This window comes from Cygnus atratus, chromosome 11 (assembly GCF_013377495.2).
Source record: "Cygnus atratus isolate AKBS03 ecotype Queensland, Australia chromosome 11, CAtr_DNAZoo_HiC_assembly, whole genome shotgun sequence".
Lineage (NCBI taxonomy): Eukaryota > Metazoa > Chordata > Aves > Anseriformes > Anatidae > Cygnus > Cygnus atratus.
This window is the reverse complement of record NC_066372.1, coordinates 13,542,192-13,677,972: the sequence shown is the minus strand read 5'-3', so window position 1 is coordinate 13,677,972 and position 135,781 is coordinate 13,542,192. Positions and strand designations below refer to the sequence as shown.

The following is a 135,781-nucleotide window of genomic DNA, read 5'->3' as shown; positions in this document are numbered from 1 at the left end:
GCCGCTCAGGACCCCACGGAGCCGCCCCCCGACGGGCGGCCCCGCCCGGCCCCTCCTGTCCAGGGTCCTGAAACCGCCCGCTCGGCGCCGACGGGGCGGGCCGGGGCAGCCGCCGACGGGCCGAGCACGGGGCCGGGAGGCGCTTCAGGGACGGGGAAAGGGACGGGGACGAGGGGCCGGAGCCGGGCTCCTCGCCGCGGCGGACACCGGGGGAGCCGCCGGCTCGCTTGGCGGCGAGACGGGGCGGCAGCTGTAGGGCTGCCCCGACGGCGCCTTTGCAGGCGCTATTCTTCCCCGATTTACTGCTTGTCACCGGCGGCTCAAAGCTTCCCCCCACCGGCTCCGGGACCTGAGCTGCCTTCCCCCTCCCTCGCCCGGGGGCTGTGCAGAGCGGGGCCGAGGGGACCCCCCCGTTTTTCTCTCCCCCCCCCCCCCCCCTCCACCCCCCGGGCACACGGCGCTGCCCGCAGCCCGCTCCCCTGCGCGCCCGCCGCTCCGGGGAAGTTCAAGAAGTTGCTTGGCCCCGCTCCCTGCGAGCAGAGCCAGCCCAAACACCAGCGTCTGCCCCGGAATATTTCACCGTCGGGGAGAGGGAGGGGGGGGGGAGACAGCTTAAAAAAAAAAAAAAAAAAAAAAAGCCCCCTCGGGCTCTAATCTCCCATGCATCGTTACAACTGTCCGCAACGAGGCGGGGGAGGCCGGGCTGCAATTAGCTATAGAGCCGCTCGCCTTGCAAACAGAGGGGCTCGGATTATTGCAAATTCATTTCTATTTTCCAGGCCAGCGCTTGTATTCTCTGTTAGCATAAGAATAGAGCCAGGCCCTGTGAACTCCTCCGACCTACTGACCCCTCTCCCCAGAAATGAATAGCAGCACTTTCCGTCCCCCCCCCTCGCCAGCCTCTCCAGCAGACTCGAGCCACGGCCTAAATTCCTAATCAGGGTAATTTAATATATCTTAAGCCCCTGGCTGCTTTATTTTCGCTCCTTTTTTTAGTTTGTTTTAGGCATTCACTGGCTCTCACCCCGTCATTAGAGATCCTTATTTGACGGATATAAGAAGCTGTTATGAGACTACAAGTCTCTTTTTATCTCCTAAATAAGCTGTGCTTCCCTGTAATTAGAATGGTATTCCCAGCCTTTGAGGCCTTTCAGGGCCGCCTAACAAAAAACTTGCAGGAGATGAATAATCCCGAAGGACAAACTCCCCGTCCCGAGTGAGGACCGGCACAGAAAGCAGCGCTGGGGGGGGGGGGGGGGGGGGGGGGCACAGTGGGGGCAGCCACGCGTGTGCAGGGCCGGCCCTGCCCGCACCCCCCCCACCGGCCCTGGGGGCGCTGGGGGTCGGTGGGGTCGGTGCAGCCGCTCGCCTCTTGTCCGGGGGTCACCCGGCGACGCCGCTGTCCCCGTGTCCCCAAAGCTCCTTGCGGGGCACCAGGGTCCTTCCAGCCCTAAACCCCTTCGGGGGGGGGCTCCCTCGGAAGCCCTGGGGGCAGGCACCGAGCCCTCCCCCTCTCCCCGCAGCACCTCGGGGCCACCGGGACCCCAACCCCCGGCCACCCCCAGCCCTGTCCCCACTCCCCCCGGGACCCCGGCCCCCCATGTGCCCGTCGAGCCGTCGAGGGGATCGCGCCACGGCCGCTCCTCTCGGCTCTCGTTGGCCAGCTCGTGATGACGACGCGAGCCAAACTCGCCAGAATTGGCTCGGATTTATGACGTCACGGCCGCTCGACGGGGGTCCCCCGTCGGGGGTCCCGCCCCGGCACGGGAGACCGAGATTTTGGGGGGGGGGGGGAAATGAGCCCCGACGGCTCTGCCTTGCCGGGACCGGGGGGGACACCCCGCCACCCGCCCGCTTCGCGTCCCCACGCAGCTCCGGAGGTTTGGGGAAAATATCACAGCTCTACACGTGTAGAAAATCGATGTGGAAACGCAGGGAAAGTGGCTGCGGGATAATTAGCCTTCCTGATGTGGTTGGAGAGTTATCTAATCCAGAGGAGCCTCAAGGCATCATTACGGAGACAATATTTCAGGAAATCCAATTCATTGGAGCAAAAATATGACATTCATTTTGCTGGTTATGTTATTACAAATATCCTTCAAAGCCGACATTTCACGGCCCCCCACCCCCCACCCCCCCCAAAAAAAAAAAAAAGAAATAAAAAGAAAGAAAATAAAATAAAATGACCAGCCCGAGAGCCCCTAAGCTAGGGGCTGGGTACGAGGAGGAAGTTGCTGAGCCCGGCGGCAGAGGCTCCTCGCCTCCAGGAGCGGGGCTGGGGCGGGTGGGAGGGTGTCTGGGGGGGGGGGGCGGGATTTGAGGCTGGAGGGAGCTCCCGAGGGGGCACAGGGTTGAGGGGGGGGGGTCAGACAGAAGCAGCGGCAAGGCGAGGGCAAGCCGCCCAGCCCCGACCGGCGGCCACCTGCGCTGCAGCCGCCCGGCCCGGCGGAGGCTGCCCTGGCTTTGCCTTGCGCCGACGGTGCGCGCTATTTTCAGCTCCGCGCCGCCTTCCCGGGCGGCGGGCGGCGAGCAGAAAGGCTCTGCCTCGCCCGGTGGGCTGCGGAGCCCCAGAGCTTTCCCTGAAACGCCGCTGGTGCCGCTGGTGCCGCTGGTGCCGCTGGTGCCGCTGGTGCCGCTGGTGTCACTGGTGCCACTGGTGCGCGGCGCGGAGCGGCGCTGCCGGGCGGTTTCTCTGCCTCTTCCCCGCTGCCCGCGGCTCTCCCGGGGTTTCCCTGCCCGGCCCCGGCCCTTCCCACCTGTTTTAGTTTGGGGTCGGGGAGGGGGAAAGCGGGGCCGGAGCCGGGGGGGGTGCGGGTGTCCGTCGGCCTCTCCCGGCGCCGAGGATGTCCGGAGCGGCGACTTCCCAACCCCTGTCAACGAAATCCGCCCCCCCGAGCGCCCCTCGACGCCCGCCCCGCGCTCCCCCCGCGCCCCGCAGCTCCCCCGGCCCACGCAGGGGCACGGACACGCGTGGCATCCCCCACGGAAGTTTTTCTTTTTTTTTTTTTTCGGGCAAAACGGGGAAAACACGGCGTTTCCCGTCCCTAGACGGCAGGGTCCGGGTGGCTCCGGCACACCGGGGCCGGGCCCGTCCCGCTGGGGCGACCGCGGGGGTGGCCCCCAAAGCGCGCCCATGCCGGCTCCCCCAGCTGCCGCCACGTCTCGGCTCCAAGTCGCAGCCCGGTTGTTTTGTTTAATTAAACTCAATGTCAGTGTTAATTTTCCGCCTGGCCGGGCAGCCCTGCCTTCGCCGGAGCCGCCGTGTTGGTTACAGATGTCAGGACGCCCCGTCGGGGCTGCGCCGAGCCCGTGGAGCCGCGTGGCGCCGGCCACGCGTGTCCGCGGCGGCGGGCTGGTCGCTGGGAGGAGCAGGGAAGGGGCTTCCCCGGCAAAGCTGCCCCCCCTTCACCCGCAACTCGGTCCCGCGTGGGCGAGCAGCGTGGCGTTTCACCAGCTTTGTGACGGGGGTGCCCCCTCTGCCCCCGACGGAGCGCCCCCGTCCCCTGGCTGTGCAGGGACAGCAGGGCAGGGGGTGCTGCGGGCGGGCCGGGGGGGGTCAGGGGCACTGTGCGGCTCTGGAGGGGGGCACAGGGGAAGGACAAGGAGCTGGAGAAATGTAGGTGCTGGGGGGGTACACGGGACGGGGTCCGTGTAAGGTTTTGGGCAGCGGTCGTCTGGGAAACGTGGGAACAGGGTTTGGGAGCGGGGAGTTGGTGCCGTCCGGTGCTTTAGGAAAAAAGTCCCCTCCCGAGGTGCTGTGGGGGACAGAGATGCTCTGGGGACGAGCACGGGACACTGAGGCACCCCCAAACCCACGGCAGCTCCAGGGATGAGCCACCCCATCCCCACAAGAGCCCCAGCCCAGGACAGGGCACAGGAGGGTGGCAGCGAGGGATGTGCCCTCCTGCCTGCCCGCACCCAGCAGAGCCCCCGGCCGGCTCCCCGTCAGCCCTCCCAGCAGCCAGGCACCTCTCTGCTCTTGATTTCCCAAATATTTTTCCAGCCCCTCTAAACCTGAGGCCCTGCACCCCCCAGGTGAGTGCCAGAGCTGCTCCCGTGCCGAGCGCCCAGCCGGAGCATCCGATGCCCTCTGCCTCTCCTGCTGAGAGGAGCAGGGAATAGTAAGTGCCCAGTCACCTTCTCCCTGCCATTCGTGCTTTCACAGCCCCCTCTCTTATCCCCCTTCGTCAACTCTTTTGGCAGGCTGAAGAGCTCCAGCCTACTGAGTCCCTGCTCTGACCGCAGCTACCGCGTGTCTCCGGCCGCCAGCCTCCCCGTCCTTCCCCGCAGCCTCCCCGGCTCCTCTCCTGCCATCGCCACGCTCTGCTCTGCTCTTTCCCAAGTCATTTTGCCTCTTTGCCCCCCTGCCAGCTGGCGATGCGATCAGTTCAAAGCCACATCCACAGCCCGGAGCTCTCCTGTAGCCGCCTCGTTGCTGCGTGGGCAGCGGATTTGCGTTCTCCGTGCACGCTCACCACCGAATCCCCTTCTCATTTTAAGGCTTTTATCAGCACGGAGCCCCTTCTATCCCCCTCCGCGCAGCGCCAGGGCTGTACCAGCGCTGGATGTTGGCACTTGGCAGCTTCCTCCCCTTCCCCAGCCTCCCGAGCACCGCGCTCCTGCGCCGCAGAGGCTCCGGCGGTGACCCCTCCGCTGCGGGAGCCCCAGGTTTTGTTACGCCACTTTGTCTCCTAACTTTTAACCGGTTATTCATTCCCGAGCTGCTTTTCAAACTTCCCTTCTCAGCAACGGGACCGGCCTTATTTACCAAACAATCAGGTTTATTGCTGTTTCTACTCATTCTTTGTTACAATTTCTATCTGTTTTCCCCATTAAACTCGGGACGTTGTGATTTTCCGGACCCCCCGTCGAGCCCTTTTTCGGAAGTTGGCTATCCTCCATTCCTATTTACAAAGACCGATTCACACAGGAGGCTACGCTCCAGCTACTGAAATAGCCATTTCATATTTAAGTCCTTCCAAAACTCCTGTGGAAATCTCATCTTTTGTCGCTATTTATTTCTGTGGGAGCAGCCCTGCGACCTTTTCCACCACTACCTGGCCTGCGAGCGCACCCAGCTCCCATAAGAAAGCCTCCTGTGGGGGAATTTCTTTAAGATCTTGTGAGCAATTGCCAGGGTAGGGGATTCATCTGGTTTCCTTCTTCGGCTGCCCGGCTGCCACCGCCCAGCCCTGCCTGCACGGCCACCTCTGGGGCTTTTTATTTGCCAGCTCTTTGTCCTGCCTTGCGGTTTTACATCCGTGCTGGGCGTTGCTGCTCCTCCAGATTTTCCCCAGTTTCTGTGTTTTCAGGGCACGTGTTTGCTTCTGCTGTTCTGTTTGACCGCGAGATTTCTCTGGGTGGCCTTAAATCTGCGTTGGCCCACAGCACGTTTGTTATAGTGTGGGATTTGGATGGGCTCCCGTCTCCTTGCCCACGTCCCAAAACCCTGTGGGCACCGACGGGTGCCGGTCCCACACATTTTGGGCAGTTCCTGCCGTTGCTGCTCCTTTCCCCCCTGCCACAGCCACGTCCCCACCCCAGCGTCACCTCCAGGCTTGGCACGGAGCGTCCTGGGGACCTTTACAAACCCACAACCATGCACCTGCCCCATCCATATAGGGGGGATTTACACCCTAATCACCCCTTTGGGTGCTGGCAGGGTACAAGCCATGCCTGCTAGCCCCGATTTCAAGGCGGGCGTCAAATCCCGGGAGGGCGACGGTGGGGCAGCGGCAGGAGAGGCGCGGGGCCGGCGGCTCGGAGCGGAGCGAGCCCCTTGGCAAGCGTCCATCCCACCGCCTGCTGGAGGTGCAGGTGGAAACGCCTCGGAAGAGAAAAACGCACCCGCAGCAGCGGGCCCGGCGTTATTGAAGCCGCTCGTAAACAAAGCCACTTGAGTGGAGAGTATTCAGGGAGCCCAACAGCCGCAGGAAACTATAATTACGTTTAAATATTGTTAGCGTCATTATCTTTTATCCGCGATCAGATTAAAACAATTATGGCATTTTCAGGAATTGTCCTGGCATTCTCTTGACCGGCGTTATCTGTCAGGCAGGAAATGTGATTTTCTCCCCGCGCGCTGGGAGAGGCGCCAGCAGCCGCGCGGTCCCCGGCACACCGGGAGAAGCCAGCAGCCGGTGCGAATTCCCGTTTTATGGAGAAAACTTCCCTCATCCCGTTCCCATTTGTAGGGCACGAGCTGCTCCTTCCCCATCGCTCCGTTTCCAGCCTCTTGCTCTGGGTTGTCCAGCCCGGGTCCCCTGCCCGGGTGGCAGGGTGGGGACGGAGGGGGACGTGGTCCCGTGCCATCGCCTCTGCCGGTGGCGGCGGCGGCGTGCCGGGGCGGGTGGGCTTGGCAAACACGGCTCCGTGCCTGAAAGCCGTGGTGAGCAATTTACCCGAGGAACTCATTTCAGGAGATCTAGTCTAAGTTAATTAAAGATGGCTGGCTGGGGTCATCGCCTTGGCAACAATTAAGGGCAGGAAAGACGCCTCATTAGTAATAGTTTTTAACAAAAACCATAATTTTTCATATCAGGACAATTGCTGGCACACAAGGTGGGGGGGATGAGGATGCTTTGCTCTCTGTCCGTCTGTCTGTCCCCACCACGGCTGCTGGTTACCCGCAGGGCAGGACAGGGACCCTCGGCCATCGCCACCCCGAGGCTTCCCGAGCATCCTGGCCTTGGACAGGGCCTGGGGTGGCTGCTGGTGGCAGTGCCACCCCCGCCACCACCACGGCTCCATTCCTCCAGCTGTGCCCTTTTTTTCCTTTTTTCCCTTTTTTCTCTCCCCCCCCCCCCCCCCCCCCTCCACCTCTTTGTAATCCAGAAATCTTAATGCCGCTGCCTACTAATGCCAGGCTGGGCAGAGTAGCTTTATTTTCTACTTAATTAACTGTCATCCTGTGATTGATCAATTAATGATGGAGCCATCACGGTAATGCTCTGGGAGCTGGTGCACGAGGGCCAGGCCGAGGCGGGCGCTCGCCTCCCCTCTCCTACCTGCCCTGGCGCCTGGGCATGCTGCCCTAAATCCTGCCCTGACAGCAAAGGTGATAGGGGCAGCCCTTTCCCCCTGGAATTTTGGCCCTCTGCAGGGCAGCAGCAGGAGGACCAGGGCCCAGGAGCAATGCTCCTGCCCTGTTATCCCCAGCCGGGCAGCGGGGGGTCGCGTCCTCCTCCTCTTCCTCCTCTGCCTCCTCCTCCGCCTCCTTCTCCTCCACCTCCAAAGTTGCACAAATGGCTCAAACAGGAGGGATAAATATAAACTCCATTCAGATATCCATAGAAACAGAGCTGGAGATGGAAGACCCCATGCAGCTAGAACCTTCCTCCTCCTTCCCACACACTGACATTCCCAGCGTTATTCCAGAGCCCTTTATAAAACCAGGCGGGCTGGGCAGGGGCCAACAGCGATCGCCAGCAAGGTGCTGCTGGAGAAACCCCGGAATCGGGGAGCGCTGCTCCCGCTGGATAATTTATCCATCACCGTAACAAACAACAAAAAAATAACCAGCATTGTGTTCTAAAAGCTGTGAATCCGCTCGGTGTGGAGCTGCCCGCTTGCACGTGCGTGTGCACGGGTAAAGCAGGCGCACCGCGAGCGCGGCGCGAGTCCTGCCGGCTAATTGCTGCTCCTTTCCTGCTCTGAAAAGTGCTGAGGTACAGATCCGACGTGCTGAAAGGCGCCTGGCGTACTGTCGTGCACCAGCCCGTCCCCGCCACCCAGCAGATGCTGAATACAGCCCCAACACGGCCCGGCCGTGTACCTGCACCCACAACACCGCCGCGCGTTTGGCTGTGCATCGGGGACAACTGTTAGGTGTTTAGCCAGACGAGGCGCCCCTAAACCCTGCTGGCTGGTCAAAAGGAGCTAAAACCACGCTGCAGGCAAGCAGCCGCTCCTGCGGGCTGCCCCAGCAGCTCTTGTCCCGCAGGAGCTGCGGATTGAGCTGTTTGTCTCACTGCAGTGCTGTGCACACCCCCAGGCCCACAGGCGTACACACATATATATATATATAGTCACGCGCGGACAGCCGGCTTGGAACCTTATATAGTGTCGCAAACATAATGCTATTTTTCGAGTTAAAGCTCCAAATTGTTCATCGGAGATGACACACGCTGCGCGTTCGGGGCTGAGAATAGGCCAGGCTTGGAAGCAACTCTGGAAAATATCAACACCATCAGCACCTCCTTGCTTCCCAAACCCAATCAGACACAATTCCCGCTGCCGATAATGCACGTCTATGGAGAGAAGATGTTGGAAGAGGCAAATCGAAGCAGCAAAAGGGGCCTCTTTTCATAGCCCCAGCTGCTGAGATGCTGGCAAGGCCCCAGCTGTCCGAGCCCTCCCAGGCTCGCTCTCCCTTCCCGCTGGAGGTCTGGCGGGGAGGCCGGCATGGCACGAAGGCTGTGGTGGTTTGAGGATAAGGTCCCCGACAATGAACCTGGTGGCCGAATTCAACCCCTGGCTGTCTTTGGGTTGGGACCGGAGCCTTTTCTCGGTGCCTGCAGGCTCTGGGTGCCTAGCAGTGCCCAGACACTCGTGGCCAGGAGGAGCAGCAGGGACAAAGCTCCCGTGGTTGTGCAGAGCCTAAAAAATATCCGGGGCTTAGGCAGCAAGGGGCTTTGTGCAGCGTGCCGTGGTGTGGGACAGAATGGGGAGAGGGTGGCAAAGCAAGTCTCCCTGTTGGGGAGCACTTAGAGAAAAAGGAGGTGTAGGTAGCTGGAAAAAATGAGTACATATTTACAAAAGCGGCGGCTGAGCATCCTCGGGGCTTCACCAGCTCCTCTCCCCTGGTTGCATCCTGGTTGTGGGGCCTTGGTGCATGACTGAGCATAGCATATGCATACCGTAAGTATATGATCATGTACTTAGGGGTTTTTAGCTAAGAAAAGTCAGGTTAAAATACTAGCCTACCATGCTCACGCTTAAAGACATTTGCAGCAGCCACCACTGAAGCTGGGTTAAGAATACCAGCTTTACAGGCAACTGGAAAACGCAGGAATTGAAGGTTTCGAGTGGTTTAGTGAATCTCTTGATAAATTAAAACATTTTTAACGTGCACAAGAGCAGACCTACGTCCTGAATTTCCACGTGCTGGAAACAGACTCCCCCTGTGCAGCCGCCGGGGCTGCCCCCGTGGCTGCTCGTCCCGGGAGCACCGTGGCCGTGCGGGAGGAGCGCAGCACCCGGGGCCGCCGTGCCCGCCGTGCCCTGACCCTGTGCATTGTGGCCGGCTCGTAAAGATGTTCCGAGATGGAGCTGGAGCCATTTAAAACCAATTAATAAGCAGTAAACTGCCCCGGCCCTCGCTGTTCATTAGGCAATCACAAAGAAACTTTATTTTAGAGTTGCAGCCCTTTTTTTTTTTTTTTTTTTTTTTTAAGAAGGAAACTTTTTAAATATGTAATTGGCTCTGGGAACCAGGACCCAAAGGGGTTGCAAAAGCAAGGGAAGCAATTGCCTTAATCAGTCCAAGATCCCTGATTTATTTATGTATTTATTTCTATTTCAAAGCGGTGCTGCTCATCATATCAGGGCCTTTAGAAGCACAATTATTCTCTCGACGGAAGACCTAACCTAGGCTGTGATTATTTGCCTTGCTGAAAGGCAGCGTGTACCCCCCCCCCCCCAGCCATCGCCCCCCCCCCCCCAGCTGAGCGATTTCGGAGCCCCCAGGCAGCCTTCCCCCGCCAAACCGCCCCTGCCAGCACACGGCGGAGCTCCGCGGCTTCAAAGGCCGGTGCAAATGTTAACTAAATAACGCTTCTTTATTCATCTCCTTTGGCCGCTTCTCGAGTTGCATGAGATAAATGGGCGCCCGTCCTCGTGGCTCAAACAAGGCACCCGAGGTCACCCGCGAACCCAGCCGGGGCTGCCTCGGCTCGGAAACCCGGTGGGTTTTGTACCGGGGAGCCTGGCTTGTGCCATAAGAAGTGTTTTGTTTAACCGATGGGAAAGGAGCGGGGTGGGATGTGGAGGGGGTGAGCTGCCAGGCAGGGCCTGCCAAGGCTGAGTGTGTTCGGGAGATGGGAGAAAATGAGGGGAAATGGGAAAAAGCAGAAATTGGGATGCTCGCAATGGGGCGAGGCCCCTCGGAGCCCAGCCAGCCCTGTCTGTAGGGTCAGGGTTTTGGGGGCCAGTGCTGGCATTTTGCACACATCATCAGGGCGGGGGGGACTTGCATTTTCCCCACCGGCTGCAAATTCTGTCCACCAGCATCCCCATCCCACGCGCACCCCGTCCCTGGGATGTCACCGTGCCGGGGCTCGCGGCGATGCCACACCGGGCACGGGCTCGCGAGAAATTCTCCTTTGCCCTCCCCCCCCCCCCCCAGCTCCCGCAATGCATATTTTGCGGACGTTTAATTGGCTGCAATTATTAACTAGCACGGACACTGGAAACCTGCCAGTCAGGAAAATAATGAACCGTTTTAATACAAATTCAGCCCGTAAACAAACGCGGCTGCCAGCGCCGCTGCGGCCGCCTGGTGCTCGGCAGAGATGCTCCAGGAGGGGGTTTGCCTTGGTGGGGACCTGGGCTGGGGAACCCTCCATCCCCATGGGACCACTCATGTCCTCGTCCCCACGGGGACCCCACATCCCCCCTGGAACGGTACCTGCACCCCCGGGCATCCCCAGAGCATCCCTTGAGGTGCAGAGCCCAGGCCTGGGGAGGGTGCTCAGCATCACGCCCATTAATGCGGGGATGAAACCACAGGAACCCCCCCAGCAGAAGGTGCCTGTGCACCCCCGAGTTCTCCCTAAACATTTCTGCCCAGAAAAATATTCCTGCCAAGGTGTGGAGATCAGCTCTGCCTACTTTTGATTTATTCCAAAATTCTCAATTCTCTATGCTTCTAAAAATTTTTCTCTTTCTCTCTCTCTCTTTTTTTTTTTTTTTTTAGTAAAATGGGCTGATGTTCCTTTTAACTTTCAGTAATTTGTAGAAATTAAAAAAAAAATCATTTGCTATGCGACCCAGATTTTAATAGCACTCTGAAATTAATGTCTCGGGGCTTTGTTTTATTTTTTAATTTTTTTTTTTTTAGATGAACTCACTCCCTGAATGGTGAAAAACCTCTCAAATCTGGATCATGAAAGTAGTTCTGAATTGTTTTCCTGATTTTTTAAAATACTTCTGACAAATTAATTGTTCTGTATCTGAATGGAGATGAAAATCCTCTTCCTCTTGCACGTAGTTCACAGAAGCATATTTTAGCATTATAAAATAAAGCTAAATTTTATAAAACAGAGAGATTTTCAAAATCTAAATTACTGAAGAGGTGGAGCTGTGTTTCTCTGTTGTCAGGGACATGTGTGTAAAAAGGCATTTTTCCATGTTGTCTAGGCTGAGAATATTGATGCCTGCCTTCACAAGTGACTCCTTCCCCTGAATTAAGCAACAAGGTAGTAAAGATACAGCATTTATAAGCCAAAAAAGCAGGCACAATTTATTAAACAGCTACAATGTGACAATAAATAATTTTAATGTCAATCAAAATCTGATTATTGTCACTGAAATTTGGATTGAAAAGATAAAAGGCTGAAAAGGAGAACTGAAATCAAAACCGCAGAGAAGATTCCAATATCTTTGTTCCTTGCGATAAATATTTTGGGTGATGGTTTAAAACAGACAATTCTTAATTTTTTTGGGGAAAAAGATTGAATGCGATAGGCTTTTAAGAAAGGCGGTAAGAAAATATACACAGGTTTGGGAGGCAGTGAGAAGAGCTTTTGTTTTTAATAATTTTTTTTTGGAAAAAAAAGGGCAAGAGAAAACAAACATTATTATTATTATTTTTAATTGAAAAAGACTGGTTTCAAAAATGTTCTGTTGACTGCAGGGCAATGGTGGGAGAGGGATGGCTCGCACTCGCTGTACAATATTCCCCCTCCGTCCTCCCAGCTTGGCAAAAACAAACAAACCACCCATAAAAACCCTGGGGACGCGCTGGCCGAAGCCCAGGCTCTCTGGGTGAAAAAGCCCCGAATCAGGGCCACGCATTTATCCGTGCAGCAAAACTTCAAACGGCCGGGGAGCCCCTGCTGCCGCGGGGCCGCGCCGCCACCGCAGCCCGGGCTCGGGGACGAAGGATGCTGGCGGCTGGGGACACGGCGTGCCGGCAGCTGGGGTGGCAAACGCCGGCCATTTCTGCTCGGAAATTATTTTTTGTGGGGGAAATAGAGGTGGTTTTTAAATACTGGGGGGAAACGGTGTGTTTTCCAGCAGCCTTTTGGGTGCTGCGTGTGTGGGGTAGTGAAAAAATAATTTCCCTCGCTGTGAGCTTGTCAGAGCTGAGGCCAAGGATGCAGCTGCTGGGAGGCATCCGCATCACCCTCTTTTACCCCAAAATGAGGATGCTGAGGATGCTGGGGGGAGGATCCTTGGCATCCCTGGGGTGTCGCAGGGTGCTGCAGGGCTGATGGCCTCTGCTTGCTGCCCTTGAGGGGCCAGGTGAGACCCTCCAGGAAGGAGAAGGGTGCCCTGCATCGCCCAGCTTTCCCCTGCACGCCTGGGCAGCAGCTATGGCTTGGCACCATGTTCAAATGACGTCTAATTTGGGGACATAAAATGCTAATATTTAACAGAGTGGCTAAGGTTGGAATCCTCCGTGCACTGTTTCAGGCATTCAGCTTTATTCTGCACCCCAACCATGCCTAATTCTTCCTTCAGACATACTCCCAATTAGTATTATTATTGCAAGGATTTAGGGGCACGGCACAAATATGTGCACCTGTAAATATATATCTGTATCTGGGTAGCCAATATTGTCTCAACCCCTGGCAGCAGAGCCCACGGGTTTGGAGGTTTGGGGATGTCCAAGTGTGTCCCCAGCGCGGCTGATGGATGGACAAGGAGGAACCGGGCGGCTTTAATCAGCGTGTGCGCCGCAATAGTTGGGTGAAGAAGGGACCTGACACCCGGATCCTGTATTTGTTATAAATCACACCCATAAAAGCAGGGGGGAAAAAAAAAATTAAATCGAGGGGGGAATCGCAATGCTTTCAGTGCCAACTCACTCCCCGAGCTGGAACAAAGCTTTGCCAGCCCAGGAATAAATGACGCCGCACCTAATGGCTCTTATCCCTTCCCCGGTGCCTCCGACGAGGCAGCAGTAGGGGTTTAGAGATGCAGAGGTGATAGGAGGCGGCGTCCGGGCCTGGTGCTGGTTTTACCGGCGGAGGTGCTGGGACTGGCGGTGGGGCCGGGAGAGGGGCTCGGCCCCGGGTCCCCGCTCGCCCCGGCTGTGCAGCCGCCGGGCTCCTCTCTCTGCTCAATTGCACAGCGCACAAATGGAATCGCTCTCCTCGCTGTGTTTGTGGCCACGGGAGTGGAAGAATTACATCGGGCTGAAAATAGTATTTACTTTTACTGATTGAAAAATAGATGTTTGAAAAAAAAATGCAAAAGCAGGAATTGAAACTATAATTACAACAAACCGTATGTAAACTCCCAGGTAAACACTGATTATACTGTGTCATTTCAGCCAGACTTTATTAGCAAGGGAAGAGGAGAATCTTCTCTCTCTCTGCCTGCGGCGGATGCGGCGTGTAGGATCCCACCGCCTGCCATTTGCAGAGCACTTTTCACCCTAAAAAATCCCATGTTTACGGCCTGATCCCGCATGGCTCTCGTCACCCCAGCTCCCTCAGATGAGCTGTGCCGTTGCCTCGTGCACGTGCATGGGTGCAGCATGGGGCTGCGGCGCGGGGGCCTTGGGAGGAGGCTGGGAAGTGGGCAGCGGGTGCTGGGGGGATGAGGAACTTGGAATGGGGTCCTGAGGGGTGGGATGGGGTAGGGTGGGATGGGGTGGGTGGGGTGGGGTGGGGTGGGGTGGGATGGGGTCAGATGGGATGGGGTGGGATGCCCCAGCTGCAGGATCCCCTTTCCCACAGGCACCACCCAAGCACCCGTGGGCCTGGTGGGACCCATCCCTGGGGAAAGGCCGGTGCCAGCCGCAGGGCTCCCCGTGCAGCTCCCCATCGCTCAGCCACACACCTCTCCTCATCCCTGGCTTAGGCACCGTCTCCCCTTGCTCGCTGGCTCCACACCCAGCCCCAAACCTCCAGGATTTCCCCTCTCCTCTGGGCCCACCGGTGCCGGGGCTGCGGCCCCCGCTGCCCCCCGGGGCAGTGCCAGGCAGCCGGGGGGACACCGCAGCACCCCTCCGCCACCTCGGGCCGCCCGGCCTCCTGCTCCCCCTGCTCTCCGACCTTCCGGGGGAGCTTTGGGGTGGCGGTGGGGTATGGGGGGACACACACACACACACACACAACGAGAAAAACACGGGGAGCTCCAGGTAGCTCTTACACAACAGCGCTGCGGGCCCGGCGGCGCCTACAGCTTTGCCATAGCGGCACCCTGTGGCAAAAGGCGTTACTGCAGGCCTCGGGGGGGGTGGGGGGGGGACACGCGGGGAGGGGGGCTTGGGGAGGGGGACAAGGCCCCTGGGGAAGGGGAGAGAGGGGCTGCTGCCCCCCGGGGGGCTGGGGCAGGGGGGGGCTGCTCTTTGTCTGCCCGCCGCCCTCCCGCCACGGCTCCCGGCGTCTGCCACCAGCAGGAGAGGTGGGCGAGGAGACGGCCGAGCTGCCGAGAAGGGCCGGGGGGAGTTATTGACACAGAGGGCACGCTGCTAAAAATCAAATCTCTCCCTCGCTCAGGCAGTGTTGACAGAAGAGGATGGGCAGGAGATATCAGCGGCAGACACGCGCGTCCCGGGAGAGGGCGCAGGACGGCGGGCATCGCGCTGCAGCAAGTGCGGGTGCAGGAAGGCTCTGCCCAGGATCTCTGCAGGAAAGAAACCCAAAACCCTGTTTGGAAGCTGGGGGGCACCCCCTGAAACCCCCACCCCACCGGGCACCGCGGGGGAGCCAGCAGCAGAAAATCTCCCCCGACTGCGGGCTGTGCTGTGGGGGCTGTCACCAGAGCTTTGGCTGCCCAGTCCTTCCAAAAAAGAGATGTGGAAGAAGAGAAATGGGACTTCTCCGCACTGGGGGGCTTGGTGCAGGGATGCTTCCCCCCCGTGGGCCCTCTTGGCTGTGCCAGATGTCACCCCACGCACAATTGCTCCGTCACCTAGAGTAGAGGCCTGCAGGTTATAGGTATGAAGCAAAAACAACCTGGGCTCTTATGAGAGAGGAAAACCCATTTCTGGAACACCTCCAGGTTCAAGCCAGGGCACCAGGCAGGCGTTTCTAGAGAGGAACTGGACTTTACGTGGATTGCAGGGATAGTCAGGGTTTAAACAGTTGGTGCTGAAGAAGTTCTGGGAGGGATGGAGTTGGGTCTGACCTCCACTTGAGATACCTGGGTGAGGAGGGGGCACAGGAAGGCCGGGGCTGCCTGCAAAACCTGCCCCTACAAGCTGCATCCCTCTTTCCCCAAACATGCATTTCTAGACCTCAGCAAATGCAAGGAAGGGGGGGGGGGGTGAGGAGTGGGCCCTCTCCAGGCATTAACCAGGCTGTGTGACTTTGCCACAGGGCTTCCCAGATGTCAGCCACCTCCCAGAAAAAACATCGGGGAAGAAAGGGGAAATAAAACCCTGTGTGAGCAGCGCAGGACAAGCCCCCAGTTTGCCTTGTTCCTGCTGTCTCTGAAGGCTCGGTTGATCCCCTTTTGGGGAGTCCTGATATGAACCCCAAATACAAAGCAAACACCACATGGGGGCCCTCATTTCACCTGCAGACCGGGGCACCCCCAGCCCCAGTTTCCACAGCAGCAGGAGCAGTCGGTGCAGACCCCTGTAGGTCCCCCCCAGCGGCACCACGGTCACCCCATTGCAGCCCCTGGTCATGGTGAGGGTGGGCACCAGGAGCAAGAGGTGTCCCAGCCCTTCCCCGGGGTGACCACGCCATTCCCACACCCTCCCTTGTCCCATCTGGCTGTCTTTGGGCTCGTGGCCCCCCTCCACCCCCAAGCTCAGCACCCCTTTCTGCTATTAACACCCTCTGGCTCTCCGCACACCTGCAGACAATCGGGTCCCCAGCCACCTCCACCTTCCCCCCGCCTCAAAAGCTCCCCTCAGCTGTCTTTAAGCCGTATCTGAAATATGCGGTATGTAGGAGGAGAAATTCAGTCTGACAGCAGTTTAAAACACTGCACTACTTGGCAGATTTAAATGCTATTTTAAATATAAGCTATGACACAACGGACAAAAATAGCATTGAAAATACCCTGTCATGTTCCATATTGCGAGGAGTAGAGAAGCAGACCAGGCTAGAAAGGAGCAGAGAGAGAGGCCAGATGGAGAGGAGAGGTTATTTTGTTTGTTTTAAAGAAACTGGATAAATGTATTTTGTATGTGACTGGGTAAATGTGTTTTATGGAGCATGGAGCCAAAAAATAAAAAATAAATAAACCTTCGCAGGAAAATCTACGTGTTGTATTCCATGTGGGATCTGCCAAGCAGGTTTGCTGGTAAATAATTGGGGCGAGGATGTATTTATTACAGGGCTGTGTTGGTAATACTCAACACCAGCAGCCACCGGGCTGCTATTGGATTGCACTTGGTCACCTCTGAGCCTTTTCTCCCTCTTTATTTATCCACGATTTAATAGGAATTTGATCTGCCCAAGAAAAAAGGCACCCTGAAATAGCTGGAAGCGACGTTAACTTGCAGACCAGCAGCCGGGCGCTGTGGGACATGGGGCAGTTTTCCTGGGTGTTCTCCCAAACACGGGCACACCTGTGGCCAGGGAGGTGAGCCCTGACCACCTGCTGGGGTCAGGAAACCTGCTCACACGAGGGGAAGGACGGAGCCAACGAGCAGGGGATCTGATTTATCACACTGCTAGGCCGGGGGTGCTGCCACGGGGCTGGGGGGGGGACGAAGGACGGGGCTGAGCCACTGCTGATGTCCTGGGTTGTGCGTGTATGCTGGCAGATGCCGGGTGCTGGTGCGGCTGCAGCGAGCCCGTGTGGCTCTCTGTTGGTGTGGGTGCCAAGTGCTGTGGCCACCTGCGCCCCCAGGGCATGGAGCTGCAGGAGGAGGCTTCTCCTTCGCTGCCCTTTCGGAATCAAAATGCTGCGCTCTTCTCCCAGCACCTCATTGCCATGCGCAGGGCAGCACGTGTAACATCCGCCCCTCTTTGGTCTTCTGCTGGAGGGGCAGAGTTTGGCCATGCGAAAACCCCTGGTGTGGTCGCTCCATCCCCAGGGCCAAAGCAGAGGCAGGGCAGGGCCGGCACCCTGCAAAAATCAGCCTGCAGGAAGGGCTTTTTGGGGCAGCACGGCGTGGCTCGGAAACAGCATCGCTGCTCCCAGCACCAGGCAGGGAGCGAGAGGGAAGAAAGCTGGCTAAGCTCCCAGAGCATTACTGTGACCTTCACCAGCTCAAGGCTAAGGCAACTGTCAGGGAAGGGCAGCCACGCCGCTGCATCTTAATAAAGATTTCGGAGACCTCCCAGTCGCCTCAGAAGCCCCCTGGAGCTGGGATTTGGCCCTGGGGCCCCCCAGGGCTCAGCACGATGGCCAGGGCACCGCAGCCACGCGGGTACAAAGGGCAGCAGAGGTGCTGAGCAGGGATGGGATGTGTCACCATGCCCTGCGTGGCCACCTTGCAGCCAGAAATGTCCCCCCAGGTGCACTGCAGGCCCTGAGCACACGGCATTGATGGTGCCCAGGCTTGGGCAGGTAGCAAGGGGCTCGGAGCTGCGTGCCGGAGCGGTGGCCGGTGGCATCGCCATCCTGCCTCCTCCTGCCGCCCTGCCCAGCTGCAGCGGCAGCTCCGCTCCCTCCCTCGCTCTTTGTTAAGCGCTGAATTCATCTGACAACTCAAAGAGGGGAGAGACCTCGCGGCCGCAGCGGTTCCCCGGCTCCCCCTCTGCCCTCATTTGCAATGCTTGAGTGGGGATTTCTCTATTTACTAAGCTAACAATGTGGGTTCCCAGGGCCGGGGCTGATGATGACATCCCGGCGCTGGTGGGTGGTGGGGCCGGGGGGGGATTGCATAATGCCGCGGCAGGCGTGGGAAACCCAAGCATCTGCGAGAAAAGTCGCTGCCAGCCGCTTTGAGCGGGGCTCAAAGGGCTCCCGGGGACCCGGTGGCGAGGGCCTGGCGTGGGAGAGGCTGGGGGCTGCCGCCCTGCGCCCCGGCCCGGGCCCTGCCGCCGCCACCGGCTCTGTCCCCGGAAGGGTTAAGGCGGGCCGCGGGGTCTGCTTATTACAGGGCGAAGGGGGAGATGGCACTTGCAAATCCCTCAATTACCCGGGCCAGAAGGCTGCTCAGGAAGAGCTTTATTAACGGTCGCCGTCTTCATTAACCGCTTCTCCACAGCTGCCTAATTACGGCCGCCATTAGACTTCGCGGGGTCTCCCCACCACCGCCCTGACCCCCCGGCCCCCTGATTAACCTTAATTACCCCTCCTTGGCTGGGCGCTCACCTGAGCGGGGCCGAGGCCGGGGCGCCGGGGGCTGCCTAATTGCGGGCGTCCCCGGCGGGGGCGCGGGGAGGGGGCCGGAGGCGGCCGGCGGCCGCCCGCCCGCTGCACGCCAGATGTTCGGGGCTGAAAAGCGGAGGGCTGCCCTCGCACTGAGCTAAGAGGCGGCAATGAGATCGGTAGCAGGGCATTGAGGGAGGCGGTGAAAGGGTTTCCTACCTGAGCCGATTGGGGCCGAGCGGGGTTTGCTGGCGAGGGAAGGCCGGGGACGAGGGACGCGGTGCTGATGTTTGTCCCCGCTCGGCGTCGGGATGTTGTGGGTCCTCCTCCTTGCTCCTCTCCTCCCGTCGGGCTGTGGGGCTTGGGGATGTCACCCGGGCCTGAAGGGACATCCAGCCCTGGAGGTGGCCTTACGGTGTGTGTCCATGTTAAATATTTCGGGCTGTCCCTTGCTGCAAGGCCATGGGCGCAGTGGAGGTCACAGCAGGGTGACACCCAGAGCCCTGCAGCTCTCCCACCCATGGGTGCAGCCACCCCCTCCCTGGAGGAGCCCTGAGCACCCCAGCCGAGCCTCAGGACACCCCAATCTTCTCGTGGTGGCCCGTTCACCATCTGCATGCCCGGGCGTACCTCCTGGGGACCCGGCGTGACCTGGCGCAGTGATGCTGCTCGCGGCCACCAAACCAGCACGGACGGCAGCGGGGGGGCCCAGGTGGGTGGGGATGGCCCAGCCCGAGGGCCCCGCACCTCCCCACCGCCCCTGCCCGCTGGGGCCTCCGAGGAGCCGCCACAAAGCCACCGCCGCCGCTTTTCTTCTCTCCCTCGCCGAACGCGGCGAAGCACAGCTCCTTGGATGCAGGGAAAATGGAGCCTCTTTCTCCATCTCCCGCGTGGCGAGATGCCCCCACCACCTTCTTCTGCCACCCCCCCAGCCCCCGATACACACCTCCCTTTTGGGAGCAAAAAAAATAGATAATAAAGTTCTTATTTCCACCACATTTGCCATTTCCTGGTCTAAGTAAAGAGTGTCATAAGAGTGACAAGCTAAAAGCCACTGATTACTGTGGATTCATGGCATTTATTCTCCTCGTGAAAAGAGCAAACATCAGAAATAATGTGGTCCGGCCTGCCTCAGAGCCTAACCCTGCAATTAATCAGCATTCATGTGCAGAAGGTGCACGAGCATCTGATATGCAGAGAGGGAGTAATTAAAGGCAGATGCAATCTCTGCTTCCCGCGGGCCTGGGGAGGGCAGCGCAGCCCCCACCGGGTGCAGCGCCCCAAACTCATCCCCCTCTCCCCCGCTGCTCTTGCTCGCCCCTCTGCTGCCTCGGCCGGAGGCTTTGGGGATGAGCTCTCCTCCGTTGTAGGAGCAGGATTAGAGACCCCCAGCCCACGCCATGTCGGTGGCAGCGCTGCGTGCAACTCTCCATCCGAGTGCTGCATCCCTGCTCCCTCGCATCTTTTACAAATGACGTGGCCATGGCCTGAAATCCCCGAGGGGCGCGGGGCCGCTCGCCTAGCAAAGCGAGCGGGAGGATTTGGGGAAGCCGGTATTTAGCTGAGCTTCCGATGCCTTGAACCCTGACACGGCTCGGTGACACCGTGAGGAGGGGGTGAGGTCCCCGGGGATTGCTCCGGGCTGGGGCTTGCCCAGGACTATCAGTGGCCTCCTCCCGCCGGGGTCTGCACCGCTGCTCCCGCTGATCCTGTCGAGACCTTTAATCCGTGGGGGATCAGCAAATTAATCCACTAAAGCATGAAGGGCCTGAGCTGTGTTTAATCGCTCCCTTTTGTGTCAGGGGACGGCTAAATGACCATACAAGAGAAAAACCCACAGAAGGGTCAGAGGGGAGGCGGTGGGCGATTAACCCCCGTCACCTCCCCGCTGGCTGCGGCGCGGGGCAAGACGGGACTGACCCCGTGCGCAGCCTGGTCCCCGTGTACCCGGGATGCTGGTGGTGGGTGCGCCATGCTCCGCAGCCCCCAGTGGCACGGCCACGAGCTGCCCATCCCTGGGTGAGACGAGCTGCGAGATGTCTCAGCCCAGCTCCCAGCGGACGAGCTCTTATCACGGCAATTACCCCCCAACGCGCCCTTCGGGAGCTATTTCGGCCGAGGGGTCAGCAGCAGCGGTGACGGGGGCTGCATCCTCTCTGCGTCCCCGGGGAGGAGGAGCTGCGGCGAGCAGAAGCCTGCTGGATCGTGCCAGCGCGTGGTTGAGCGCAGCAAGCGCTCGCAGCCAGCACCCTTCAAAAATATTGCTCGGGGAACAAGTGACACCGCCTCCCCCTCGGTGTCCTCGCACCCCAACGCCCTCGCCCCAGCAGGGGCGGCCACGCCAGCCTGGGTGCTGCACCCTCCCCCCCTCAGCCCTCCTTCCCCCCCCCCAGTTTGCTTCAAAAGGAGAATAACCTGCAATATATATATATTTTTTTTCCTTTCTGGAAACTAATGGACTCCTTAAATAGCAAAAATTGCACCCTGTAATTAAGATCTTGCTTTTTAAATGATTAATCATTCTAACCCCTTCCAGCGGCATCCCACTTACTGCTGCTCTCATATTGAAATGCAGATCTGAGAGGGAGGGAGCCGAGCAGGTCTGCGGAGAGGAGCAATTAGATCTTCCAGCTGTCGCTGGCCCACCCCGTCCTCCTGTTTTTCGGGAAGTCCTGGGTGTTGTCCACGGGGCTCGCTCAGAGCCCCACTCTGCATCCTCCTGGTTTTGGCCCTCTGCTCTCTTCTCCCCACGTCCACCCCTCCTTTTTCCATTGCCTCCTGCTTTCTGGGCTCAGAGGTACTTCCTCAGCGCAAGGTCTGGCCTTCCTTTCCTGTGGAAATGCTGGCGGTTCCCCCCAAAAGCCACCTGTCCTCCTCTTCCCAGGTGAAAGGGGGAAGGAGGACATCAGGGCCATGGAGAATTGGTGATGCCTTCACCAGGATACGCAGTGCTCCCAGGTCTCACCTCCTGCCCTTCTCTTGGTCTCCCTCGGAACAGCACCTGGTCATAAAAAAATAAAATCCCACAAAAGATGCTTGTGAACATGGGCCACCTCCCTGCACAGGCTTCCCCGCAGCCTTGACACATCGCCTCCCTCATCCACGCTTCCCTGGGACAAACCATGGGTTTCTTGTGAGAAAACTGCTCAGCTGTGTAGAAACCACAACCGAAAGTAGCCCGAATCCCTCCTGCAGATCCTCCCCAGGCTGGAGGGAGCCCTTCGGGGGGTTTCTGTGAACACGCAAGTGGTTTCTCAGCCCGTCGTGGTGGACGTATGGGTGGGTGACAGTCAGCCAGGGTGCTGGCCTGCTGTCCCCTCCAGAGCAGGCTGCCACCGGCTGCAGGGGAAGGACCTGGGGTGTGCATTTTGGTTGTAATGTTCTCCAGCAAATCCCCCTTCCCGTCCTCCCCTCAAGCCATTGTATCTCAAGGGGTGAGGAGAGGGTGCAGAAGGCAACGCTGTGGTGAGGCCTAGTGTGGTTACAGCCCTTTGCCCTCATCCTCCTGCCGTGGAGGTATCCCAGAGGGACAAGGTCCCTAGGTGCCTGGGCACCTTTCTCCACACAGATCTCTTGGGTCTTTGTGGTCATCAGGATGGCTTGTAAGGGTATGAACAGCACTGATCTGGGGCTTCATTCCCCACAGCTAGAGCTCAGAGGCCTTATTGCTGTGACAAAATGGAGATCACACCAGCAGAACGCATGACAAGTAGTGGGGAGCCGTAACTGCCCTCCCACAGGCCGCTCTTAGCACCACTCTCATGCAGCCTGGGCTCCCCAAAGCACCCACTGGTCCTTGGGGATTTTGAAGCATTAAATGCCCGCTTTGCTGGTGTTTTGGCCTTGATCTTGCTGGGAAAAACCTTAAGCGGCCTGGCATGGAAAGATCCCCCAGAGCTCCAGCAGGAAAGTGGGAAAAATCCACCACGCTCCCTATTTACGGGTCCCCACTCCTCCGCACGGCCCCTTTCTTCCTCGCCTTCACTTTCCCCTTTTTACTCCCTGCCCCGAGCTCCAAGGCTCAGGACCCCGTCCTGTCCCCGAGCCCCCTCCATACCGTCATTTGCATTTTCACCAGCCTTGATTAATGCCGGGGCCTGTTTATAGAGTTACAATCTCCAAATTAGGTTGCCGAAGGCATCCCGGGCCAGCCCTGGAAAAATCTCAGTGGCTGAAAGGAGCCATAACTAAGCCTTAAGCAGACGTCTTTATTCAGCTGTAATTGACGTTTAACAGACGTCTGTAACTTCGTCTGGACTTATAAAAAAAAAAAAAAAAAAGTTCTCCCCTCTCTTTATGTTCCCCCCTTTTATCCAGCAGTCAAAAGTGTAAGAAACCACCACACAGCCCCACTCGGTCAGCGTGCAGCAGGGGCCGTGACAATAGTGGGGCTGAGACAAAGCCGCAGCCCACGCTGCACACACTGGCGCCTTGTATGTCTATTTACCTCCTAGAGTGGTTTATGCTAATTTATTGGCGAGCGGAGACCACTCCTGCATACTGATTCGCCTCCCCGTCTTTCTGAGCCGGGGGCCCTCGTCTGCAGGGGGGGAGTGGGGTGACCCCCTCCCGGCGGCGCCCCGAGAAAGGATGCTGCAGCGCCTGCGGGTCCCACCCCTGCCAAGCCACCGCTTCCACTGCGTGGTGGCTGCTTATTTCGGGCCCTTTTGATGACGAAAAGGATGGGGTGCCGGCTCTGTCCCCTCGTGCGGGGACCTTCCAGCTGCTCGAGCCGCAGCGAGGGGAACCGAACCTTAGGCTGGAGCCACGGACACAGACAGCAATGCTATAGATAGCTGCGGAGACAGCAGGATTTTCATATAAATATCTCGCTGCTGTGTGCCTGTTCTGCTGACATGTGTGAGCATGGGAGGGTGCTCACAAGTCAAGAAGACACTAGAAATCAGGATAAAATTATTTTCTTCTTTCCTGAGTGCTTACATTGTGTACTATTCTTTGCCACACAATGGTTTATTTTGGCACTGGGACATGGATTCTCAGGTCGGGTTTTAGTGACTACTCCTTGAAGGCAAAATTTCCTTCCTCCCTTGAGAAGGTGTGGTGCTGGGGAAGAGCCCCTGTGCTGCCCGTGGGTGTTCCTCCAGGCAGGAGGACTGCCAGGCCCCTCTCGCAGACCACTGCCTTCCCAGCTGAGGGTTTTACAGGGCATTTCTGCATTCCCACTACCCAGAATAGAAGAGTAAATCGGTCCTGGTGGTTCAGGACCAGGAGAAATGTAGAGCTATCACCACAGGACACCCTCCAAGCACCAGGCCAAGCGAAGTCAAGATTTGGGGGCAAAGCCAGGAGAAGCGACCGAGGCAAAAGAAACGAAGCCAGAAGCAATTCCTTTGATGCCGGTGACTTGCCGTATGCAGCACGGGGAGGTCCCTGATAACTGGCCACTACTGCGAGGACGTGAAGGTTGGGGACAGCCAGATCTGGGGCTTTACGCCCACAGAGGGAATATTGGGTGAGGGTTTTGCAGGTGGTACAGTGAATGAGAGGGGAGCCTATCCAAGAGGAAGGGTTTAAGGAAGAGCAGGCCAGTAAGACATACGAAGTACATCAGACAGCCTTTGGCCTACCCAGGGGAGGATGAAGGGCAGTGAGCTGCAGCCCCCCAGCTCTCCCACTGCTCTCCCAGCCCTGACAGGCAATTCCTGGCTGCACAGCAGGACAGGAGACCTGCCCATGCAGTGGGATGACACACACCACCATCCCATGCCGGAGGAGAGACCATCTCACCAGAAAAGTCATTTTTTTTTCATCTGCTTTGTGTTGCTCAAGCTCCGGAAAGGGGCTGCGTCGCAGGCACGGATCCGGCCTTTTGTGTTCCAACCCCGAAGGCCGGGGATTTTTTTCCTTTTTGTGCTGCTCGGAGCAGCAATGACTTTCTCAGTCCTTTTGGCATCTGGTTAAGCTCACGAAGGAGAGCCCCCCGCTCCCCCCATCCCCCTGCCCATGAGGCAGGGCCCTGGGAAGGTGCCAGCCCCGAGCCTGGCAGCCGCAGCCCTGCCTGCACCGCTGCGTGCAGGAGAGGAGGGAGATGGATGTGAGCACCATGTCTTAGGCGAGGGCACCTCATGGTGGCAGCTCCAGAAATCGCCTGGGAAGCCTTTGTTTTAGCCATTTCCCTTTTTTCTCGCAGGGCAGTTTGCCCTGGCTGCGGCTGGCAGGGGGAGAGGGAGTTCAGGAGCAGCGTGAGCCTGCAGGGACCAAAAAGCTGGCCCTGGCCTGCAGATCGCCCTCCTGGCTCTTCCGCCACATGTCCCCTTCTCGAACCCGTGCGCAGAGGCACCAATGTGTGAAGCCAAGCCCGGGTCTTGCTTGGCTGCCCGCAGAGCATCCCCTGAGGCCACATCCCCAAGGCCCCTTTGCACCCCAACCCAACGGGATATGGGGGCTGTGGGGGTGCGTGGGGCCAGGCTGGGGACACCCACAAGCGCGGCAGCAAACCACAGACATTTAGAGCTGAGGCCCCCACCCTGACACCCCAACCAGCTCTCCAGAGGCTTCTGCAATCTTCCCCTCCCCTGGGGCTCGCAGCACAGCGGGAGCATCCCCAGGGCTCGCCGGCGAGCTGTTATCTGCCAGTCAAAGGCATGTGAGGAGAGAACCCCCCCCAAAAACAAGATGTCTGGTGTGAATCTCCTGATCCCGCTAACCCGTGCAGGCGTGCAAGCGGCAGCCCCGGGTCTCGCTTAGCAACAGGGCACGGAGCAGCCCGCGGCTCGCGGGAGAAAAAAGGGCCTTTTCTTGTCGGTGAAAGATTCATCGTCGGGCTGCAAGTGGCCCCTCCCCTCTTTCAAATACTTGTCAGCGGGGAGAATACAGCTTAGATACTGGGCTGATCAGATCATGGCTAATCTGTTATTCCTGCCCGCTAAAACTGCCGGAAGACTTTCAAACAACTTCACTGGGAGCGTGTGCGGCAGGAGGGAGCGGGCGGAGGCGCCGAGCCGCGGGCAGCCCCGCGCTGCAGCCCCTGGGGGCACCTCCTGAGCGTGGGGTGTGCGGGGTGGGTCCCCTGGGGACGGGGGGCGATGGGCTGGCCAAAGCGTCCCCTGCGGTGAGAACTGGGTCCTCCTGGCTGCGTGGCTCCTTCTTCCCAGTGCAGCTCTTTTGGGGATGTTTGTTGTTGTGGAAGGGTTCTTGCCCGGGAGCCTCAGTCAAGCAGAGAGTGCCAAAAGGTGGCCAGCTCGGAGGAAGGTGCTTTCCTGGTTGTTCCCTCCCTCCGGGCTGACGTATTTGTAGAGGAAAAAAAAAAAAAAGACCAGACAAATCAAATAACTCATATTCAGTGGTTTGCAGGAATTTCACGTGGTGGCCTGCATTCTGCTCTCCCACATGCGGGGGTAAAGCAAGGAGATGCTGTTAGCAGGAGAGGAGGCAGCACACTCACATACACCCCCTACAAGCACTCCTGCGCCCAGCACCTGGGCCAGGATGGGCAGCCAGCCCAGGGGACAGAGGCGATGCAGCCAGTGTCCCCCGGCTCCGCTCAGCCGTGTCCTCGCTGCTCCTTTTCTCCATGCTCATTAGATCAAGCTGCTGTCACGCCAGTGCCCTGAAGTCCCAGCCAGCAGCCCGGCTGGAGCGGAGAGGGACAGCGGGAAGGCAATGCTTTTGTCTGGGAATTGAGAACCAGAACACTTTGGCCAAAGCCATGGATTTTACAATCTTTTATTTAAAAAGTAGAATTTTCAAATTAAAATTACAATCACACGCTGCTCTGCCTCTCCCTAAATGCTCTGTGTGCCCATGCGTCTTGCTGATGCATCCTGCCCTGTCCCTATCTCTCTTGCTGCCTTGCCCTGCTGCAAAGCCCTGCCAGCCCAGAACTATGCCTGGATTTAGCCCAAATCTACTTCTGTTGGGCTCGACACTAACCGTGGTTACTGTGCAGAACCTGCCATGGAAACGGACCCTCGGTGGGACAGCTCTGCCTGTGACAGAAAGGAAAACTCCCCTGAAGTGGTCAGAGCTCATGGGAGCCCATGGGAGGGGGACGGGGTGCTCAGGAGCCTGGGGACAGGGTCACACCCCAGCAAGCTCCTCTTAGTCAGGAATAATTAATTACCTTCTCGAGGATCTTAGCTTCAGCCCTTCCCTGCTCATGCACCAGCCCAGGAGAGGAGAGAGGGAGGGAGGAGACGGCAGCGAAGAGGGTAGAGAATTAATTGGACATTGTGTTGGGAATCGCCTCCTGGTTGCTGTCAATCTTGGGAGTGAACAGCCTCTTGTCTCACTCAATAGGAACTTTATATGCTCCTTTAATCCTTCAGTCCGTATTGTCAGGGCTTCCCCCCTCCTCCTGTCTCTCCTTCCCACCGCAGGACTTTTGATGACCCCAGCTGTCTGAGGCAATACAAAGAAGCCCCTTAACTAACACCCTGTGATCTATACAGGCAATAAAGAGGCTCCCCTTGACAAGGATTTGCGGGCAGAATATATGCAAATGCTGGGATGTGGGTGGGTGGGGAGGTGTGTCGCAGAAGCCGCTGCGTGCTTTGGCACAGCTCCCGGCCCTGGGACGGGGTGAAGAGGAGCTGTGGTGCGGGTGAAGGAAGGTGGCACACAGGAGCTAACAGGAGAGCCCCTGGTCAGCCGGGCTGCACGTGAAGGCATGCGGAGGGGACACGCAGTGACATCTGTACTTTGCTCCCCGCTGTCCCAGGCAGGGTGGGGATGGATGCCTTGGGTGGCAGCGAGGAGATGGCGAGTCCTGCATGCGGCTGTTCCAGCAGCATCTCTCCATCTCTTGGATGCTTGCAGCCCATTCCTTCCTCCTGCAGTATGAGCTCCTCTTGCTGTCACCCCTTTCTCCACGTCCCTGCAGGCTCAGGACACCTGGCAGTGGCAGCAGGCAGCTCAGCATGTGCATGACCAGGCCCCTTGCCTGCTCGCAAGGATGTCCGTGCAGGCAGCATCCCCCTGGCCATGGATGGGTGGTGCCACCTCTCCTTCCCTTTGTTCACCACCTCTCCTTGCAGGTCTTGAGTTTTTGCTCCCTTTCCCAAGCCAGAGGGGTGAATCCCCTGGCACGGCAGCCCCGTGGTGGGGAATGAAACCCAAGGAGCAGCAACATCATGTCTTCACGTCCACAAGCACATGGAGGCCAGAAGTCCTCATCGAGCTCCATGGCCGGGGCATGGGGTGTCCCCAGAAGCCCGGGGACACGGGGCTGGGTGCGGGCACCGCGTGCTGCTCCTCGAGAGGCCACGGCCACCTCCTGAAGTCAGGAGGCCATGCTCCTTCCCACATTAGCACATGAATGGGGCTGGGGGGGGGGGGGGAGGCGGGAAGGGGGGCAAGCCCCCACTGTCCACTCAAGCAAACAATTTGGCTAGCAAATTGACATAATTACAAGGGACAGAGAGAAAAGAAAGGCGAGCCCCCTCCCCTGCGCTCCAGAGGGCCCGACCCCTGCCGAGTTACTTAGACCCTTTGTGAGACTCAATGCTAGGTACTGATTAGGGAACGTATGCCCTTTTCAAGGGCCCTAAGTGATTGGCTGCCTTAATCTGATTACAATTTACAGCACTCCTGAAGAAGGGGCTGGAGAGCCTTTCACACAGGCGTGGACGCACCAGGTCTGACACGCACGCACTCGCACCAGCACAAAGGTGCGTAGACGTGCAGAGCCGTGCCACAGCCAGGCGGCTGGCACGCGCCCCTGCGGGTGTGATGAGGGGCACACGCGCGTGCAACGCCGGCACGCGCCCGCAGGCGTGCCAACGCCACCGGGCACAGGGCGGGTGCGCTGCTGTGGCATTCAGTGAGCCAGGGTGTGTGTGTATGTGTTCGGAAAGGATGGGTGGGTGTGCCTGCGAGACAACACCCACACGGCTGCAGCGTGTGCACGGGGACAAGGGGCTTTGCACACGCTGGCACCCCACACGTGGGACAGCCACCGAGGCTTTGGGCGTGCAGGGAGCCCACGCCAGCCCCTGTCTGGGGTTACACCACGTACCTGCCCCCACACGGGCACCCATGGGCACAGACACAAGCACGTGCCCCTTTGCCACAGATGAGGATCCTCTGCAGGGATGCAGGGGTCCCCGCCAGTCCGCACGGCCATTCTCCAAAATCTCTGCAGCAGCTTGCAGGAGCGGGAGTGTGATCTAAGCCCACCACCTGCCTATTAAAAGCAGGATTAAATGGTGCTGTTCCCCCCTCCCCACCCCCTTCCCGCTCTCTCTAACATCATCCCCTTGGGGAAACCACCATCTTTACATGAGATTTTCTTTTTTTTTTCTTTTTTTTTTTTTTAACCTCTTTTCTGCTTCGTGCTCCATAGCTCCCAGGGGATTAGCAGCCAGGCTGGCCCTTCCAGCCTACTTGAAGGCGGGTTGTTTCAGCCAGCCCCCCCATGGGAACCTGCCCCAGGACAGCTTTGGTCAATGCCTCCGGTGCTTCCCAGCCAATTTGTACCACCTAATCCCTGAGGGTATCAACAGCTCCTTTCTCACACGTCCTCCTGCCTGCCAGAGCAGGCCAATCCTCTGCTCCCCGTTGAGAAACCCTCCGTCCACTGCTGGGGCCGTGACCGCACTTCAAACACGCTGGCCCGACCCCAGCATTGTTTGTCAGGGAATTAAAACTGCAAGGCCGGCCCCAGAGAGTGATTTAGGTACTGAGACCAGACTGAGCCCTGCAAGAGCACAAGCAATAAAACGCTTCACTGCCCAGGAGTCTGGGCAATTCAGGTGTCTTCCCACGAGGAGGAGGCAGAGCCCAGAGGACAGGGAGTGGGGTTGGGGCTCCTTCTGCCCGCACGTGCATGTGGAGCAGGACCATCTCCTGCTGCTCACAGACCTGTCCTGATGGAGATGTGTGCTGGCAGCCTTGTTAAAACAATAAGGGCTGCTCAGTTTTTTTTTTTTGGTTACTGAACTCCATGGCTCTTTGCAAGCTGCTGGGAAGAGAGACCAGAGGCTGTAGGAGCTCGATGCAGCCTCCCCATGGTGGGACACTGCTTCCCCACCCTGCATGGGGCTGGCATGGCTGGACACATGGCTAATGGTCAAAGCCCCTCTTTTTCCCATCCCTGTACTGGTTCGGGTTGGAGATGGCTAACTTGGGTGAGCCACCTGGCCAATCCAGGGCAGGAGCAAAATTATCCTGGCTAAAGCCTCTTGAGTTACAGACAACAATGGCAGTGCCTGGCATGAGATGGGGGGATCTGCTATTTAGGGATGCTGAACCGGTATATTGAGGGACACCCCAAGCTCGTCCCAAAGGAGGGGGCTAGCCCAGGAACTAGGAATGCTGTATTTTAACAGCGATTTAGCTGAAATTTCCCTTTAGACAACAAAGCCCTTTCCCTGAGTCCCACGCCACTGCTGTGCTCAAGACAATTCCTGTGGAGGATTTTAGGCCTTTTCTTTTTTAGCTGCTCCTCTTTTTATCAACAGTGAGGTTGTCTCAGGCCAAGCAGAGACAACCCTGGTTCAGAACAGAGCATCTCCTGTGCCTGGCTGTCCCTGTCCCCTCGCCATGGCGGGGGAACACAGTGTTTTGGCGCCTCCTCCTCTGTCACAATGTTTTTCAGCTCCACCAAGCAAAGTGTCCAATTAGAGCAGAGCCTCTTGCTTCCATCTTTGCCGACATTTAATTAACATGCTGCTGCTGGCAGCCACTGACAAATTCCAGAAACATGTTGTAAAGGGTTTTTGTCTTTACCCAGCATGGAAAATGAGGGTGTCATATCCCAAGGGGATGTGAATAGCTACTTTTGACTCCCCCCCTCAGGTGTGAGAATTACAGCTAGACGCGGTGAAGAGACCTATCAGCCCTCCCACCTCCTTTTTTATTTTTTTCCCCCTTTTTTTTTTCTCCTGCTCCTCACACATCACCCTGGAAAACACACAGGTTTTAGGCCTGATTTTCACTCCTGTCTCCTATAACTCTGGCTGAAGCCTGATGGCCTTGCTGGCTGGAAGGAAGTGGGGTTAAGAGATGGGGCTGTGCTCTCTGCCTTTGGGCTCTTGCCACTAGAATAGCACTGTGAAGTGGGAGGAATGGTATGATGAAAATGGAAGAAATGGATGAAACTGAAAAAGAGGAAAGGGCCTTGTCAGCCTGTGCAGTACAAGCAAACAAGGCCCCCAAAGAGCTGATGGAGGCCTCAGCAGAGTGATCAAGAGGAGATGGCAGTGGGAAGCACACAAATGCGTTGCCAGGCTCAAAGGCAGGCCTTGGGGAGCAGTCTGAGCACAGGGACAGCCCCTGCACCCCAGCACCACCTCCCCAAAAGCCCCATCCTGTGCTCCCCACAGAGCTTTAGCCTTTGCCATGGACAACCTAGCTGCTGTGCCCTTGCCTTTTATCAAGGGGGATACACTATGAAAGAGAGCCCTCAGAACAACATGTATTTATTTTATTCACAGGAACTAATTACAAAACTGAACCAGCGGGGCAGGGTAGCGGGGAACAGGGAGATTTCTCCGGCCACCCGCTGTCTCCACAGGGGCAGGGTGGCGGGGCTACCCCGGCGGCAGGAAGATGGCGACTGCCATCTTCCCACCACCGGGGTAGCCTTGCCACCCTGCTGAGGTGGCAGCCCCAAAAGCCGGTGGCTCATGGCGAGGCAGGCTTGTCGGGGTTGTGCATGTGGTACACATCGCTCTCCTCGTCCTCGGGCACCTGCGGAGCCATGCAGCCCCCTCAGCTCCGCCGCAGGCCCTCATGCGACGGGCGGCAGCGCCATCTTGTGCCTCCCAGCCCACCCGCCACCACCCCAGGCCTTACCTCCCAGTAGATACCATCCTCGAAGCAGTTCTCATCAGCTGCATCACCCCAAACGGGCAGCTTCAGGATGGCCCCTGGAAGAAGCCAGGGAAGGTGGTGGGCTAGTCAGGGGCACCCTGAGCACGTCCCTGGAACGCATTGCTCAGGGGTATCCCCGCCGATCAGGGCTGATTTTGGGGTGCTGCCTTGCTCGTGAAAAAAGATGCCCAAGTGATGGTGGAATTTGTGTGGGAAAGGGGTGCTCCCCAATTCTTGGCTCTGAACCCCAGTGCACAGCCCCGGTGCTGGGCTCTGACCCTGCTACTCATGGCCCTGGGTGATGCCAGAAGAAACCACGCTGGTCAGGAGATTGGAAAGGAGATGGGGTTTCTGCTGTGCTCCCGCTGCCCACGGAGTGGCAGCAAGGACATGTTGGATGGAGGAAAGGTCCAGGTGGCCCGAGTCCAGCCTTCCTAGCAGAAGAGGGAATGAGCCAAGCCCTGACGTGGTGCTCAGTGCTAGACCAACACAAACATCCACCCGATCTCCCTGCGAGGAGAAGATGATGCTGTGGTCTGACCCACACCACAGCGAAACCCCCATTCCTCTATTTGACCTTGCTGGGATACAGTCTTCCCTCTTCACTGCCTAGTTTGGGCTTTTGGGGTAGTCCTGTCTGTAGGGAGTCAAAAGTAATGTGAGCAAGCCTAGGGCTGCCCTTTCTGTACAGCAGATGCAACCCTTGCAACACAAGTAGGAAGGACTTGTCCAGCCAAGGTGGCAGTACGTGGAAGTCTCCATTTCAGTTGCAGGTTGGACTTAACCCTCACCTCTCCATATTCTCCTCCTGCTTACCTATAAGGGCCCCCCCAGCGAAAGCCATCAGCAGAGACACGAAAATGCCAGCTGCCTGGAACCCTCCTTGGACACTGGGTGTCCGCGTCTTGTAGCTGCCAGTGAAGTCAAACGCCTTAATGAACCTGCAGAGGATGGAAATGGCAAGGATTACTTCTGGCAGAGATCTATCCTGGTGGAGAAAGGTTGTGCAGAGCCAAGGTAGAGGAGCTTTGTTGCCCTGCTCCCTTGAGGGCTCCTCCCTAGCCCCATCCCTCTTTGACAATGGACCAGGAGAGTGTTGCAATGACACAAAACACTGTTCACTTCCTCCTCTTCTGGACCCTGGCAAAACTTTACCTAGGAGGAGTCCAAAATATAAACATTTCTTTTGTTTCAGAACTTCAGCCTTACTGGAACCCCAAAAAAATGTACAGATAGAGGAAGGAACATTTCCCCACCCACTGTGCCCCAGAATAATGCCAAGGAGTGGGGTTATGATTCACTTTTTGAGGACACCAGAAGTCAGCTACAGAAGATTAGTCTTTCATACTTGAGTAAGCCCAACATAGTCAGTGCACCCCATGTGTTTGAGGGGACAAGGGACAACTCTGAACACAGAGCAAAAACTATTAATTACTCCTCTTTTCCAGCCCATAAATCCGAGGTAAAATCTATTCTTGTGGATGAATTTCAAGCTTTCTTACCCTTCCTTGCCATATACATCCTCTGTGGCTGCAGCTGCAGTGATGGCTCCCACAATGCCCCCAATAAGGCCTGGCATGCCGTGGAGGTTGTGGATGCCACATGTGTCCTGGATGTGCAACCTGGACTCCAAAACAGGCTGAAGGGAAGGGAGGCAAAGAGATCAGAGACATGAGCACAACCCTGGAAAGGATTAGTTCCTTCCACGGAGGACTGGGATAAGCAGAGAAAGAAGACTGGTATTATGTGTCCTGTTCAAGAGTTGAGGGTTTTTAGACAATGATGTAAGTGAAGCTGAAGATAAAATAAGAATTTATCCTCCAAACACTCTCCTGTTTGGAGACTGAGCCTTCCTGAGTGTTTTGAGGCAGTTAATGGAGTAAGAAGTGCATCTCCTTCAGGGACAATGGAAAGCAGGATCACTCAAAGGGAAGTGTATCCATTCCTGGTCTCCTTGGCAGGACCAGGGCTGCAGACCTCCAGAGCAGCACTCACCGTGAGGTAGACATACCCCACCGTGGACACGATGCCACAGATGAACCCGACAATGAGGGAGCCGTATGGAGTCAGCATCATCTCTGCGCTGGTGCCCACAGCCACACCGCCAGCCAGTGTTGCGTTCTGAATGTGGACCTGCAGAAATAACCGCCCCGTCTTGGCATCTCAGAGGGATCCCGATTGTTCAGGGATGGTGCAAATGGTAGAGCAGGAGAATCAGCTCTGAAAGTGCTTCCATAGGAAATATCAGGGCCCACTTTCCTGCTCATTGGTGAAAAACAAGAGGAGAAGAACAGGCAGCCTCTGTCAGTAGCACAGGCACACACAGACTCCCACTCCCCTACCACACACGTTCTTTGCATCCACCAATCTGGGTGGGGAGTTGTGATGAGATGGAAATTGTCTCACCCATGTGTCATGCCAGCTCTGCTGTCACACAGCTGTACGCCCACACACATAACACGTACAAGTCAGCCCCCCGATTGCTCACAAGCTGCTGCACAGGCCCCGCTCAGCTTGCTGGGGAGCGCTGCCAAATGTGGCTCTGCATCATGCCCATCAGTAGCTCTCCTGGGAGAGCTGTGTCTGAGGTTCACCACGTGCAGGGCACCAGCCTGCACCTCATGACCACCAGGACTCACTTCCCACCTGCTTTTTCAGTGCACCCTTTGGGTATCTGGTTGGAGGCTGGTTGCACCATCATGTCCCAAAGCCCAGTTCAGCAAAGGACAAGTGTCACTTGCTTCCTGGGCCCTTGGTCAACCTCATTAAAAGTCCCCTGGGGAGCACAGGGCTCTCGGCTCCCAGCTTACCATGTCCAGCTTGCCTTTCTTCTGCAGCATGCTGGAGAAGGCCATTGTGGTGAGGACACAAGCAGCCAGTGAGCAGTACGTGTTAATGGCAGCCCGGTGCTGGGCATCCCCGTGCTCAGAAATGGCTGAGTTAAAACTGGGCCAGTACATCCACAGATAGAGGGTACCTGGTGGGATGGGGAGGAGGGGGCAGAGAAGAGAAAGGGAAAAGAAAGAAGACAGGAATTGAAAAAAAACTCTAAAGGAAGATCTTTTTATGCAGAGGGAAGTTAAATCCCTGAGTCCTGCTGGCCCAGAGCCGTGACCCCATACTGGGACCAGCACCAGGCGGGGCTGGCAGAGGAGGGGAGCCAAAACACTGCCTTGTCTTCCCGGACACCACCTCAGCTCTGGCACTGATGAGGGGAGCTGAGTAGTCCCAAGGTGCTGAGAACTGGAACAGAGCGCTTCTCAGCCCCTGATCCTGGTTTTGCTCTGTTTTTTCCAGTGACACAAGGAGGAACCAGCTCTCTGCAGCTGAGCGGTACACACATACCAGTGAAGCTGAGGCTGCTGCTGACTCACCGATCATAGCGAAGAGGTCAGAGTGGTACACAGAGCCCTGCTTATCCTTGCTCTGCTCCAGGTTGGGTCTGTACAGGATGCGTGTCACGGTGAGGCCAAAGTAGGCTCCGAAGGTGTGAATGGTCATGGAGCCACCTGCATCCTTAACCTGCAGCCATGGGAAAGCAAAGGTTCGTTTCTGGAACCGCCACTCCTACTGGAGGTGAGATGTGGTCTGCATCCAGCTCAGCTGGTCTGCCCATCCATTTTTCCAACCTGCATTCAGCCAGGGGGAGAGGGGGACTGCCTAAAGCCTTACGTGAAGCAGGTTGAGGAGGATGTACTCATTCACCGCAAAGAGCGTGACTTGAAACAAGGTCATGACGAGGAGCTGTATGGGGCTGGTTTTGCCCAGGATGGCCCCAAAGGCAACGCACACAGAACCCACGCAGAAATCAGCATTGATTAGGCTGGAAAACGGGAAGAGAAATTGTGGTTTAGTAAGGAAATACTCTTCATAACTCACCCACACCCACCTCTAGAGATCCCACCCTGAGACACGTAGGTGGTTAGGAGCCAGCCCTGGGATTCCCACTGACCTTCCTCCCAGCCTGACATATTGTCCAGGTAGGGAGCTTCCCCCAAAACTGTTTCCCATGGAACAGTACCATGGGAGGTGGCACCCCAGAGCCCGTATCTCTCCTTACTTCTCCACTCCAATGAGGATCTTCCCGTTCTGGAAAGAGTGGAACCAGCCTTGTATCAGGAGAGCCCACTGGATCCCAAAGGCGGCAAGGAGGAAATTGAAACCCACGGCTCCGAATCCATAACGCTTGAGGAATGTCATGAGGAAGCCAAAGCCCACAAAGATCATCACGTGGACGTCCTGGAAAGCTGTGCACAGGGAAGGAATCGTCAGCTCTGAGAGGATGGCGAGGCTGCGAGTGTTGTTTGAATTTGGTGGGGAAAGAAAACGCACCACATCATGGCAGTAGGGAGGAAATTCAAAGGAAAATGTGTGTGTCTGTCCCATGTCCCCACATTTCCAAGTGCGAAAATGTCTTAGCTTTTGGAAACTGGATTTTTGGTTAAAAGGTTCAGTCTTGAAAGACAAAAATGTTTATTAAAAGCTGTTTGCAAGAGAAGACTGGAGACTAATGGAGTGTGCAAAGGAAAACATTTTTCTATTCATGTTGTTTTCTTCCCCTTCTTAAAAAAACTCAGAAAACATCATGTGAAGTGAACAGGGTCTGCCAAATATTGTTAAAACCACACAAATGGTCATTTTGGGTAGGCCCATCCAACATAGGGGTCCTGGTGATGGCTCAGAGCAAGTGTTTAGGGAAAAACACGAGAACAGGGGAAGTTTACAAATACATTTTTAATTGCTGCTGAAATCAGTGGCAAAATACCCTTGAGAACAGGATCCCACCTTGCAAGATTTTGAGTGCTTAAACTAGAGAGACCCAGTTCTTCCAAGAAGTGCTTATACCTGCGAACTGGAGCCCCTCAGATGCCCTTCCCCGGGGGAAACCATACCTGCATGAGCCTCTTGAGAGAAATACTCAGTGCAATAAACCTGCTGTACTTTTTAATGCTAAACGTTTCTTTCAGATAAGCATCACTTTGCAATTAAGTGAGCTGAAACGCTGCGTAATTACGAGTTGAACCATTCAGACCCTCACACTGGAGGCCACTCCAGTGAAAAAAAAGTAGGACATGTAATAAGCTCAGGGCAGAAGAAATTCAGTGACTGAGGACCTGCTCTGCCCCCGATCCTCTGCTGGCCCTTTGGCATCCAGCAGCCCTGGATCTGCTCCTCGGGGACGGTGGGGCTGTAGCCACTGCCTCCACTATGGGCTGGGTGAGGGTTTGGGTGTGTGCAACTGCAGAAGTCTTGGCTTCCATCCTCCGGTGCTTTACAAGATCTTGCAACTTGAGTGAAGACGAGCGTTTGGACAGGCTCCAGTGATGTAGCGTCAGGTTGCGGAGACAGGTTAATTCACTTGTTTTCAAAAATGCCTCCACCTATGAAGATACTCGTGAAAGATGGAAAAGACGAGATCTGCAGCTGACCCTGCTCAGCAGAGGTCACTTCAAGCAGACTTCTCCCCAAGTCCTAAGAAGCGGTCTACGTAACTCTGGTTTTACCGTGCAGTCACACACGCTTTCTCTCTGCAGCTATATTTATTCTCTCCACCTTTTTTTTCCAAGCATAAGCAGCACAATACACAGCTAGAATTATCTGCAGCCATTTGCATCATATACTCCTAATTTCATCCTCAAAGCAGAAATACACGGGTCAGAGGCAGGGCTGCGGTCTGTGTGCCCTTGGAAAATACAGAGGATCCCTGCTGCGTTAGATCCTGCAGACAACCAGGAGGAAAAGCAGGTCTTTCTTCAAACTGCATGCAGTCTAAAGCCTTTTTCTAAACCTTGCCTTTGTTTTCCCTTGAGAAGAATGACACTTGCGTTACATGGCAGTGCCATGCCCTAAAGGTTTTGTGACCTTGCTTCTGTGGGAGGGCAGTTGGTGTCGCTATCCAGAGGAGGTATTTGGGTGTTGGGAATACTACCTGTGCCGAAGGATCTGATTTCTTTTCCCTAGGGAGCAGATCATTCATTCATTATGGAGTACCAACGTGTGATACAAAATGAGAAGACAGTGTTGTGCTGCCTGGAGTCGATGGCACCAGTGACACGACTGCACGAATGCATCCTGCATTTCCTCATCACTTCAGGTCGTCACTGCTCGCCCACTGCAACAGCTTTGGGCAGGTCCTACGGGCAGCAGCAGTCACAGACGTGTTAATACAAATGACCCTTGGGTGTTTAACCATCGTGCTCTCTTCTAAACAGAGCTGGATGGACATGGATTGAAATGCTTTGGTTCTGCCATCCTGCTGTGTCGGTCCATCCTTGTAGAGAGAGGATTGTTCTGATTAGATACTGGAGGAAAAAAAGCTGTTCTTTGGGTACGTGAGCCCTTCCTCAGGTGTGGAGCAGAAACAAAACTCAAAGCTAACCTGAGCTAAGCAGCCGCTCGTAGGCTGATCTAGTTGTGTGAATCCGCTCGGCCATTTGAGGAGAGGATATCTGGTGCTGCGGACTGGAGATGGGCGGTGAGGACAGCAGGGCTGCAACGCTCTGAGCTCCTACAAGCTCGTTCTTGGCCCCCCTGGTGCCCTCCCAGCCCTTCAGCCACAAGGGTTTCTGAGCAGCGGCTTTCTGCAAGCAGCTCGTTTCTGAACCAGCTAATCCTCAGCAGCCACAGGTTTCTATAGCTCCTTTGATTTAGCAGGTGTTTTTTAATGGAAATGTTCTAAATAGATGCATGACTCAGGCCCGTTGCTTCCTTGGAAACAATTGCCTGCAGAAGCAGCCTGTTCCCCACGGCTCACAAAGGAGATGACCAGCCCTGGAGATCAAAGCCAGCCCAGGGCTCTGCCTGGCCAGAAGGGCTTCAGCCACCTGGGCAATCCCCGCGGCAATCGGGCGCCGTGAGCGATCAGCCCTGGGAAGCTGGCAGGTTACGAGGACTCTGGCATCAAAATGGCAGCAACTAAAGGGTAATTTGCTCGTGAGGGGGAGGACGTAGGAAGGGGAGGAAGGTGTCACAGGATCTCAGCAGCCGTTCCTCCGTATGCACGGGGAAGCTTGCTCTGATCCGGAGCCGAGGGAGGGGGCAGCAAGCCAAAACTTGCAGGGTGCTGGGAACACGTCAGCCCTATTCCTGGAGAAAAGACGTCACGTACTGGTGGCACGGCACCCTGCCAACAGACCCCCAGAGCACCAGAGGGCCACAAGGCTTTTCTGACACTCTTGGGTGCGCCCAGAGCAGTGTCAGGGGAAAGCCCAGCCCTCCAACAGTCAGTGGAGACATCACCTCTGAGAGGCTCTGTCCCAAGCCAGATATAAACGGGCAAGGCAGAAGAAGCACTTGGGAAGGGACTATCCAGCTGAAACCTCTCTTCTAACCTCTCCCCAGACACTTGGGGCAACAAAAACATCTTCTGGGTGGTGCGTGTGTGCTGGGCTTGTTGCAATGAAGATGTTGGAGCACTCGCAGACCTGTGACACTGCCTATCCCCAGCCACGTCCTACAGCTCTTTCCTCCTGCAAGCCCATCCTGGGAGGGCCTGCCGTTTAAGGTGGAAGATTAGCCCTGTGTCTGCTGCCCTTCTGGAGGTCTGCCCTTGCTTCCCCTCCTGGCAAGGGTGGTGGTCTCCAAAGCCCATCCTGCAGCTTCGGCCTCCAGATCTGAGAGACGCAGTGCTGTGGGATGGGGTGGGATGGGGTGGGATGGGGTGGGGTGGGGTGGGATGACGGCCAACCAGCACTGGGACTGGGCTTCCTGAATACTCACACGGGTATCGGAAGTAGAAATCGTTCTCGATGTCGCTGGTCAGGTTCATCTTGTGCTTCTCTTCCTCCCAGTGGGCATCGGCTTCGGGGCCGAAGCGCACAAAGACGCCGAAGAGGATGATCATGGCCACCTCCCAGAGGAGGCAGACGAGCGGGAGCCGCCAGCGCATGTAGGTGTTCTTCGCCATCCCCTGGTGCCTCGGCCGCTCCATCCGCAGGTACGCCCGGCGCCCCGGCACGGTGTCAGCCCGCGTCCCCGTGCCTGGCCGTCGCGGGCGACATATATACGTCGGGGAATGCGAGGTGGGGCCCAGGGAGGTGCCTCCAGCAGGATCACGTTTCAGACACGGAGACTCGCAGATTTGCTCTCTGCAAATCTCCCTGGGAGGAGAGCCAGGGATCCAGCACCTCTTCTCCCGGCAGCTCCCAGCAGCAATGAGCCCTGCCTCCCCGGGGGACTCCTAGCCGTGGAGCTGGGCGTCCTGCCCCCTGCTCTGCCCTGCCCCACAGCCCTCCCCGTCCCCTTCTTGGAGCGGGGCCAGGCGTCCTGACCCTGCCGCCCCTGCAGCCTCCCTGCCCGTGCCATGTCCTGCTGCCCTCGCCCCTCGTTCGGCTCTGCAAACGCCCTTCCCCATTGCCGAGGATGCCAGGGCAGCCTGAGCCACTGGGCGCAGGTCCGTGAAGGTCCGTGGGACAGTCCCAGGAGGAAGAGGAAGATAGATGCTTCCAACCAAACGCCAAGGTCGTGCACAGGCACGCCGTGGCCCTGCCGAGGCTGCCGTGTATCTGCAGGGACGTGGAGCTGACACATCGCGTCGTTTCCAGGAGTGGGTTACCCAGCGTGTCCTCCTGGCAAGACGAGCTGAGCTGGGGCTGCAGGAGCCGGGTGCCGGAGATGGGACTGGAGAGCTCAGCGCTCGCTGCAGGCTGAACATCCCCTTCTCCAGCACGGCGCTTCCTTTAGTGTTACGCTAAACACAACCTTCCTCTTTCCATCGTTCTGAACCAGGTGCTCTGCCCTCAAAGAGCCGGGCAAGTCCTTCAAGAGGAGCCCAGCTCCTTCCTCTGCCTGCGGATCCCGCAGATGGCTGTCAGTCTTCCAGAGATGAAAGACTGCAGCCCAGGCAAGCTGCCCAAATTTGCTGATGGCATCTAATTGTGGCCTGCAGGCTGAGCAAGCAGCGCTGATTTCTGTGTTGATTAGGCAATAATTTGAGTTTATTATTATTTCTTGTTTGCTTTCTTCTCAAACTGACAGATGGCAGAAAAATGCCGTGGATGGTCTTGAGAGACTGATGGCTGCACAAAATCGTTCTCCAGTCCCATTTGGGCTCCACGCAGGGCAGAGACAGCTTTGGAAAGAACCTGGGAAATGCAGCTCGGGAGCAAGGAGCAGGTTTCTGTGGCAGAGCAGCCAGTGAGAGATGCGCCACGGAGGGTGACCTGGGAGCAGGGCAGCACGTAACCCGTGATGCTGCCCAGCTGCTGAGAAATCCTCTGGGCATCCAACTACAGGGCATTTGCAGCCGTACACACCAAGAAGAGATCTTTGGCCAGAAAGAAGCCGAACCCCCTGAGCGACACCTGAGCCCTAATTGCCAGAAGCACTGTTGATAGTTGGGTGTCCTCCTGTCTGCTACGTGGCGGGACCAGTCCTCAGCCCTGCCCTGGAGCAGCTCTTAGAAACCTTGAGAAAGGAGACACGGAGGCACAAAGGAGCATTTCGTAACATAAGGGGACCTGCTACAGCCTGGTAGCCTGGCCCCAGCAGCTGTGCTCTATGTGGGGACTCAACTCTTTAGCAGAAGAAAGCAAACCACAGAGCTTTCCAGTCTGGGGTCTCACTGAATTGGTGGCATCCCCCAAAAAGCAGCGGCAAAGCCCTGTCCCTGCAGAGCCCGGGAGGTCCCACATGGGCTGTCCTGCGGCAGCTCTGTCCCCTGCCTCCCTCCTCAGCGTCTGCAGGCAGAGCACGAGGGATAATAGCTTTTCCACTGGCCCGATAGTCTCACCTTGCTGCACCGCCTCGCACTGCCCCTTCCTTATCGACCTGCAGATCAGCACGTCGCCTCTGCCAGCCCGTCGGAGCCGGCGCGCTCTGCTGGCTGCCGCACACGGGGCTCAGCCCTCATCTGCTCTCACCCGCCTGTGCCCTGGGAGCCTCTTCCAGGAGCACTGCTCCCCAGGGCGGTACTGGAATTTCCACGCCAGGGTGAGCCGCAGCCGTGCCTGGTGGGGGCAACACCTGCCTGATGTGCCGCGGTCCCATCACGTCCAGCGCCCATAGTGCCAGGTCGATTGCAAGCTGCCCTTCCCCTCCCTCGCAGCAATTAACGCCTTCGAGTGTCAGCCACCAAAGCCCCCGTGAGCGTGCGGGTGTCTGTGAATGTACCCCCAGCCACCCTGCCTAAGGTTTGCTGAGGAAATCAGCAGGGCTGTGCAGGGACTTGGGGCAGGTCCGTTTGTCCTTCTGCTCCGGGACGTGGAACTGGGCTGGCAGCGGGCAGGTCCCGGTTGCCTTGGGAAGGCTCTGGGTGAGGGTTGTACCGCACCGGTCCCAGCTGGGTCTCTCCCAGTTCCTCACTTTTACGAGCACTAAAAATATTTCAGAGACGTAAAAACAAAATCTGAAGCGTGCAGAAATCCCTCCCTCTTGCCCGGAGGCCTCTGGGCAGCTTCGCCCAGGAGAGGAGGGCACGGGGACTCCTTGGTTCACTGCGAGCTGTCCCAGCAGATCTTATCGCCGCCTGCGCCGGGGCACGGGCGCTGGGCTGGTCCCAGAGGTGACCGCAGAAGGTATGCGCTGTGCGTCGTGCTCCTCTGGAGGGAGCACAACGGGACACGTCCCGCTCCACCCTGGAATTACGCCGGAGCTCATGCCAGTGAGCAGACGGAGACAGATCAAATTCCCTTCCATTAAGATGGAGAACCGAGGAATTTGCCCCAGTTGCAGGTATTCGCAGCACCCAACTGCTCCCCAGCAGGCAGCAGTGAGCTCACCGTCACGCTGCGCCCAGGCCAGTGGCGCCTCCGAGGACTTTAATGTCCAAGAAGCACCCAAACCTTCCTGCAGCTCCCGCTGTTGTCAGATTGCTGCCCAGAGGCACAACGGACACTAATGCCCAGCCCTGCTTGCTCCTCCAAAATTAGGGGCAAAGCAACAACAGCCACTGCCAGTAGTGCTGGGCACCCAGGATGGACAGGGCACTGATGGGACACGGTGTGGGGAAGCTCCGAAGCTTTCACGCAGCACAGGAGAGTCTCTGGGCCTCGTCCAGCACCTCAGGTGACTTGTTGTGTGCGGGTCCTTGAGGAGTGTCCTGGAAGCAAAGCACCTGAAGCAATCCAAAACAAAGCTTTCTGGCTGGCTCAGCGGAATGAAAAACAAACTTTCCACTGGGGCTGGACAAAGCGTTGGGAGATCAAACCTTGCATTTAGGTCTGGGCTTTCTCAGCCCGTATCTGAAGTGAGGCCTCGCCATTAAATATTGTTCAGAGAGAAACGTCAGAAAAAGGTCAAAAGAAAGCAAGACTTTTCTAAGTTCAGAATAACACTTTTTGGATCAGAGTGCCAGCCAAACGTGAGCCCAATCTACAAATGATTTTTCTGGTGGCCTTCCCTTCCTCCCACAAAACCACGTTTATCAGCAAGTAAATGATTGTCCAGCGAGAGCCCAGTGGCTTTATTGGAAAGAGGAAAAGTCGGTGTCCTTGGGGAGCGGGCGGAGAGGGCAAACCTCTCGGTGAGCAGCACAAGCGCAGAGCAGCGCAAGAACAGCGGTGTGAGCGGCTCTGGCTGTCAGGCTGGGAAAGAAGCCGGTCACTGGGGCTCAGCCAACATCTCCCACAGCTTCCCCAAGAGCTGGATCAGCTTCAGGAGCAAATACCTGGCGCAGGCAGGGAAGGAGCAGGGGCTTGAGCAGCAGGGAGGAGGAGAGGTGGGTGGCTGCCCCCAGGGTGGGGCTGTTGGGTCCTGTGCTCCCACACTGGGCGCTGCCACAACGTCCCTGTACCCTGCACGCATTTCTGGTCCCAGGCGGTCCCTGGTAGGGCAGGTTTTGGTCACACTCTGCTAAGTGTCCTCTTTGGGCTGCTGGGACGGATGCCAGCTGCTGTGCGGTGGCAGCGGGAGCACCAGCGCCTTGCCTCATCTTCAGGGCACGCACTCACCGGTGACTTAGTGACAAGTGGCGCGGCCAGGAGCAGCCCCCAGCCACGGCACCTCATATGGGGCCGAGAGCAGCCCCCAGCAGGAGGGCCGGTAGCCCCCGGGGCCCTGGCCAGCAGGGCAGGCCCCGAGCAGGCCGAGAAGCAGCTCCGAGGCGTTCGGCTGCCTGAGCCGCGGTTCCTCCACTTCCACCCAGGAGCGAGCTGCAGCAGAGAGGAGCCGCGAGGCACCTCGGGCTGTCATTTGCCCCCCAGCAGCGAGCGCGAGGGCACCGCCCTGCCACACAGGAGTGCGTGCTGGCCTCGCGGGGCGTGAACGCAAGGAAGGTCGGGGACCACGGAAGGTTTGGGGCCAGCAGGAAAGCCCCAGGAACGGGAGACGAGGCCGGGCATTTTGCACCGACCCCAGAGCCACGCTGGGCAGCGCGACCCCAGAGGCACGGTCCGGCTCGCCGCGTCCCCGTGTCCTTCCCGTGCTCTGGGTGGCGGCTCCCGGGGCCGGGCGGCAGTTCCGGCCCATTAACGGCGCCGGTGCTCCAGGAACACGCCCGGCCGGGCCGGTTCAGGCCGGGGCGCGGAGCCCCGCGGCCGCGGGGGGCGGGCGGCGGCTGCCCACGGGCGGGGGTCCCCTGGGGAACGGCCCCGTGCGGGCCCCAGCGGAGCGGGGCTCGGGCACCGCCGCGCTCCCGCACCCCCGGCACGTGCCCCGCGAACACCCGCCGGCGCGCCCCCGCCGCGCTGACGTCACCGCCACGGAGCCCAATGAGAGGGCGGCCAGGCGATGACGTCACCGCCGCGCCCTCCCCTCCCGCCTTTAAGTTTGAAACCGGCGGCGGCCACCAATCGGCTCGCCCCTAGCGCTGGCCACGCCCACTCGAGCTCCTCACCGCCGCTCGCCAACCAGACGCCGCGCCTGTGAGGCGGCGCGCGGCGCTTGCGGCCAATCAGCAGCTAGCACCGCTCCGACACGGAGCGCGGGCCCGCACAACGCGCATGCTCCCCCATCCCTAGCGAGCCAATGAGAGGCGCGGATTCAGGGAGGCGGGCTGGCGGCGGCGGCCAATGAGGGAGCGCGAAGCTGAGGCGCGAGGAGACGAGCGCGTAATGGCGGCGGCGGCGTCGTGAGGGGCCGTGAGGGGGCCGCCGGGCCGTGAGGGGGCCGCCGCCGCCGCCATGTCGGTGCCGTGCTCGCCCAGCGCCGTGTTCCTGCTGGACACCGCCAGCCCGTGCCGGCGGGCGCGGCTGCGGCGGGGCGCCCTGCGCCTCCTCAACCACCTGTGCTGCCGCTTCGGGCCGCCCCGCCTGCGCTGGGCCTTCCGCTTCTTCGACTCGCTGGGCGGCCGCGGCGGGGCCTCGCGGGGCGGCGGCTTTCGGCAGCCGGGGCCCGGCGCCTGGGCGCGCTTCGAGGAGGAGCTGGCCGAGCGCATGGGGGCCGCCGGCAGCGGCCTGCCCGGCCCCGCGCCCCGCGCCGCCCTCACGCACGGCGGGCTGAAGGAGACGCTGCTGGGCTTCCAGTGGGAGCGGCCCGAGATCGCCTCCCCCGCCAAGCCCCTCCGCGGCAGCCGCAGATCAGCGCCCGGGCCGGCGAGGGGAGAGGCCCCCGAGAGCCGGGCGGCCCCCGAGGCCTTCGCCAACGCCGTGTTCCTCTTCTCGCCCTGTCCCCACTCCGGCCGGGAGCTGCGGCGGTTCGTGTCCGGCAGCGCCGCCGCCGCCCCCCCCGGGCCGCCCACGGCCCAGGAGGTGGCGGAGAAACTCCTGCCCAGGGGCGTCCAGGAGCTGCTGGCGGACCAGAAGGTCACGCTGTACTGGGTGGACACCACCGAGTGGTCGCAGGTAGGGAGCGAAGGCTCTGCTGGGCCGTCTCTACGCCGTGCTCCTGTACGAGAAGGGAGGGGATCCCGTTCTGTGTGGTGTGCTTTGGGTGGGAGGGAGGTCTGCAGCCACTGCCACGTAGTCCTGGTCGGTAAGATGCTGACGGCTAGGATCACAGAACCATAGAATAGCCCGAGTTGGAAGGGACCCATAAGGATCATTGGGTCCAACTCCTGGCACCGCACAGGTGTACCCAAGAATTCAGCCCACGTGACTAAGTGCACAGTCCAAGCGCTTCTTAAAGTCCGACGGCCGGGGTTGCCCTGTCCCAGGTGCAGGACCCGGCACTTGCTTTTGTTAAACTTCACGCGGTTGGTGATCGCCCAGCTCTCCAATCTGTCCAGGTCTCTCTGCAAGGCCTTTCCACCCTCATCCGAGTCCACAACTCCTCCAAGTTTGGTGTCGTCGGCAAATTTGCGCAGAACACCTTCTAGTCCTACACCCAAATCATTTATAAAAACACTGAAGAGGACTGGCCCTAAAATAGAGCCTTAGGGGACCCCACTGGTGACCGTCCGCCAGCCAGATGTGGCCCCATTTACCGCAACCCTTTGAGCCCTGCCCGTCAGCCAATTGCTCACCCATCGCATGATGGTTTTGTTTAGCTGTACGCTGGACGTTTTGTCCAGTAGGATCCTATGGGAAACCGTGTCAAAAACTGCTGAAGTCCAAAAAGATCACATCAGCTGGTTGCCCTTGGTTGACTAGATGGGTGATCTTATCATGAAAGGAGATCGGATTTGTTAGGCAGGACCTGCCCCTCGTGAACCCACGTTGGCTGGGACCACTGACTGCACTGTCCCCCAGGTGCGCTTCAGTAACTCCCAGGATCATCATCTCCATAATTTTACCAGGCACTGACGCGACACTGACAGGCCTGTAATTGCCAGGGTCGTCGTCTTTCTTGCCCTTCTTGAAAATTGGCACAACGTTTGCCAGCTTCCGGTCCGGTGGGACCTCTCCACGTTCCCAAGGTCGTTGAAAAATAATTGAGAGAGGTCCCGCGATGACGTCAGCCGGCTCTTTAAGCACCCTGCGACGAATCCCATCCGGACCCATGGACTTGTACGGATCCAGGAGGAGCAGCAAATCCCGCACGCGCTCAGGGTCGGTTGGGAGTTTGTCGTTCCCACCCTCACGGTCCTCCGGCTCAGGGCACCCTGGGTCCCGCAGCCCAGCATCAGCACTGGAGGCTGAGGCAAAGAAGGCGTTAAACGTCTCTGCTTTGCCTGCGTCCTCGCAATGGAAGCCGTCCTTGTAACGGAAGCTGCAATGGGAGTTCGCCTTTTGACTGGGGTGTGTCAGTGATTTAGTAACTACGGTGTTTATTGATGGGCTGTCTTGTCCTTGGAGTGAGTTAGGTAGTTCTAGCTGTTCTGGATTGCAAATAAGCAGTGTGGCAGTTCAGGTGTCTAGATACTAACCTCAGAAACGCATCCTTGAAAGGACTGGCTACCTCTTAGTTCACCTGGGGTAGTCTTTTCTCTGTTGGCTGCCCCAGGAAGTTGGTAGAGTCCACGAGAACACTTGGGAAGAACTGAGCTGCTCTGTGCATGCTTGTTACACCACTTCTCCTAAAAACGTGCGGTCTCGATTTGTCGTTTGGGGAGAGATCGTCTCACTGCCAATGGTAACTCGAGGCCCCTCTGTTACTTCGTTTCAGGTGGTTGAATCCCCGGATCACGTTGGATACTGGACAATGCTTGAGCTGCTCCACCAGATAGGAGGCACCATTCTGCCGTCTGAAACCTTAGTGCGGTGTCTGAGCCACCACAGGGCGCACCTTGGTCACGGCTTTCTTGGAGACCCAAGTTCCCCAGTGCCGCAGACGCTGCCGTGGACGTCGCTTCTGCCGCTGGACTCAACCTTGAACTGCTTGTTTTCGAAGGCCTCCGTATTTCAAGCAGCATTCCCCAAGCAAGAAGGGACGTTGTTTCTCAGCATGCCCGGTAATTTTCTTTAAAGGCATAATAATAGCAAGGCTGTTAGCCAGGGTGCTTGATGAGTTTCCCTTGTGTACAACATGAGCGGGAGTAACTTTAGATGTTTAAGGGTCTGTGTTTCCTATTATCATATGTGCTTTAAATCCTCAAGTGCTCTTGTTCCTCTGGTATGAGAGTTATTGGCCTGTATTCCTGTTCGGGTCTCTTCCAAGCTTTCCGGAAGTCTGGATGCATGAGGAGCTCTTTGCTGGTCCCATACCATATAGGCATACAGCCTTCTACGTGCTTTAGCTCAGTTTCTTCAATCTGGCTAAACCGAGAAGATGCATAAAAAGGGCCTTCAAAAGAAAACTTAGCTTTAAAGCAGCGTGCAGCCTGCGTTTTCTTTCTTTAGCAGTCCCTTCATGAGAGCCTGGGGAGATCTTACTGAAGAGCTGTTCCCTGTTTAGTCTCGATAGTTGTTTTTCTTGTCTTGAAGTTGTCTCCATCCAGATAAAAGAATCTTTTACACAGTTTAGGGCTTTTCTTTTTATTTTATCCTTGCACAGGAGGAAAGAAGCAGGAAAACTGTGCTGTGATTCTGGAACCTCTAGCCATGAGCCAACAACAGCTGCGTTGTCCAGTCGATATCTTCCTGAAAGGCAGCTTGACGGGTTGGAACTGGATGCAGGCTGGCAGCTTTCTCACAGAGAGCTGGATACTGCACATTTCCGAGGCTGACTGCGCAGAACATAACCGGGTACTGTTTCATCAGCTGTTGAGGAGTCTAGTGGCTGAAGAACTGCACATGGTAAATCTTTCTCTTTGCCCTAAGCTAATATCTGTTGTGAAACAAGTTGTGGCAAAAAGGGTGACGGTGTCATGTTGTGAAAACAATAATACTGGTATTTGTTACACTGCAAATTGCTCATTTGGAGCTAAATTTGGAACGTTTTTTAGAAGATCACGGATGTCTACAACCAGTTTGTAAAATGTTTGTGCTCATTAAGGCTTTGTATATTTCCAGAAAATGTAAACGTGTATTATTTTTTTACCGTAGGTTGCTGACGTGTCTCTGTCTAAGACGTGGTGCCCCTGCACTGCTGTTCTGTCACCGCTTTCTGAGAGCGCCGCGGTTCTCACTCTGCTGCGTGCCGAGCAGACCGCAGAAGCTCAGCAGCGCGACCTTGAAGGAGCTGTGGTGGAGGACTCTTCCCAAGATCCCGCTCTGCATCTCCCAGATATTGTGCATAGTGTGTTGAGTAAAATTGACATGTCAACGGAGGATTCTGTAGCTAGCGCAGGTGGGCATTAGGAAATGCAAAGCTTACCGTATTTTGATCCACTCGAGCTTCAGAGCCTTCCCCTCCAAATCAGATCTCATGATTTCCTCAGTGAGGAGTCTCGTTTTGTCTTGATTTCTGTGGCTCAGGCCTTTCAGTTCTATTGACAGCGTTAGTTTCTATTGCCTTGTAGGTAAAGCACAGCTGCACATGCCTGGGGACAAGTTTCTAAAAAGTGTCACGTGGGCTATCTCTGTAAAACCTTCGCATGGGGCTGCAAGGAGACTGATTTTGGCTCACCTCTTTTGTGTTACTGTGAATCTCACAGGTCTCCCAGCCTGATGTATGGCTAGTAAATTGTCCCTCCATGAGCTGAGCTCTGGAAACCTCTGTCTTAGAGCCTCTGTGGAGGCCTCAGAGCCTTCTGCCATTTCATTTAGCTTCCTTCTAATATTTTTATTTTTGTCTGTTCAGAAGAAACTCCTATGCCAGAGTGGGTCCGACGGGAGCTGTCCAGTACAGGGAGTTGGCATCCTTCAGCGCTTGAAGCATGGTATCATTCATCAAACGTTTGTGGAGCGGGCTCAGACCTCATGGAGTCGTTCAGGTACTTTTCATGAAACAAGACTGAGCAGCACTCAAGAATTTCTGCACCCTTCTTAGGGAGCATGGCTGTATTGTTGCTCAAAGCGCTAGACTGAAATACTCATCTTAGTAAACTGAGCACAGAAATAAAGGCATGATATGCTCTTGCTTCAGTATGCCTTGGTGTGTGAGACAAAAGGGAGTGGGAACAGGATATTTGGGTAGCAGTCAGCCTGCATTAAGGTCTTGACAGCTTCAGGAGTGAGATAGATGGTTTAAATGACCAAAGCTATTCAGATCTGCCAGGTGGCAGATTGCACCTCTTCTGCTTCAGTAAGATTCGCTGCAAAGTACTGGAAGACAAGTGGTTTTGTTATCGCTGTTGGTGTTTGCTGAGAACGTATTAATCTGCATTCTTTAAAGGTCTTGCTGAATGCAACATGAAAAATGCGTAACGTAGGACAGCCTAGGTAGCATGAAGCTGCTCAGGTGTGCTTTTGACATGGGTCAGTGGCATTTGTCGTACATCAGGCAGCTCCTGCTGTGCTTGTTTCCAGTTTGGTGTGATTCTTTTAAGATGGTGGATTGGGTGGTTTTATTGCTTCTGTAAGGCTGTTAGGGAGCAGGCTTTAGAAGAGTACCAGCCTGTGTTACTGGCACTGTAGAATCGTGCTTCCCTAAGGCTTAGAGGAAGAAAGGCTCGCATGTAGAAGCAGGTTCATGTGCAGTAAGAACAAGAGGTGTGCCTCCCCCTCTCTTTTTTGATACCTGCATTGAATTGCTCTTTTATGTAGGCTCCTGCAGGTTCCTTGTGCTAACGAGAAGGATGGTGCAGACCAATCTGAAGTGGAACTCTCAGAAAGTCTGTCTGAGCTGTACCAAAGAAAATTCAGTGAAATATCTGCCACAGCTGGACCAGGAAATAACAGAAAAAGACGTATGTATGATTTGAGATTATATGTGCATGTTACCAATTAAAGATGATAGAAATTTCTCAGCAGGCCTCCTTATTGTATAAACCCTAAAGATCCATCCTCTCCTGAGTAGTGGCATGCTTTAGATTTTTTTCTCTATTTAAAGACAGCATAACTTAAATATTAATATTGTCCTTTAGTACGGCCCAAATGGCTCCTAAATTCAAGGCTACACCGTGACGATTAAAAAACAGCATGCAGAGCTCTGCAGTTTCACTGGTTGTTGGAACAGGGACCGCTACAAGTTCTGCTAAATATTGGAAACCTCTTTATTTTTTCCTAGTTTGGAGGAATTAAGTACTTTGTTTTCCAGAAGAGTTTCATCGTTACATTTTAGCATGCTAACCAGTGGTGCATGTATCCTCACGATATATCCCTGTTTCAGGTACTTCTATTTCTGTGACACAAAATTGCTTCAGGTATATGCAACTTCTGATTCTACTCCTAACTTACATGGAGTGAAAATTTTTGGTCACTTCTGACTTGGAGAACTAGCTACCTCCTCTGCTGCCTGTACGTTTCGTGGAGAAATACAAACCTTTTAGAGCCTATTTATTTTCACCTAAAAGTTACTAATCTTGCCTGATAGCAGCACATAACTCTAAATGATGTTCTCCCTTGGTGGTGTTCCTGCCTCATTGTTCGACGGTGGAACTAACTCCCTTTCTGTTGTGTTGCAGGTGGGGTTCCCCGAACTCCAGTCAGGCAGAAGATGAAGACCATGTCCAGATCCCTGCAGATGCTTAATGTTGCAAGACTGAATGTAAAAGCACAGAAGTTTCAACCTGATGGTGTGTCACCAGCAGTGAGTGAGAAGGTTCCACAGAAGCTTTCGGCAAAAAGGTTGGATGAAAAACTGGAAGAAAAGGCACTTAAAGTGTCAATAGGTGTGTACTGACTTAGCAGTTCTGATATTTGTAGGAGGTTATGTTGGATTTTTAAGGAAAGGAGAGAGAGAGAAAATAATGGAGTACCAGTAGGTAGGGAGCAGATTGTTTGGGTTTCTATATCTTCGCGTTGGCACACATTGGTTATTACTTCTAGTTTTCCACCTTTCTCCCAGTAGGTTTCTGTAAAGGTTTACATCATAATTTTATAACTTCTGGGATTAATTTCCTGCTCCACCTGAAAAGAACAATAAAGATCTGTGGTGTCCTCTGTTGTAGTTCTGTACCAAAAGAAGTAAAGGGAAGTACCCCTTGGTGATGTTTGGATCATTTGTTCTGGACCTAGGGCTGCTTCTGTTATTGTTCTGTGGTCTGCATGCGTCTTTGATGGAGAAAAGTCTTGTTAACGACCTCCTATAATCCTTTCTTCAGTTGGAATGGGGTTTTCATCAGTAGGGAGTGGTAAACTGGTATTTAGTTGACTTTAACCGCTTCCCTTGCAGACTTCAAAACTGAGGAGGAACTGCAGGCCCACCTAATTACAAGCTATCAGAAGGCTGTTGCTGAGGAAGTTCTTTCATCTGTGTGTGCCCAGAACATGATCATGGCCGTTAAAAGGAAAGTACAAAACGCCAAAGAGAAAGAGGTAGGTGAGAATATGTAAGCAGGGTTGTTACTAGTCTAGGAATTTGAGTTTTTGCTATTTCGGGCTACTTTTTTTCCTTCAATTTGCCTTAATTTTTTTATATGTTTGCACTTGGTCAAAACCACTAACTCTTATCTGTGCTGAATCAGTAGTAAAAATCTGTAGATAATTGTAAAGAATGTCAGAAAATCCATTTCAGTTATCAGTTCACACCATTGGTAAAAGATTGCAGCAGATCCTTTTTCATTTACATTGACCTCATTTTGAATTTTAATTTTGCTTAAAGACAGTATTTTAAAAAAATAAATTCTAACAAACCATATCTTAAAAAGTTGTCTTCTGTTTTTTGCTTTTCGTGATTAATCTTTGCTAAGTCACTGAAATCAAAGCAATTCCTTCCTTGAAGAAGAAGAAGAAGAAAAAATCAAGCTATTCCCAAGATAGTGGCACAAAATTACAAACTTTGTTGTAATTGTGTCTTTACAGGTGGCCTGCATGGAACGAGTCAGAAACCATCTCCTGAAGACGAGCAAAGCGCTCAGACAACAGCATGGCTCAGAGAAAGAAACCAAAGTCAGAGAGTACGAGACACTTTATTTGTTTCAACTTCAGAGATACTATAGAGTTAGTTAGCAATTCTTGACGGTAACTTTTTTTCTGTGCAAGTGGAAAGGTATTTACATGGGTAAACATTCCAAAGAATCTTTGGTTGCAGTAAAAACATTTCGTTAAATGCAAATATGTATTATATGACAAGCATTGCGGCCAATATCTGAAATAAGACATTTCCCTTGCCGCCAAAAGGAAGTATTAACTGATTTAGGTTGTCAAAAGGAGCCACTTCCCCTGCAATATTTACTGTTTTGTTTTTTGAGTAAACATTTTGAAGTAAATACCCAGTTTCCTCCAGACAAAGGGGGCAGTAAATGACTGCTTGTTTTCTTAGGTGTCAACTTCAGGTATTCTTGCGCCTTGAGTTGTGTCTTCAGTGCCCTTCACTACAAAGCAACACTGATGAAATGGAGCAGCTGTTAGAAGAGGTGAGTAAACTATAGGCCAAGTTGTGGTTTTGGACGGCACGAGGGATGTAGATCTGGAACCTGTAGTTTTCCCCTGATTCTACTGTAACGTTCTGTATTCCTTGTTAAAAATCTGGTGTTAACAACTGTCATGGCCTAATTCATTTTCTCACCTGGCTTCCTCCTCTTCCAGATGACAGATATGCTGCGCATTTTATGTCTGACTGAAGACCCAGCGTATCTTACAAAGTTTCTAGAGGACATACTGGAATTGTAAGTTTTTTGGCGTGACTCAATTGGTACTGAGGACTCTGGTTTTAGTTGCATGCTCTCTGAGTAAACAGAAATCTACAGCTTTGATTTACTGCGTTATTGTAATTCTAAGAAGTTTAGACTATTCTGCTTGTTACACTTTTAATTAACGGAAACGTAGCTGATAAGCATGTAAACTAATGGCAAAAAAGCTTTTTTTAATTGATACCTAAAGGTTGTTTAAACCTGGGGATTGTAATGTAGTTGGTTTTGTGGGGGACTTTACTTGATGTGGGTTCTCTGATGCTCTAGGTATATGAATTCTATACCGAAGACCCTTGGAGATCTTTACTACAGTCTGGGTACACAAATACCACCAAAGCTGGCATCTGTTCTGCCTTCAGACTTCTTCAGTGATGATTTAGTGACTCTGGATAGCAAATCTCCAGGCCTTCCAGAGTCTTTATCATCTGCCCTAACTCCCAGTGCTGTTTGCCTACGCAGTGAGGGTGATCAGCTGGAGGAACTGCGCACCCGATCTGCCAAAAAGAGAAGGTAATAATCCCAAACGAGCGAGGCAGCTTGTTGCAGCCTGGCCTGTGTCTGTGGAGCTAACTGAACTATAGCTCTATCATTTTTGGTTTCTGTTGCTGGATGGCTAGCTGGGGCAAACTCACACTTGCCGAGAGCTCTGCAAGCCTGATGGGAAATATAAAGGGCTCCCAGTTTTCATTATAACTTCCCGTTATTTTATTATATCAAAGTGTAATCCTGATTTGATTCTGTATGCCTGCTCTATGCGCAAGCAGAGTTTGTGGGCCTTTTCTGAGAGAAGTTCTACTACGCAGTTAGGTGACCCTGCATCATTAAAGTGAAAACTGCGATTTACTGGAGCCCTCTGTGTTGGGGATTCTGTGTACATTTCTGCAAACTGTGAAGTGAGTTTAATACCAACCTTAAAGTTAGTTATAGTAGTTATATTGCAAATCATTTTTCAGTATTGTTACAAATGTTGTGCTAACTAATAATTTGCAGTCTGAATTTAGATAAAGGCTTTCTATCTCAAGAGTGAAACCCATGTTTAATTGTCGTTAGGTTGATAACTACACTTCTGATCTTATTTTAACTTCACCTTTGTATAACTTCTTAAAGGAACACTATATTAGCCAGACACAGGAGCATGACAGAAGCATCACAGAACTTGCGTCAAATTGAGATTCCCAAGACAGCCAAGACTCCCATCAGAAAGGTAAAACTCTCACAGAAGGGTTGTGTGTGGGTTGCTCGTGCAGGGGTGCAGCAGCATTGTGAAGTGACACTTGAGTGGGGAAAGTCTTGCTTTGTATTAACTCAGTAGGTATGCCTCGTATCAAAACTTCCAGTGAGTCTAATTTCTTTATTTGTTTTAGGAGAGCTCACGTTCTTACCTTGCCACTGAGAAATCCCAACAAATGCCTCTGCAGAAAGAAGCAGTGCAAGGTATATTGACTTCTAGCTTTTCCATGGAAAGGTGCGTCTTCAGCACGTGCTATCCCTGTAAATTTCAATGAGCTCATGAAATCATGCTGAAGCATCCTGGAAATCTGAAGGAAACTTTGCTGAATTCTGGAAAAAAAAACTTTGAGGAGAAAAATAGTTGTTTTCTGTGCGCTCATGTACAGAAAACTTGCATCATATATCCTGAAAAAAACCACAACCTTTCAGTTCTTCCTTGGCTGTTGCAATTATTTCCATCTGCTCTGAAAAAGAGTGAGGGCAGGAGAAAGCTCTTACATCTGGAAACAGGATGTCTCTCCTCAAAAATACCTAATAGATTTAAATCCCACATCTGTTCCCTGAACCCACATGTACTTCAGTTGAGACTTTGTAGCTTACTCAGTGTTGCTCCATCTGGGATGCTGGCTGGCAGCTTTTTCTGCTATGGCACCTGCTAGCAGCTTATTGCTGGAAAGTATGGATAATACAAATGTAATACAAGTCCAGGGTGGATTTAGAGGATGACACAGTCCAGTAACAACTCTCCCTCCCCCCCCCCCCCAAAAGAAACAAACAAAAAAAACAACAACCAAACCACGCCACTTTTCAGTGTGTTCTGGCCTCTAAAGTACTTCTGACTTGCTACTTTTTCCTTTTAATCTGATCGTTTCTTGCTTTGTCTTGCCTCACAGAGGTTACAAAGGTAAGGAGGAACCTCTTCAACGAAGGGATACGTTCACCATCCAAAAGGTCTATGAAAAAGATGCCTAGAAGCCAGTCAGTATCTGCTGTGGAAGGCCTAAAATACAAATGCTCTGATGAAGGTGCTAAAGGTAGGTCATAACTGGCATGTGTAGGATAGCTATGAAAGAGCTTCTGTAACTAACTGTGCAGTGTTTTCAGTTCAGGAGAAAGCATTTTGAATCATTGCTGTGGTTGCTTGTATAGAGAATAGGATGGCATTGGAACCGAAAGCTGGTTTTTACTGAATTCCATACACCTCACAAAGAAATCAAATGTTAAAAATGCTTGGTTACAAAAAGATCTGCTGATGAATGTTGAAGAATGAAAGTAAGCTTATGTGTCACATTAAAGTTAGTGCTATTGATAAATTGAGGGAATAAGAAAGAAGTGTAGACACTGGACTCTTAAATATATAAAATAATTTGAGTGCTGGGAGGCTGATGCCTAGTTGTTCCATATCGGCAGTCATTCGTAAGCTGAAACCCGTGTGAAATTAATTCTTTCTCCTAACTGCTTTATAATTGCGTGGTGCTATATCCATTCATTGCTTGAATTTCTTTGTTTTTAAGATCATCACAAGTTATTGACCAAGAGAGTTGCGGAAACACCACTACATAAGCAGGTCTCTAGGAGACTACTGCATAGGCAGATCAAAGGCCGGTGAGTAAGCTCTTTCTGAATTTTGTCAGTAAGTGCTGGGTGTTTAACGGCCGAGCACACGAACCAGATATCTTCTTTGTGTTGAAAGTGTCACCTTCACCTAAGGTAGCAAAGAGAACAGAGAACCAGTGGAGGCTAAGTTTCATAGTGTAAGTAAAAGTACTTTAATTCCTGCAGCAAAGTGCTGTTTAGGTTTAGCTGCTGCTCTGAGAATTTCTGAAGAGGAAGCCTGTGCTGCAACATGCGCAATCCAGGCTTAAACTTAGCAGTTTCATGTGGAAGCAAATGCTATCTATCCTACAGCTAGAAAGATGCTTATACTCAGTCATGTCTTAATAGGAGGCAGAGTGCTTACTGGCTGCTCAGAGTAGCCCCCAAAGCAGTGTATTGTTGTAGAATATAGTACTGCGTCTCAGTTTTCATGGTAAGTTCCGTTTTTGTAAACGTGAACAGTATGTAAAGTCTAAATTGTTTTTTTTTCCAAGGTCTTCTGATCCAGGCTGTGACACTGGTGTTGTAGAAGAGTCTCCAGAGAAGGCCATAATTGGTAAGCAGTAAGGTTTTTTGATTAAAGGTATTTTTGCTGTGTTGTAGTCCTTAAGACGAGTGTGCTTCAATTTAGGTAACTCACAAATAAGTGATACAGAAGTATTCTGCAGTTCTTGGTGGAGCACAGCCTCCTCTGATGGAACTCCTTGCAGCTTGCTGCTTTGACTACCCTTTGACTACCCTATGTATTTTCACTTGGAAAAGTTACTATTTACCTTTCTTAAGTGAAGATATTTGAAGGACTTCATGGGTCAACAAGACCTTGAGCTGCTGTAATTATGGTCAAACTAGCACACAGGTTGTGGTTTTTTTTTTTGAATGTGATGTGTTAGTGCTGGGACCCTAAAACTGCTCTGACCTCTACTGTCACAGACAGGCGTTCTGCAGAGCCAGGTGGCTATGTCATATTGGCTGCTGCTGTTTCCCTTCCCCAGGAAGGAAGAAGAAAAGAGCATGGTTGGGCAAGTAGGAAGGTAAAATATAGTAAAAAGAGGAGAGTTAACTAATGGAGAGTTAACTAATGTAATCTGGATGTAACTTGGATCGAATATGGATTTTTCTAGTATTCCTTCTTATGCAATTGCTGGAGAGGGAGGAAATGACTTAAGAGGACAGGAGACTATGATTTGGAAGGAGACTTGTGGGCATTAGTATTCCAAACGCCCCAGGAAAGTAGAAGCGTTTTTCTTCACGTACTTGCCCTTGTATGTGAGATAATGTTAGCTGCGTGGAAGTTTCTTCTTAGTGTGTTCTTTTCCATTGTGATCTGTTCCTGAAGATGTCCCCATTGTTGAGGGAGAAAGAAGGCTCAGTCTCTGATGTTGCCTTTCAGAAGCAGGTTTAAGAAGAAGTCCGCGCATCAAACAACTGTCTTTGAATAGGACCCACTCTGGTGTTTTCTATTCCGCTACGCAGCCCAGCTCACAGAATTCACAGCGAGTCCACCAAGGACGAGAAGAGGAGAGCTGCACTCAGCAGGATGTAGCAGGTACTGAATGGAACTTGAGCAGGCTGATATTGCTGATCTGAAAAGCTGGCACGGATAGCTCTAAGTTTGATTCGTTCTCTAAAAGACCGTAAGGAGTGAAGAGCTATCATGTAATGTCTTCTGTAGAGGAAAAACTCATCCCGACTAATTTTTGAACTGAGAATCTCCATCTGTAGGATGGAGGGGCAGCTATTTCTATGATGAATACACTGCCAGCTTCAACTAGTCAGGCCCATCTAACAGAATATCACTGATTGCCATTCTGCATCCCTTAAGTGCAGTGCAACCCTGTAAAATTTGGGACAGAAATCCTAAAGCTACTTTGTCTCTTGGCAGCATAAAGGCATAAAGCAATGACTGATGGGTTGTTCTTTGCTGGCTTTCTCAGTAGGATTATCAGTTGCAATGGTTTCACTTATTTCTTTGTTTTACCTACTAGAATCCTTAGTCTTGAACTAGAACTTTCTGATGCTATGAGCTGTAAATAAAATAGGAGGCTGAGCTTTTTCTTCTTTTCAGGAGCACTCTTTCTATGGATGGATATTAGTTTTAGTTTGAGAAATAATAATTCTAGTGAATCTTAATATCAGGCTAGAAAAACTGCTAGAGCAGACAGCTTTGTACACTACCTGTCCGTACATCTGAAGTGATTGAGACAATTGTTTGTGGCAAGTTACTTGGTGTTAGTTGAATTGTACTATTCTACTTCACAGGCATTAAGCTGCGCTCCAGGAGCCCCACAGTCCAGACTCCCAAGAGACTTTTTTTTGGTGCAGTCATTGATAAGTGTAGCCCTGCAGAGAAGCATTCATCTGGAAGGAGGAGAACAAGAAAAGATTCTTTAAACTTGGAGGAGCTGACGGCCTGTCAGGTAAAAACACTTGCCCCTCTCTCTTCCTTCAATCCTCTTACTCTATTTATGTTTAGTGAGACCTATACATCTTAAATTTAGTGTTTAAGTCTAATCAAACAGTTTGCTTTAAACCTTGAAGTAAATATTAAGAAGGATGGATAATACTGTTGGAATAGAACAAGGCTGATTCCTTTTTTTTTCCACTGCAGACTCCTAGAAAAACACCTCATAAATCTACGCAGAAGCTACTGAATTCTGCCAGTAAACTACCAAGGAGATCACCTCGCATTCTCCACAGGACTCCCCAAAAACTGGAGAAGACTCCCAGCAGAAGTCCAGCTGCCAAGCAGAGTGCAGCTAAGTGTTTGGGAAAGTACTTTTCTCGTCCTGTACAAGGGGTCAAGTCCCCACCTGCGTTAATGGAAAGTAAAAGGGTTCGCTTACTGCAAGTAACATCTAAGGATTGTGCTCCACAACAGAAACTTTCCCCTCCTTGCAAAGAGGCTGGCTTACAAATGCCGGAGTGTAACGAGGCATCGAACGCTGTGAACTCTTCACTACCTCGGAACAATTCAAATCCACTTGGTTCTTCCCCGTCTGCCCTCCAGGAAAGCTTTCTTACAGAACTGCGAATTCCAAGGTGTTCCTTGAGATCCCTCTCAAAATTATCCTCTTCAGTTGGTACTCAGAGGCATATCTTTCCAAGTGAAATCCAGGTGCAGGCAGAAGCCGTATCTCAAGCAACGGAAAGCGCTCCCAGGGAGCTTGAAGGTTCAGGTTCAAAGTTACCTACCTTAGCTGCCAGCCCACCGACTGTAGAAATGTCTGAGCTCACTGTGAAGCTGGAGTCTCCCTTCAGTTCTTCTCTCTGTAGAAATTCTACAAGTGCCGCAGCAATCAGCTCTCCTTCTCATGTGCAGGCTAGCGAGTCTCACAGGGAATTTAATGCGCCTAAAAGATCTCTTCTAAAATCTCCAGGTATCGCTGGTTCTTTGCCAAAGTCCCCACTTAACACCTCCAAGCAAGGTGGATGTGAGCCAAATTCTGGAGGAGAGGACCTCTCACGTCCATGTGAAACACCTTCCAGAAACAAGGACAATCATCGTGATAATGGTGATAACTCTTGCGTAGAAAGCCTCCAGCTCTGTAAGCCCCAAATTCCTGAAAATACCGCTGTGTCAGAGAAAAATAAACCAATGGATGTAATGGCTCAAACCTCTTCTCCAGGAAAGGACCCAGGAAATGTGGAAGAGCATTCCTCTCCGAAGGTGCCTGCTGGAGAACATACGCTGAGTGCCGAGGTGGAGTGTGAGCAGGTGGTTAAGGGGGGTAACTCCAGTGCGAGCACCTGTGAGTCCTTCCTAAGCAGTTCTCAAACAAGCAGCGATGAGGTGGAGCCAAGAAGCCTACTGAGAGAAGAATGCACGAGGACAAAGGCTCCATCTCTTAGGAGACGCTCCAGATGTGCCCTGAGTACCTCACCTCCTCTACCGAAGTCTGCTCCTGCCTACTCCTTACGCTGCACGGCGGACAGGAGGCAGCGGGAGGCCGCAGCACGGATGGGGAACCCTGAGCTTCCAGCCAGGTTCTCCACTCCTAAAGGCCATTGCAAAGTGCCTTCTGCTAGCCCGCCGACTTACGAGGTTGAACTTGAAATGCAAGCGTCAGGCTTACCCAAGCTTCGCATTAAGAAGATTAGCTCTTGCTCAGCGCTGGAAGTTCAACCTGAAGCAAACGCCAGCAAACCCAAGGGCGGAGAAAGCCCCTTCGGTGATCTTGCGATGACCTCGTGTAGCAAACACCCAGGGAAGCTAGCAGCTGCCTGCGTCTCACCCTCCTGCTTCCGCTCTTTCCACAGTACGCCTGGGAAAGGTGGGGGACAGACCTACATATGCCAGTCGTACACCCCAACAAGCTGTGCTTCGAACGCCACCTCCCCGTCGCCCCTGGAGGCAGAAGTTCCCCAGACGCCTTCTCCAAAGCTGAAGGGGAAGAGCACCCCTGAGGCTATCAAGGACTGGCCTCGGAGAAAGAGAGCAGCAGGCAGCACTGCTAACGCTAGCTGTGGTCGAAGTGAGAAAAATGCGGATGAAATAAGGATGTCAGCAGGCAGAGAAGGAGAAGTGAGGGCCTTGGAGCACTGCAGTAGCAAAGTAGTAAGTGTGCTCGGAGAGTTTGAACTGGAAGGGATTTGCAGGCTGCAGGATCAGGCGTCTCCTACCGATTCTGAACCCAGAGCTGAAGAGAGCTTTGTCGTGGGAACTTTTGGCTTAAAATCTCGGAAGCGGACCTTTACATCTCTGGCTCCAGAGGAGGAGGAGAACCATGAGGCTAAGAGAACTTGCAGTGATAAGCACAACTCGGATCTCTGTGTCTTTTCCCCAGATGAGGGCAACAGAAGCAAATCAAGGATAGACTCGGTGCTTTCGGAGAAGCCCAGAGCGTGTTCACTCGTAACTCCTGTGCAGCACAGTTGCATGGGGGATGATGATGTCTTCCTTTTATCAGGTAATTAAGTGGCACGCTTGAAATTCAGAGATGGCTAGAAGTGTGGGGTAGGAGAGAGAAAAGACACGACTATTTTCTTTTTATCTTAGGGAGACTGAGATAGAGAGGAAGAGTGGGTTGCAAATGACACGGAAGCTAATTATGTGCAGAGGCAGATCAGATGTGAGGAATTCAGCTATTGGCATTGTTTGTGAGCATTTCATCAGGGGAGTAATAATGATGCAAGAGAGAATAGATATGAAAGAGCAGGAGGCTGGAAAAATTAAAAGGAAAAATTAAGAATCTCATCCAGTTGCTCTCTGTAGAAGCACGTAGTGAAAAAAGGTTCTGTAAGGTAACTACAGCACGCAGGATGGAATACAAACCATGACCTGAGGAAAGCGACAGCACTTACGCTGCAGTACGTGTTGAAATTGGACCAGGCAATGGATTTTAAGAAAATGAAATGCCTGAAGATGCAGCTGCAGACTTGCTTGGTGCCAGAAACCCCCCGTTTTAGACAAATTCTAAATACTACTTGTGCTGATGGAAGCTTCAAGGTAGAATAAGGGCTGAGACTTAGCTAACGGCTCTCTCGAGTTGTCAGTTTGCTGCAGCGTGTCTCTGTGCTTCTCCAGGCGCAACTCCACCGGTGAAGAGCGCGCTCTCTGCTAGCAGCCTTCTGGCACTGACTCAGTCCCCGCTGCTGTGTAAGGGGCAGACGCCGCCGTCTCGGAGGAAACGTGCTCGAGGTAACCACGTGTGCTGCAAGGGAAGGCTGGGCTTGAGCAGGCTGGCCAGCGTGCGCCCCTTGCCCGCAGTTAAATGAGAGCGAGAGCGTGCTGGGCCAGGGCTTGGGCTTCGTGCAGAAAGCCTGCATGTGTGTTGGCCACTTCTGTGTCTGTCTCTTGCACTTCCGAGAAATCTGGCATGAACTGGGAAGTTTGGAAGGTGGGGTGGTAGCAATGAAGAAAAGAGTAGCAGAACAGAAGTTCAGCGTACTGCTCCTGTTGATATTGGGTTTCTTGGAGTCACCAGGAAGTAACTTTTTGGCAGGTTGTGGCTTTAATTTCTCCATCTCTCGTAGAAAGAGAATCGGATGCCTTTGAAGTTATTACCAGCCAGGAGCTGTCTCCATTCCACGGCGCGGCTTCCAGGAAGCGGCCCCTCAGCAGGACTTACTCGCGGAAAAGGCTGCTCAGCTGAATTTGGAGCCATACAACATGGGAAATACTACTACCTGAGCTGTGCCATGGGCATTTTAACAAGGAACTTTTAATTGGTGCTGTCCTGGAGCTGTCTGTATTGGTGGGAGAGGGGATGCAAGGATACAGCAGTGGAAATAGGGCCTGCTCTAAAGGTTTTTACCTCAATTATGGCAGCTCTCCGTCCTTTCTGACACTTCTCCCGCATGTAGTAGCTGAGTTGTGCGGTGAAGGTTCAGTCCTGCTCAGTGAAGAGGGAGAATTGTCCACCTTTGACGGCTTTCTTGTAAAAATAAACTGATGCGAATTTTCACAATGTCACTTGGTCGGAAGTCTGTCTCCACCCCATGTTGTGGGCAAGAGGTTGTGACTGCATGAGGGAGGAGGCAGCTGCACAGAAAGCAGGCTGCACGCTCCTGCTCTTTGTCTTGTCCTCATCCTAAATGGGTCCCTCTGTTAGCTGCAGCCAGCGTGCCACGAACAGGGACGCTTCTTTGAGAGGTAAAACTTGGGGTGGAATAACTGGAGATGAGATCAGAAGGTGATTTTATTTCCGATTGCTGCCTTTTAACTCAGTTAACGTTACACCTCAAAATGCGAAAGGGGGGTTGTGGTAGGGGTGCTCACAACTTCAACTGCAGCGGGGGGCTTGCTTCTACTCAGGAGTCCCCCTATCATTAAAGCAGGTACCTTCGTATCTGCCTCCGCCAGGGGCGGTACACTTACGTACTCCTCCTCCACGTGAATGGGTCAGTGCCAAGTCACCGGCCTGTATTTAACCTCCCTCACATCTGTAAGGGAACACTGCTTTATTTAAAGCAGTTTATAGGCAGGAATGGACAATAATATTGAAGCAGGGCTGCTTTTACCCTGGATGCTTCAGGCAATTACGCTGCTGTCTGGAGCTGCTTTTCCTACTTGATATAGGACGCCTTCCAGCTCAGGCGCTGTGGGCAGAGGAAATGCTGAACTGCTGAATGAAAAGCAGTGTGGTGAACAGGTATTTGTCACCGTTATTCCAAGCACTTACAAAAGCAGACGCTCTTAAGTCAACAGTGGGGCAGTGAATGGCTAAGATCCCACGCGCTGAGCTGTAAATAAAACTCCTTCCCTGCATACCCCGAGTAAACGACCACTGCAGCCTCTGGCAACTGCTTCATAAAACTCACTCTGCTTTATTAGAAAAGTTACAAAAAGTTACTACAAAAACCTATTTACAAATTCTCTGAAACTGCTGCGCATCGCCCTCAGGCTGCTAGGGCTCAGCAAGCCCTGCGGCAGAGGTTTCCAAACTGTAAACAAGATTGTAGTGTCAGAGGCCAGGGTGGGAGGCGTTTCCCCCTTCCCCGTGTTCAAGCTGCGGAGGGTGCAGGAGGAAAGGCGTTGGGTCGGTGCTGTCCAGCGTGGCCGCAACACAGAGCGTAAACTGGCTGTCCTGCGCCTCGCACGCTCGTTTCCCGTATGAAAGGCCTGTCGTTGTCTTCCCTGGGCATCTGAAATGTAACAGCACTGGAGCCAGGCTGGCGTAGGGGGCAGAAAGGCCCTTAAGCTCCTGTCAGCAGTACCTGCTCCTTCCTGCCCCGTGCCAGGGGAGTGTGAAGCCTGCGTCTAGAGTGGGTTTTTCCTAACGTCGATCATGGCTGGATGGTGAGGCACGGGGCTCACGTTCAGGCTGGCTCGGCGGGGCTCCCAGCGGGGCTTGGCAGGAGGGAGGCCCCGGGGCAGCTGCACCTCGTGGGGCTGCCCTGCCCTGAGCAAGTGCTCTGCGTCCCTCCGCGGGTCCCCGGGGCTGTCGTTGGGCAGGGAAGAACGCCTCCAGGTCGATGGCAAAGGGGCGTGCACCAGGTCCCTGCTCTCATCCCGGACGCGATGGCTTTCTTCAGCGGCGGCCGGAGGCACGGGCAGCTCCCCAGGGCTGGGCTCCTCGCAGGTCCCGAGTGCGGGGGGAGCTCTGTCCCCAGCCCCGTGCGCATTTCTCTCCATGCCTGCAGGGAAGGAGCGAGATGAGCATCAGGATCTCCACTCTTACGTCAGAGCAAAGCACTGCCTTAAAGTCCTGCCTTGAGTGTGGTAGGGAAGGCAAAGCCTGGGCCTCCTCTCACCTTTGGTCCCTCCTGCCTGGAGACTCAAGTTGCTCAGCCTCTGGCTCAGCTCCTGGTTCGCCCGCATGTACCGGCTCAGCTCCTTTTCCAGCACCTGAATCCTCCCCTCGTACTGCAGCTTGCTGCTGGCCAGCCCCTCGTCCATGTGCTCTGCAAGGGAAACCGAGGCCACTTCCAGCTCTGAAGGCCAGAAGCAGCGGCGCCGCCGCCCGTTGGGGAGCTGGGTGGTTACCGCGGCTCTGCTGGAGCAGCAGCTGCATGTTCTGCTCGTGCTCCTTCTGCTGCAGGGTGAGCTGGCGATCCGTCTCCAGGCGCTGCCGCTCCACGGCCACCTCCAGCCAGTGCACCAGCTGCTGCTGCTCCTCCAGCTGCATCTCCAGCTCCGAGAAGGCGATGTGCTGCCGGTGCTGGTCCTCCCGCAGCGTCACCACCTGCCAGGGCCCAGAAGCGAGGAACAGCTCAGCGCCTACAGAGCCTGGGAAGCCTGCCTTGCCCCGCTGTGCCTCATCGAGTTTGTTGTTTGGTACGGCGTGTGAAGGCTGTTACGAAGGTTAGTAATCCCAGGGGGGCGCAGCTGCCTCGTGGAGGGAAGAGCAACGTGTGGCTGCGCTGGTGTGCACTGCAGGGGTGCAGGCAGCCCATCGCTAGTACTTAAGCCTCTCTCCCAGGCGGTGGGAGAGGTAAGGATCTTTGGGGTCTCAGAGATTTGTAGGGCAAAAGCACAGTAAGAGGCAGGCAGAAGGCTCGAGGCAGAGGAAAACAAGAGGTTGGTCGGACACCACAGCTCCCCCCAGCACTCCCACCTTGTCAAAGTACTTGCAGAGCAGAGCCCGGGTCTCGGAGGAGGAGAGGTAGCTGAGCTTGGCCATGAGGTTCATCTCGCACTGGGACAGCAGGCTGGCCGAGGCCCGCAGGACTCGCTGCCTGCACGTGATGGACTCGTTCTTGTACTCGATGGCTGCATCCAGCGCCTCGATCGCCTCGTCCAGCTGGAACAAGATCCGTTCTTCCTGCCGGGGCAGAGCTGCAGTTACCAGAGAGCAAAGGGGTTTGCTGCCTAACCCCTGCCCTCGACCTCCTTTTTCATCTCATGGCCACGACAATGCTGGTGGGAGGTTGGGATGTGCCCAGTTTGGGGATGTGGAGGAGCATCTGCTGCTGACCCCATGCTCATATCTTTACTTCTCAGCCCAAGAAGAGGTACCTCTGGGGACAGCAGGGTGCCCTGGCGCAGCTTGTTGTCGAGCTCCAGCCTCTGCTTGAGCAGCTGGTCCTTCTCCTGGCGCAGGCTGTTGATCTCCTGGCGGATCTGCTGCTGGTCGTGGGCGCTGCCGTGACGCAGTTGCCCGTTCTTCTCAGTCAGCTCCTTTTCCAGGTGCTCCAGGCGGCTGGACACGCGCACTATGTCGTCCGTCAGCGCCTGCGGCAGAAGGTGCTCGACGGGATCTGCTCCAAAGGGAAGTCCCCAGCCCCTTTCCACCCCCTCAAGTGAGCCCAGGCACACGTAAGCCAACAATTTCCAAACAACCAGGTCAGAGGCACAGCACAAGCAGGCTCTCCTGCAGAGGCAGATTTCCCACCTGCTCTCCAACACCATCGCCTATCCTGGTTCTGCCAGACCCAGGACAGCACCGATGTCTTTCAGCCTCCCACCTCTGCTGGAAATCAAGCGAGGGGCAGAGGCGGCACATTCATGTCCCACCTGGCTGGAGCGCAGTCTCTTGCTCTCCAGGCCATTCTTCTCCTGCAGCAGGGCTTCCTTTTTAGCCACGATAGCTTCACGCTTCCTCAGCTCGTCCTCCAGCTCATCTAGGGCCCGGCGCTGCTCGAGAACTTTATCCATCTCCATGTCCAGCCACTTCTTCTGCTCCTCAATTTTCTGAAGGAAGGAGACAAAAAGCCATGCATGTGTGCAGACAGCAGCAGCGCCAAGAACTGATAGCATAAAGAGCGGTGGGGTTGATTCCATGTCTGCTAACCCGTATGGCCCAGACTTCACTGCTTTTATCCTCCTAGCTTGCCAAAACACAGAGCTGAGTCAAATCCCCAGCTGCCAAGGAGCCCTCGGGGGGCTGCATCTCCCACCACCCCCCTTCTGTGAACAAATGCGATTTCAAGGCTTCTCTACTGATGATTTAGGAGAGAACCTGGCCCTGGAGCTAAGACGTGATTTAAGTCTTTTGCTACCAGATGCAAGTGACATTATATGGACTGTCCTCCTTAAGGGAAGGACGGACTCGTAATCAAGTGTGCCAAGTCTCGAGCTGAGGCACCGGCTTCCAGGCCTCCCTGGTCAGCCTGGCACAGGGCTGCCCCCTGGGCAGGACGGACGAGGCAGGCTCGCTGTGCCCGTACCTGCTGCTGCTCCAGGCTGATCACCGAGCCGTTGCTGCCGCTCCGCCGCTTCCTCTGGAAAGCTGCGATTTCCTCCGTTTTGATGCGCAGGATTTTCTGGTGCTGCTCGTGCTTCAGTTCCAGTTCCTGCACGGGAAGGAGCAACCGCTAGCCTCGAGGGGGTGCAAGCTGCTTGAGAACCGAGCACTGCGGGCTGCTGGACAGGTTATGCTCCCAGTCAGCTCTCTGGGAGCTCTTAAAAAAAAAATGCAGCACCCGCCATCCCCTCTCCAGCCTGATGCTGAGAATCACAGACAGCATCAGAGCTACCTGCCCCTGCACAGCCCATCTATCGCCTTCACAAATGCAGCGGTCGCACAGCTGCTCCTGCCAGCTCCTACCTTGACGCGGTGCTGCCGCTTATTCATCTCTGTCTCCAGCCGCCGCTTCTGCTCGCTCTCCTCCCGCAGCCGCCGCTGCAGCTGGCCCTGCTGCCGCCGCATCAGCTGGATGTTCCTCTCCAGCTCCTGCACCCGCTTCTCGCTCTGGGCCGAAAGCGACACCAGCCTCTCGGTCGCCTGCTTCTTCTTGCACAGGACCTGCCCGAGGGCGAAACTGCTTGGTGGCCCCCGAGCCCTTGGCAGAGTGTCCCCAGCTCCCACGGGGACAGGGCCAGGCGCCCTCTGTTCACACTCACCTGCGCCTTGCTCTGGGCAGCTGCCACGCGCGTGCGGTACTCCTGCAGCTTGCGCTTCTCCCCGGGGTCCCACGGCTCTTTGCCCTCCAGCTCCTGGAGCTGCTTCTGGCTGTCGCTCAGCTCGGCCCGCACCTGCTCTGCCTCCTGCTCCAGCTCGCTGATCTTCTGGCAGTACTGCTTGTTCAGGGCCTGCGCGTCCTTGCCTGCAAGGCAGCCCCTCCGCAATGACCTCCAGGCCCCCTTCCCTCCCAGCTAGGGCAGACCTTCCCTCTCTGTCCAAATATTTTTGGCAGGTGGCTACAGACTGAGTGCAGGGACTTCCAGCCCTCCTCCTCCAGCTCCCTTCAGCAATTCTAGGCATGGGAATTTGGGTTGAAACCAAGGGGAAAGGTCTCAGGCAGCAGGAGGCGGAGGGAAGCAGTGCCCTGCTGCCAGCAGAAGGGACGGGGCACCCAGCGAGGGAAGGGGAGGACGGAAGCAGGGACCAAGCATCCCACCTAGGAGGAGATTTCGCAGGGGACGGGTGCCCGTTCCCCAACCACCCCCTGCTTATCTGCCTCTCCAGCAGCTCTGCACCTGTCTTAATGAGCTCCGTGATCAGCTCCTCCTTCATGCGGATGTTGATGGCCAGCTCTCGGATCTTCTGCTGTGCTTGCACCAGCCTCCACTCCGAGTCCTTCCCTGGAAGGCGCTCCCACCTCCTGCAGGCCTCTGCAACACAGATTCCCAGATAAGGACTCTCCCATCCTAGCCAGGGGACAGAAGGACAGTTAGACCTCAGAGCTGTAGCCAAGAACTGCTGCAGCACTGCCCGGAGTCACCTGCTGCGTACACCAGAGCAGGCAGCTCTTCCCACATCCCAGCAGGCCAAATCTCTCCTCAACAAAAGCAGTGAGAACGTTATCTGCTCCGCTTTGTCCCCCGGGTTCAGCCAGGTGGGACACAGTGCCCTTCTACCAGAAGTACCCAAAAAGCGCCCCCAGTCCCACCACCTAGGGTTGCCACTTGCCTTTTAGCAGCTCCAGCTGCTCCTCCTGAATCAGGCGGGGATTGCCTCCGCTCAGCTCCTCGCTCAACTTGCTGCACGCCTCCCTCTTGCTCCAGCTCTGAATCCCATTTCTGGAAAGAGCAGCACGTTAATCAGCTGGGGCTGGGCACCGCCAGGGCTGTTCCCAGCAAGGACCTTGAGATCCACAAGGGTCGGAAAAGATCCCGGTGAGCTCCCCGGTGAGCAGGCAGCTGTCTCAGCAGCACCACTGACCCCAGAAGTAGCATTTGCTTCTACACCCTGCGCAGAGGAGGCCGAGCTCCCTGTGGCAGCACTGTTGTTCCCAGCTCAGGTCAGGCCAGGCTCACACACCTACCAAGGCAATGTAGGGTGCCGGGACAGCCTCGACTCACCGGCGCTGGCACAGGGACTGTTTCTGTTCCCACTCTTCCTCCTCTTCCGAGGAGAGCTCTGCCAGCTTCTCTGCGTCCTGGCTGAGCTCCCTCCTCGGCACCGTGTCTTTGACCTCTGCGTTGCTGGGCGGACGCTGCGGGTGACAGCCTGCCAGGTCCTCGTCCTGGAAGGAGGGATTGCTGTCAAGCTGCCGGGGCAGAGAATCAGACGAAAATATGCTGCAGGAGAGCCAGTGACCACAAAAGCAGCTGACTCTCAGCTGGGAATCACTACTAGGCACACAGGAAAGCCACAAAATAGCGTTTGCAGGAGAACTGAGTTTTGCTAGAGGCAGACAGCTGCTGCTTAGCTGAGCAAAGTCTGGGACCTGCCACTAACATGGAGGTAAAAGCCTCAGTTTGGAAGCTTGAGCTTTTCTCGAGACAAGAATCCTTCCTGGTGTGCATGCTGAGTGTGGCTCTTTGGACTACGCCTTTGACTACGCCTACCAGGTTCATGTTCAGGGGTGGAAATAACTCCTATGGTGAAGGGAATCACAGCAAAAAGGCAGCAGCTCCTCAGGGGCAGACCTGCGCTCTCACCTTCCTACAAAAGACCCTTCCACTTTGCTCGGCAGGAAGGAGCCCCGAGGGAACCACGCTGAGGCCGTGGGACTGCGCAGCAGCCAGAGGGGCCGTGTGAGGCCTCTGGGCAGCAGTGACCAGGTGAAGGTCTCCCAGCAGTTCTGGCACACACAGGTTTGGCATGGCCATCTCCAGGCGCACGTGCAGCTCGGAGATCTTATCCTGCTGTTCCTGCAGTTTGTCACTCTGAAAGCAACAAGAAAATGTCATTACATACATGTGGATCCCACACCTGCTGCAGAGGAGCCCAAAGGCCAGGTTCTACCTGCCCTAATGCCTGGACTGGGGCAGGTCCAATTTAAGGAAACAGAGCCCAGAAATACCTGCAGTTTGTACTGCTCCATGGCATCCTCCAGGGCAGCCAGGAAGTCACGGTTCTCCTCCTCCAGGCGCTCCACTTGTCTCTGCAGCTTGGCCACATGCTCGTCTTTGATGGACTCACACCCCTTCTCTGTGTTCACCTGTCCCCAAAATACAAGAGAGACAACGTCAGCGTTCACCTTTGTCCATCCCTCCCTGTGCTGGCCTCCATAAGGGCTCTGCAGGCACAGCTTTGCGGAGGTTTTGCTTGTGAAATAAATCTCCCAGCTGCAGCTGAGTCCAAGCTGTTGCTGTCCGCAACACGCTCTGGGAGGACCATGGCTTCCTGCCCACCCTGCGGCCTCTTGCCCAGGTTGCTTTTCCTCCACACCCTCTCCTGCTCCTTCCACCACGTGCTGTGGCTGCTGCTCTCCGCACCAGCGGTGGGACAGGGGAACACCACCTCCTCCCCACCTCGGCGCTGAAACACCCCAACGATTCGTTACCTGGGCTTTTGCCAGCTTTGAGCCTCGAGCTTCGAGGCTCTGATCTTCCGCGGAGGTGCTCTCGATGCCGCTATCCAGCCCGGCCGAGGTCAGCTCGCTCCTCTCGCTCTCCACCGCGCACAGCCACTCCTTCACCCGCAGGATCTGCTCCACCGTGAGGTTGCTGTCCTCCTGCAGCTCCATCAGCAGCCGGTACGCGGCGTCCGTGCAGGTCCGGTAGTGCGCGCACTCAGCCAGCAGCCGAGCCGCGGGGTCTGGGGCGCCGCGTTTGGTGGTGTCGGAGCGGTTGATGATGCGGGTCTCCGAGCGGTGCCGCTGCTCCAGCGCCTTCTGCAGGTTCTTTATCTGCCGGTGAAGCTCCTCAACGTGCTCCGTCTCCTTGCGGCAGTTCACCACCGCCTTGTTCTGGATGTTCTGAGCTCGGCTGGCGTAGTTCAGCGTGTTGAGGCTCTCATCGAAGTCGGAGGAGGAAGGGCTGACGCAGGCTATCATGACAGTCTGGGCGTTCCCCCCCAGGGAGTCTTTCAGGATCCTGGGGAAAGCACAGACACAGGTGATTAAAATAGCTGAAATGCAAAATAACGCAGGAACCAAAAGGTTTCCAGCCCTTTTCAAAGGCTTTCAAACCCAAGGAGAATGATATTCTCACTCTGCAGCCAGCCCAGCACTATTGCAGTGAGCAGAGTGATTAAGCAGAGGACTAACAGTTTGCACCACGGCAAGTTTCCATCTGCGTAATGCCTGCAGCTGTGTGCTACCCAACTCTGTGTTCCTTGCTACGTATGTGCTGTGAGGGAACACGCTCGAGACTGCAAAGGGCACCCGCTCAAGCTAAAAACTAACCGCAGAGTGGCTCGTCACAGGCAAACCACCAAGCAAACCAAACAGAAGCATCTTTAGTCACTGCTGGGCAGGAACGGCCAGGACACCCTACATGGACACCCCACCACAGATTCAGTAGCATGACTTAAGCAAGCCTCCTCTTCTGCAGCACCACAACGAGCTAGCCTGAAATTGGTAGCCTGGCCTCACTGTTCTTCAGCCTTCCCTACGTGAAAACCCCCACACAGGGCAGACTCATGAAATGCCAGACCAGCAGAGCTCTCACAATCAAGCAGTCACACTGAGAGCTGTGGTGTGCGAGCAGAAGGGATGAGTCGCCCTGCAAGCCCCTCTCAGTTAGCTTGGGGTCTCCGCCACCAAACCTGGCAGGCTCGGCATGGCAAAGGCCATCAGGGGGCCAGAAAGCCACAGACAAGCATCATGTCCCTCCTGCTGGGCCACCAGCCATGAGATTGTGGGGTCCCGGTCCCAATCTGTACCTGGTGATTTTGGAATCCCTGTAGGGAATGTGGCTGCTCTTCCTCCGAGGGTCCCCCAGGGCGCTGATGACGTTGCCCAAGGCCAGCAGCCCGCTGTTGATCTGGATGCTCTCCTTCAGCCTTTCCCCCGTGTTTCCAGTCTTCACAATTCGCTCTGAGCCCGCCAGGTCCACGAAGTGGAACTTGGAGACCAGGACCTGGCCCGAGGCGGGGACCGAGGGGTGGTTGTGGAGGGCGAGGCGGGTGAGGCGGCCGGCCCCGCGCCGCTGCTCCATCGTCACCGTGAAGATGGTGTGCGAACGGCTCGACTGCGCGTTGATGTGGGTGGCTCCCGTGTGCTTGGCTGTGTTGCCCATCTCCAGCAGGCTCAGCACCTCGTCCAGCCCCTCCACCTCTGACTCCTTCACGCCGCTGAGCACTGCAACAGCAAACGGAGCCATGGTCATAAGTGATGGGCTGCCTGAGGAAGGCCTGGCCCTGCTTTCAGGTGCCTAACCCCAAAACGGCCTTGGGAACGGGGAGAAAAGGGAGCCCGAGAACAGCCACACGTACCGATGTTCCCCTTGTCATCCTCCCGGATCTGGATGTCTTTGCTGGCCGTATCCACCTGCAGCAAGTCCCGAAACTCCTCCTTGTACACCTCCAGGTAGGACACCCGCACTGTGTAGTCAATCAGGTCGTTCTCGTCGATGAGCCTGAAGGTCTCAGCCATGGCTCGCGGGATGATGCCCTGCTCATCTTCGTTGATGGAAGCTGGCAGAGAGACAAGGACACGGTCACGGGATGCAGCGGGTGCCCGTACTGCCTGGGGACAGAGGCAGGAGCCTGCCGCAGCACACGTTACTTCTAGAAAGGAGCAGCCGTGCTGCTTTCCCACTGGGAGCCGAGGTTAAACCTCCCTGTGGTGTTTTATTTAAGACATGGGACCTTGGGGCAAATCCTATCCCCCTGCTCTCCTGCGCAGCGGTGGCAGATTCGAGCACACACTTCTTCCTAAGGTGCATTACTGAGCCAGCACTGTGCCTGAAGCTGAAACGTGCTTTCCTTTGAAACCAGCACTACTCCACAAACCTTCCTAGCTCAGAGAAGTTTTTTTTGTGTGCTCGGAGACTGCTTTTATCGGGCCGTGGCGCCGTGCCATTCGAATTTTAAGTCATTCTGCTTTTGTCTCCAGCGGCCCCATAAAACGACAGCCCCCAGAGCGGCTGGGAAGCTGAAAACTGACCGGGAATGGGGGCAAAACGCAGCGCCCGCGATGGATGCGAGGCACGGAGCCCGGCCGAACATCCCTGGGGGGGGCTCCGTGAGGGGACCGGGGGCCGGCACCGGGGCTGGGGCAGCAGCTAGGGGATGGAAGCCGCCCCCTGCCCCCTCACCCTAGGCAGACCCCGAGCCCCGGGGGAGCGCCGGGGGAGCCCCGGGGAGCCCGAGGGCCGTCCGGGGGTGTCTGTGCCGCCCGGTACCCACCGACGCTGGCCTCGCCGATGGTGTAGGTCTTGCCGGAGCCGGTCTGCCCGTAGGCGAAGACGGTGGCGTTGAAGCCCTGGAAGAAGGCCCGCAGCAGCGGCCGGACGCAGGCGCTGTACACGGCCGCCTGCCCCGCCGCCTCGGGCAGCACGGCGGCGAAGCGAAAGCGGCGGCGGTGGCCCAGGGCCACCTCCCCGGTGGCGGCGTCGCCCCGCAGGCAGGGCCGGTGGCCCCGCAGCACCTCCTTGGGCAGCAGCGGCCGCACCCGCACCGCCACCCGCACCGCGGCCCCCTCCGGGGCCATGGCCGGGCCCGGCGCGGCTCGGCGCGGGGAGATGGCGTCAGGCGGCCCCGCCCGGCCCCGCCGCTCGGGGGGGGGGGAGCGGGGGCGTGGGGGCGCTGGGACGGGGCGGGGGGCGAGGGGGGACGGGGACGCGGGGACCTGGGGGCGCGGGGGGGCTGCCGTGAGGTGAGGGGGGCACCGGGCGGCCGGGGGCGTGCTCTCACTCGGGGGGCCCCGGCGGTCCTGAGGTGCCCTGCCGGTCGTGATAGACCCCATCAGCTGGGAGATGCCCCATCAGCCGTGATATACCCCATCGGTCGTGAGAAGCCCCATCAGTCGTGAGATGCCCCGTCAGTCGCGAGATACCCCATCTATCATGATATACCTCACCAGTTGTATCTCACCAGTCAGTTGTGAGATAGCCATCAGTCATGAGATGCCCTGTCGATCATGATATACCCCCATTGGTCGTGATATACCCTATTGGTAGTGATATACCCCATCAGTCTTGAGATGCCCCATCAGCTGTGAGATACCCCATCGGTTGTGAGATGCCCCGTCAATCATGATATACCCCCATCGGTCGTGACAGACCCCATTGGTAGTGATACACCCCATCAGTTGTGAGATGTCCCATCAGTCGTGAGATGCCCCATCGGTCACGACATACCCCCTCGGCCGTGAGGTGCCCTGTCAGTTGTGAGACACCCCCTCCATCATGAGATGCCCCATCGGTCGTGAGATGCCCCATCACTTATATGGGCTGCGAGATGCCCCACCAGCCACAAGACACTCCGTCAGTCGCGATACGCCTGTCACGAGATGCTCCGCTGCTCACGAGGAGCCCCGTCACTCGTGCGACGAGTCCGCGGGGAGGTGACAAGGGACGGCGTGGCCCTGCCAAGGGACGGGGCGCCTCGCGGGCAGGCGTGGGCAGCCTGCTGGGACGCGTGCTGCAGCACTGCTGCGGGCAGCCCGTCACGCTGCGAGATGACGGGGCCAGCCCCAGCGCTGACGTAGGCCGGGATGAGCCGATCGATAGCAAAGTTTTTAATCCCGCCGTCTGCAGCCCTGGCCACAGCTCCCCCGCGGCTGCTGGGAGCGGTGAGGCCCCGGCGGGTCCCCTGGGTGCCGTGGGACGCGCCGGTGGCCTCGGGCACGCTGCCGGGACCGCTGGCAGGGCACGGCCGCGCTCGGCATGGGGCTCCGGCTGCGCAGGAGCGCCAGCTTCACCCCCGACCACCCTGCCCTCCTGGAGGTGCCTGGCCCCGCAGCCCTGAAAGCAGAAGCGAACGTGCTCGTGATGGGAGCGGACAGCGTGGGGAAATCAGGTAGGAAACGACCGCGAGCTGAGAGCTGAAACTTTACAGGCAGGGAGACCCCTTTCTACCACAAAAAAAAAAAAGAAAAAAAAGACGAGAGCTGCAGCAGATTTTGGAGAATAAGCTGCGGAGAGCAACCCCGCTGTGCTCCGGGCGGGAGGGAGAGATGGGGCTCTGCTTTTGGGTACCGGGGTGGGGAATCTGAGCACGACCTTGCAGGCAGCAGGAGAGCGATGGGGAAGGTGTTTTCCACCGAGCTGCGGTCTGCTGGTGTGCTGGTTCGTGCTGTGCCTCTCCGCTGTTTGCAGACCGGTGGCTGGAAGGGAGGGAATCCGAGATTTATGGGGGGAACGCTGCCTGAGTGTGATTGGGGTCTGCACTGACCTTGGTCTGGGTTTACACATGAATCCGGGAGGTTTAGGATTATTTTGTGATTCTTATTCTCCCCTTTGCAGCCCTGACTGTGCGTTTCCTCACCAGGCGCTTTATCGGGGAGTACGGAGACATGGGTGAGTGCTGGGCCAGGGCCAGTCCCGTTAAACGCCCACTGGGGACTGGGAGGTCAGAAACTGAGCCTGATCCCAATCCTGCTGCAGGGTTTGGTTCCTTCCCGTCCTCTCCTGTGCTTCCCTAAAGCCTTCACATGCTCCTGGGAGACTTGAAGGTTGTGATTGTTCAGTGAGCCCTTTTTTTCACTTCAGAACCATTTGTTTGGGGTGCAAAAGGTTCAGGTGGCACAGGTGTGTGTGGGCTGAGCGCGGGGTTCTTGTGGCAGAGGTAAATCTGTCCCATGGCCCCAGCTGCTGCTGTACAGAGAGAGCCTGAGGGCTGTGCCTCGGGGCTTGCAGTCTCCCAGGGTGGGCACTAAAGGCATTTAGGGGACAGGACCTAGTGCAAGGGAACTGTCTCTGGGGTCTATGTGGGCAAGCATCTTTGTTCTCTTTTTTTTTGGCAGAATTCATCTACAGCCACACCCTGACTGTGGACGGCCGAGAGATTCTCTTCCACATCTGGGACGTCCCCAACTCCCAGGTGAGAGGGCTGCACTCCTTACTTGTCTTCACCCCGAGGATGAAAACCCAGCCTTTGCTAGAAGCGGCACCCACAGGCTGGGAGCCCCAGCTACACAAAGCTCTCTCATCAGGCTCGCTCAGCAGATGGTTTGTAGGATCTGAGCCCTTTTTGCCTGCTGAGTACAGGGCAGCCGCGTTGTTCATGGCAATAGTCATCGTAGCACACGGTTTTCTGACCAGGGAGGACACTGAGGCACTGATATTATCCCTCTGGACTGAGCACAAGGTATTAATGCAGTGGGAGTGCCCCACGGAGGACCCCACACTGTTATTACCTGTGCCAGTTCCCGTCTGTGTGGGAAGGGGAGGGCAGCAGCTCTGACTCCAGTGTCCCTATCTGGTCACCTCCATACTGCTCACTGCCGTTCCTGTCCCGATGGGTTCAGGATCTCCGCACACTGTGCTAGCAGGCTGGCATGGAGGGAAGGAGGTGGGTAAAGACACCCTCCTTTCTCTTTCCCCAGGACCAGGCAGATGAAGGCTCCTCGGAGGAGAAGCGAATCCAGTGGGCAGACAGCTTTGTCCTGGTCTACAGCATCTGCGACCGTGCCAGCTTCAACATCCTGCCCCCCAAAATCCAGTTCATCAAGGCAGCCAAGGAGGGGCAGAGCCAGGAGAAGGTGCCCATCGTCATCGTGGGCAACAAACGGGACCTGCACCACCAACGGGTGGTGTCCAGCGAGGAGGGACGGCTCCTGGCTCTCTCTCTGGACTGTGGGTTCTACGAGGTCTCTGCGGCTGAGGCATATCATGGGGCCCTCATGGTCTTCCACGGACTGGCCGAGCGTATCCCCGACACCAAACTGGCCCTGAAAAAGGGTACCGGCATCCGGGGCATCGTCAAGACCATGTCAGCGGTGTTTGCCCGCAAGCGAACGGACTCCCTCTGAGCCGTGGCCTGAGCATTGCTCCTCTGTGTGCTGCCTGGCTGGACGGAGCCTCCCCCAGGTGCCCGTGGAGATGGGGTGCGTTTCCACGAGCACGGTGGTTTCCTCGATTACCTCCGAGCCTCAGGATCTGGGTCTCCTGCCGCATGTGGCTGGCGCAGCCAAGGGTCTTCCCCTGCTAAATCCTGGCGAGCTCTTGGCTCTGTGGTGGCTTTGGGGCACAGTCTCGGCTCTTTGCCATACCAGCTTTTTAGGTGCCCCCTGCATTCTCTGTCTGCCTCTGCAGGTAATTCCTGCTGCTCCAGGCAGTGCCATCCCCAGCTCCTTCTTTGGGAAGCTGCCCGGGTGAGCAGGGAGGACACGCCACCTCCGCCCCGCTCTGTGTCCCCAAGCTGTCACCTTGGCATCCTGCTGCTGACCCCAGAGGACATCAGGCAGGGTCCTTGACCCTCCCGTCCCATCCTCCTTCTCTCTGTGACTCCAGGCAGAGCTGCGCTGGTGACCTGCTCCTCCCGCCCGCAGCCTTTTGGTGGCTGTGGACATTTCCCTTGTGCAAGTGGCGCGCGGACTGTGCATGGGAAAGTCAGGCGCCGGGCTCGTTCCCAGGATGTGGGATTGTACCGTGCGTCTCGTAAACCCAGACCTCTGTGAGCCTGCGGGTCCCCGGGGAGGAAGGGAGGTGGGGAGGAGGGCAGGGGAGGCTTTTCCCCTTCCCTGGTGTGCCTGGGAAAGCAGTGTGTAGGAAGGGGGTGGTGTGTGCGGTACAGACAGTGATTTCTCTGCTCTGTTCTCCTCTAAATGGAATAAATCTTCTTTGGCAGGAAGCCCCTGGCTCCTCGTGGCTGTGAATTTGTACTCCAGGCATGGGAAGAGGCACGTATGGTGCTGGGCACTGCCCGAGCATGGTGAAAGGCAGGGGCCCTCCTTCCCGCGGTGTTCCCAGCCCTTTATGTCTTGCTACATAGACCCAGCGAGCACAGCCTCTGCAGGCACCTTTGAGATCCCCTTGTCTCTGCTTTGGTGACCAGGGGCTGAGTTTCCCCTTCCTCAACCCATTCTGTTCCTGGGCTAGCCCTGGTAAAGCAAACCGCGCCAGGGACAGGTAGGGAAGGTTTATTACTGCAGCAGATACAACCACAAGTTGCGGGAAGTGGGGCAGAACTGCAGGAGAAGGGGGTCCAGGCGCTCCACCCGCTGTCACCGGTCTCGTTTCTGACCCTCAACAAGGACCAGGGTGGCCCAGAGCCGGTCCCTTTCTGCTCTTTTCCACATCTCCTTCCCTTCTCTGGTCCCCTCTGGTCTCTCCTCCACCTACTTCTCCCTCCAACAGCAGCACTTTTGGCTGCCTTTGCTCTCCCCCTCCTGGCCCCGGCGCACTCCTCAGGGAAGAGCCACCCCCGGGGCAGAGCAAGGACCCTCCTGTGTCTGCGGGGGGTGTGCGTGGCGGGGATGGCTACGGGGCAAAGCACCCCGTGGGTTCTCCTATGGTCTGCTTGGGCTCCAGCACAGGAACGGGGGGTTGGCACCCCAGCGGGACACAGCCATGGATGTGACCCATGAGCACGGACAGACACCCCCAGAGGGACGTCCCTGCTCGTTGGCGCACCGATATCTGTGTCCGTGCGGGGTGTGGGGACGCGGGCAGCGGCGGGGCGGAGCGTGCTGGGAGGGCCGAGCCATGTGCCCCCACCATCTCAGTCCTTCTTGAAGGCCGGGCTGTAGAGGTTGGCGTAGTAGGCCCGGCTGTACATGGCCTCGGGGCCGAAGCGGTAGGAGCCCTCGCTCACCCGCCGGTTGTAGGGGGCGAAGGCGGATTTCCGTGGCAGGGGGCAATCGGGCTCGAAGGCCGGGCTGCGGTAGAGGTTGTGGCGCATGAAGAGGGGGTCCTCCAGGCCCAGGAAGGACAGCGGGTGGTGGCCGCGGTACAGCCGCCAGTCGCCCCTCAGCTGGGACTTCTCCTCAGCGGGGGCAGCGGCAGGCTTGCCGTCCTCCTCCTTCTGCTCCGTCTCAGGGCCGGCCTTGCTGCCCCCGGCCGCCGCCTCGTCCTTCACCGACTGCCTGCGGAGCTGAGAGCCGGCGTGAGTGGCGGCCCCGAGGGAGGTCTCAGGGGAGAGACCTCAGGACGGGACATTTTATCCCCACGGGGGTCCCCAGAGGAGGAGGGAGTGGGCGAACGCAGGACACGCAGCCCCCGGGGAGCGGCGAGAGGGGACGGGCAGGAAGGGAGGCGGAGGAGCGGGAGGGGGGGACGAGGGCTCGGCCTGAACTTTTGCCTCCCCAGGAATTTGAGGTCCTGTCCTGGAGCACACGCGGGGCGAACGGCGTCCCGACAGGGGCAGAAGGGCATGTGTGGCGTGGTGGCTTCAGGGCCTGGTGTCACTGGGGTGTGCCCTGCCTGGGGGGTGTCACGGGGACTCCCCATCACAGGTTTTGGTGACTCTCTGGCCCTACACGGTGCCGTGGGGGGACTCATGGGGAGAGGTTGGACCTAAAAGGCTTTTCCGGAGGTGGACGGGACCTGATCTGCGATGAACTCACCGGCACGTAGCTGTAGAGGGTGCCCAGCAGATGCTTGGGGGCGCTGACGAGGGTCCCCCCCAGCGCATCCACCGTCTCCATGGCCCTGGACAGCCTGCGGGGGGTGAACAGGATCAACCCCTCGGCCGCGTCCCAGGCCACGGCGGGGACCTTCTTCACGCTGGAGATGCCGGAGGCGCAGGCGCTCTGCAGGTTGTGGGCCATGCTGCCCACCAGCCCGGGGACGTCCCCTGCCTGAAGAGAGAAGCCACCACAGCCACTCGTGCTGGCCCCCACCAGCTCCCCCCCTCCAGACCCTCGCAGCCCCCCGGGACCCCGCGTTTCCGTTGCAGGCAAAGGCAAAGGGCACTGACCCCGACCTGCAGCTTCCCGTCCTTGCGTCCCAGCAGAGCTGCTGCCAGCAGGGAAAGTTCCCAGCCCCGGCTCTCTGTGCTGGCAGCAGGGCCCCCCCAAACCTCCATCCGCCCCACCCAGGGTCCTCCTGCCCTTTTTTTCACTGCCGGGACCGTGCAGTGGAGGGACACTCGGTGTCGAGACCGCAAAGCAACAGCTGGGAACTTGGTGCTGGGCTGGGGAATTGGGGCACCTGCATCGTGCCCGGCCCACAGCCATCAGATTTGGGGGGTTTAGGATTTTTTCCCCAAGGAATAAGCCAGGGAAAGTCAATCCTCTGGCTTGTGCCCAGCCCCTGGGAAGGTGCCAGAAAAGGAGTGCGTTTATTTATCTTTTTGGAGAGGAGAGTGAGGACATGTTGGGACCAGGAGGATGCTTTGGGATGACCCCATCTCACCGTCCTCCTGTTTCTCCGTACCTCACTGGCGTGGCTGTCCTCCTTCTTTCCCGCTTTCTCCTGCTTCTGCTCCGGCACCTTGCTCTGCCGCCGGCTCAGCCAGCCGCCCGCAGTGCCCTGCCCCTCACCGTGGCTTTGTGGTGCCTGGGGTGCGCTCGGCTTGGCCAGGCTGCCCTGCGGGGGCAAAAACCAGAGCTCGGGGGGAGCCCCGGGGCTTTGGGACCGGCTGGGAAGGGGCTCTCACCGCAGCACGGGGTGGGAGAGGCGAGATCAAGACCCTGTCCTGATGGTATCTGGTCCTCCCACAGGGCGTTTGGTGTGGGGAGGATGTTGTGGTAAGGCCATAAATCAGCTATATAGATTGCAAGCCAGCTAGAAATAACTCGTCCTGCTAACGTGCTGCAAGCTGTGTGAATGTGCTGATGGCACGGAGACTGCTGGCCCCAGCTCCCACTGCTGAGCAGGGGAAAACTGGCAGCGACTGCCCCTGCTGCCTATTGTGCTCTCTGGGAACATGGGAAAAGGGCTCTCGGGTTTTACCATGGGAAAAGGCAATGAAAATCCCATCCCAGCCTTCGGTAGGAATCCCAGCATTTCAGGTCTGGCCTCAGGGTGTGCGTGTGATGCTGCACAGGGGGGTGTTCCCATAGCCCCCATTTTGCTGGGGGGTCTCTGGGGGGGATTTGCGGCACTCACCACGATGGGGATCCAGGTGACCAGCTCCTGCCCTTTGGTTTTGGCACGCTGGAGGCTCTGGGTGGTTTGCTGGTAAGCGCGGTGGGAGACGGTGCTGACCAGGGCTCCGATCCGGCCCAGGGTGCTGGGAGCACTGGGAGTGCTGGGAGCACTGGGAGCACTGGGAGCACTGGGAGCTCTGGGAGCGCTGGGCTTCCTCTGGGAGACTTTTGCTGCTGCCCCACGAGTCTCTTTGGGCTTCTGATCTAAAGGCAGAGCAGCCCAGGGCCGGGCGGCAGGTGTTACAACCCGGGGGGGGAAACAGCCCACCTGGCCAGCCCCACACCAAAAGCCTCCGGTGGCCTAGTACCAAGCATCCTCCCTCCACCTGCACCCCATAGGCGAGGTGCCACCTCTTACAGGGCTAGCCTCAGGGTGCTTCCTCCATCCCAGCCACCCCCTGCCTTGCAGGGACACCCCTCCGCAGCCCCGCTGGCGGTGATTTGGGCATCAGGACTACCTGCTTCCTCGTCCTCTTCTGGCAGCAGGTACTCCATCAGCTTCTCCAGCCCGCCCAGTGCCGTGTCGACGCCGGCGGCCGCCATCTGGCTCACCGAGTTGCTCCTCGTGTACCTGGCCGTGGTCTCCACAGTGCTCTTGGTCGCCTCATAGCCCTCCACCGCCAGCCCCAGGATCTTGTCCATGGAGTTGCCAATGGTGCTTTTGGCACTTTGGAGGGGGGTGGAGATGGTGTCCTTCAGTTCGGAGGCGAGCTTCAGGCAGAGAGATGGAGAAGAGCCCTGCTGGCGTGCTCCAGGTGGCAGGGGACAGCCAGAGGGACCGTGGAGCCCCCAGCCGTGGCCGCACCAGCAGACTGCCCCAGGAGGGGCATGACAATTTCCTACAGCCTGGGCTGGAGGCGGCTGGTGGGGATGGCACACAGGACACTGCTGACCTATATCTGGGAGCTACTCAACCCTTGTGGCCAACTCCTTGCTTCGGGGTGCCCCGGAGCAGCCCCTCACCACCAGCAATGACCAGAGGCAGGCAGGAAGCCAGCCCAGAGCCTGCCCCATAGGAGAAGCACTGCGTGCTCCACAGGGGGGCTGCAGGGTCCCAGAGGCTGCGGCTGTCCCACCCGTGACCCACCTTGTCGACGGGGTACTGCAGGGCAGGGATCTTCTCCTCCAGGTGGTCCAAGCCCCGGCAGGCCAAGTTGTTGGCTACAGTGACTGCCTCGGGCAAAAGCACGAGAGCGGGCTGGTGAGAAAGGCTGGGGGCTGCGCCGGGGGTGCCGTGTGCCGGTGCCAGCACCACGGGAGGCTCCCCCTGCCGTGTCCCCCCTGTCCCCTCCCCACCGGCAGCGTTGGAGGACTCACACTGGGGCTCCAGCCTGCGCACCACGGGCTCCACGCTCCACAAGGCCAAGGCGCTGGCGCCCTGCACGCCCCGCTCGTAGACCTCGCACACAGAGGCCATGAGTGGGTGGGCCTCCTTGGTGCTGGCGTAGGTCCGCTGGAGGCTTTCGCAGGTCGAGCTGACCACCGGCAGCTGCAGGACCCGCTGCAGCACGTTCTCCTGAGCATCAGAGGGGGACGGTTAGGGGCCAGCCAGCTCCCAAAAAACGTCCCATCACCTACGGACATTTGGCACATCGCTGTGACCACCCAGGAGCTCAGCTCCCGCTGGAGGAGGAGGGCATGTCCCCAAGCCCACTTTCCCTGCTTTCCAGTGTCAGCTCAAGGCTCTGCTGCAGCAAGCAGTTGCTCAGGAAGCTGAGGGCCAGGAGGTGGCACAAGTGAGAGTCTCCCAGCCTCCTTTCCTATGGCTCAGCTGTGCAAAACCGGGCTGGCTGCTGCTGCTGGAGGAGCAGCGACCCCACAAACGACCCCACAAACACCGTTGGAGCGCTGCTGGTCCCCACTCGCCCCATCTCCCAAGCCCGACTGTTCTCCTTCCAGCTCGGGGTTAACTTTCCTGATTCTCAACGAGATAATTTCAAGCATGCCAAACGTTATCCTTTGCTCTGTTTTATTACAGGTAAAGATAACACGGGGCAGCACAAGGTGCGACTCGCATCCACCTGGCGCAGCCCGTATGAGCTGCCTGGCCCTATTCACACTCTGCCCTTTCCTCTCCCTCTTCCCACACTCACCTTGGCACTTCCATCCTGCAGGGTCTGATTCGTCTTGGCCGTCATCGCGACACGTCCGCCTGCAAAGCAAAGTTCAGAGCCGCAGGCTGTGCTGTGCTGCCCCTGGGCTCCTCTCTCGCTGCTGCTCGCCCCACGATGGGCGGGAGCTGGGCTGGGACACGGACCTCCCCTGGGTGCCATGGATGCGCCATTGCCTAAGGCATGACTTTTTACCAGTTAAACCCTACAGCCAACAACTCCACGTGCTCCTCCCCTGCTAGCGGGCCTCAGCACCCTCGGATGCAAAGAACGGGCTGAGAGGCATCTGGTTTGGAGGAGCAGGGTAAAAGCAGGATGAAATGTGTTAGCAGGGCCGGAAAGAAAGCTCAGGGTAGCCAGGATGGGGGGATAGGTGTGGAAAGGTAGGAAGCTGGGAGAGGAGCGGAGAGAGGAGCTGCTGGCAGGATGAGGCAGGCTGAGAGGTGATACTTGGGATGTGGGGCTGTGATGGGGACAGTGAGATCCCCCTGTGCACCACCCCGTGGCTCAGCACCATCCGCTCTGTCCCCATGCACCCAGCTGGGCTGCAAAGCACCGCGAAACCCCCGACAGTGCTGCTCCCACCTCGGTGACACCCACGAGCACAGCTCCGGCTCCCTTTTCTCTGAAAAACTGAATTCAGGAGATTTAAGGAATGCAGGCAATCCCTGCCCTCACCCCGACTAGTCCTGCTGAAGCTGTCCCCCCTGTGGGGACCGGAGACTCACTGAGGGTCTGCCTGTCCGGAGCAGGAGGTGGTGGCAGCGCCGTCCCTGCGTGCGGGTCCTGTGCCGGGGTGTGCGGTGCCCCAGGCACTACCACCCCCAGGCCCCACCTCCCAGCTGGGTTCGGAGCCATGGGTTGCTGTGGAAACTGGGCAAACAGCTCCCCGAGGCCACCCAAATTTGGGACGGGTGGCTGCAAAAATGGCGTCTCCGCCACAATTGCTGCAGGGCCTGGGGGCTGTGTGGGTTCGATCCTGCTCTGCCAAAAGAAGGTGGAAAGGTGCCATCCGCGGACCCGACCACCTCAAAAGCAGTAGAATTTGAGCAACAGGCAGCCAGAGAGAAGGTGAAGGGGTCAGGCAGGGTTTCCTGCAGAAAATGGGGGTGATGGCTGCAGAAGAGGTTAAAGCCTTCCTGTGGTGCCTGGCTGTGGACTGTGACATGGCAGGAGAGGAGGAAGGGGCGTTGCAATGAAGGCCTGCAGCTCGCGGTTGATGTAACACTGAAAAAAGCGTTGAAGGAGGGAAGGAAAGGTGGATGTGATGGAGCCACGCTGCAGGACAGGAGGAGGATAAAAGTGTTTTGAGTGGGGATGAGCAGGACCAGGTTCCTTTAACAGGGCCAAAGGACGAGACCGTCAGCACGGGAGGCGCAGGCCTGGCTGGGAGCGTCACCTCTGGGACCAGACACGATGGCAGACACTCCATCAGGAAAGCTCCAGGCATTTGGAGCAGACAGAATCAGACAAAAAATCACGCTGTAAATGATCTCTGGAGGCCACCTCCTCCATCACCCGCTCAAAGCAGGGCTACCTTTGAAGCCTGCTCAGGCTGCTTGAGGTCAGCCAAGCCTTGCAAATCTCCAAGGCTAAAATTCCCATCTCCCTGGGCCCCAGTTCCAGTGCTAAGCCACACTCATCGCAAATTACTGTTACCTTATGTCCAGCTGGAGCTTTCTCTGTTATTACATGTGCCTGCCACCTCTCTTCCTTGCTCTGGGCACCTCAGAGCAGTTTGTGCTCCAGCTTGCACGGCGCGTGCTGCAGACCCCTAAATGTCCTAACCCCTCAGTGATGCTGGACTCTTCTGACCCTCAGGATCTCTCCTGGGCTGGTGGGGCCAAAACAGGACGCAGTCCCATGAATGTGGCCTCCAAGCAGTGCAGCAGCTCGGCCTCTGTCCCTTAACCCCCGTGCAGGACACAGAGGTGTGCGCCCAAGCCTGCGTGGCTCTGGGCTCCTGGCAGCATGGCTCGTTCCTCCTTTCCTCCCAGAGAGCCTGGATTTGCTTCCAGCCCTGCAAAGCTCGCAGACCTGCCTTGCTTGCTGGGCTCACCCCTTGGAAAGAGGCACACCAGCGTCCTGGGACAGAGGCACACCAGGGTCCTGGACGGGCTCCAGCGCCACAGCGGGGTGAGTCACTGCTCTCCAGACAGCGGGACAAAGGGCAGCAGCCTGCTCACAAGTTTGCTCTCTTGGCACCGATGCTTCTCCCAGCTCTGCTGGCCGGGTAGGGGCAGTGCCAGCCTTCTCCCTGCCTTGGCACGAGCTGGGATCAACAGTCAGCGCAGCCTTTGCCCTGCTGTGGCCTTTCCCCTTCCCCTCGCTGCGGGGCAGAGGCTGTGCCAGCCCCATGACAAACACTTTCTGCAGGCAGCATTTAGAGCCCGGATCGGCCGCCGGGTGCAGGGCAGCACAGGTTTACATCCTTGTCTCTGCAGTCTGCTCCATTCCCATTAATATACCATGGTTGGGGGTGAGCTAGAGCCCTAAAGACACGTGAGGCATCTTTATACTTAGGTCTGGAGGGGGGCTGGAGAAGTAGTTAATTTATTTCCATGCCCAATGGCAGGATCACCATCCCCAAATCACTGCTGGCAAGTGTCTGTCCAGTTACTTCTTAAATACTGTCTTCCTTGGCAATCTATTTAGTGTTTTGTTTTGCTTCAGTTCAAAATAACATCACCTGTGTGATTTAATTCTCCGTTGCAGCGATATAAATGTACCTCTTGGATGGAGTTAGAGACCAGTTTACTGCCTTCCACTTGGCAGAAAGCCTTTTCGACACATGAAGACCCTTCACACCCTCTCTCAGTCACCTTTCCTCTACAAAGCCAGTTCATTTGATCCCTCCCTAGAGATGTTGGGTTTTAGACCTTTGATCACTATTGCTGCTCACCTGGGACTCTTGAATGGCTCACACGTTTCTTGAAATATCGTGCCAAGCACAGTATAAATGCTAGGAAAGCCTTGTCTGTGAGTGGATTCCTTATCTCACATACCATTCTCCTGTTAATTGCTACCATTACGAAATATATATGAGACCAGTAATTCAGAGGGAAATTCGTGCTAAATTGTTGCCGAACACAATGCTTTGTACATTACTCAGGAAGTGACATTTTGGAGCTTTTAAATTTGCAAAGCTCTTACTGCAGGGGACAGGAGTAAACAGTAAGCTACCAGCAGGAGCTCAGTTTTAATGGCTATCCCTTCCCCATCCCTCCCCATCTCAACCAGAGATGTTATCCTTCAGTCTCTGCCCTGAACAGGTGTTCATTATTAAACAACCGCAGCAATTTGCCCTACAACACAAAGAGCCATCCAACTGACAGGCTGTTTATAAGGTATTTCAGTGCAGGTGTAGCCATTCGTTTCACCTAGCTGTGCCTGTGCTGGGCTGAAGGCTCCAGCACTAACTGCTTGTACTCAAGGCAGCTGATGGCAATTCCCAAAATGCCATTTTTCAGGTGATTTCATGTGCACTTTTACCAGGTACTCACAGGTTTACTTCTTAATGTTTTTGCATCTGAAATTGGGGTTGTAAATGAGCCTGTCAAATCTGGCTGCCACCCTGCTCCTGTGAAAGGAAAGATCTATAACCCGAGAACAAACACAGGCAGTATCTCTTCAACAGTTTCGCCCAATTTGGAGATATGAGAGAGGATTCCTTCTTCAGCATCTCTTCTCCACCCTCTAAATCACACACAGACACGGTGTCATTCTTAGATAAGTTTATTGCTTGCGTTCAAACAGCTGTCCTTATTCCAACTGCTGGATTAGAAACATACAAAGAAAAGGCACTAAAAGGATCTTCTCCACTTGATCATGATTCTATGGCTTCAGTTGCATCACATTAAAGTACATTAAATTACTAGCCTCCAGCTGGGGAGCAGAAAGGCAAGTGTTAGTGCTTAACATCCAGTAAAGTTACTCCTGTATGCTCCGACCTGTTCTATACAGAATGGGGCAGGTAAGGCTGAAAATTCATTGCCCTGTCTCCCAGCTTAAGTCTGTACTTGTTAATCCACCCCAGTCCCTCCAGGAGAAACATCAAGAACTGGCTTGTGGCTTTGCATAGTGTTTGCTTGGCACAAGGGCAAAAAACCCACACTACTCCCTCTGCAGAGGGCAGAGCGAGGTATATCTGGCCAGGGGCCACATCAGCAAGTTAATCTCTTTCCCTTTACCTATGAACTACAAGGGAAAAAGAGGAATCAGCTTGCAAAACAGCGGAAGATCTATTTTGTATCCAAGAGGTCCCCTGAGAGGAATTCGTAATGCAGCTTCTTGCAAGAAGACAAAATTCTGTAGACAAAGGGTAGCCAAACCTCCACTGCCAGGGCATCGAGATTCTTCTCCTTTCCTTAGGAGAGGAGTTAAGAGGGTGTAGGGGTTGCTGCACGCTAGGATAATGATCAGTCTGACCGAGGGAGGGATGGGTAACACATTGCCAGCATCTCAAAGGCAAACGGAGTAAAGGAACAAAACAACCACACTATTAAAAAGGGTATCAGGAGGAAGCCCTTGAAGGCAACATATCCATTATGGTCTGAACTGCCAGTACGCTCTGCTTTTAATGGTGTTCATTTCCATATTAAAAAGAAGAGCTGCTGCAGGCCATGTTTGGTCTTCAGACACACTTAATTATCCTGCTCAGCAACCTCTTTTTTCGAACCCTTCATTGGCAGCCTAAGACTTAAGATTCAAAGTGGAAGGGATTCCAGGCATGACCACAACGACTTAAGGTAAACTGGGGCACTGCATTACCGTGCCTACTCAATTCCACAGCCTTCTCCTTTTAATAAAGGAGACCAGCACCTTTTAATTTCTGTTTACAGACAGTATCAGGAATAATATGAGAGTACCTTGGTCCTGGTTAGAGTAATCTGTTCACATCTCCTGACAGATGAAACAAGGAGTCCTTGCATCTGAAAGCAACAGAACACACAGGCCGAGCTCTGATGAAGAAAAGCGATAATTTTGTCTCCTACGTGATGTGCAAATTTTTCTCAGACAGTGTGGTGTACTCTGCAAAGTCAGGAGCGACAAAGACTGCACATCATGTAACTGTGACACAGTTGGACACAGCATTTCTCCTTTAACCTAGATCAGTGCCAGGCAATCATTCCCAGCTAGGTAACTGAAGAGCAATTATGCCGTCACAGGGCAAATATAAGGCATTTTCAAACGGTAGAACCAGCGAGGGAATGCAAAAGAAATCTTGTGGTTGTGATGGGAGGATAATGAGGATAAAGAAAGAAAATGTGAAACGTGAATGCCCAAATCCAGGTAATAAGCTTCTCTTCTCAAGGAGATTCCGATACGATCAAGTCCAACTCCATTCCCTTCCCTCCAGGAGCTTACACAGCTGGAAACACACCCTTGCAGTTTGACTCAACAAGCTCCAAGACAGCCTTCTCTCCTTAAATACAGGTTCCAAAGCTCCTTATTACAGTGGATGTTTTCAAGTAAAATTAAAACAGAAGAACAAGCTGCTTATCACACTGCGATTAATGTAAAATCGTTGAATTGAGAATCATGGGGGCTTGGGAGTTAAGGTGCATGTGTAATGGGAAATGTAGTGCTCAGGAGAGGTTCCAGATTCACAGCTTTGGAAAGTCAGTTCCCTACAAATCACAGCATTATCGGCAATGAGACCAGCTTTTCCCAGGCACTGTCCTTCACCAAAATCCTCAGCTGGAAAAGTCAGAGTAAGTGGCCAGCAGTCCTTGGCTCACATTAACAAAGGAAAAGAAGAAGGTGCTGATGCCCTGGGACAAAGCTGGCACTCACCAGACCATAGGTCTAGCGTCAACAGTGCGTGCTCATGTAACGCGGAGATCACTGGAAGGTCAGGTAACACCACTTCTCAGTTATCGTCAAACCACTGCCCACAGACGTCAGGGTCCAGCAGTCCAGTCCCATCACAACACTCCGGCTTCACTTCAGGCCATTTAAGCAGAATTCCTAATTTGACTGAACACGCTGTAGAAAATTTGACTGCAGGAACTTTTGATTGGCGAATTCTAGCTTTCCAGTGTAAACACGATTAATTATGAGTCCTATCACCTATTGCAGTAGTCTAGGCAGCTATTTCGTAACCCTGTATTAAAATAAAGGATCATCAGTAGTTCCTTATCTGGCAGCCACGTTCCAAGTCCTGTTTCTGTTTGTGCAATGTTATTCTGTCTTTTCCCATTTTCACTCCATTGGGCAGCATCTGCAAAGAGAGAGGGAAGGAGCAAGGGTGGAGTTCATTTATTCAGGGGACAAAACTCATCTTGAGGTTACTGTGAGATATCTTCATTTGTAAAGTGCCACAGGGAGAATAAAAACCTGTCAGAGGTTCAAAGCTGTTGGCTCACCGCACACCGTGCGGTTCCTCTCTGTCACTGTTTCAGCTTCAGATGAGGGCTTGCTAATGTGAGGATCCCCACCAGAGAGGAGAGGAGGCCACAGAAACCAATCACTCCTGGATTGGTCTTGTAGATCCCCAGTGTATCCAAAGGACCCGAGAGATCACAGAGATTCTTCACCATGTCTAGCACCAGAGGAGGATGATTTTTAAGTATCTGAAACAGGAGGAGGAAAAAACCATGCAAGCCATCACATTTCAAACAGTTTAGTTCCTGATTTCGTTTGTCCCAGGAAGAATTCTCCTTAATCTTTTCTTCCTGTACAGCTTGTTCCAGCCTCCACGAGACCTCATACCAATCCCTGGCCAGGTTCATCAGCAGCGAAAAGTAGTAGCACTTGGTAGCCCAGTTCCGCCACTTTGGCGCATCGATGTCACGCTGGAGTCCAACGCTCTTCAACCACAGAACTGTGTCGCAGACGAAGTACAGGGCACGGGTTAGGTTGGAAGCTGTCAGGCAGACGCGAGGAACCACGTCTGGCAGCTGCGTAGTTCTCCTGGCTGCTACCAAGGCATGCACCGTGTTGCCCAGTCGGAACACTGCAAGAGACACCACAATGGCTAGCATGGCTACTGCAGAGACACAGCTCTAGGCAGGGCGACTCGGCACATCACTGCCCACACGTACATTTCTTACATACGTACTGCCCACATGTATATTTCTTACATTTACATAAACTTAACAGGCTTTGGGCATTTGTATGTTTAAACATTTTCTCCACTCTTAAGGAAAATCGTGAGTTCACAGTGTGAGAGGCTAGTATTAGGGAGGAAAGGGGTGTAAATCCCTCAGTACTACTGTCCTAAACACAATCTTGTCAATAGCCAGGAGTTGCCAGCTTTTCCTGCTGCTCCATTTTCAGTGCTTGGGTGTGCTCTGGACCCATATGACTCTGAACAGGGCAGCGACACAAACAGAGCCTCCAGTGTCAGTGGTACACTGCTGTGGATTTCACTTAACGCTGGACAGGAGATGTTACTGCATAAATCCCATTGCCACCACGAGCTACACCTTTCCTAAGCTTCTGCAAAAGCTGGTGATTTCCATGCTGAGCACGCTGACACCCAAGTCCCTCCTCAGCCACGAATTTGTCAGAGGTACACATAGTTCCCTGCAAACAGGAGCAGTGTATTCCACCTCAAGCTATAACACTTAACAAACCCAATTTCATGCCCTGCACAGTTTAGGTTTCACCTCATGAATGTTAATACTGTATCACACAAAATACTTTTAATAACCTGCTGCAGTGTAACAGTGATAGATGTTGGCTGTACCCAAGTTTAGTGGAGCTACAAGCGCCCTGAATTTAGGCCTGAAGCCTACTAGAGGTTTGTTTAGCACAAACAAGAGAATTATGGCTATGCTGATAAACCAGCTGGCCTCTCTCCTGGAAATTACCATACTCCAGAGCTAATTGGCGTAATAAAACAAATCTATGGTAACACATTAAATCAGCGTACTTGCCTCACATATTGAAATTGTTCCAGGACTGAGTAATTGATAAGTAGGTGTAAGATCAAGCTGAAAGCAAACAGGACAACCACAGCAACAAACAGCACAACCCTAACAGATGCAGGGGTGACACAGAATGAAGTGATGCATACAGTTAGACCATGAGAAAAGTAGGGAAGGGTATATAATTTAGTAGAGTGTAAGTGCTAAAGGAAAGTCATGTGTGAAGTAAGATTTAAGAAGCCACATTGAAGGATGGTTCTTCAGAGGTGATTTTCATGGCATGGTGATCTTTAATGTTAAGATGCCTCACTCTGTTAGCCGGGAGGACTAATGGGAGTGCAGCAAGCCAGCTGTGTGTCAGAACTCCTTGTTCTGTCCCTAAACAGGGATGTCAACTTCGATTCCTGCAGCAGCAGCTGGCTGTTACCTTACTTCTCCAGTTCTCCCAGCAACAACTCGTCGGAGAAGAGGCTAAAGAAGCGATAAATGTCATTTTCGCCTTACTGATTCTGGCAAGCCAAGGCAGGGTAAGGACGTTGACAGCTCTGTGAGCACATTAGAAGGGTTCTGTGTCCCAAGGTGAGGCACGGAGAGGGCCAGGCGAGTTGGGTGGAGGTGCCCGTGGCGGAGGCTGGCCCCGGGACACCGGTACTTACTCTTACGGCCAGAGCTCACGCTGGCTTCCAGCTGCTTCAGCTTCAGCACCAGCTCCTCCTTATCGGCCTTACGCTCTATGACATAGCTCAGCAGCATGCACGTGTACTGCGCGGCTCTGCGGCGGCAAACACAGCGGGAACGCGGGGTGAAAACACCGCAGGCACACGGGGCGAGCGGCACACGGCCGAAGCGGCAGCGGGGCGACACGCCGGGGCTGGGGGGGCGCCGGGGGCCCGTGGGGCGGCCCCGCACTCACCGTAGGAGCCGCTCGCGGCCCTGGCTGCGGTCGGTGAAGTCCACGAAGCGCTCCATGGCGGCGGCGGCGGCGGCGGCGGGGCAGCACCGGGAGGAGAACGGCGGCCGCCCCGCTCCGCTCCGCCCCGCTCCGCTCCGCCCCGCCGGCGGAACCTTGCCGCTGCGGCCTCTGTTCCCCGGCCGGGCGGCGTCGCTGCTGGCCCGTTGTCATGGCGACCGGCAACAGCGGGGCGGGTGCGGGCCGGTGTCCCCGCGAAAAGCTTCCTCCTCCCCCCCCCCCCGGTTGTTTTTGTTTAATGCCTTCTCATAAATCTTAACAAACTCAGTCCTAAACTTTTACTTTTTTTTTTTTTTTTGTAAATGTAAAATATCAATGTCTGTGTGGCCGATATTCGCAGGGCAGAACAAAAGCTATAAGTAACAGAGGGGATGCAACAAGTAGAAATAAACTATAAACAAGTTTGCTCTGCCCATGCCCAAAGGAACCCCCTTCCCCCTTAAAGATCATTAACCATATTTTCTTTTTTTTTCCCCTTTACCTCAGGAAAGTAGATATTGTGCGATTCTTCGTTCTCCTGCACCTGCTGTGGTTACTGCACCGGTGGTGTGCTCTGCACTGGGAGAGGCAGCAAGATGCCCGCGCGTGTCCGGAAGCATCCCCTGGAGATTCCTCCGCCATCTGAGGAGGACTGGCTAAAGGATGACGAGGAAGACTTCTTCCTGCAGGATCCCGAGCGAATACGTGATGTGTTGCCTCAGCCCTTCAGGATGGTCAACAAACTGGTGATGCTGGTTTTTGAAAATGCTATGGAAATCATCGAAAGAAGGGAGACGCTCCGAGAAGCACAAAAACTGAAGGTCCAGCCCACAAAATGCTTTCCTACAGCTGAATTCCAGGTACAGAGCCCCTTACACCAGGGATAGCAGCAATTACCTTGCCGGTTTCTCTAGAGAATATCCATTCAGTTGGCTTTACATCCTTCTGTTCATCACCTTCCTCAGAATCCATCACCATCTCCCCGATTCATTTCAAAAGGCTGCAGTTTCTAAGCTTGTCTGACAGGTTCTGCTTGCCACCCATCTATCACATCTCTCTGAAAAGAAAGAAGCAGGTATTAAAGACTACTAAATTCACCTTCTGCTTCCTTGGCTGGCTCCACCCTTGTTGGCCCAGAAGGTAATTAGTCAGTAGCATGCAAATGAGCAAGCTCAGCTTTGTGTAATAGTGAATATGCTGTGAAAGGTGGGAGCAGTTTTTTTTTTTTATTTATTTCTGAGAGAAATAAACTCTCTAATTCCTGACAGAGCAATCTCTGTGACAGAAGAGATGAGACCTTCTTCCCCAGCTCTTCTGATGAAAGCTCATGCAAAAGCTTTTCTCTTGTAGAATAAATCAGCCTTTGCTATTGGTGAAAGGTTAGGAGAGTATTGGCTAGTGTGGCTGATGTATCCTCCTCGTCTGAAGTGGGGTGCACACATCTTTTCCCTTTCTTGGTAGGTAACTGGAACAGCCAATTGCCTGTCAGTGTCTGGAAAATTCATCTTTGTTGGTCTGTCCGTGGGTCTGGCTGCCTTCAGGATGTACGACTGTAAGCAGGTCTGTGTTTGGGATGCAGTCAAGACAGAGATTTGTGTCATCCGCTCCTCGGACTTGGGGAACGAGCACCATGTCCTGCTCACTGTGGATGAAATGGGTAGGTGTGACGTGGGTTTCCCTGACCTGGCTGGTGGATGGCTGTGCTCTGGAGCTGAAGGGTTGGTAGCTGCTTTATGGAAGAGTGCTAAATCAGGAGGAATGTGAGTGTGGCTGTTGTATTTCCTAGAAAGCCCTGCAAACAAGAGTGTTAGGTAACGGGCTGTAGGGTGATAGAGTGGCCCTAAGGCCTTGGGATTAGGAAAGGGTGCGGGTTTGGTGTCCTCGCTGGAACAGCAGAGGCAGATGCAGGGCTGAGGCTGAAGTGCAATAAGTTTTAGGAATAACTTGGACCAGATGGAAAGAAGCATTGCTAGGTGTGACCTCCTGCTTGTGCTTTGTTTCAGCACCTGTAATTGCACAGCCCTGTGGTAAACAAGTTTGTCTGTTGATTCATCTGAAACCTGTCATTTCTGGTGGAGGTGCTTTTCAGACTGTCTTATCCATCTCTGTGTACAATCGAGTGTTTGCTGGTGATGACAAAGGAAGCCAGTGAAAGTTTATTGCTGGAAGCAGTGGGATATTCTTCCTTGAGCCCAGAAAAAAACAAAAACATAATCCTGTCCACTCTCCCGGACATATTGTAACAGCCCTCTCCCAAGAGCATGGCTACCATCTGTTCACTTTCCTCCTCCTACTTCTGTATTTCTATTGCAGGGCTTGTCTCGCTCTTCTGCTTTCACAGGGAAAGCTTCCTACTCATTAAGATCTTAAATGAGGTGGTAAGTACTGATTTAATTGCATAGACACTGCGTAAGGACTAGTAAATAATCAATCATGAAGAGTACTAATTGCCTTCAGGAAATTCGGTCATGGGCAGCCACATGCTGACACCAGAGCTCATTCACTGAGCCAGAAGCATGCAGGTTGGCTGGTGGTGTGACATATGCTCTCTGAGTGCCCAAGTCATCCCATGCCAACGTCCCAGAGATGTATCTACAGCAAAAGTAGCTGCTGGAGATCCCTGACACCATCCTATATGAACCAGAGGAATAAATCTTCATTTAGACTAGTCTCAGGGAAGTGATTTTCAGAACTAATGGCTTACATGCACCTCGAAAGGACAGCCTGATGCAAGGCGCAAACTAAACATCTCTGAGGTGTTTACACAGAGCACACAGGAGTAGCACTAAGGGCCACCAGACCTTCCTGCCAACCCAGAGGAAACCTGAGAAACAAAACCCTAGGCACAAGATACTTTACTGGGAAAGAATATTCAGTTCTGTTCTTCCAACAGTATTGAGAACTGTGTAAGGCTGTGGAGCTCAGTGACTCAGTGATCTTGCTTTGACGCCAGCCTGCTTTTCTTTGGCAGGAAGATATTAGCAAGCGAAGTACTTGTGTGGAGGTGGTGCTGTCCTCAGGAGGTGATTATGCAGGAGTCCTGCTGCAAGGCAAGTGCAAGAACACGGTGTGTTTGATGACGGCTGTTGTGTTCTAGCACAGGGGCCAGCAGCAATGCTTTTAAAATGTTCCAAACATTCTGGGTTCCCAGGGATCCTGTTCCTAGCCTTCCCAGTCCCTCTTCCAGCTTAGAGACATGCTCCTGCCGCTCTCTTTCCTCCCCAAAGGCCTGGTATGGATCAGCACTGATCCCAAAAGTTGGCTGACTGGAACCGGTCAGTGCAGTTCCCAGCTCCCATTAGGCTTAGCAAAGCAGAGGCTCAGTGAAGGCTCCTCTTGTCCCCAGAATTACTTACCTCAGTTCTTCCTCTGGTTCACTATGGCTCACTTTTATGCTGCAAGCATGTAGACCTGAAGAAATTTCTCTGCCAATGTAAGCCAGACAGCATAGAGACAATTTCTAAAAGCACTACAACCAACTCTCCTTGCTATACTGTTCTGCTGTTTCATGGCAGCTGCCTCTGTCAACTCATTTGCTGCTAGCAGGTTTTCTGGACCCCTCTTTGGTGGTACCTGCCTGGATATGTGCTGAGAATGATTTCTATATGATTGATTTAACTATATATCTCAACTGTTTGTAGAGAGCCAGTGTGTGAAACCATATCTCACTTTCTGCTTTACATCAGAGGCGTCAGGTCAAATTCTCTGACTTAGTTACTTCATGGAATTTGTTTGGTGGTTGTGGGGCTTTGAGGGGCTGAACTGGATGAAGGCTGTAATGTCAGCCTCAGTCAAGCATGTGAAGCCCTAAGTGGGAGGAGAGGTGGGTTATATGGAGTTCACCAGGATTTTATATTTCAAAAACTCTCGACATTTTGTTTTAATGATATAAGATAACAGAGGCTGCTTGCTTGAAAGACCTTTACTCCTTGTTTCCAGTTGCTCAACAAAGTTTCCCAATGCAGGCAACTCAAAAGTTTGGCTGGAGGTCTACCGATTGCCTAAGGATTCCTGGCTGAAGGAGACAGAGAGGAGCCCAGGAGCTGCAGCAGGGCTGGCTTTCAGGGAGATGAGGTCAAGCTGGACATCTGTGGTACAAAACAGTTCCACCCCTCTCCATGCTATTTTTTCTTATACCCTTTTGCCTACAGGTCTTTCCCCAAACCTTGCTCTTGCAGACAGTGACAGCGAGATACAGGCTGAACAAGTCTGTCAGCCCAGGGGGATGGAGCATGTGTCTCTACAGCTGCCCATCCCACATTTCACAAGGCCTTTGTGTTATTGGGACATGTTTACTCTCCCAAGAAAGGCTTTCCAATGAGGTTCCTTTGGTCCCAGGGCTAGCATTCCTACTGCTCCTCCCTGAAACCGTCAGCTCCTTTCCCAGCAGTATTGCCCCATCTGAGGAGGCCCTGTGCAAGGGTATTCCCACAGGGTTTCTCCCTTATGTTATTAGGGGAAGGTGGAGGAGCACAGTGGGAATCAGGCCTGAGATCTCCACGCGGAAGTCTGGTCCTGCAAGGGCCTATGACTTGGGTTCTTGCTTTAGGCTGCCTACGAGAGGGATCTGGGGGGCTCATAGCTGAATCCACCTGAGCAAGGCAATGTCTCCGCCCTGCCTCCGTTAGTTTGTTTGAACTAACCAATGCAATCACCAGTTTGTTGGCAAAAAAGTCTGGAGCTGCATGGAGACTGTTCTACAGAGATAGTAACTGGCCTCGATGAAAGTCCTGGGCTGTTGAGGGAAATCTTAAATGCTGAGTCAGTGCTTAACCCTCTCGTACATCACCTTCGCCCTTCTAGATTTCACCTTTCCACACATAGACACCTTCTGCCCAGAACCTCCAGCTAACCCTCTGTAATACCTGCCTCATACCTCTTGCTTCTCCTTCAGCAGAGACTTTTCTGGGCATTCAAGAGTGAACTCCTCCGTCCTTTGTAATGGTGTTAAGGAACTAGTGGACTCCTTGGGTTTCTGTGTTTTGGCCTGAAGAATGAGCCTAAAATGAGTATCTCAGTATAGGAGGCAATGTGAGCTTTGCCTACGCTTCCTTCAGGAAGCATTCGATTCCCATGAACTTCTGACAGGTGAAAACTTAGCAGCATTGAACACAACACAGCTCCAGGGAAGCCACTTCTCAGGCTGACATTTTTCTGTTGCAGGAGTCTTTTGTGTCTGCAAACAAAGCTGAGGCAAAGCTGAGTCTCCCACTGCTGCTGCTGAAAGTGAAACCACCCAAGCCCATTACAGGTCAGGGACTGTTTCTGTACTTAGAACATGCTGTCTTCTTCAGGTGGCAAAGGAATCATGACCCTTAAGTCTACAGAACAGTCAGAAAACTTCAGTAATGTGCTCATTTGTCCCTTCCTGGCCTATCTTTGTTAGCACAAAACACTTCAGTGTGTCTGGAAGTGGTTGTCATACACCCTTGGCTTCATTGTCACCAGAGAGGGAGGAGGCTGCTCCTAGGTTCTGGCAACCTGACAGCACCCTTACTTTTGTCACTCTGACTCCTGGATTCAGGAACATACTGAAGCTTTATAGAGAGGATGGGGAGGGAGCAGACGTTGTGCTGGGATGATGTCAGGGAGAATGCCACAGAAAGGCGAGGCGAGCTGGGTCCTCTGACTTGCTCTAATCCCTGCCTCCAAATACTGGGAGATGGGTTAGTGATATGGAAAGTCTCAGATAATATGTTAATGTTGAAATACTTATACCAGGAAAATGCAGTGTGGTCCTCTTCAAGACAATGCCACCCTGAAGGTGGGATGGTAAAAGTGCATCTGGGACTCTCCCACATCTTCATGGTGCCTACTCCTCCCAGGGCTGTGCCTCTTCCCTTTATGTTTGTAATCTAGGAACTAATTTTAAAGGCCCTTTGGATGCCTTGAAGAAAGTGGATGATGGCAGCGTGCTTGGCTTGGGGCACAATCACCTGATCAAGGACTCTCAGTGGGAGCAGCAGGAGGCAATCTTCCGCAGCATTTATCGGGAGTTTCTGGAGGCTGAGGGTGAGAGTGAGAGCAAGGATGAGGTTCCCAGGTGAGTGAGAGTCCCAGTCAGCATTTCATTCCATGAGACTTCAACATGGGACACTTCAAGTGTAGATGGAAGCCTCTTTCTTAGCTCTGTTCCCCAGGGCTTCAGGGCAGGGGGCTAGAGCAATTCCAGAGCCTGTTGCATCACTACCTACTTATCAAGGCCTTTCTGTATTGATTCCTTTTTCAGGCGTGCAACTTTTCATTTTCTCCTGCCCAGCTGGATCCTACAGGGGGGACTTGAAATAAAAGTACAGCCAGGTAACTCAACTGAGCAAAAACATGTTAACATGTGAAGTTTGTCATTTGCATGACATTGAGCTTCAGTTAGAACTCAGTGACTCTGGGTTGGGTTGGCTCTATAAATTCCATCTTCAAAGGCATAAGTCTGGGTAAAAATGTCAGCCCTAAGACTTTAAAGTCAGTCACCAGCATGAAGTCAAACAAACTTGGCTCCTTGGTTTAAAATAACTAAATGAGGGGGACACATAGGCAAGGAAAAAAAAAAGGCAGACAAGGGAGAGTTTGTTGTGTTCTAGTTTGTGGGAGCAGAGTTTCTATAAGTCTTGTCAGGGAAACCAGGACAGCCTTGATAAGAGCTTTCTAATTGGGGTTTTGGTGTCCTGGATTGTTCCTTTCTTTGTCCCTTGATATCCTCTATTTTTATTGTCCCCTTCTCTGTTCTAGATGTTCCAGCTAGCATCAGTGTGTACTGGGATGGAAGCCACAATCTCTGTTTCTATTTACTTAACCGTCCACTCAAGGAAAAAGTGGGTAAGGAAGTCTTACTTTCCATAACAGAGCACTTTGGGGAGTGAGAGTATTCAGTGGCCAGTAGCTGTCACTCAGCCAGATCTTCCACTATTCAGGGAAATGAGGAATGGGGAGGAGAGCTACACCATATCTTGTGTGTTAGGCTGCTATTTGGATTGCAGGGTTCTGTGTTGTACAGGCTGACAGAATCTTTAGTGAAGCAACCCCATCAAGAGACTGCAGAATAGTACATGTTTTATTGGGAAACTGGAAGCTGGTACCATGAGAGAGAATGTTCTGCACTTTCTTATCTGTCTGTGTGTCCTTCTGTTTAGATGCTGATCTGAAACCTGATGTTGTGTGGCCATGTGCAGCTCCAATTGCATGCTCAGCTGTCAGTTCCTGCTCCAGGTACCTGGCACTGGCATGTGAAGATTCAGCAATAACTATTTGGGATAAACACCTAGGTGAGCTTGCCTTTAGGTACTGTGCACTGGGATCACAATGGATAGATTGTTCCCTTCCTTAGGAGTGTAAGGCTCTGGCTTGGTGTGAGCAGAGAGCTGCCAGTGAATTTACAAGCAAATCTGAAGTTAGTTGGGACTCGCTTGTTCATGGGATGCTCTGCCAGAAGTTGCCAAAGCAGCCTGACTCCATAGCCCTGATAGAACCATTCCCATGCACAGCAATGCAGGGGCTGTGAACTGCTGCAGCGAGGACTGACACCTCTCTCGTCCTGAGGCTGCGGGACAGTCACTGCTTTGCCACTGCATCCTCAGGCTATCTTTGAAGCTGTTGTGGCATCATAGTCCAGGCTGCCATCAGTGGAAGTATCATTCTGCCAGGATGCATGATTCTTCTGGCAGAAGAATCTTCCTCTGCCATCAAGGCTATTCTGGTAGCTTTTTTTTCTTCTTAAACTGCTGCCTTTCTATTTATTTATTTATTTATTTAGTTGGTTAATTTTTATTTAATGCCTCTCCAGGATATCCACTGTCTGTGACTGCCATGCCAGAGAAACGTCCCATACGTAGCATCCACTTCCTGCAGAGTGCTGCAGCTGCCAGCAGTGAGACACCTTGCCCTGGTGTAGATCCTCCCTCTCCAACCGTGGAGCTTTTAGTGCTGTGTACAGATGGGTCTTTGTATTTGTTGAGAGCATCCAGGGCCAAGAAGCCCAGCATCACGCTGCTGGCAGACAGGTGAGGTAGTCTCTGATAGATCTCACTCCAGACGAAGAAGCTGCATTATAGTGCTCAGGTCCATCAGGGAGGCCCAGATCTCTGTGGGATAGAGGACTTTCTACTGCCTTCACCCAGATAGCTCTGCCATGTTGCTGTCAGCAACAAACGTGGTTTTACTAGGAGTCAGTCCCAGTCCTAAAATCCAATGGTTGTTCCAGAACGATGGGTGTTCCTGGGTTCTGTGCACTAGAACACAGGGGCTTGTAGCACTGCTGATGTTCAACTAGCTGGGTCTCTGCCAGGTACCCAGGGCACTTCTTTCTTCTGTCCTTGCCAGAGTAACTTCCACTTGGAAGTCAAATTAAGCATTTCCTGACATCTTTCTATCAACTTTACTTTCACTTATCCCCTTGGTTTGAGGAGAAAAGAGGCTGCTGCTGCTCTGGGAGCTATGGTTTCCTGTCTCCATGTCAGGCAGGGACTTGAATCTCCAGTGTAGTTCTTGTGCAGCTATGCACGTAGATAGGCCTTGGGGGTTCCTTCTCAGGAGGAAGCAGGCTTTGTTTGTATAGGGAAAGGACTTGGCTGGAACCTCATGCCAGCCCCTGTACCATATATTGATGTTGCCATTATTACAGCCTCTCAGTGCATGTGATATGCATGAGACAGTGGCATAACCCTGTGTCTGTTTTACAGGCCTGAAGATCCAAATCTTGTTGTCAGCGCAGTGGTGCCTGTCCTGGCATTCCCCAGTGCTGTGAGTATTGCTGCCAAGTTCTTTAAGAGCACAGGTCCATCTGCCCTAGCACCCTCTTTCCAGTGATGGCTTTAACTGGGTACCTAGAAGAATAAGAACAGGGCAAGCAGATGTTGCTCTCCTCACATTCTTTCCCAGCCTCCAGCTATTTTCAGCTCAAGGACTTCCTGCACTAGTTACAGTTCTGCATGTACCTTCTAACTCTCAAACGATTTCTCTTCCTTGATCTTACTTGGTATCCCCTTGTACCTTTCCCTTGTTCTCTAATGACCACTGAGGTGGGAGGCACTGGAGGCCTGCATGTGGGAGCGTCCAGCTGCAAAAATGAGGGGGTCTGGCTGTGAAGCTTCCAGGATCAGAGTCAAATACAGGAGGGCATCATGGTGGGAAGCTGTAAGCACAAGTCCAGACAGACCTTTCAAGTAGCCTCCAAGTTTTCAGGCTTGGGGAGAAAAGGACTAAAAGCCCTTCACCAGAGCCAGCCATGTAGAAGACTGCATCTACTTAATTTCTGACTTGTCCTGCTGCCCCTTCCCAATCCCAGCCCAGCAATTCTGGTCCAAGTTCCCTGCACAGCCTGTTCTTGACTTGCTGTGGTCCTACGACTACTGGGCAAGCAAAGAAAACAGCATCGTTGTTGGGGATGTCAAATCCTGAATGTCAAGTCCTGAATGACATTCCCTGCCCTTTCCAGGAAATGCTTTTCACCTCTCTTAGATCCACCTTTAAGTGTCAACTTGCTGTTTCAGGCCCTGGTTTTCTCCCGGGATGGCACGGTGTCCTTGATGAACACTGCCACATCGCAGGCTGTTTGCTGCTTCAATAGTCCGCCTTCTCATGCTGTAGCATCCCCCTGGCAGCCAGTGTTCACGTTGGACACTGTGAATTGGTGCCTGCTTCTTCGAGGTGGGTATCAAGATGAAAAGTGGGACCGTGCAGTGATGTGGCAGTGAGAGGGCAAAGGACACTGCTGGGCTGTGTTTCTTGGCAGGCAAATGTCTGGGGAGGGCACAAATTCTCACAGCATGACCTCATGAGTTAATCTACAAGAATCGCTCAGACCTGACAAGCTCTTGTATACTGGTACGTCTCTACTAAGAGACCTACACTGTGCTTGTCTCTGTCTAGGAGACGAGCAGCAGGCAGATGCATTGGCACAGAGCAGAGCCAGTCACAGCACCATCTTCCTCTTTTACTTTAACTCCTACCCACTGGAGGAGGCTTTCCCAAAGAAACCAGATTTGCCTTTCAAGTCCTTACAGAACATGCCATTGTTTGAGAGATGTAACATGTTCCTGCGTGATAGGTAAGAGTCTCCTTCTGCCTGATAGGTAAGTGCATCGATGTAAGCTGTGGCGTTGCTGAGGTCCAAGCAAGGTCTCGCCTTGGAGCCTCTGGGTTCTTCTGTGTACTGTGACACAGACTTATGTCTGGATAAAGTTGATGTTCAGCTAGCTGGATCCCTGCCAGCCACCAAGAACACATGCCCCTTCCTCCTCCCCTTCTTTCCTCCGTAGAATAATGTGCAACTGTAAGTCAGGATGCCTGGGGCAGGCCTCTCATTCCAGGTAAAGAGGACTTGCTAGTTCTAAGTTACTTTTGGGTAACACAGGTTGTGCAAGGTTGTCGGATAATATGATCCTTGCTTAACTGTTGTCCTCTTCCTTTTGACCCCATAGACAGGCAGAGCTGGGATCTCTTTGTACATTGCTGCTCACCTCCATTCTTCGGTTAATTTGTTGCTTAATTTGTAAATTAGAGCTTAGCTGATGTGCTGAATTCATGCTGTCACTAGATGGCAATGTGACATCTCTTATTGGATGACTTTTTCCTTGAATTCTTACCTGGAGCCTGTTCCATGTCAGTGACATTCTGTTCTTTCTTATCACTCTGCTTTAATTCTCTGTTTTGAAGTGGAACAGGTGGGTACAGGTATGACCTTATAGGACTTATTAGCTAGTAGTCTTTTCTGATTCCTTGTTTCCAGGGTGAATCCTGTGGTGTTGTCTGATTAGTTAGAGACAGAAAAGTAAAAGTTTATCCTATGCCACCGGTTCTGTCCCCCCTTCTTAAAAAGATGGAGAGCAGACTCTTGTCTGCCTCATGCCAGAAACACTGGGGAAACATCCTCTGGGTACTGAGAGCTCAGGCCAGAGCAGACTAGATATGACTGCAGTGAGACCTGTGTCTACAGACTCTCAGGCAAGGAGAAATACAGAGGCTACTGCTATGAAGAGCAGCCCCAGGGACCCTTGGGGAGCCAGGCTGGGGTTGTGTGAGCACTGGGAGAATGGCAGGGACTGTTCTAACCCCCTCTTCTTCCCCTGCTAGGCAGCAGCGCCTGCTAGGACTCGAGGAGCAGTTGCCTGAGTACTGGAGTCGGCTGCAGGCACGAGCAGCTGCCATGGACAAGGAGAGTCAGAAAATAAAGGGACAGAAGAAACCATAGTCAGCCATGCATCCTGAGGACCAGGCTCTGCACTATCCTAATCCTGCAGACCCATGATCCAGCACTGATATTTTAACAGCATCTCTATTCAAATCTATCCTGCTGCTTTCCAGCCTGGGGCAATTTGTTATCTGAACTATCTGCTTGTCTGCCACAGCCACAAGGATCTGCTCCCGACTCTCTGTTTATCTAACCTTCAGCCTGTTCCAGCAGGGTTCAGCTCTTCCTCATTGGAGATCAACACAGCTGGTGGAAGAGTCTTCAAGTAGGAAAGAACTCTTACCAAGGTGGTAGGTGAAACAACTTTGTGCTTCAGCTAAGGGTCTGTGCTGGATCTCTGAGTCCTCTCAGAGACCTGGAACATCAGAGCAATACGCTATGTTACAATGTCCCTCCTTAACAAAGCCAATAAATGTCTCTCACACTTCACAAGATTGGCTTTTTACCAGACTCTGATCTTCTGTCCTTCTGTTTCTGAGGCTCACCAGTATGTGTCTTCTTCTGTTCTAATCCAGATGGGCAGGCAGCAGCATCCTTGTGCTCAGCAAGGGATCTGGTCTTTTCAAACTAGGCAGCAAATCAGCCATGAAGGTGGGCATCCCCCAGAGCATACAGGGTTGCAGGGCTAAGCCACAGTGACCCTGCAGAGTGTTTCAGGCCTGACCTAGGCTGCTCCTCAGTCAAGTTGTTTCTTTTGACTTCAAAGAAGGAAGATTTGAGATAAGACTACTTAGGGTTTGCAGGCTGGAAATGTTCACACGAGATCACTGGGTTAAGTTAAAGATAGGATTGGTGTTAGAGCCAAGTATTGATGTCACTGAGGAGCAGGACAGAAGCTGGGGAGTTCAGAGAAGTCAGGGCTGCGCTGAGCCAAAGACAGGCCAGGAGCATGGCCAAGCACACAGGTCAAAGGCCATAGAAAGCTGAAGCATCCCTTCAGCAGCACAGGACAAGGAAGTTCCTGTGGACAGGACAAGGAAGCCTGTGCAGGCTCCCTGATCAGTCTTTCATGGTCAGTGTTTTCAGTCCTGTGGCAGTATCTAGATGTTAGTTTCAGAGTTTGATTGCTCAGTCAGGGGCTAACTGCATTTTTGTACTGGGTGTCTTTGCTCAGGGCAGTCAAGGGTCTTCTGGAACTTGAGGGGATTTAAGAGAGGTCACTGAAAACATGCTTTCTTGAGCATCAACTAAATATCTCTGCCTGGCTCCTGGCACTGTGTAGAAGCTGTGCTGTTACAGCTGCCACCTCAGGAGGGGTTGTGTTAGTGCATGTAAGTAAAGGTTTATATAAAATCATGAGAAAGCCTTGGTCTTTTTACAACCAGTCATGCTTCCAGGGTTAATGTCTAATCCACAAAGAATCTTACAAAGCTGCCAGCAACCATTCCTGTGTGCAAGGATGGGCTGTATTTTTTCCAGGTCTCCATCTAGTGATTCCCCCAAAGGTTCAGCAAAGCATCAATACACAGAGCCAGAGATTCAGCACAGATTGAGCAATGTAGGCACTCCCATGCCAAAGTCCCACTTCAGTTTTCAATAGCAAATTGTCTTATTTTGAATTGAGTTTTGATGAGAGGTCTCAGCTCTTCCGGAAATAACAGCAACCAGTCTGTTGTGGAGGTAGGAAACAGGAGAAGCACTCCATTTGTTTCACAAGTTTCAGATGGCTGGTTTTGCTCTGGAGAAGTGCAAGCTATTTGTATTTAAACCTTCCAATGTGCTACCTTTGTGAAGGGTTTTGAGGGCCACAGTAAAGTCCTTTGTGCTGTCATTTTCCGTCTGCCACAGACTACAGCTCCACAGCTCATCTGATTGTTATGGATATTGATACTGGGTTGTGTGAGCACTTGCCATCTGCTTCAGTGCAAAGTCAAGCTGGTTAGCTCAAACTACCTTCAATGCCTATATAAACTGAGCCACCTGGTTTAGCAATAAAGTGATCAAGGAACAATCCTTGATCTTTTCCTCTGTTCTTGCTGTGGTGGCAGTAACAGCTAAATTATTTGGTTTCTACGGTAGTTTAAGAAACAATGGACCTTCTGCCATATCTGGGCACAGGGGATTACTCTGGGCAGGAAATCCTAGTTCTGCATTGCTTCCCGTTCTGCAGAGACCCAACACAACTACTGTGTGTCTGCTTGAGCAGCACTAAATCTAATTCTTACTATTTGTGCAAATGTAAAGGGTTTGGGGATCTGTGCCCTCTAATCGTACCGTGTCTGCTGCCTGCCCAGAAGTGGAACGGGGCTTGCCTAGCATCCATAGAAGAGGCAGGACATGATCTACTAAACAGTTAGGTGTCCTGTGCACCCACCAGTTTGTGTGTATTCATCTAAAGATGTGCTTGTTTGTTTGCAGTTTGAATTTACTCTAAAACCCTAATCATGTGCTTGGCCAAGATAACCAGGAGCTGGCAGGCTCCACAGAGAAAGGAAAACAACAAGCAGCTGCGGGAGGCTGATGAAGAGCCTTTGTTTTTCCTCATGACTTCAGCAGGGGACCCTTTGTTTCCTGCTTCTTGAAAGGATACAAAAAAATCGGTATGATCAGCGTGTTGACATGCATGTTGGTCATGGAGCTGTGTGCTGAGCTCCACAGCATGTTCTGGAGAGGATCAGAGGCTCCTGATTGCTTATTCCAAAGATGATGCGCTTGCCAGCTTTTTTTTTTTTTTTTTCATTCCTGGTCACTCTGTGAGCCTTAGACAGATGTAGATCTGAGCCAATTTAAGCTGTTTTGATGCTGGAAATTATAGAAAGGCCTTTATGATAGAGATACAAAGGTGAAAATCAAAAGATGAAACTGCTAGAGTTTTGGCTGGGCCAAGTCCTCGCTCAGTGGCAAGTTCAGTGAACTCTGAGTTGCTTCCTGGGTATAACAGGAGCAAGTGGGCTCTGTATTCAAAAAGGAAAAAAATACCAGTTGGATTGAGAAAGATTGTGTGCAGGAGGAAGAGGAGCCCAAATCCACAGAGAGGCGCTCGAGCAGCATCGTTCCAGCTGAGCCAGGTTGCTGCCCAGCCATGCGGAGATGGTTTCTGTGGGAGAAGAGGCTGTACTTTAATCTCTCTAAATTATCTGCTGTTCTCTGCAAGAAGCCAAATGTCATCTTATTTCTTCGCATGCTTGCTTGTGCTGTGGAATCAGAGGAAATCAGAGGCTGATCTGATAACATTCTGCTGCTCCTGAGAGCCAGCAAAGGTTCGGGCTGTTTGGGTGAGCCATGTCTGTGGGGCTGTAAGGAGTGTGGTCCTCACAACAGGAGTACTGTGTGCTCCGGGAGCTGCGTTCCTTGCACCCGTGTTGCCAGCCTTGATTCAATAACCCTTGTATCCCCCAGTGCCTCACCACATACAACCTGAAGCCATCCTAAGGAGGAATCTGCAGCGATCTCTGTGTGCTATCTGGGGCAGGTAATGTCACTGCAAGGCACCGAGGGACGTGCGGTGGCGGCTGGAGCAGGGCAGCCCCAGCAAGTGCTGGTTTTCTGTTTACTCTGGAAGCAGGGGCATAAGAGGGTGTAGGGGCAGCCCTACGATGCTGGGCCTAGACACAGGGGAACCAGGTACTGCATCCCATTCCTAATTGCTCAGACAGCCCTCACTGCCCAAACTAGTATCACCTCATTGCCTTTAATGCCAGTTCCCTGTACCAGGCCACGGTTTCTCTTCTTTGAGTCCAGGCTATAGCTGGGGATGTGCTGCTGAGCCAAGCTACGGGGATTATGCTAATAATCTCTAATGCTTTGTGTCACGCATCTCAGTCTAGTTTAATTTTGGGTTTCTGCCCAAATTAATTTTGGGTTTCAACCCCTTCCGGGTTGTCCGTGTTTCTGTCCCAGCTGGTGACTGTCTCGTGTTTCTGGTGCTGCTCTGTCTAGGACCTGGTGCAGAATTTCATGTGCACTCTCATGGGCGATGGGGAGCCTGGCTCAGCTGTCTTTTATACATGCTTTTCCAAGAGCATGGCCAGTGGCTAGGATGAGAAATCAGCTGTGTTCTTGAAGCCAAAATACAGGAGGAAGTTGGCTGAGCCTCGATGAGGGTGTTAGAAGGAGGAGATTTGCGTGATTACTAGGGTGATGCTGGGTTCTGGCCGTAACCCCGTGGATTTACAGGCGCTTCACATCAACGAAGACAGACAAGGCCTTGCTATTAACAGCTTCCCTCTATGTAGGCCAACAGAGCAGCAGAGCGGCAGCAGAGGATTTGTCATCACGAGAGCCCGGCCTTCACGTGGCACACCTCTGCGCAGCGACTGCTGCCTCAGCCCCAGGAAAGGCCTTGCTCTGAGAGGAGTGACTCACGTCACTGCTGGTGCTGCAGGAGGGAATGTACCATATCTGCGTGGCAAACCGGCCTGGGCTGCCATGTGTGAAGTCCTTCTCCTGCCCTCAGCTCCTCAAACTGAACAGCTTTGGGGTTAGGAGCTTGGTGCCAGCCCAGCTGAGCAAAGGGCAATTCTTCTTCATACATGGGGCTGGGTCATTGTCATTCAAGGGTCAGGGGAGAGGGGAATAAGTGTGTGGTGTGAGGGGGTGTGCACAGGAAATGGGGCTCTGGGGGGAGAAAAACAAGTCCTGCGCTGAGCTATGAGGAAGAAACACTAATTAGGCAAGGAGGAGGAACCTGCCAAGCTGCAATCCTGACCAAACAATCAAATAAGAGTATAATATAGCTTCGTAATGCAGAGTAAACACAGTGTAGAGGATGCTTCTGAATTAATTCCAGTTTGAAACAGTGATCGTTTAAAAACATCCGGCACCCTAATTTTAAACTGCATGTCATAGACTCCATCGCAGCCTGTGGTAAATCATCCCAGTTGTTGATCTAACTGTGTTGTTCAAAACTGCACCCAGTTTTTAATCTGAGTAGGTTATGTTCCAGCCTCCAGTCCTTGGACCTTGCTGGATCTTCGTCTGGCAGCTGAAGAGCCCACCAGCAATAGGTGTGCCTCATGTTTGGGGACTTACAAGCCACGTATGTGTGCAAAGCTGGAGTGGGGATGCTAAATGCTTCTCATTGTCCATGGTGGAGCATAGTGGTGGGTCTGAACTGCAGTAAAGGAGGCTCAGTTTGGGTATGAGGAGAAATTTGTAGTGGTTACAGGTGCAGCATTGGTGTAGTTCTGCTGGGGAGCCGTGCAGCTTTCATCAGTGGAAGTTTTCTCAAGTATCTGCCAGGGATGACATAGCATAGACCTTGATCAGGGAAATTCACTAATATAAGAAGATCTTGTGAGTTGTTTCTAGTCCAGATTTCCTGTGATTCTCAGTTTCTAGCTGGGAAATGGTCTGGGCTCCTGAAGCCTTCCCTGTACACTTTGTGTTCTGAGCCTCAGTCCCCACGAAGGTTACAACATACTCTTAGTCCACAGGAAGAAAAAAAGAGAAGAGACTTTCACACAATTCCTGGGACAGTGCAGAGAGGCAACAGCATGGGGGGCAGACCAGGAAAAGGTCTTGTAGTTGCCCAGATGGGAATTACGTGGTCAGTTCTGTGGCAGTCTCCTGGCAGATCCTGCAGCCGTGATGGTTGGTGTGACAAGGCTAAACACCTGCCATGTTGTACCTTCCTGCCACTTCAGCAGCCCTTAACCTACACAGCACTACTTTGCTGTGAGGACGCAGTGGATGCTATGTTTTTGCCATCTCTCTCTCTTTTTTCCCCTCTTCTTGTGTTATTTCTGTGGAATTTTGTATTTTAGCAGTTCATATTCCTAAAAATATTTCTGCTCAAAGCCTCACTAGAAGGTACATTGCACTGGTACACGTTTGTGAAGGCTGGATTGTGTTGATCAGGTTTGTGGACAAGCATCCTTCCTGCAGATTAAATCAGAGCCGATGCTGCTGAGTGGAGTAACAGGAGGTAAAGCAGGTATAAGTGATAAAAGGAGCAAGCCCAGAGTTATTTTGCTTTGCTGTGATCACTTTAATCAGCAGTTTTCAGGAACAAGTTGTATTTTTCTTCAGTGCACGTTACCAGTGTTGTAAATCATCATTCCTCTGGGATCAGAAGGGCTGAGGTTATTTTCTTGTGGGAACCAGAGTGAAGAGATAGACTTGCACGTTTCCTTTATAAAATTAATCGGAATCAAAAGCCTTCCTCTGTAAATTCTCCACCTCTTGAGGGAAAGCCTGAAATCCAGATCTGGATTTTACACTTGGATCCCTCTCTGACTACACCGATCCTAATCTTCCAGATCTGGGAAGAAAATATGGAGCCTAACTCTATCATTTAGGCTACCTGTTTTGCATGTGCACTTTCATTTAAGACCATCTTAACAGTTTCTCTTACTGAATACATTAGGGTAGTCTCATTATAACATAATTATTTTGCTGAAACACATGCATCTTGCTGCCTCATTTCAGAGCTTCCCGAGGAAAAGCACTAATACAGTTTCATTATCATCGTGGTGACAACTGTTTTCCCATCCATCTTTGAATTTACTTTCATTCTTTGGGAACAGGGCAACTGCTGGAACCCCTCTCCCTTTTTCAAAGATGACATCCTGCAGTTAGGAAGTATTAACAAGGCACTGGGGTAACAGAACAGCTGCACAAAAGGCACACAATCAAATATAATGAATTGTTGGTGAAAAGATCAGCCAATTAATGCTTTCAGCTGCTGCAGCTCAAAAAAAAGACATATTTCTTCCCCCAAAGGTAGATCGAGCACTGTTATGAATTCCTAAAAGCCTCTTTAGAGAATTTAAATGCACCATCCAGCTTGAAGCTGTGGACTCACGTAACATTCCAGCAATAATATTTTCCCAGGGATGAACTGTTCCTGAACAGAACAGCCACTGAAGTGCATTTCATATGGGAGGGATTTCAAGTTAGCAGGAGCTTATAGTTATATAAGTAAGGTAAGTATAATCTATCGGAAAGCGAAGCGTTTTGCCAAGAAGCTTGAAAAAATCCTGTGAAGATGTTTTCAAATTTTGAGTACAAACCCAGTATTTCGGCTGAATATGAGCCAGCAGTGTGCTCAGGTGGCCAAGAAGGCCAACAGCATCCTGGCCTGTATAAGAAGCAGTGTGGCCAGCAGGTCTAGGGAGGTGATTGTCCCCCTGTACTCGGCTCTGGTGAGGCCGCACCTCGAGTACTGTGTTCAGTTTTGGGCCCCTCGCTACAGGAAGGACATGGACGTGCTCGAGCGAGTCCAGAGAAGGGCGACCAAGCTGGTGAGGGGTCTGGAGAACAAGTCTTAGCAGGAGCGGCTGAGGGAGCTGGGATTGTTCAGCCTCAAGAAGAGGAGGCTCAGGGGCGACCTTATCGCTCTCTACAGTTACCTTAAAGGAAGCTGTAGTGAGGTGGGGGTTGGTCTGTTCTCCCACGTGCCTGGTGACAGGACGAGGGGGAATGGGCGAAAGTTGCGACAGGGGAGTTTTAGGTTGGATGTTAGGAAGTACTTCTTTACCGAAAGGGTTATTAAGCATTGGAACGGGCTGCCCAGGGAGGTGGTGGAGTCGCCATCCCTGGAGGTCTTTAAAAGACGTTTAGATGTAGAGCTTAGTGATATGGTTTAGTGGAGTACTTAGTGTTAGGTCGGAGGTTGGACTCGATGATCTTGAGGTCTCTTCCAACCTAGAAATCTGTGTCTGTGTCTGTGTCTATTTTTCACTTGCCTTTATTATCTAGTTAGAGGTGCAGCGTGAAGGAAGAATAAGACCTCGAAGGAAGTAGGTTGTATTTTTTTTTTGTTTGGCTCAAAGGATAAATATTGCCATATTTCGTTTCATTCATTAAAAAAAATAAAACCAACCTTTTTGACTGAAATGGTCTTCTGAGCAAAATCTTGTTTCACTTAGCTCCGTGCACATGCTCAGTGTTTTGGGAAAGAATAGAGGCATGGTTTTCAAAATGAGCCATGATCTTGGGTGTCTTTATGTTATAATATTCAACTAGAGCTCCTTCAAATGGACTATGGTTTCTTTGCTGTCCCCAGAAAGCCTACTTTTAGGATTTTTCATTTGATTATAAGATATTTTACTAGAAAATACAATGAAGATTTGACTGTCATTCACTAATGATGAGGAAACAAGAAAAATTTCCATTGCTCCATTGTGCAATAAAATTGCAGTGGACTGAAATTGTGACCACCTCTGTGATTGCTGTGCCTGCAGCCTTCCTGCCAGAGGTGTGTGTTGGTGACAAACAGCTCACATAAATAGGATGGGCCAGAGGAAAAGATGCAGGGACCTGGAAGTTGCCTCCTACTGGCAGCATGTTGCCAAGAAAGTAAGGGGGAACCTTTGAGCTAAAGTTGCTGGACACTCAGGGACCTTCTGGGCAGGATGCTAAGGAGGGCAGGGAGCTGCAGGATTCTTTTTCTTTTTGGGAGCAAATGCCTTTTACGCAATCCTTTCAGACTCCCTCTTGGCTTCAGTGCTCTCCCCATCACAGTGAGGCTGATTATTTGCGTTAATGTCCTCACCTCTGGTGAACAATATTGCCGCTATATTTAATATGAGTGAGGGTTATTACAGTATTATCTGGAAGGAACCATGCCCATTATAGGTTGCTGTGTATTTCAAAGCTAGTTTTAATTAAAACTGCCAATAACTTTTGAGGTCTTCTGGAGTGGAAGCAGAGGACCAAGGTGCTCAGGTGGTTTCACTTGATTGTTCAACTAATTATTAGAAGGGAGGAACTGGGTTCACTGGCAGCTAAGCCCTGCAGTTCCTATGCTGGCTGTGAGTCCATCAGAGCCTGGCCAGGCTGGGCTTCCAAACATATGGGTGTTTTTGGGACCAGGATATTACTGTCCGCAGAAGATGTTCACCCTCCCTCCACTTCCACATCCTCAGCTTGATCTTATCATGAGCCAAAAACGTCTGTGTTTGGTCAAACACCCTGAGAGCCAGAAAAAGGATATGGCTTTTCAGCAGTTGCTCACTCTGGATTGAAGACAGGGTTTTCCTTCTCTGAGCAGTGCAGGATGTGTCCCCAGCTCCCTCCCTGAACACCCATGTGGTGCGGGTGTGAAGGATGTGAGGGGGAGAGCCAAGCACGGCCCCAAGCTCCAGGAGATGGGGACATCACACCTTCTGCTCTGCCAGTGAGTGTGGCAACATGGGGTTGTGCCTCCCCTTACCTTTGGAGAATAGAAAAGAGCCTCACAAGTGCGATATTAAAAGACTGAAATGAACATGCAATTAGAGATCAGAGAAGCCTTCTTACAGGAAAGTGCTAATTAGTACAATCAGAAGTGCCTGCGTCTGTCTTTCCCTGCGCACATCAGAGTTCAAGCTTTTGATAGTCGCAGTGAACTTGGAAAATTCATTTTTACCCAGCACCCAATGGTTGGTATAAGCCATGTGTTTGATCTCACAATGGGTTTTCTCTATTCACCTTCGCCTTCCAGGCACCAGTACACTTAATATTGTAATCACTACCTGCAGGAGAAAATCATCCCAGATTTACTTTCGTGGGAGATTTAGTCTCGGATTTGCAGCCTGTCCCTTTTCTCAGGGTGTAGAGGCAGTCCTGCAATATTGTATGATGTGAATAGGCTGGAACAACACCAAGTCATCCATCCCGTTGCTGCAATGATATGATTAGAGGCCTCTGTAAGCAGCCCTGTGTATACTTTGGCATTATTTTGATACCTAATCAGTTCACATTGAATCAGAATTAGCACCATAATACAAGGAAAAAGACAGCATATTTGTCTGGGAAAATACAGGCAGGCAATGATGGTATGTGTGAGTGATATTCCTTCTTAATGGTGCCATGAAACCATTTTTTCTTGGTCTGGAACTTCAGTCTTGTTTTCCTTAATAGCCAGTTCTTTCACTCTGTTCTCCTTCTTCAGCCTTAACGTTATTTACAAGGTACTTCTAAAAGTGGGTGATTTAGGCTGCTCTAATGCTTGGTTTGTTTTTGTCTCATCAAATTGCCTGCTGACCTGCAAGCAGCGGCCAAATCAGACTGAAATTAAAAAGGTGGTGGAATATGCCCCAGTCTCTCCTCAATCAATACCAGCCTAAATTACCGCAAACCTGGAGCCATGGTGCATGTAATACATCATTTTGTAACCCCATAAATTGCTTTTAGCCAGTCTCTTCTGATTTCTTTTTAATGGCCTTTCAGCTAAGATCAAGTGTAGCATCAGTTTCACATCAGCTGTGTACCCTACCCAGGGACTGCCTTGTGTTGGCACTGGGATGATCTCAGCCGAATTGTTGTGACTCCTCGATGCTAGTCATTTCTGAGCCGCCCCGAGATGCCTCCGTGTGGTGAATTGCACTCAAAGAGGCCACAGCTGCCTGCAAATCCTGCCCTTGCTTATCTCTTTTAAAATAGGAAGCAAGAGAGGTGGAGAGGGGATGGCTGCGGCCTCCAGTGAGCGCAGTGGGGTAGCAAGGCCCTGAGTAGGCCCTGAGCAGGGCCTTGCTCCTGGGCCATCCCTTTGCTTGCACGGGGCTGTGTGAGACGTGGAGGGCAGGGGCCGAGCCTGCCCTCCTCCCGAGGCGGCCCAGGGCTTTTGTGGGGATGGAAGGTCCTCATCATCTGCTCGCCGGTCTGCTCTGTTTCCAAAACCTGCTGCAAACGCGGCCCTGACCCGCCTTCAGAGCAGGCGGCTCCACAGCTCAGCCACAGCCATGGTGGGCACTGGGAGAGTGACTCGATCCCCTCCACTGATCCTCCACGTAGGATGCCAACTCCTCTGTAAAATAAAATGTATTCTGCCTAGGCTAGTTTCATGGGAGTTATCAAGGGCCCACAGAGTAAGAAATTGCATTGCCTTCATGTTATGCAATTCCCACTGTTGTAGGCCTTCCGGGCCATGGCTGGCTGGGAAGAGAAATCAGCTGGAGGCCCACTGCTCCCCCTGTCCAAACATTAATTGAAAAAAAAAATATATATTTTTCTTCTAATTTAAGCGACATTTCTCTCAGACTTAACCTGAGGGTTGGAGGTCAGATTTCTAAATCAGAAATATCAAACACCCCCTCCTTCCACCAAAAAACATCCCCTTTAAAAAATACTTAATTGGAAAAACGTGCCTGTTATCAGAGGGTAGAAATGCAAATGTCCTATTTCAAGCTGGCATTTTAGAATGAAATTTTCCGTTTTGGTTTGTTTCTAGTTTTCTCATGGGAAATGCCAACATTTTTCTACTGGAACCGAGGGCTCCTTTCAAATGACTTTAGTTAGGAAGAAAAATAATTTTCCTCTTGGGACAGTCACAACATCAATCTCAAAGGAAAGAAAATGCTTCTGATGCTCCAGGAGAAAACACTGTGTTTTCCCTTGCGGGCCAATGCCCCTTTTACTGCTCAGCCCCTGAACCAGCTGCTCATGTCCTTGCGCATAAAATAAAGGTGCACAGGGCAGCGGGTAGTTCTGGGGACACGCTTGGGAGCTGTGGCAGAGCAGCCCTGGGTAGCTCTTTGCCCTCTTCACCACCGTCTCCATCCGCTTGTGGTTACACCTGGACACCCACAGATGTCCCAGAAATGAACTTTTGCTAACGACCATGTTGTGAATGGGTATTTCATTGTGGAGAGCCATGAACATTCTGTACATCAGCTGCGTGAACCAACGCTGGGCTATGGGACTGAGAACTGAGGCACTGGAAACACCCAGCCCTTGATGCTGCTCTGAATTGATGAACCCACTAAGGTGCTCTTCTCTTAGGGCCAGATGCTGCTGCCCTGACCCCGTGGAATAGCATTTTCTCCATAAAGAGCAGCCTGGACATCAGCAGGACTGTCTGGGGAATAACTGCTCTCCCGGTCTTTATTGTAAAGAGAAAATCAGATGGTACCACAGGGCATCCCAAAGGCTCGGAAAGCAGCACGGCAGCTTGCTGGCACTGCAGAAAAGCATCCCACAGGGTTTCTGGGATGGGGCCAGGGATCTGGGTAGGGTGTACCCGCTCTGGATGCTAAATGAGAGAGCTGCCTAAACGCTTTGTGGCTCCACAGACTCTCAACAGGGAGCCTTAAAGCTCCTCAGATCTCCTGTAATGATATAACATGCACATCCAGCTGCAAAACCTGTGCTGTAGGTAGGCAATCCCCAATTATGTGAGATTGCAGGATTTTAAACTTTCTGTTAATAATAATAAAAAAACCAACCCTCTTAATTAATAGAGTCTGTAATAGCGACACTGGCATAACAGACCAAAATTTGACAAGAGGAATTACCTCAGCAGAAACGTAATAATGAACTTTTGTGAAGATCACAATACTGATAGGCATAATGTACTGCATCTGGTTTCAATTTGCTTTTTTGACCTTTTGTTGAAAATGAATTTTAATAGGCAATTGACTTAAATAATTGGTATGTGTTCGAATCAATCCTGGAACGTGATGGCTAAGTGGTTAAAATAATTGAGGTGTATGAAAGGATTTTTAAAGATTTTTAGATTCATATCAGAATGATGGTGTTATAGAGCTCAGCTCCATGGCTGCAATATGACTAAAACACTGTCCATCCCTTGGACGCTACTACTATTTTACCTGCCAAAGTCTTCCCAGCAGTGTTGCAGGGTGGGTGTTTCTCCCAACCACACAAAACTTGCCCCAAGGCGTGCTCCTGACCCTGTGCAGGGATAATGGAGACGAGGAGGATGGATTCATTTATAAAGTATGGATAAGAGCAGGGGACACCTCATTGCGCCCCAGTAGTATGTATGGATATGAATATAATGCTGGATATTACTAAGAACCTATTCTCTCTTCTGATATTAATGCAAACAGATTTAACCCTAGGAGCAGCAAAGGTTTCTCTTCAGCAGCATAAGCAGATACAACTCAGTGACACATTGCTGCTGAATTGCAGAAGGACATGGCTGCTCTTATTACATTTGTACACGTCTTATTTTTTTAATGGAAAAAGTGTGCTTTGCTGCTGACTCTGCCCTGAATGTCTTTTTTTTTTTTATCACATAGAGATGTTTGTTTCTTTGTCCAGAAAAAAAAAAAAAAAAAAAAAAAGAAAAAAGCCACCAAAAGCTTTCCATTTGGACCCTGTCATCTCTTCCTCTAGGCTGGCCTCTCTTCTCTCTGCCATGAAGGAACACAAATGATTTGCCTTGAATGTCACGTTTCCTACCTGGGAAACACATGCAGGAGGTGAAATCCAGCCAGGGAATAGCATTTTGCAGGGAGAAAAAGCAATGTGGTTGAAAACAGACTTAAAACTCCCCCAGAGCTCAGTGACAGCTTTTCCACAAGAGAGAGAGAAAAAAAAATTGAGCCTTTTTTCTTCTATTTAAGAAGAAAAATATGTGTAAAAAACAGATGTTTTGCAAAAACCACCCACCTTGCTTTGTCAAAAATTCATGTTTTTGTTAGAGAAAATTTTTCAGTGGAAAGGGATCCAAAGTTCATCTTATTTCCCAGGATCAATTGCCTGCATAGAGAGCTGGCTAGCACGAGACCCAGCATCTTTAGTTGAACACCTCGCTGTTTGCCAGCTCTGGGAGTCTGAATTAAAGATCTTTAACTCCTTGGAAATTACAGTATGTTGTTGTACACATCAGTTATTACCAACCCATCCTATCTGCAGCAAGGTCCGTTCTCCTTTTCATGCAGCTCAGAGGAGCTGGGATAAGAGCTACATTTTGTGAAAGCACCTGAGCTGTCAGGCTGACCAAACCTGCAAAGCATAGAGATCAAGGTCTGCTTGTGGAACCCCTGTAGCAGTCTGGGGTAGGACCTTCCAGGTGCTGATGAGGAGCTTTTTGTGGTGCATTGAATCCAGACCACCTGAAAATCATTTAGGGCCATGAGTTCATAAAAGGCTCTTCCCCAACCCAAAATGATGCTGGGTAAGGCTGTTGGGCTGTAGGATGAAGAGCTTCTGCAGAGGAGAGGATGGCTGGGGGAAGAGGAGTTGCTTAGGGTATGGATTAAGGTCAGTGGGGTACATGCTCTGCTTTTTCTTGGAACAGCAGCTTTGCTTTGGGGCTCAGTCTCTCATTGTGGGATGTTGAGGAGCAGGAAAGGGCTTGTATTTTGACAAATCAGGTAAGAAAACAAAGCTCCTGAAGTATGCTGTAGCAACCTGCTCCTTCAGGGAGCTCATTTGGGTGCAAACTCCTGCAGTTCAGGCAGCTTTCAGTAGAGCTGCTCCAGCTGATGCCAGAGAAGCCCACTGTTGACTTGAGTTTGCAATAAACACCCAGGAGGCACTTAAAGATGTGAAATGCAATTCTGGCTCCACTAGTAGGTGGCAATGTACTTTGTGTCCTGGCACAATTTCTCTCCTGATATGCCTTTGCCCTAGGGAAAGAGGAGGCTGAGCTGGTTAAGCTGCCCTGCTCCTTAGGGTGAGCAGAAAGGGAAGGGTCTTTGGCTGTTGTGCTCCAAACAATGTCTGCTCCTTTTCTTTTGCTGGCTGCAGAGAGATGACACTGAAATGTATGAGAATGTGTTTTAACTGATCAGGAAAGCTTAAAAAAAAAAAGTAGCAACCACCTTACATCTTGTGCTGTTGGTTAAGACTAGGCAATAAAGCCACTCCAAGGTCTCCTGATGGATCCAAGGGCAGGTCAGACGGACTGCCTGGTGAGGCTGGCTGTCCTGGTACGGGGTGGCCGAGGGGAGGGCCAGGGTGTCACTGGGGACCACAGGCTCTTCAGGGAGTGATGCTGATGTGCTCAAGATCAGCATGGAGAAACCCTGTGCACCTCTGGTGAGGAGTGGAGCCTTCCTGGCCAAGGAGGCATCTTGCAGTGCTTTGCTCCCTGCAGACCAGCTTCATTCAAGCACAGTTTTGCTGTGTGGTATTCAGCTAAATTTAAGCTCTATTTAGGAAGAGTTGCCCCTATTTTTAGCCCGGCTCAGTTCCTCAATCTGCTTTTCTGTGCAGCTGCACATGCAGCTTACCAGGGCGATGGAGGGAGCGGCACAGGGCTGAGGACCAGGGATGGACCAGGAGGGTATTCCTGTGCTTAATTCACCCTCGTGTGGGGGCTCTGAGCTCCCTGGGCGTTTGAAGCGGGGGCAAAGGGTAAGAAACTTGGGCTCTGTGGTTGGTATGGCCCTGGGAAGGAGGTAGCTGCTGTGGTCATGCTCTGCCGTGCCTGGCACCAGCATCTTGGCTCAGTTCAGGCTGGGTGAGGCTCAGTCCCACCCTGAAATCCTGGGAAACCAGTGCTTTGAGTGCAGGCTGGTGCCATGGTGCTCTCATCCAGCTCCCCTGCAAGGAGGTGTAAATCCTGATCACAGCTCCTGTCTTGGCTGAATGTGTAGCAAGCTGAGTTTGGGTGACATCTGGCTCCAAACATGATTTCCCTCTTTTCACCTGCTCACAGTTTCAGAGCTGCACTCCCAGCAGTAGATTGAGCAATGACATCAACATCCTTGCCTGTATTTTAGCAAATACTTCATGCTTTTAAGACTTTTTGCCTTATTAAACCAGGCAGGCAGGAGCTGAAGGGCTAGTGAGGAGAAACCTGTTTTGTACACTTTTTTTTTAAAGTTGCAAATTCCATAGGTTAGAAAACATTTTTTGCTATATTTGCTCTCAGAATGGAGTGGCTGCCAGCTCAAATATTTTTGTGGTGCTTCTGTAAATAAGGCTCACAGGTAAGACTGATACAGCAATCTATCATCATGCCAAGTGGCTGCTCCACTCTGTGCCTGCGATTTGATCCCGGTGCTGAGTAACTTCTCTAATGTACAGGGTGAATAGTCACAGCTTGTTTTCCCAGGGTATCCCTTCTCTAGAAGGGTAACCCAAATCTTTCAATCAAAACATGTTTCTGCTTAATTACTGCGTGCCACGAGCCTGTCAGTGGCCACATTTCCCAGATGTGACAAAGATGGCAGTGGGCAGCAGGTGGATCTGATGCTGATAGAAAGGCACACAGGAAACAAATTTACCCTTTTCTCTTTGAGTAAGTGGACATCCTCAGCGGCGTATCCCTCATAGCACTGCTTAGATAATCTATCTTCTACAGTCTGAAATCTGTTAGGGTTTGAGGGTGGTGGGGTGGAAAAAGGAAAAACGTCTTGGCACTGTTGAGCAGGCTGGGAGACCTCATCCTGGGGTGGCATTGGCAGCGTGGGGAAGCCAGATCCTGTGAGCATCAGAAAGCAGCCACTGCACTTATACACACACATCCTGGTGCTCAGGTGACTGTTGGCCACCTACCGGGAGCTGCAGCTTTCGGGCCTTTTGCATTTCTCCTGGCAGAATTGGTTGAACTGCTGTGTCGAGGTAATTTTTAGAAAAAGCTTTCTGCAGCTATACATTATGTACTCAAACAGTTCCCCAGTGCTCAAGCAATGCCTGGAGGAACAGTGCCTTCTGGAGACATTTCATTCCAGTGTCTTCTGGAAAGTTCATAGCTGCCTTGACAAAATTCAGTTTTTATCAAAAATGATTAATGTCTAGAAATTTAATCAATGCGTATTCACGCAGCAGCAGCAGCTTTACTATAATAGTTTGATTTTAAACAGCTTGTGTCCTGATGCGTGAGGTGCATTATATTATTTGACAGCGGTGACATTTATATTTGTAATTACTAAATGGTGACAATCCATTGGAAAGCCTGCCCCACTTGAGGGAGCAAAATGGATATGAATGCATGGCACCAAGAAGCACAAAAGTCACAATACATCAGTGGATCCTGAGATTAAAAAGCAGGGAATGACATTCTCCTACCAACAAAAACACATGCGCGTTCCCAAATAAATTGCTGAGTTCTAATTATTTCTTTTGTATTTGTGAAATATTCTCCTCCTGCTTGTTGCCTGACACCATTACCTCTTTCCTAACACAGGAAGACCCTGAAAGCAGAAAATTTAGTACGCAGGAGTCATGGGCATCTTGGGGTTTGATTGAACGCTGAAAAATTGGGTGAGTCAAGCTGGGATAGAGATCCCGAATTTGATAGAAATCTTGATGAATTGGTCAGGGAAGGTGTTTGGAGCTGCTGTTTTTAAAGCGCTGAGATGTAGGATAAACTTATCAGCTTATGCAAGCTATTTTGGAAGCAGCTTTAGACTATTAACGCTTTGCAGATACAATCCCTTCCCTGCAAGAGGAAGCTCAGTATTTATCCAAGTGCCTGAAAAACTAGGGTAGTAGGGAAAGGAGGTATCCCCAGGCCTGCTGGTAATTAATAGGACTTATCTCCTAGTTAAGGAAGAGCTGTGGGATGAGAATTGCTACCCAGATTGTGCAGATATAATAATCACATGGAGCTTTAAATGAAATTCATAACTTGGATGGCTTACATCATCTGCTCGGGTGCCTGGTGACACCGGGCTGAGTTTGTCCTTGATGTCTGTCTCCTTTTTTCATCTGTAAGATCTCTTAGGGCACTTTCCATATTCCTTTTGGGGCTTTGGCCTGTCCACGCTGCAACCAATGGGAGGAAAAGACCTTGTGGGATGTGCTCAACAAGCAGAAAGCCCCTGAAGAACTGCTCCTGTAGAAAACCTAATATTTATTTCCTTTCCCTTTGGCCCTCCAGCAGCCCCTGAGGTGGTGCCCAGCTGTGGGGCTGAGCACCTGGCTTTGGGGCAAGGGGCACACACAGGGATGGGGTTTGCCAGATGTGCAGCAGTGTCTGGGCCAGGCTCTTCCATGTCGGACATTAATTATTAGGGCAAGACTCAAGGATTGGTGTTATCTTCATGTCACTGTGGGGTCTGACAAGGTGGTCTTCAGAGCTGGTGGGAGACAGCTGTGAGAAATAGGGGCATGGACAGGCTGTCTGGTGGCTGGAGCAAGCCCAGGGTTTACAGATTGAAGGTGTCTGGGATGCTGAGGTCCTACACAGACAACAGAGCGCTGGGACTAGGGATTAGTGAGCCCCCAGACTCTGGGACTCAGGCACGGTTAGGTCAGAGGCTTTATTCTTAATTAAATCTTTCATTACAATAATCCAACAATGGCAAAAGTAGCAGAAGGCTTATGATATCCTGCTTAGTTTAAATAAAAATGCCATCAAAAATAAGTGACCGATTTGTTATCCTGCCTTGGGTTCTTCAGAAGATAGCAGATGCCATCTTTTAGATGAGACCGAAGTTTTCCTCCCCAAGTGTTTTCCTAGTTTTTTAATCAAACTTTGCTTTCAGGAATGATCTATAAACTCTACCAGTATTTATGTAAAAAGAGGTTCATAATTCAAAGTGAAGAAATGAAATATTTAGGTAAGATTAATCCTGAAGACATCAGTGCTTCAGCTGTGCAATCACTCATCTTATGTCATGGGCATATTTGTTTGGCTACGAACTTTTCTTTTGAAAAGTCTCATTCCAGGGCAGCTTAAAATATTAAAGCAGGTGCAATGGGAACAAGTTTTGGATAGAAAAGGATAACAGTAGGGGGATGGAAGCTGATAGCCTTTAATCCAAAGGTAAACTGCCATAATCTGGCACAGGAACAAAAATAATTAAAATTGCCCTGTTTTGAGAGCAGTCTCTGACCATGTGTGCCTACTCTGTGCGGTTCTACGGGTTGCTGTCTGAGATGTCCCTGGGGAGGCAGCAGGATGCTGCAGTCACATCGCCCCTGCCTGGGGGAGATGCTCTGGTGGTTCCTTTCATCCTGGGGTAGACTAAAGCTGCTGGGGCTAGAACTGTCTAAAGGGCCCTTTTGCTGCAAAGAAAGTACTGATCTGGGGGCAGTGTGGTGGAAGGAAATACAAGTACTTGCTGTATGACCCCAGAGACGAGTGTCCTGACTTAGAGCTAAATGTCCCATGGCTGCGTATGCCTCAGGACCAGTTATTTCAGAAGCTGCTCCAGGTGAAGTTCATCTTGACTTACCACTAAGGAAAACACTGGCTTTCTACTGCCTGTGGCCCCCCCGAAGCTGAAAACCTAACTACAACACAGCTGCTTCTGGTGCAAGCTGGGGAAAACCTACCTCAAAAACAAGGGTTGTGTGGTCTGCTTTTGATGCAGTGCTGCTCCTCCATCCCAAGGGTGGCCCCGTGCTCTTTGGGGCTGGGGCCACCACGGAGCCCTCCTTGCTGTGTGGCTCCAGCAAAATGTTGCTGTGCGCTTCTGCCTGCGATGCTGTTGTGCCACGGTGAATTGCGGCCAGCTTCGTTAAATGAAATTGAATCTTGAATGTCCTGAGGCTGAGAGATATTTTGCTTACTTGTCTATAGTATTTCCAGACCTTAAGCCTGATTGCTGTTGTGGCAACCTTGAACTTTTGCTGTTTCTCATCTCGCAGCTGAAATGATTCAGTCTGGCAGGAGGCTGGTGAGGCACTGAGCTGCTTACGAATGCATAGCTTGTATCAATAAGGAAAATTAAATAATTCCTCAAAACCACACAACATGTCAGTTTTGCCACAACGTAGTCAGCTGTTCACTTTTTTGTTGACTTTCTGTAGCTGAAATTTTCTTAAGATGCATTGTGGAAGTGATACCCTGCCCCATTTGGGGGTTATGGTGACACATGGGCTGAGCAGGGAGGCTGGCAAGGGTTAGTCCTCCAAGTGAGAGGTCCTGTGAGTCCTGCTGGCAGGCTGATAAGGAGTAGAAAAGATTCACTGAGAAACTTGGTGTGAAACCCATGTGTCAGGCAGGTGGAGCCACATGGATTTCCAGAAGGTGTTGATTCCCACCTTGGGGCAATCACGACTCAAGGCAGGGCTTCAAAAGAGTAGGGACATGGGGCTCACAGGGATCAGCTGCAGCACTGAGCTCAGAAACTGTTCAATAAATCTCTACTCCAGAAGATGCGCAGAGCATCCATCATGTCCCTACAGGCTTGGGGAGTAAAGTACAGAAGGTCTTGTTCATGCCAGCTGTAGCATGAGCTGTCCTGCCTGAGTGGGTCAGCTGTGCTGCTTGGAAGTCTGTGAGCTTCTCAGGAATCAACTTTTGTATTTGAGCAGGGGAGAGGACCAAAACATTTGTCTTTGTGCTATTGATCACTTGCCATGGTCCTGCGGTGAATTGGAGAGGACTGGGAATACAAGAGTAACATCAGATACCCCGTTTCTTCTCCAGACAGAAAACGCGTGCTCAAGATTGTGACAGGGGAATGTTCCCCTTGTTGTTTGTAGTCTGGCTAATGCTAGTTAGGACTAGGAGAAACAAACAAAACAAAAACAAAAAAAAACCAGAGAGAACAGGAAGCCTGGCAAGTGCTTGTTACACAACCCAGCCCTTTCCCGGGCACTTGGGCTGAGGAAGCTGGGTAGATCCCGAGGATGCTGGCTTCCCTCACCTAAACACCCTGTAGTGCTTGTGCAGTTGCCTGTGGTCTATGGGAACTCCTCTAAATGCAGGTAGGATTAATTGTGACTATTTCAGTTTGATTTGCCTTTATTCTGTGATTGCTACTGCCACAGCAAATGTGAGCTTTGTGACTTGGATTTACACCGTCTGGAGAGATTTGCATCATGGCAAAGTTGCTCTGCTCCAGCCAGGCACATCTGGGGGCTCCTGCACCTTCTGTGTACCCACTGCTACCTGCTCAGGTGTGTGGAGCTGAGCCAGGGCATGGGAAATTCAAGATATCTGTCCCAGGGCCTTCTCAGGTTTTAGCCTTTGGGATTATGGCAGCTGAAGCACCCTAAATTTCCTCTTCCTGCCTTGTGTTGCATGCTCTCCTCTCCTCAGCGTTGTGGTGCCACCTCCTGCTTCCCCAGAAGCCTGGATGTGAGGTCTGGTGAGGGGTGTAAATAGCTGGGCTTTGCTGTATTCAGAGCAACCTAGAAGGAAAGCAGAGGCCCTGTAAAATAGCAAAGCTGTTACTGCTGTTGGGATCCATCAGGGCAACCTGTGGTGATGGAGCTGCTGGATGATGGTGATGAAGTTGTTTGAGGGTGGCTGGATGGTTTTGTGCCCACTCAAACAGTGAAGTTGCTCAGAGTGTGAAAGCAAATGAGCTCTCAGGTGCTGTGCTTCTGATTTATCATTAGCAAAGAGCATCCCGGTGTCAGTCCCACAGGGGAGGTGGCTGAGACCAGTCAGCTGTATTTACAGCCTGTGTCGCTCTGCAGCGAGCCTGACCTCTGCTCTGTAGCAAACCTTCCTGTGATTCAGGGTTGTACTGGAGTGGAGATAAATTAAAGGCCTGAGGGTTTTATCAGACTAAGTATGAATGATAAAATTGTGCTGGCATTCCTGCAGTCGTATAATTTAACATAAGGTTCATTTAGTTTGATCACGCCCCTAAATTTTTAATTTTTCAATGTTAGATTTACTTCCCTCCTTCCTTTTCTGAGAAACTTGTAACTGTTTCATGGAGATATTCGGACAAATACGAACAGCTTTGCGGACGTTACTGGGGCTCTTGGTACCCACAGAAATTGCTGTCTGGGGTCAGGGATAAAGCAAAGGAGCTGAAGGCTTGTGAGCATCTTGGCTTGGGAAGGAATCCCAGCCCTGCTCAGGGGACTTGCAAGCAGGGGCTGCTGCTGGGATATGCTCAGACCACCTCATGGGGAAAGGTGGGCATCAGTGGAATGGTGAGATGTCGATGTCATTGAAGCAGGAGCAAACTAGGTGCGGAGCAGGCAGCTACTGGCTGTGCCTGTGCATTACTGGCTCTCAAGATCTGTCCCTCTCCTCCCATAGGAAAGCTCTTCCAGCCTTGCTTCCTCTAAGGCTTAAACACTTAACTGACCGAAGAGTTTACTTCAGAAATCATATGCAAAATTCCCCTTGTGCCTAAAGATTCTATTGTCTTATGTTGCCAGTGGAGACAGGGAACATTTCAGATCTTGGGACTCAATGCAAAACCAGGCAGGGTCTGATGTTACTCTCCCTGACCTAGTTATAGACAGCAGTTGTACCTCGGTCTTTCATTTGCAAACCCAAGTGGGATGTTTTTAATCTCCTGTTGAGAGATTAGCTAAACATCCATGCATTTTTGTACCTGTTCTGTCTTGAATTTGGGATGCCTGGCCCTGTCCTGATTTTCAGGTTCCCTACTGCTGTCTGAGCAGTGACGCTAATCTCCAGCTTCTCCTGGGCAGATCTCCTGTAATAATTACAGAAACTCATTAGCCTCTCTGGTGGCCCGTCACATCATCGGCTTGTTCTCCTATCAACAAATACACAAAGGTTGTTGTCTTCCTGGGGGCTATCTGCTAGACTCTTATCAAATATAATTCACAGGAAAAAATAATTTGTCTCCTCCTGTCCATGGTACTTTCCCTGAAATGAAGGCATACTGGTTTCAGGATCTTTGTAACTTACAGCCCCCATATCTCTGAGAGGCACCTCTGCAGCTGAGAGGGTGAAGGATATCAGGTTAAATTTGGTATTGTCCAACAATTCTGTTGGCTTAATAGCTAATCAAAGCAGCCATGTTAATGTTGGTGTCTGACTGCCCTGCATAGTAAGAAATGGATGGGTTAGTTTACAGATGATGCTTCTGTAGTGATGTTTTTTCACTCCCTCTGAGTTTTTCTACAGGCCCTGCAAGAGTCTGGAGGGAAGGCTGCTGTGGGGTTCCAGCATCCTTGCCTGGTTTGGAAAACAGCTGGTTAGCTGACAAGGGAATTTGACTGCATCAGGGTGGATCTGGGTTTTACTGCTGTTAACTACCCTTGGCTGTTTGGAAACTTTTTTTTTTGTGAAGAAAAATCAGAAAGTGTCTCTTGCTAGGGTAGCATGGTTGTAATTGTAGGGACCTGAGTGGAGCTGCCTGTGTGTGTGATCCAGTTTGTCCCTCTGCACTTCAAGCTGCCACAGCTTAAAGCTCTTTAAACACCAGCTATTGGTTCTCCAGTCAAGCCAAATGAAATGCAAATATGTTGTACAGTTACTGTTAGCCAACTGTAGTAGCTAGTGATTTCTGAAGGGTCAGGTCAGGCTGTCTTGGGCACTTAAAAGTGGCCTCTCAGAGCAAGCCACAGCTGGGCTTTCCTTGCTCTGGGTAAAGCAATGCACAGGGCATCATCTCTAATCATCAGGTCAATTCCTGCAAAAGAAAATCTGATCAAACCCTTAATTTATCCTCAATTGATTAGATAGCAACAGCATGTTGAGAAGACACTTATAAAGACCACTTCAACCTTAATAAATCCCAGAGCAAAAGACAGCTCTTAATTTTCCAGTTGGCTACATAGAATTTGTTAAAGCCATATTCTGTGGAAATTGGTTCACCCTAGAGAGCTTCCAGTCAATCACGTCGTGCCTTAACAAAAGGCCTCAGTAAAGCAGCAGATGAGCACTGAGGTCCTGAATGGTTAAGCGTGGTAGGTAGCTTAAAAATTACTTATTAAAGGAATTATTAATGCCTGTGTGAGCGATACAGCTGCTCTAGAGCATTCGGTGGTCTCTGGAAAGGAGACCTTGGTACCACAACAGGAAATGCTGATTGATACAGCCAAGATGAATGTGCTTTGAATCTGCAAGTTTCTCTAACTTTCTAGGCTTATTCAGGAGTTTAAAATACATTTATTACTTTTTTTCCTCCACCAGCATCTTGCTACCCAAAGTGCAAATGGGGCTGTGTAAAGTGCCTGGTCCTCCCCACTCGTGAAGACCTGCCAGCATCTGAGCCTGTTCACAACTTCCCAAAAGTCAATCCATGTGAGATGAAGCTGCCTGGGGCAAACCAAGGCTTTTTTTTTTTTTTTTAATTTCTGTTGGCTGTCATTCACAAATAAAGTCAATTTTCACTGACTTCAGCAGATTGTCTTATTCCTTAGTGGAGCAATTACCAGCAATGTGAATGTCCAAGTTCCTTGTGACTTTCTTTTGTGGATGTCTTGCTATAAGTCTTCATTTTGCTGCTATCAGCTATGTTGTGACCCTTACCAAGGTGAGTACCACATAGTGAGGGCAGGTGCTGTGGAAGAAGAGGGGTGCTTTATGCATAGGTACAATGCAGCCACCTTCCAGCTGCTGTTCTCGATCCCAGCGCCACGCAGGGCCGCAGTATTTGTAGAACAATCCTTTCAATATTTGTTAAAGCTATCCATGGTATTGGGTAGGGCTTCCTTTTGTGTTGAAATAGTTACTGAATGTATGCACAGAGATGTTTCCAGTAGGATTACTGTATAAAGCAGAAAATAAACTGAAGAGCTGCCCAGCTTGAAAAACAGGATGGATTTTTCTTAAATACCTAAAGCATACAGAAATTAAGGCTATTCTTAGTGGAGATTTTTTTCCTTGCAGGGGTCAGTTCTGGTCTTCAGGGTCATTTTTCACTGATTTTGAGGAACATTTCGTCCTAACTTGTAACCACAAGCTTTCTGCTGTATAAATTATGTGAAGTAATTAAAATCTAGACTGTTTATTTCTGGGTGGACGTTATGGACTTTAGATACCGTAACTGCTGGGGGGAACATCTTTTAATCAACTGTAGTTTAACTTTGTTCCCGTTTAGGTCTAGGGCTCCTACCAGCCTCCTGCTTTCCCATTCAATTTTGCTAAATCCAAGTGGAAAAGTGAAGGTAGTGCATGTTCCTCCTCATCTGGTGATTGAAAAGATAAAGAGTGCAGGTGAGCACCTACGATAAGAAACTTAATCCCAAGAAAATCTTTAGGTGAACTGTGGCATGGCCTCGCTTCTGTCTTCAAAAGGTCTGTGGGGGAAAAATGATGTGATGGAGCCAGGACAGGGGAGCTCTGGCCAGGTCCTGGCCTGTCATCCTTCCCCATCGTGAGCCGGGTGTTCTCAAAGGCAAGCTGGGAGCACCAGAGCAGCTCGCCTGTGCTGCAAGTATCACCGTAATGAGAGCGCCGATTGTCCTGGAGTTATGCATAGATATGAATTAAACTTTTTTCATTAAGAATAAACACATTTCTAGCTCTTGTTGTGAGAAACCTTGAGCTAAGTATAGCCTAAAGCATTTAAGCAGACGGCAGATGAAAATAATGCAATGGAGGAAGCTTTTTAATAATGATTCTTAGGGCTTAATTCATGACTTTAAAGTTCTTGGGGTTGGAAGTCGGAGGACTCCTGGAGTCTGAGGCACATCAATAACAATAATGGCCTCTCTATGGATTGATGAGCTCAACAGAAAGGAAAGAAACCTGCTGTGCTTGGTAATGGTGGCAGATAAGTCACAACTTTTGAGCAGTGCCTTGTCTGCATGTACCTGGGATGCTTTCACTTGGCAAACGTGAGCCAGGAGGGTTTAACCGGGTATCCTGACCCAGTGCAGGTAGGCTGCAGTCCTCAGCCAGGCTGAAGACCTCCACATCTCCAGTGAGCATGCGTGTCCTTAAGGAAGGCAGGTGTCAGGGATGGTGTCTGGGCCCTTTGCAGTGCCCCCAGCTTGTGCTGTGGTCCTGGTTTTTGCTCTTCAACCTCCACATGCCAGAGCCATTGCCCAGGGGTTGTCTATTGCATTCAAAGGGCTCTGTTGGAGATGCGTGGAAGTCAAAGCTCCGGGCCTCAATGATTAATGGTAGGGGCTGCAGATGCAAATCCGTGAATTTTGTTCTGAGAAAAGTAGTAAGGCAATATATCCTGGCTGTCAGGACAGTGGTAATTCAGGCAGGGCTGCTATTGCTGGGCTGGAAAGCTGTTCCTTTCCAGCAACCAGCCCTATGAATCCTTACTCCCTCCTCATCTGAATGGAGGGGAAAAAAAAAAAAACAAAAACACACCAACCACCCTGTTTAGCAGGCAAGTCAGCTTTCCTGCAGCCTGATAAATACTCCAGGCTTGATAGTCTTTCTTCCTCCACAGAAATGCTAGTAGCCATTTGCCAGCTGTTTGCTCTGACCTACAGTCATCGGTGTCCATCAACATGCTTTTTCAGAGGTGACAACACGAGATCCGGCAGCAATCAAGTAATCTGCAGCACTGCCCCAAGATCTGTTAGACAAACCGAGCGAGGCAGGAGCCAGGGCTGGAAATTGCCTTATGCTCCAAATCTTAACTACAAGAGGTATTAAATAAAAAGGGCTGAAGTCAGATAAAACAACAGGGATAAGCTAGACTGCCTAGACACAGCTTCTACAGGAGTGTCTATTCAGGCTAATGTTGTTTGGGTTTAAATGAAAATATAGGAGGGACACGGAGCCCTAAGTGGGCTGTTATGTACCTTGCAATAGGAGCAGGACAACCACACATTCTTCCAGCCCATTTTCTCTGGTCAGGTTGGTTTGGTGAAGGGTTTGCATGCTGGATGAGGCAGTGCTGTGGCTGGGGGCTGCCTTCATGCAGCCAAGTACTTCTTGTGCAGCTCCTGCTCTGTCCAAAGCCTCTGGGCAGCTCTGCTCCCATGCTTGGGGCTGAGCTGGCCCACGGGTGGGCAGTGGGGGTGTAGGTTTGTGGGATCCATGCAGGTACCATCAGGGCTTGGTCCAGACAAAACTTCTGGCTGGTAAAAGGCTTGTCCAGGGGAAAGGAGTTTGAGCTGTGCTGAATGCACAGAATTTTTCTGCACATCCCATAAATATTCTGCAGCAAATAGCAATGGCTATAAAACAAATGTATATGATTTTGTTATCAGCAAAACACTTGTGCTGTCACTTGAATCCTCCTCAATCAGAAACTTTGCCAAAGCAGCATTTTTTTTTTTATTGTTGCAGCCGACAAAGTTTCTTGGAAACAAAATCACACTCCAGAATTAATAAACGCTGATCTGGAAGTTCCCGTTCAAGGGGATGATTTGCTGGGCAGGAATTCAAATTCTCTGCATTGTCAGAGGCAGCTTGTTCTCTCCTGAAGCACGAAGCACATCCCTGCACACCTGTGCCACAAGCTGCCCCCAGGAGCAGGATGTAACAGGGTCAGCTCTGCAGAGCAGCTGGAGGTCCTGCTGCTGCCTGTCCTGCTGCTGGGCATGGCTCGTTTGTTCAGCATCTCCTGCAGGAAGGAGGCAAAGCTTCTTTCTTCTTTGACCAGCAGCTTTGGTACAACCTAGGAAAGTGGCTTGTTCCTCCACCTTTCTACTCTTTGGGTGGCAGTGGTTGGGATTGAACAATCTCTGTGTAGAGATGGACGCAGGCAGGACAGCAGCACTAACTGAATGCATTGTGCTGCAATCTATATAGAGTTTTATTATTTTTTTTTTCAGTGACTATAGCCAATTCCCACTACAGAAGCCCAGAACGTTTCTGGTGCTCAGTGTGCTTCCAAACCCATTCTTTCTGCCCATCTCAAAGCTCCTTGCACTGTCCCCATTAACACTGCGTTTAGGAGCTGGCTGGCATGAAGGCAGTAGCCCTTTAGCTGCCATGAGCTTAAGGCTGAAATAGCTGTTTTCTTTCTGAATGTGGAGCTGGTGCACAAGGCAGCGTGACGTGGCAGGAGCAGGGTGTCTCGGGCTTCTGTATGGCAAGGGAAGCCTTTAACAAGGGCCCTCTCTGCTTTAAAAAAATTTTGGTGGTCAAAAAAATAGGTAAAACAAGAATATCCAAAAGCCACTGTCCTAGAGGAAAGTGGTGGGTTTTTGAGGTCATCGGCTGTTCTGTGTTAGACCCTTAATGAACTTAAATTTAATTCTCTGTATTTAAGCCAGTCAGGTGTCTCCACCTGTAATTGGGTGGTCTCAGGCACAATTACTTTTTCAGCTTTCTTCAATCCTTTGCTCTGTATGTTCCCAGGGATGCCTGGTCAGGTCAGCAGCCCCTGTAAACCAGCACAGTTTGACTTGAGTTGTCTGCTGGTTTGGGTCTTGGACTGCCTGTCTGTCCTTTGGTTGCAAAAAGGGGCTCCCTAATGTAATGTCAAGCCTGTCTGCCTCACAGTGGCCTTTTAACCCTTCCTGCTCCCTCTCCACCAGCTCACCGGGTGCTCTTGAAGCAGATATTCACCCTGGCCAGTGTCGACAAGCTGGCTGAGCCTCCTGGTCTGTCAGCTGCAGGTGCTGACTGCCAGCTACTGTCATTTGGATCATGGCAGAAATTAGTTTGCATTGGTAAGGTACGAAATGAGACCAGTTAGTGTTGCTGTCCCCCAGACACCCACACCCACCCCATGCCTTCCCATCTCCCAGGTAGAGTTGGGAGGTGATGGCAAGCAGCTGGGCTGGTCCAAAGGTGTGAGCCTCCCTCCTTGCAAGGCATTAACCTTGGCATGGTGAGACATGGCAGCGAGGGGAGGTGAGAGCTGCTCAGCTGGGCTCTAACAGTGCCTTGTCTGCTGAGCTACAAGAGCTTGTTCAACAACCATGGGAGATTTCTTTGGTTTAAGCATACATCATAGCTCGTTTTCCTGAGTATCTGCTGGAGAGCTCTTGAGGTTATGGACTTACCTCGGTAATTCTGCTCTGAAGTGCGAGGACGCATCTTTGATTTCTTGTTTTCCCTGATGTCTCCTGTTCCCTTCTTGCTCTCCCTGATAGCAGAACTGGCTGAACGCAGGCTGGAAGGATCAAAGTAATCTCCTGACAGGCCAGCTCACCTCGAGGGGCCAGTGTGCTCCATGCAGCACGAACGTGCTTCACCTTGTGACTCTCCTTTCAATGTTTGAGGTTGCCAAGCCAAGCTCACAGCAGAATTGGTGAGGAACTGCACTGGTGGCATCACCTCTCTGAGCTCCCACACCTGACAATAACGACAGCCTTGGTGGAAACACCAAGGTTCCACCTCAAGGATGGAGACCAAGGAAGCTGACCTTGCACAAAGAACTTTGCAGATGGGGCCAACATATGTGTGCAGGGACCTGTGCTGGCAGGAGAGGCACCGTGTCTCGCAGTCACACCCTTGTCTTGTGCATGTCACAGCTCCTGCACTCTGCAGAAGCACTCAGCGCTTCTCAAAATATTTGTCCTCCAACAGCTATATATCAAATAATCCTCAGTAGCATGTAGAACAAACACATCCTTGTAGAGCAAATGAATCCTGGCTAAATTGCCTCATTTCATGGAGTGGTACAGCAACAGCCACCAAGCTGCTTAATTCTTGGCTGATGAATGAGCCAGCAGATTGTTTTTTGGGTTATCCTCGTTTTTATCCTTTCCATTGTATTGCTTCTAGACCCATAGCCTACAGCAGTAGGTTAAGGGAAAAGCTCTGCCGAGGTGCAGCAGAGCCTCTGGAAGGCACAGCATGTGCAAATGGTGAGCTGATGTCTGTATTTTGCAGAGTAATCTGTGCCTAGTGCTTTGGGAGTGCTCTTGGCACCGTCTGTTTGTGTTAATTGGGCATCACTGCTGGAGCCCTAAGAATGCCTCGAAGACACAATTCAACTTCACAGCTTTTCTCTGTTCCTGTCTCATCTCCCTGACTTAAATGGCAGAAACCTGTAATGGTGTCGTGATGTCTTCCTGAGTTGCAAAGCCTTTAGCAGTGCCTGACAAGTCATCAGCACTGAATAAGGGCCTGTCCTTGGGGGGTGAAGCAGGTATCCTCTACCTCCCTGCCCAGCAAACCCACTGCTGAAATTTGGGCAAAGCAGCTGGGGGATGCAGGGGTTCAGAGGGCTTCCTATGGCTTCTGCTGCTGCCTGGGACCACTTTTCCTGCTGCTGCAGTCTCTTCCTTCCCGTAGGCAAGGCAACAGGACAGACGAGGCAAAGTGACTATTGATTTGAGTCTTGTTAGCTCCTCTCTGCCTTTCTCTGGGACTGTTCAGTGGCCCTTGCTGGGATGGTATTGCCCTATTTGAAGGTCTGTTCCAGTTGATGGCATCTCGCCTTGACTCTTCTTCCAGCTTTAATGACTTGGGCAAGCTACACCAGGGTAAGGCTTCACACAGCTGACAGACTGCCCTTGTCCTTTGTGTGCTGCTGCTGACTGTTAATGCAGTCTGTGCAAAGGATTTTTCTTTAGAGCAGGGTGTCAGGATGCTTTCAAGTGTTTGTGTGTAAACAGGGGACATACAGTGGTCACCAGCCATCCAGCTCTGAAATGCAACTCAACCAGCGGTTGTGTAATGTGCACAGTGGAGGGAGATTTAGCAAAAAGACCTCGATTTGGTCGGTTGGTGGCCATGCGGGGAGCTCTGTCCCATAGCAGGGTAGAGAGGGGAAACCCAGGACCTGCATGTGCTCAGCAGCAATTTCTGATGTGCTTGGGGACAGGACAGCCATCAAGGGGAAGCCATCTGGGTACCCTTGGAAGAAAGATGAACCCCAGCCCTCTGCAAATATACCTTATTATCCATCCCTTATTTTAAGAGCTCTTTGGAGCGGTAGTGTTGCTCAAGAACTGCTCTCGCTAATGTTGGCATTAATTTGAAGGAAATGCTAGATTACATCTCCCAGCAGCGGGTTTTAATTTTAAGAAATATTGTACTTCAACCTATCAGAAGTGCTGTTTGCATACAAAACAAAAATTAAGTCCAGTGAAACTTACTGAATAAGCACTAATTACTTCAAGTCCATTACATGTGATATAGGTTATTTTCAAGAGAGCCTTAACTGAAAAAGGAGCTGGAGACTTTTAACTGCTTATCTGCCAGTCCCAGCCAATTACTGGCTGTAGACAGAGTTGAAAAGGTTTAGGTTAAATACCTTTTCACTGAAAAAATGAACGTGCAGAATATGGAGAGACTTGGAATATCCTTGCTTTAGCTTTCAAAGCTTCTAATTTGATAAGATAGGAGATACTCCTGGAGTACGACTGCCTCATTCAAAGCCTTTGAAATCAGCAGGGCTGGGGTGGGTACGTTGTGAGAGCACCCATAAAGTACTGCCATCATCCATCTCAACACATTTGCTTGAGCACCAAAGTCAGGATTTTACCAAGGAAGAGTTTTGTCTTGTGCAGAACCTCTACTCCAACACTGAGCATCTTTGTACCTCCCTACAAGGGGTGCTGAACACAGAGGGCGTCTCGCTGCACTTGGGCTGAGCCTGGGAAATTGGTTGGACTTGAAGGCACCCAACAATAATGCCTTCTTCCAACTTAATCTCCAATGTTTCCAAATGCACTTGGGCTCCTCAAACCCTTTAAATGTGTTTAAGAAGTGTGAAGCATTTTAAGGACAAACTTCTTTTATTTTCCAATATTATACGGGTTTAAATCTCCCTCATTCCTCGTGTTGTGTTTTCTGCAAAGCAGTTATCAGCCTTTGCTAACTTACCAGTATTTAACATTTCTGTGGCTTGTATTCTTGCTTTAAGTAGATCTTACATTCACCTGACTGGTCAACACTCGTAACATTTAAACCCACTCCATTTTAAACTCTGGTCCTGTTTTGCACTTGGAGCATGCCTATGCTGCCTTGATTGCTGATTTGGCACCAGGGATGAACCGCTGGCACCTCTGTCGCACTGGTAGCTGAGCTGTTTTGTAAGGCCACGAGAACCCAGCCCTCAGCAGAGCCACGGGCTTTGGTCAGGGCTCAGAACAGCTCTCCGTGGTGCTCAGGCGAGGCTCGCTGGGGGCACCCGACCTGCTGCTGTGCAGGAGTTTGTGCCGCTCCTGCCCTCCGAGCCAACTCCGAAAGAAATGTTTTGCCTGCCGTCACCAGGCTCCTCATCAGCACGATGTGCTGAGTAAGAAAAATGTAATTCGCCATATATTAGGAAGAATAAGCAATTATCCCTTGTCAATTAAGCCTTCAATCAGTGCGTATAAACAGCTGGTGATGCAGAACAGTCTTCATTTAAAATTAGTGAACCTTTTTGGAGAGCTTGTTAATTTCCATATATTTACCAAATTCCCTTCCTATAAAAATACTGTGTCTTCTTTAAAAATCTGTGACTTAATCCTCTTGGTCTCCGGGGCAAGCGAGGTATTTTTAGGAGTGACTAATTAGTGAACATGTGGAAATGGGGGGTGGGGGGGGGACTTTAATGCTGCTCTGAAAAGGGCGCTGTCACTTGAAATGGTCGGGTGATGGCTGCTGGTTATTATGCATCGCCAGCTGTTCCTAGCTCGGACAGATGAAGTTGGGCTTCATCTTGCTGAGAGCTGCCCCATGCGCTGGGACAACCCACGGGCAGACCCCGAGAAGCAGCAGGGTTGGTGTTGGGTGCAGGGGGTGCTCCTCGGTGAGGGCTGCTGATAAGCTACTATTAAGGCGAGGCATAACATGCATGGCAGTTCATTTTGGCTTTAATTTTATTTAATAGTTCATAACATTTAATCTCGGTGTTTAACTAGCTTAAATAGAATGAACATCTTGTGCGCTTTTTATGTTAATTGGCAATATTTTGCTGCTGACTGCTCCTGTGCTCTCGGTCCTGCTAAAGCTTTCCCTTGATCTTAATTGATGCTCTCCAGGCCTTCTGCTGTGACACAACAGAAACAGGTCCCTTCCCTTCCCTTCCCTTCCCTTCCCTTCCCTTCCCTTCCCTTCCCTTCCCTTCCCTTCCCTTCCCTTCCCTTCCCTTCCCTTCCCTTCCCTTCCCTTCCCTTCCCTTCCCTTCCCTTCCCTTCCCTTCCCTTCCCTTCCCTTCCCTTCCCTTCCCTTCCCTTCCCTTCCCTTCCCTTCCCTTCCCTTCCCTTCCCTTCCCTTCCCTTCCCTTCCCTTCCCTTCCCTTCCCTTCCCTTCCCTTCCCTTCCCTTCCCTTCCCTTCCCTTCCCTTCCCTTCCCTTCCCTTCCCTTCCCTTCCCTTCCCTTCCCTTCCCTTCCCTTCCCTTCCCTTCCCTTCCCTTCCCTTCCCCTCCCCTCCCCTCCCCTCCCCTCCCCTCCCCTCCCCTCCCCTCCCCTCCCCTCCCCTCCCCTCCCGAATGCAGAATGTTCACCAAATAGTGGAAAAACTTGGATTTCCAAACATAACTGCTTCGAATCACCCGAGATCGTGTACAGGCTGCAGTGCCGAGAGGAGGGGGAATACTGCACATCTTTTCCATGACTAATGTGCTCTATCTACCCAAAGAAGTTAAATTTATTTTGCTTTGCTAAATTGCCGCTGTTTTAGGCCAAAATGGACTTTACCAAGGAGTGGAACAAATGATACCATTTTGAGGTTACGTGCAATGGACAGCTTGGGAAATGGTTGGCTTTGGGGAAGACGCAGAATCAAATGAACTGAGCCAGCTATCGGAGTCTGCTTTGTGGAGAAAATGCCCTCGACCCTCGCTCCCAGTATGGCAGTAATTCTTCTCTACCATCGCAAGTGAACAAGAATTATTTTTCTCATCTTGAGGGATGATGGGTGGAACAGCAGCAAAAATCCTGTGCATTGTCTGCTGTCTGATTGAATTTTAGTCAGAGAACTTTCTCCTGTCCACAGCCCCTCTTGCCTGGCGCTAATAAAATGAATGGAGCAGAGTAATTCACCCTGTCTGTGCTCCCCTTAATAGACTGCATCATATTAGAGGGTCTAATAGGTACTGGGAGCTCTTCTATATAACTCATCAGTATGCTTATGGAGTGCGTTTTCCCCTCACCTTTCTCCAGGGTATCTGTAAAAGTACAATATGCAGTCTGTGCTCATCATTAAACCAGAGGTAGTAGGTATTATTGCTTCTCCGGGGACTGCAGAAGTACTGGCTGTGTAAACTCATTTGCACCAGCCAGGGGTTAGAGGCCTAGATCTGAACTTCAGCCTATCACCAGAGCTAATGTCTGGCGATAGATGCTGATGGCAGGATGATTGATTGACTGAGCTTAATTTCTGCAGTGGCTGAAGGATAAGGGTAGAGAAAGGAACGTGCCCGTCTCACAAATTGCGTGTTATTATATGGATATAGATATATAGATATATGGATCACCTGCTGCTGCTCGGCTTATCAGGAGAAATAGAAATGTGAATCCATGTCAAACAAAACCAGAATTATTCGTGCCTGTCTGTGTTTCTTTTTGCTTTGGATGTGAGAGGCCATGCCTGGGGTGGGACACGTCTCCTCCATGAAACCCAGTGCCCCCAGAGCTGCTCCCTGCTGCTCTCCTTGCAGGGTCTCCTCGCCTGCTCTGCCCTTGCCCTGCTCCTGCATCATCCATTGCTCTGTGCTGTGTCTTCAGGGGCCCTCTTTCAGCTTTCTTCTCCTGCTAGGGGAAGCTCATGAATGCTGAAGCATTGGTTCCTGTGAAATTAGTGTTTCTCATCATCCAAGTTCTGTGCAGCATGTGGCTGAGTA

The 135,781-nt window shown here is 52.7% G+C and overlaps 7 protein-coding genes across 19 annotated transcripts; 3 read left to right on the top strand and 4 right to left on the bottom strand.

Annotated features, from left to right (window-relative positions):
* Positions 1–30,910: 30,910 nt before the first annotated feature.
* On the bottom strand, positions 30,911–39,097 carry RHCG (Rh family C glycoprotein). The gene is made up of 10 exons (XM_035554756.1): positions 38,887–39,097; positions 35,228–35,414; positions 34,840–34,990; positions 34,542–34,689; positions 33,978–34,144; positions 33,163–33,300; positions 32,670–32,806; positions 31,984–32,108; positions 31,150–31,223; positions 30,911–31,044 (listed from the first exon to the last, which is right to left on the bottom strand). Exons 1-10 carry the CDS (start codon positions 39,095–39,097, stop codon positions 30,979–30,981), a joined length of 1,404 nt encoding a protein of 467 aa, XP_035410649.1. The 3' UTR covers positions 30,911–30,978.
* A 5,024-nt stretch (positions 39,098–44,121) lies between these two features.
* TICRR (TOPBP1 interacting checkpoint and replication regulator) lies at positions 44,122–61,768 on the top strand. Its single transcript, XM_035554645.2, has 22 exons — positions 44,122–44,885; positions 46,588–46,873; positions 47,416–47,657; positions 47,907–48,150; positions 48,604–48,736; positions 49,509–49,651; positions 50,369–50,575; positions 51,079–51,221; positions 51,708–51,802; positions 52,168–52,261; positions 52,434–52,513; positions 52,805–53,047; positions 53,645–53,741; positions 53,902–53,971; positions 54,661–54,801; positions 55,282–55,372; positions 55,858–55,919; positions 56,754–56,909; positions 57,623–57,780; positions 57,972–60,270; positions 60,888–61,001; positions 61,337–61,768. Exons 1-22 carry the CDS (start codon positions 44,226–44,228, stop codon positions 61,453–61,455), a joined length of 5,877 nt encoding a protein of 1,958 aa, XP_035410538.1. The 5' UTR covers positions 44,122–44,225; the 3' UTR covers positions 61,456–61,768.
* An 836-nt stretch (positions 61,769–62,604) lies between these two features.
* Positions 62,605–72,520, bottom strand: KIF7 (kinesin family member 7). 5 transcript variants are annotated; one of them, XM_050712931.1, is made up of 19 exons: positions 72,208–72,520; positions 71,293–71,493; positions 70,741–71,158; positions 69,419–69,950; positions 68,936–69,073; positions 68,571–68,798; positions 67,989–68,176; positions 67,597–67,706; positions 67,164–67,334; positions 66,588–66,790; positions 66,292–66,489; positions 65,912–66,037; positions 65,259–65,435; positions 64,761–64,976; positions 64,360–64,566; positions 63,789–63,987; positions 63,557–63,706; positions 63,020–63,439; positions 62,616–62,947 (listed from the first exon to the last, which is right to left on the bottom strand). In XM_050712931.1, the coding sequence occupies exons 1-18, from the start codon at positions 72,509–72,511 to the stop codon at positions 63,063–63,065; spliced, it is 4,143 nt and encodes a 1,380-aa protein (XP_050568888.1). In that variant the 5' UTR covers positions 72,512–72,520; the 3' UTR covers positions 62,616–62,947; positions 63,020–63,062. The 5 variants fall into 5 exon arrangements, with proteins under 5 accessions (XP_050568892.1, XP_050568888.1, XP_050568889.1 ...); XM_050712932.1 differs by having other exon boundaries at positions 62,616–62,939; XM_050712934.1 differs by having other exon boundaries at positions 67,164–67,298; positions 67,989–68,152.
* Positions 72,521–73,433: 913 nt separating this feature from the next.
* On the top strand, positions 73,434–76,594 carry LOC118251984 (ras-related and estrogen-regulated growth inhibitor-like protein). The gene is made up of 4 exons (XM_035554738.2): positions 73,434–73,821; positions 74,268–74,321; positions 74,768–74,844; positions 75,350–76,594. Exons 1-4 carry the CDS (start codon positions 73,689–73,691, stop codon positions 75,773–75,775), a joined length of 690 nt encoding a protein of 229 aa, XP_035410631.1. The 5' UTR covers positions 73,434–73,688; the 3' UTR covers positions 75,776–76,594.
* Positions 76,595–76,868: 274 nt separating this feature from the next.
* PLIN1 (perilipin 1) lies at positions 76,869–84,033 on the bottom strand. Of its 3 annotated transcripts, XM_050712965.1 has the most exons (9): positions 83,608–84,033; positions 81,931–81,989; positions 81,155–81,353; positions 80,925–81,007; positions 80,296–80,548; positions 79,797–80,041; positions 79,122–79,274; positions 78,311–78,544; positions 76,870–77,838 (listed from the first exon to the last, which is right to left on the bottom strand). In XM_050712965.1, exons 2-9 carry the CDS (start codon positions 81,973–81,975, stop codon positions 77,467–77,469), a joined length of 1,584 nt encoding a protein of 527 aa, XP_050568922.1. In that variant the 5' UTR covers positions 81,976–81,989; positions 83,608–84,033; the 3' UTR covers positions 76,870–77,466. The 3 variants fall into 3 exon arrangements, with proteins under 3 accessions (XP_035410629.1, XP_050568922.1, XP_035410627.1); XM_035554736.2 differs by lacking the exon at positions 83,608–84,033 and having other exon boundaries at positions 76,869–77,838; positions 81,931–82,088; XM_035554734.2 differs by lacking the exon at positions 83,608–84,033 and having other exon boundaries at positions 80,925–81,353; positions 81,931–82,061.
* Positions 84,034–85,668: 1,635 nt separating this feature from the next.
* PEX11A (peroxisomal biogenesis factor 11 alpha) lies at positions 85,669–91,905 on the bottom strand. 2 transcript variants are annotated; one of them, XM_035554733.1, is made up of 3 exons: positions 90,736–90,863; positions 90,479–90,594; positions 85,669–88,906 (listed from the first exon to the last, which is right to left on the bottom strand). In XM_035554733.1, exons 1-3 carry the CDS (start codon positions 90,789–90,791, stop codon positions 88,341–88,343), a joined length of 738 nt encoding a protein of 245 aa, XP_035410626.1. In that variant the 5' UTR covers positions 90,792–90,863; the 3' UTR covers positions 85,669–88,340. The 2 variants fall into 2 exon arrangements, with proteins under 2 accessions (XP_035410626.1, XP_050568921.1); XM_050712964.1 differs by lacking the exon at positions 90,736–90,863 and adding an exon at positions 91,274–91,905 and having other exon boundaries at positions 85,676–88,906.
* WDR93 (WD repeat domain 93) lies at positions 91,368–102,387 on the top strand. 6 transcript variants are annotated; one of them, XM_035554728.2, is made up of 15 exons: positions 91,368–91,631; positions 92,233–92,428; positions 93,085–93,149; positions 93,743–93,821; positions 94,737–94,864; positions 95,935–96,022; positions 96,646–96,814; positions 97,001–97,071; positions 97,498–97,584; positions 97,899–98,030; positions 98,549–98,765; positions 99,444–99,504; positions 100,254–100,410; positions 100,633–100,810; positions 101,836–102,387. In XM_035554728.2, exons 1-15 carry the CDS (start codon positions 91,368–91,370, stop codon positions 101,951–101,953), a joined length of 2,010 nt encoding a protein of 669 aa, XP_035410621.1. In that variant the 3' UTR covers positions 101,954–102,387. The 6 variants fall into 6 exon arrangements, with proteins under 6 accessions (XP_035410621.1, XP_035410620.1, XP_035410622.1 ...); XM_035554727.2 differs by having other exon boundaries at positions 96,631–96,814; XM_035554729.2 differs by having other exon boundaries at positions 96,631–96,814; positions 100,633–100,835; positions 101,836–101,932.
* Positions 102,388–135,781: the final 33,394 nt, after the last annotated feature.

Coding starts and splice junctions, on each gene's coding strand:
- PLIN1 (XM_035554734.2), bottom strand. CDS start 81,975: ATGACGGCCAAGACGAATCAGACCCTGCAGGATGGAAGTGCCAAG. Junction 80,549..80,924: donor TGCAGTACCCCGTCGACAAG/GTGGGTCACGGG, acceptor CTCTGCCTGAAG/CTCGCCTCCGAACTGAAGGA. Junction 79,275..79,796: donor TCACCTGGATCCCCATCGTG/GTGAGTGCCGCA, acceptor TTGCCCCCGCAG/GGCAGCCTGGCCAAGCCGAG.
- RHCG (XM_035554756.1), bottom strand. CDS start 39,097: ATGGAGCGGCCGAGGCACCAGGGGATGGCGAAGAACACCTACATGCGC. Junction 35,415..38,886: donor TTTCTACTTCCGATACCCGT/GTGAGTATTCAG, acceptor CCCTGTGCACAG/CTTTCCAGGACGTCCACGTG. Junction 34,991..35,227: donor ATCCTCATTGGAGTGGAGAA/GTAAGGAGAGAT, acceptor CCCGTTTTCCAG/CCTAATCAATGCTGATTTCT.
- KIF7 (XM_050712931.1), bottom strand. CDS start 72,511: ATGGCCCCGGAGGGGGCCGCGGTGCGGGTGGCGGTGCGGGTGCGGCCG. Junction 69,074..69,418: donor CAAAGCTGGCAAAAGCCCAG/GTAACGAATCGT, acceptor TTTTGGGGACAG/GTGAACACAGAGAAGGGGTG. Junction 63,440..63,556: donor CCAGGCAGGAGGGACCAAAG/GTGAGAGGAGGC, acceptor CCTTCCCTGCAG/GCATGGAGAGAAATGCGCAC.
- WDR93 (XM_035554727.2), top strand. CDS start 91,368: ATGCCCGCGCGTGTCCGGAAGCATCCCCTGGAGATTCCTCCGCCATCT. Junction 92,429..93,084: donor GCTCACTGTGGATGAAATGG/GTAGGTGTGACG, acceptor TTTCTATTGCAG/GGCTTGTCTCGCTCTTCTGC. Junction 94,865..95,934: donor GGTCAAGCTGGACATCTGTG/GTACAAAACAGT, acceptor TTTCTGTTGCAG/GAGTCTTTTGTGTCTGCAAA.
- TICRR (XM_035554645.2), top strand. CDS start 44,226: ATGTCGGTGCCGTGCTCGCCCAGCGCCGTGTTCCTGCTGGACACCGCC. Junction 48,151..48,603: donor GGATTCTGTAGCTAGCGCAG/GTGGGCATTAGG, acceptor TTGTCTGTTCAG/AAGAAACTCCTATGCCAGAG. Junction 57,781..57,971: donor AGGAGCTGACGGCCTGTCAG/GTAAAAACACTT, acceptor TTTCCACTGCAG/ACTCCTAGAAAAACACCTCA.
- PEX11A (XM_050712964.1), bottom strand. CDS start 91,413: ATGGCGGAGGAATCTCCAGGGGATGCTTCCGGACACGCGCGGGCATCT. Junction 90,595..91,273: donor ACAATATCTACTTTCCTGAG/GTAAAGGGGAAA, acceptor TTGCCGCCGCAG/AGCCGCGCAGTACACGTGCA. Junction 88,907..90,478: donor CGTGAGCTCTGGCCGTAAGA/GTAAGTACCGGT, acceptor TGTCTCTTGCAG/TGTTCCGACTGGGCAACACG.
- LOC118251984 (XM_035554738.2), top strand. CDS start 73,689: ATGGGGCTCCGGCTGCGCAGGAGCGCCAGCTTCACCCCCGACCACCCT. Junction 73,822..74,267: donor GGACAGCGTGGGGAAATCAG/GTAGGAAACGAC, acceptor TCCCCTTTGCAG/CCCTGACTGTGCGTTTCCTC. Junction 74,845..75,349: donor GGGACGTCCCCAACTCCCAG/GTGAGAGGGCTG, acceptor CTCTTTCCCCAG/GACCAGGCAGATGAAGGCTC.